A 124,615-nucleotide genomic window follows, 5' to 3' on the forward strand; every position below is an offset into this window, starting at 1 on the left:
CCGTGCGCCACAGAACTGATAAACAGCGGCGAGAAACACCGCTTTAATTTAAATGAATGAAAACCGCTTACCTGAACGAAAGCAAGCCGGCCTCCAGCGGTGAGGACACCGCCTCGGAGGGCTAGTCAGCTAACTCCACCGAGCAAGAGCGCTCAGCTTAATGGAGTAACAAACAATACGAATACAACACCCAAGACAGCCGGCCCGTGAGCAGGCCTGAGACAAGGCTACACAAAATAAGGCGGTCGGGAATATTAACAAGGGTAGGCGCCGTGCGCCACAGAACTGATAAACAGCGGCGAGAAACACCGCTTTAATTTAAATGAATGAACCACTTACCTGAACGAAGCAAGCCGGCCTCCAGCGGCGAGGACACGCCTCGGAGGGCTAATCAGCTAACTCCACCGAGCGAGAGCGCTCAGCTTAACGGAGTAACAACAATACGAATACAACACACAAGACAGCCGGCCCGTGAGCAGGCCGGAGGCAAGGCTACACAAAACAAAAGCGGTTGATAATGTTAACAAGGATAGGCGCCGCAGAACTGATAACAGCGGCGAGAAACGCCGCTTTAATTTAAATGAATGAAAACCGCTTACCTGAACGAAAACAAGCCGGCCTCCAGCGGCAAGGACACGCCTCGGAGAGCTAATCAGCTAACTCCACCGAGCGAGAGCGCTCAGCTTAACGGAGTAACAAATCAACGAATATAGCGACAAGAGAAAAGAATTGGTGGACTTAACGCAGTTTCTTGGAGGGTGCGTAAGCACAGCCCCAACCCTACGGGTAACGAAACTAACACGCGTTTTGTCCAAATTCCAACTCGCAACCTGCAAACGCGAGAAGATGTAAGAGGTCACTTCCTGGGTTTACCGGTCTTTTATGCCGGGGTCACGGGGTGACGTCACCCAGGTCACACGTGACTTTGTTGTTACTATTACTCGACCTGCACGTTCGTGTGATGGATATCCATATGCTGAAAGCACCGCCTCTGGCGGTCAGGAGAAACGAAATAGAACTACTGACACATTCACAACGTTTCCAGACGGGGATTTAAAAATGACTGCAGCCTACGTTATGCTGGGGACTGCTTACTATGGACAACATTACATGTAGTTTCAGCGAGACTAGTTGGTTGTAGGCTAATTCAAGTGCTTCCTTCCGTAAGCTAAGTTTGCCTGGCTACACAGATGCAAATGGACAATTTTAACGAGTAGTAGATGAAGAATGTAAACATATAATGATGTTGTGCTTTTGCAACTTGTGTGTTTGTGACTTATTGCGGCAAAAGCAGCGTGTCCTTACCTTGAAGTGGGATCTGTTTCTGCCCGAGTGCCCATACGGCCGCCTTGAAACAGTTCACACTGTTTAGCTACGCGTGTTGATTGGCTGTATCCCTTGTGCCGCTTCTGCCCGAGTGTCCGTACGGCCGCCTTGAAACAGTTCACAGCGTTTAGCTACACGTGTCGATTGGCTATATCTCTTCTGCCAAACAAATCAGATGTTGTGGTGGGCGGGACCGTGTTCTTGAACTCAGAGAGGCGAGTGCAGGAAAGGGCGTGCAGTGGCAGTCGCGTTAGGAAAGAAATGGCTGCAAAAAGGCATGTTATCGGCATATCGGTGGAAATTATGGCCGATACCGATAACCCTAAAATGCAGAATATCGGCCCGATATATCGGCCAGGCCGATTATCGGTCGACCCCTACTCATCTTAGGTGGGGACTGGAACTGCACCACAGACTTCACTCTGGACAGAACTAGTGAGGAACCACATTTTCATTCATCTACTGTTTTAGGCAGAATAATTTCACATTTAGATTTGGTGGATTCTTGGAGACTCAAACACCCAACAGTTAGACAGTACAAATGGGTTAAAGTTAACGACAACAGGGTAAGTGCAGCCAGGTTAGATCGCTTTTATATCTCAGTCATTCAGGTCCAGGTTCGTTTCACAGATTATCACCTTATGAGCTTAGAGTTAATTACCTCCTCTGGACAAAAAAATCAAATCTTATTGCCACTTTAACAACAAGCTGCTGAAAGACAACATTTTCTGCAGCAATTTTGAACAGTTCTGTTTAAGGTGGAAATCTGAGAAAGCCAGCTTCATATCTCTGAAGCAGTGGTGGGAGGTTGGAAAGTCTCAGATATGAATTTTTTGTCAGCAGCACACATCCTTCTCTACAACACAACTCAAAATATCCATTCAGCACTTGGAGAATAGTATCCATGACATTGAGAGTGGCTTACATCTGAATAGAGCTGGGCGATATGGCCTAAAAAAAACCTTCGATTTTTTCACAAAAAATCCGATTTTCGATTTTAATTGATTTTTTTCCCCCTACTAGAAATCAAATTACAGATGACAAAGAAATGGTTCAAAACAAGTTTTACCTTTATTTTGTTTTCTTATTTTTTATTTTTTAGTTCGTATACAATACAATTATACGAAACAATCACAATACAACTACACAAAAAAACAGAATTCAAACACAACACCGAATTTAAAATTGAGTGAAAAACCAAAATTAACAGTGAGGAATAATGTGTATATGGAGATGTCCGTGTGTCTTTGTGAGTGTATATAAGGAGTAGTACTGACTTACTGTTGGACTGGGGAGATGGAGGCTAGATCGCAGAGAAGGAGGGTTTCAAAGGAAATGAGTATTATTATCTTTATGTAGGATAATAATAAGAGAAATAAGAATAGGAATAATTTGATTAACTGACTGATTATACAGATTGCCTGGGCACCCAAGTATGACCACGGTGTCGTCCCGGCCTGCACAAGATATACCACAATGAGACGGCAGAGGGAAGGCCCTGCGTGCTAACCAGCCCATGGCCCCCAGCACCCCCCTCCCCCCCACGACCCACCACACCTCGACTCCAGACCATCACGCAACACGCCATATTTGTCCTATGTAAGAATGTAAATGGCTATATTGTGGGCTTTCTCTAATGTATTGCATTAAAAGAAGTGTGCATGCAGGGTGAGTCTCTGCCCAGATTTCCCTCTGCACGCTGCAACAACCCTGCGTACTCATATAGATATATGCCTCCTCTAAATTGTGTTAGCATTAAAAGAAGCAAGGCGTGCAGTGAAACACCTGCAGAGGCATCTGCATGCACGCCTCAGTTGCCCTAGTCTATTTGTTGTTCTTGGTTATTGGTAGATGTATGATGTATGCAATCTAATGTGTAGTGCATTTAAAAGAGAATAAGGCATGTTGCGTATTGCCAGGAAGAGGTATGTGTGTGCGCGCAAAGGGCGAGTGCGTGGCAGGGGCCCAGAACCCATGAATAACCCACAGCACCGACCAACACCGGTCCCACATGGCAACCCGACAGGACCGAGCCGCCCGAGCCACCCATGGGGCTCATGCAGAACAGGGATGAGTGATCCCTTTATTTTGTTTTCACTTAAATTTCCCCTATGGGGTTAAAGTGCAACCAGAAACCAAAAAGAAGCCAAAAAACAAGCTTGTAGATGAGATAACATCACGATAGCATCTGTGATTGCCTTCCACCGCGCCCCATTCTTATCATAAGGCACACAGTTCGAAAATGTGTCAGGGACGGCTGCTTGCTTTACTTTGGATGGTGTGCTAGTGCTGCAGTTGTTTTCTTTCTGCTGGGAGCAGCGCTTCTCCCACTCCGCTGCATGCTTCTGTTTAAGGTATTGGAATAAATTCGTCATGCTGCTTCCTTTGGAAGCAACAGTTTTCAAACACACCTTACAACGAGGACTTGTTTGGTCTGCGTCCGACACCGCAAAACCGAACCAATTCCAGATCATGGAGGAAGTTACTCCTTTCTTGGGCACAAGTTGCGGCTTTCCCCCAATCGCTGCCATGTTGTTTGTGTGTGTCTATGGCAAGCGCGCGGGAGGAGGGCAAAAGTGTCAGTGCCCGATCCGTCACTGCTGCCCGATCCGTTCTGCACATGCGCAGAGGGGAGCGTCGGTGGCGGAAGTTAAAACTGAGAGAAAACCGATTTTCATAAAAACGCATCGTCCTTAACTGTAAATTCGAATTAATCGATAAAATTGATTTATCGCCCAGCTCTACATCTGAAACCAACTTCTGCTACCAGAAATTTACTGAACAATAAAAAGATGGCACTTAGAACTCTTTTGGAGGAGAGGGTGAAGGGAGCTCTGGTTAGATCGCGTTTCCAGAACATTAAGGACATGGATGCTTCAAGCTCCTCCTTCAATCTAGAGAGGAATACTGGGAGGAGGAAAATGATGACATTTCTGAAGCTCCCCAATGGGACAGTAACAACAGACCCCAAAGAAATGAGGAACTGTGCCACTGATTTCTACACCAACTTGTTCTCAGCAGACCGCTGCAGTCCAGAGTGTGCTGCCAAGCTGCTTGAAGGGCTTCCACAGCTGAACCCACAAGAGAAAACTGATCTGGATCGAGAGCTCAGTTTGGAGGGACTAACTACAGCTGTCAGTCAGATGGCTTCAGGCCGAGCACCAGGACTGGATGGGCTTACCGCCGATTTTTTTTAAGCAGTTCTGGGGAAACATCGGCGCGGATCGACATGAGGTGCTACTAGAATGTTTTAATGGAGGGTCGCTGCCTTCATCTTGTCAAATGGCAGTTCTCTCCCTTTTACCAAAAAAAGGGGATTTGGCACTTTTAAAGAACTGGAGACCAGTGGCTCTTTTATGCACTGACTAGAAAATACTCTCCAGAGCACTGGCTAACAGACTGAGAGACTACTTGGGCATAATTGTGCACGTGGACCAGACATATTGCATTCCAGGGAGAACTATATTGGACAATCTGTTTTTGATTTGGGATTTAATTGATGTTTGTAATGTTCATGATTTGAACCTTGATATAATTTCTTTGGACCAGGAAAAAGCTTTTGATAGGGTGGATCAGAATTATTTATTTTCTACACTGCATGCATTTGGGTTTGGTGATTCTTTTGTGTCATGGGTGGGTTTATTGTATGGTGGGGCAGAGTGCTTAGTTAAAGTGAGGAGCGGGTTGAGTCTGCCTTTTCCTGTGAGAAGGGGGATTAGACAGGGCTATTACCAGGGTCATGGCATGTTTCTACTTTTAGAGTCTCTGCATATGCTGATGTAAATGTTTTTGTAAGAGACCAGAGAGACCTAGAAGCCTTGAAAGATAGCTTGAGGCTATATGAGAGAGCATCCTCAGCCAAAGTGAACTGGAGTAAGAGCAAGGCTTTTCAGATGGGCCAGTGGGAAGAGGGAACATTGCCGGCTCTGCCTGGAGGTCTACAGTGGAGAAGTAGGGGGTTAAAGGTCTTGGGGGTGTACTTGGGCACAGAAGGTTATCAACAGCAGAACTGGAAGGGTGTGAGTTAGAAGGTGTGTGCAAGGTTGTCTAAATGGAAATGGTTGCTACCCCAGCTGTCGTATAGGGGTCGAGTTCTGGTTGTCAGTAACTTGGTCGCTTCTACGCTGTGGCACAGACTGACTGTTCTCTCCCCACCTTAGAGGTCTGATTGAGGACATTCAGCGAACCATCTTGGACTTTTTCTGGACAGGACAGCAATGGGTATGGGCTTCAGCATTGTACCTGCCAGTGGAGGAGGGAGGGCAAGGCCTCATATACATCTCTGCCCGGGTGATGGCTTTCAGGCTGCAGACTCCCCAGAGACTTGTTGTATCAGGTTGGTGTGAGGTGGCTGGAAATTGCCAGCGCTGTCCTGCCGAAAGCTGGGTGTCTGGGCTACAGTAAGCTTCTTGCTAAGGCAGGAGGACCTGACTGGACTTGCCCCTTTCTACTCTTTGGTTTTAAAGTGTTGGAGAGTACTGAAGGTAACCAGAGATCCTGCTCCTGCAGCAGGCCTGTGGCTGTTGGAGGAGCCTTCGTTCAACAGTCTCATTAGAGTAGAGGTCCTGACATCAGCCAGTCTGAGATCATCTCTCAGAGAGGCTGGATGTGTAAAGCTTGGCCACCTGCTGATGCCAGTGGAGGTCCTGGAGCAGACCAATAAACATCAGACCGAGGCTGCTGTCCAGAGTGGTGGAGGAGATGTTAGGATCATTACCAGAAGGTCTGAAGGCCTTTATCACGGAGGATGCTTCCCTTCCTGATCACTGGGATGAAGCTGCTGAGTACGCCTTTCCTTGCCTGGATGTTAGTGCCACTATTGCTGAATGGCAAGAGGGAGAAGATGGTCTCCTTTCCTCCAGAGCACCACAGCTGGGAAAGTTCGAAGGTTTGGGGAAGAAAGCGCTGTATTGCACGTGTGTGAAAGTACGGAACTTTCAGTCACTTAAGGATATAAAAGCCTCAAGGTGGACTGAGTTTTTTGGCCCAGGCTCGTCCCCGAAAGGCTGCTGGCAGTCCCTGTATAAACGGCCTGTTGAAAAACGGGCAGCTGACCTCCAGTGGAGGGTCGTGCACGGGGCAATAGCCACAAACAGACACACAGCAGCACGCCTGGATCCTGATCACGGGGGAGGGTTGTTTTTCTGTTCGCAACCAGAGACTTTAGCACATTTATTTGTTCAGTGTTCACGTTTAGTTGCACTTTTTGATCTGTTGAGGGTACTGGTTCAGGGTTTGGGGGAGCACTTTTATTTTCAGTTGTTTGTTTATGGTCCAAAGTATTCAGCAAAGAAAGGAAAGATTCACTTACTGATTAATTTTTTGTTTGCCACTGCAAAGCTGTCTATTTGGTTGAGTCGTAAGAACGGGCGTCAGGGGGTGGGCTCTGTGGACGCTGAGCAGATCTGCAGAGGACTTCTTAGACCACGGATCAGAGTGGAACATGGTTTTTACACTTTGGTGGATGATCTTATAACTTTCAGTGACCTGTGGGCTGTAGGAGGTGTATTCTGTACTCTCTGAATCAAGGGAGAGTTGTTGCTCTCATTTTTTTGTGTTTTTTTCTACGTGAGCAATGATAAAAGTTAACTGATACCTTTTGTTTTTACTTTTTGTTTAATAAAGGTTTTCTTAAGTCAAAGTCTCTCTCGCTGTCTGTTTTTGTCTGTCTCTCTGTCTTTCTCTCTCGCTCTGTTTTTGTCTCTCTCTGTTTGTCTTACTGTCTCTGTCTTTGCCTCTCTGTCTGTCTCTGTATGTGTGTCTTGCTTTCTCTTTCTCGCTCTGTGTTTGTCTTGCTCTGTCTCGTTTTTTGTCTTTGTCTCTTTGCCTCTCTGTTGCTGTTTTTGTCTTCCCCTCTCTCTGTCTCTGTGTCTCTCTTTGTTTGTCTTGCTCTCTATCGGTCTCATTTTCTGTCTGTCTGTCTCCCTCTCTCTCTCACACACACACACACACACATGCGCGCGCGCGCAGTTTGAAAGCTATCACTATGGTTATAAATTTCTGAAAACAAGTGGTTTGTTGAACAGTTATTCTTGCTCCGTTTCCTCAGGGGTTGTGAATGTTGTAGCCTGAACATGAACCTGAGGCTCCACATCACTGTCTCCTCATGAAGAATGGAGAAGAGTTTTAGTAAGAATGTACTTAACCATTGTTTGTTTGTTCCCAGGTTTTCTTTGCGTCAGTGCGTTCCGGAGGTTCCAGCCAGGTCTACTTCATGACACTAGGACGCACATCCTTACTCAGCTGGTAAACACTCCCACTCAGCCTGGAATGACGACATCCCTTTTTACAAGATGGCAGCGTCGGGAAAACCTACAACCACCACACATCTAAAGTACAACCAGAGATCCTCAGTGTGACGAGCAGAAACCACGTTACGCTAAATGACCCTCACCTGCTGTCATAAACTGGACTGAGTAGCTGTCAAGAAATTTAGATGAAGAAAAAAAATAAAAATAAACAAGTGTGAGAAAGGGAGAAGGTTCTGGGTGACAGGTTTTATCTTACAGTATTATTGCTAGCCTGTGTACATGTTTTCCTTCTGTAGAAATCCCTGATTGACCAAGTGGTAGAGTGAGGGTATAACTGATGGGGGAAATACGTCGTAGTTTCAGAACAGAAGGTAAAATGAAGCGCGTGTGTGTTTATTCGGTGGGTCCTGGGAAAGTGAAGTGTATTCATGTTATGGACAGGTATGTGTGTGTGAGACGCGTCGAGGACGGAGATGGACCACGAAAGAATATTTTAATGCTATTATTATTATTATTATTATTATTCACTAAATATGCAGATTCTCGTAATCTTCTACCTGTGATTTTAAGGCTCACACGTTCTCATTCTCACTGTTCTCTGTATTCTTCATTTCACTGAAGCCCAAGTCGACACCCTAATTTTTTTTTTTATTTGTATTTTTAAAATTTTTTTTTTTTTTTTAAGTCAGAGAGAGCCACAAGCATGGACTTTTGCATATTAATTCGTGACCCCAACTCCTCCGTCTCACCTGACAGCTGAGCATTGGCACTCTCTCGCCTCTAGTTAGTTTTATAGACTGCGTGTGAAATGACACCTGCTGTGAATGTGTGATATGAAATTGAAAGGAAGTAGTGAGGTGTTCCTTCAGTCATGTGAGCAGATTCAGTGAAATTTTGGATTCAGTCACAGCTTGTGATGAGGAGGAACATCTGACCCAGAAAACTTCTGTTCATGCCATTACGTGGATGACATGACGTGATGTTTTTTTGTTTTTGTTTTTTCCCCTTGGATTTTTCCAGATATATACGATGCACTAAGTGGGAATGTAGTGTGAAAATACTGTCTGTTCTTGTGCTAAAAGTTGAAAGGCATGACTCCACGCTGTTTTATTTTCTTCCTTTGACAATGTTTAACAGAGTAACAATTTACAAACTGAGCCGTCTGAGTCTATAGTGCGTGTCTTTGGAGTTGTTCACCGTTGTACGCAGTCATTTGTGTTCAGCATCATCTCTTCACTGTTCCGTTTCAGTCCAATCCAGACTGTAAGGGTATCTGACCTCCTCAGTGTTGCGTACATTCAGCATGATCAGTGTGATTTTCTCCGCCTTCTCCGTGGGTTCCTGTCAGGTGACCTGCCGCTTGTTGATATTAAACATGTTCCTTTAGAGCGTAATACAGCGTTGTGTGTTACTGAAGGTGTTTCAGCTGTACAGCTTGGTGTATATGTGATTCTGAGGAGAGCAATAGCAATCTCACCACACACACACAGACACACACCCCTCACACATACAGCCTAGTACTGTCCTGTTTCATTGCTCTTCTCTCTGTAGATCTCTTTCAGTTTATAAACTGCCAACATTTTGTCAGTTCTTAAACACACTCTTTCAAAACAACACAGCTGCTGTTACTCCACAAAATAAACACTGCAATGTGGTTTATACATTTTAGTCCTTCAGTATGGACACACGAATTAAACTGATATTACAGCTAGCAGATTTTTTTTTTTAAGAGTGTGTGTGTGTACTATATTTACATAATGAAGGCTAACACTGTGGGGTTTTTGGGTCCATCATCAGATATTTTTCATGTCTTTTCCCTTCAGTTTTACAATTATGCTCCTACACACACACACGGACCATTCACCACCATATTTTTTGTTAGGTGCTTTTATTAAATTGTTTGTATAATTTTATTTAATGCTAATAAGTATTAATTATTGTTCAAGTTTAGATTTCCTTTCAGCTTCATGCAAAAAGATTACGGCTTGCAGTTTTTGCATAAGAAAATAAACCAATTCTGCTCCAATAACAAAAAGCAGAAACTTAAGACCTGACGTTAAGGAACCACTACATGAAACACAAACTTGTTCTGTTGTTTTTCTTTTCTCAGAGCTCCGAGTGCTCCAGTTCTAGATATAGTTAAGAAGCTTAACTATAGCCTATTTCTCTACTGTTCATTTCAGTCTCTACAGCCGTACAGCGAGTCGAGTGCAGTCGTAATGTAGTGCTCACTTAATATAATGTTCACCTGTTGAGGAAAATGTTTACAGATGCAAACGTTGAGCTACACTAATGTTCAATTTATTTATGTTTTCTCTTACAGAACTCTTAGCTTTTTTGTATTGACTTTTTTTTTTGTCAGTATTTCTCTTCTCAGTTGTTTAAGGCTAATAACTCGGACAGATAATGATGTTTAATGGATAACGACGTTTCAGAACCGTTCCCGGCTGATCTGGATGTCTGTGTTTCAGTCGTGGCACTGTATCATTTGTCCTCTCTGTGTATGGCAGGAAGTCCTGTATTTTTCTGATGGTCCTTTTGTTTTTTGGGTTTTTTTTTTTTGTTTTTTTTTCCCTTTGAAAATAAATTCCTAAAGTAACTTAAGGAATTTTCTGTGTTATTTTTTTCCTCTCAAGGTGTTTCTTTTTAAGTGATGAGTGGAAATTTTCTTGATACCGTCATTTGTTTCCTCTTTATTTTTGATGACATTTCTTCCACACTCTTAAAGTAGTTTTTTAATTGAATCGTCAGATGTTCTTGCACAGCAGAATTCAGATTATGGAAATAAATAAATAGAGAAATAAATGAAAAGTCTGTCCACTACCAGGAATTTCTAAAATCTGCTTTACTAATCCATTATTTAAAACTCAGTTTGTTATACATCTTTTGAGAAATCCACATAAGACATCGAAAGCTATCAGAAAACCTGGTTTCCTGTCCTCTGTATTAATGTCCCTCCTGATTTCTGTCAGTAACGGCTTTATCTCATTTATATGAGAAATATCTCTCAAAATTGTGCTCATTTTTGGTGGAATAAAACCAGCTGTTGGTGGTGCAGTCATATCTCTCAGACTCACTTCTTCACAACAAAATGCCAAGCTGTAATTTTTTAAATTTTATATATTTTTAAAATTATTATATATTTTTTTTAATCCTGTTGGTTCCTCATACAGGGTGATTAAACTTGACTCGGTTCGCTGACTGTCTAAAAGCAACTCAGGTTTTGTGAAATCTTCCTGCTGTCCTCGGATCGAATTAATATAAATCGAAAGTAAAAAGTAAACATTGTTTTGTGCTTAAATATAAAAATGCTGTCATATAAAGTTGTACCAGGCTTTTTTTAATTGAAAATATTTTATATGCTTGATAGTATTTGTGGCTGGAAATGAAGTAAATCTGCTGGGTGAGTTTCATCAGACGTGAGATGAAATGCTGACTGCTTATAGTGATGCATTTTCTTTTATGTCACATTTCCTTGACGACCAAGTATGAGCACTTGTTACTGTCATTTGTTGCACAACGTCACATCGTCTTGGGAGTTCCTGTTGTGTGTGAGAGAGAAGGAGAATTTTCATCTTGATGACACAGTCACTGGCATACAGGATGCCACAAAAAATTCTTGGATGACTTCCTACAAAGTGCATTTTTGTCTGTGCGTATGCGCACGTGCATTTGTTCCTGTGTGTGCCCATTGTTTTACATGGGGTGTGTGTAAAATGTATATTCCTAAAAGACCTAAAAAGAAAATCCCAGTGTGTGCTAAAGTCGCAGATTAAGTGTATAGAGGATGATACCCACTCTGACTCACCGCTACTCTACAGAGTTTCCACTGCTTGATTCATGTTTGAACGTGAGCTTCTTAGTCATTGTGCTTATGTGATGAGATTCCTTGTTTATTATATACATACTCAGGTTGATGCAAATACAATAGATAGGTAGATAGATCGATTGATCAATCTCATTGATGAGCATGCAGAGTGAAGGCTAGCCCATGTGTTCCAGTCCCACAGAAGAGCTACTGTAGCACAAATTGCTGAAAAAGTGAATGCTCGTGAAAACAGCAAAGTGTCAGAACACACAGTGCATCACAACTTGCTGTGTGGCTGCAGGATGCCACACTGACTCCTGCATCCCACCGAACGCACCTGCAATGAGCACATGAGCATCAGATCTGGACCATGGCGCAATGGAAGAAGGTGGCCTGGTCTGATTAATCATGTTTTCTTTTGCATCATGTTAATAGCCAGGTATGTGTGCATCTCTTACCTGGGGAAGAGATGGCACCAGGATGTACTATGGGAAGACAAGTGATGCTCTGGGTAATGTTCTACTGGGAAACTGGGTTCTGGCATTCATCTGGAAATCACTTTGGCACATACCATTGTTATAAACCAAGTACACTCCTTCATGGCACCGCTATTCCCTAATATCAGTGGCCTCTTTCAGCAAGATAATGCTCCCTGACGCACTGCAAAACCTGTTCAGGAATGATTTGAGAAACATGACTGAGAGTTTAAGGTGTTGACCTCAAAGTTCCCCAGACCTCAATCCAATCGAGCATCTGTGGGACGTACCAGATAAACAAGTCCAATCCATGGAGTTGTACCTCACAACTTACAGGACATGAAGGATCTGCTGCTAATGTCCTGGTGTCTGCTCTGCGTGTGGCCAGAAGTCCTGATGGTCCTTTGTAATTTAAGGAATGTTACGTGTTTTTTTTTTCTCTCGCTCAAGGTGTTAAACTACCATCTATTTTATGATCATTTTAGTTAGGTTTTCTTTTATGTGAATTGTATTTTGTTATTATGTTGTAAATGAGTCATATATGCATATTACAAATTACAAGTTTTTATTAACAAAATTCTATTCTAGTGTATTTTAGTATTTTGTTTCATAAGATGGTAATTATGAGAGTTTATGAAAACCTAAATGATATTGAACTGCTGAGCCAGCATCGAACACATTCATGTCCGTTTCAGTTTTAAATCGAACTGGTACATACTAAACCTAATTACAAGTGCAAGTGTGTGTGTGTGTGTGTGTAATATATATGAATGAAAAAAAATTATATATATATATATATATATATATATATATATATATATATATATATATATATATATGAATGTGTGTGGACATGAGTGTACTGGGAAATGTACCATTCATATTTTTCATATGAGCTACAGCCAGAACATATTTCTCTGTATGTCACTTGTGAGGAAATCGATGAATTGTTTTGATAAATTTAGGTACTTTTTGTTAGTGAACTTGTCTTATATAATAATTAAAAAAAATCACATGTTGGCTTGAAGAGATGAAGTTTATCATTGTGTGTTGGAAAAACTTGCATTTTTCATATGAAATACGTTGTGGATCTGAGTGACATATTTAAATAATGTTGGCTGGTGTTGAGTGGTATATCAGATATATTCCATTCAGCTAGCATGATACTGAACAAGTCGAAGACAAGTAGCTGAATCGAATATATCTGATATACCATGAAAAAATCCATTATTATTATTATTATTATTATTATTATTATTTTCATACACATTTGATGAAACAATTATAGATTTTACAAAAAGTTAAGAACGGGGGGTAACTTACCAATATTAAATGCTGATTCTGATCGAATGTAATTCAATGTTCTGTCAATCCAGTGTACTGTACAAAGTCAAAGTTCTAACAGTAAAAATGGTCCAAGTCCAAATTGCCTGAACAACAACCCAACTAATATACAAGTTATATACAGGTAGACAGTTCAAGTTCACAGTTACTTTTGGTCGTAGTTAATTGTTACACTGCAGTTGTTCAAAACAAAAAGGCTTTGCTGAGTGAAGTCCACGAGTGAAGTCCTTTTGTAAAAGTCTCCATCACTTTTCCTCACCTCCAAGTAGATCTTTGACAATATTTCTGCTATTACTCTCTCTTCCAGTTTTTTGATGTCCGTTGGTATGTTTTTCTCATGTAAATATGCATGAAGAATATCTAGTGAGGTTTTGGTAGCTTTTCAGGTGTTCAGCATGTCTGTCTCTTTAAATCGTCTGCATTTAATGAAGCAAACCTCGCTGCAATTTTTGTTTACAAACTGTTAGTCACTCGCGAGTGCAGAAGTTTTACATCTCCGACGTGTGTCTTTTCCAGTTTTTCCATATCTTTAATGCGGAAGATTAAATGTGTGAAGAATATCCAGTGAAGTTTTGGTAGCCTTTCAGGTGTTCAGCGCATCTTTCTCTTTTAAATCTTTGGCTTTTAGGGGGCGTCGTGGCTCAGGTGGCATACCATAAATCCGGGGACCCGGGTTCGATTCCGACCCGAGGTCATTTCCCGATCCCTCCCCATCTCTCTCTCCCGCTCATTTCCTGTCCTGTCTCTACACTGTCCTATCCAATAAAGGTGAAAAAAGCCCCCCCAAAAAAGTATCTTAAATCTTTGGCTTTTAATGAAGCAAACCTCGTGGTCATGTTTGTGAACAAACTGTCAGTCACTCACTAGTATGGAAGTTGTACGTCTCCAAGTGTCTCTTTTCCAGTTTTTTGGTGTCTGTTGGTATGTTTTTCTCTTGGAAATATTCGTGAAGGATATATAATTACCGTAAGTTTTGGTAGCCTTTCAGGTGTTCAGCGCGTCTTTAGTTTCAGTTTATTTATTTAGTGCTTAATCCAAGCACTGAATTAACCCTGTCTTCTCTCTCTCCTGGCCGACAAAGAAATGATTGTGCACATGCGCAGCAGAAAAGTTTTGTCATTGGATCTTCACGTGTGATGTGTTGTCTTGACAACATGCAATATTATAACAATATTCCATGCTCATTCTCCATTGGGGAAAGTGGAGTAATATGTGGATGATAAGCGATATTATGATAATATTGCATGGCATCAATAAACCCGCTAGAAGGGAATAGAATACATGTTTTTATTCCATGGGAAAAGTGACCCGTATGTATAATAATTCCTGATATTTCATTCTGATGACATCACTCCCAGTGTTTTCCCGCATGTTGTCAAAATGGAGAACCGGTTCAAAATTAAAATTCTTTTGATAAACTTGTGTATTTTCTTGTGGATGTGCCCATATAATATAAAAAAATCATGACACGGTTGCATGAAGATATGAAGTTTGTCTTCTCATGTTGAAGAATATTTCACTTGTTCACGATACATTCACCACTCAAAGCATATCTTCGCGCAACTGTGTTTATACACACACACACACTATATATATATATATATATATATATATATATATATATATATATATACACATGTGTGTGTGTGTGTGTATCTCAATGTCATCTATCCATAAATATTAAATAATAGTAAAAGACCAAAAGGAAGCAGATATTTCATGAGCTGGTTGTATTTCATCATTTCACATGAACATATTTTTATTTTGTCAGAATTGTCTGCTTGCATCAGTTGTGCTGTTTCGGTTGAATGCTGTGTGTCAACATCAGGATGCAGAATACTTCTGATGTCTTGGTTTTTCCCATAGACACAGATACTACTTGTGTACACTCTGTTCTTCACCCGTGTCATGAAATGTGTGTGTTTATTTGTATGTGTCATGGAAAGCTCAGGAATTTCCAAGCTCATGTGAGGAACCTTAAAAGTGCTCAGAGTTGAAGGTTTCCCCAACTGCTGCCTACACAGTGCACACATCGAAAGAAGAGGAAAAAGGGAACTGCTCACGGCTTCAGTCTCCTCCTTTATCATATGTGCCTATATCTGTGCATGTCTTCATCACTCTCTCTCTCCATCTCTCCCTCGAGCACACTATCATTACCCTTTCAGTTTAACCCTTACCTTCACCATGACGACCTTCAAAAGCCAGGTGAGAATGATAGATGGATTCAAACTACTTTATTGATCTCCGAGAGGAAATTTGGGGCATTTTGGGAATTTGTGTGTCAGAGTGAGCAGGTTCATGAATGTCCTGAAATATTAATATTGTGATAAAGACCAAATTGTTATATAACATGTTTATTTGAGTTGTTCATTTTGATCAAGATTACTACCATTTGTTGGGCAATTCTGTCACAGCTTTATCATTAAAATATTTAGAATTAATATAGAATTAAGTGCAGTATTGCACCGCAAAATGTGGCGCAATTTTTATAATTGCAAGTCATGCTATAATAGTGAATTGTAATTCCTGAACACTGAATCATTAAGATTTTTAAGGTGATCGTTCGTGTGTAAGTGTTAATTATTAATCATGTTCTATTAACACCACTAACATTCTTTTCTGTATGCAAACTACATTCAAAGCCATACAGCACTAGTAAATATGAATTACTGATCAAAGCATTATGTATTAAAAAGGATTTGTTTCAACTCCCAGTGATGAGGCAGGACATATAAAATTAGTGTCTTTATATAATGCGTGACTTCCAGGCTGTAGGAGCGTTACAGATGATCAGCTGTCATGGTGTGAAGAACATTTTAAGAGAACTGAAACTGTGACTACTCTTTCAATTTTAATAGACTGACTGTCTTTAAGCCTGCAATAACTACATATGATTGACTTTCATCATTCAGGATGATGATGATGATTCCACAGGATTTTTCCACAGCATCTATTCTTCCAGAAAGTTAATGACAGCACCATGTACATTTAGGATACGAATAACTCCTGGTCTTGTGCTCTTATTATACTGTTCTTTAAATCAGTTTTTCTTTCATGAAATTGGGGTCAAGTGATGTCCAGTGATTTGCGAATCACAGCCAGGGAGTTAGTGATATTTTTGTGTTGTTGCACCTTTATCAAAGGTGTATTATATTAGCTCACATGTATTGAATAAACTTAATCCAAGCCTGGATAACTCAAAACATTCAAAACCATGTCAGCCTGGACCCAAATGTGTTCTGGTAGTGGAAAGTTCAGGAATAAAAATCCTTCTAGCTGTAATAAATAGACCAAATATTACTGTGCACATTTATATCAAATAAATATTTTTAAGAAGAAAAATCTTTGCTCCTGTGAATTTTTGTTCGAAACATTCACACTGAGCGTTTTCTCAGAAGGTAACTAAGATATTACCTTAAAGATATTAAGAGTACAAGTTTTGAAGCAGCTTTGAACTTTCATTCCCTTCCTGATGTTACAGGATATGAACTGATCATTTTCTATATCTAAGCTCAATGTACATTGGTGTTTGAAAGTTTGTGAGCCCTTTAGAATTTTCTATATTTCTGCATAAATATGACCTAAAACATCATAAGATTTTCACACAAGTCCTAAAAGTAGATAAAGAGAAGGCAGTTAAACAAATGAGAAAAAAATTATACTTGGTAATTTATTTATTGAGGAAAATGATCCAATATTACAGATCTGTGAATGGCAAAAGTATGTGAACCTTTTCTTTCAGTATCTGGTGTGACCCCCTTGTGCAGCAATAACTGCAACTAAACATTTCCGGTAACCGTTGATCAGTCCTGCACACCGGCTTGGAGGAATTTTAACCCATTCCTCCATACAGAACAGCTTCAATTCTGGGACGTTGTTGGGTTTCCTCATATGAACTGCTTGCTTCAGGTCCTTCCACAACATTTCGATTGGATTAAGGTCAGGACTTTGATTTGGCCATTCCAAAACATTAACTTTATTCTTCTTTAACCATTCTTTAGTAGAACGACTTGTGTGCTTAGGGCCGTTGTCTTGCTGCATGGCCCACCTTCTCTTGAGATTCAGTTCATGGACAGATGTCCTGACATTTTCCTTTAGAATTCACTGGTATAATTCAGAATTCATTGTTCCATCAATGATGACAAGCCTTCCTGGCCCAGATGCAGCAAAACAGGCCCAAACCATGATACTACCACCATCACCATGTTTCACAGATGGGATAAGGTTCTTATGCTGGAATGCAGTGTTTTCCTTCCTCCAAACATAATGCTTCTCATTTAAACCAAAAAGTTCTATTTTGGTCCCATCCGTCCACAAAACATTTTTCCAATAGCCTTCTGGCTTGTCCATGTGATTTTTAGCAAACTGCAGAAGAGCAGCAACGTTCTTTTTGGAGAGCAGTAGCTTTCTCCTTGCAGCCCTGCCATGCACACCATTGTTGTTCAGTGTTCTTCTGATGGTGGACTCATGAGCATTAACATTAGCCAATGTGAGAGAGGCCTTCAGTTGCTTAGAAGTTACCCTGGGGTCCTTTGTGACCTCAACAACTATTACACGCCTTGCTCTTGGAGTGATCTTTGTTGGTCGACCACTCCTGGGGAGGATAACAATGGCCTTGAATTTCCTCCATTTGTACACAATCTGTCTGACTGTGGATTGGTGGAGTCCAAACTCTTTAGAGATGATTTTGTAACCTTTTCCAGCATGATGAGCATCAACAACGCTTTTTCTGAGGTCCTCAGAAATCTCCTTTGTTCATGCCATGATGCACTTCCACAAACATGTGTTGTTAAGATCAGACTTTGATAGATCCCTGTTCTTTAAATAAAACAGGGTGCCCACTCACACCTGATTGTCATCCCATTGATTGAAAACACCTGACTCTAATTTCACCTTCAAATTAACTGCTAATCCTAGAGGTTCACATCCTTTTGCCACTCACAGGTATGTAATATTGGATAATTTTCCTCAATAAATAAATGGCCAAGTATAATATTTTTGTCTCATTTGTTTAACTGGGTTCTCTTTATCTACTTTTAGGACTTGTGTGAAAATCTGATGATGTTTCAGGTCATATTCATGCAGAAATATAGAAAATTCTAAAGGGTTCACAAACTTTCAAGCACCACTGTAAGTGTGTGTGCTTTGATGATGTATTCAGCCATTTCTCTCATGTCCACTCTGTTCTTCATGCAGTGCATCATGAGTTTCAGTGTGTGGATGATCTTGTCCTGTGGACTTGCCCATGCCTGCACAGTGCCTGTGAAAGGTAATGTGAGTGAAAAATAATGTATCTTGTGTAAATTAAGCTTTAGTTATTTGTTCATTCATTTTCAGTAATTGCTTTATCAGAGTGATAACTTATTATTAACTGTTTAGTTAGAAGACATGGCCAGCAGGTCCAAGCAAAAATAACTGAAGTAGTAGATGGGATTGGTCAAACTTTGTGGGAACAGATGGGATAAAACAGACAGTCCTGCATGCTCCTGAAGAGAATTATGACTTGTTTCAGCAAATGAGGCCATTCAAATTGATCACGTGGCTCAGCTCATATAAGTCTGCCAAAATTTTTCTAAACCAGACAACACTTCCTTTATTATGACCAGTGATTATTGTTCTCTGCATTATTAATAATGTGTTGCTGTGTCTGTCTGTGATGCATAAAAAAAAAAACCCCACCAACAACGAAACCTTGCACTCACCAGCCACTTTAATAGGAACTTGTTGATTCTAAGATCCCTGTTCTTGGCTGCAGGAGTGGAACCCAATGTGGTCTTCTGCTCTTGCATGCTGAGATGCTTTTCTACTCACCACAGTTGTAAAGAGTGATTATATGAGTTGCTATATCCTTCCTGGCAGCTCAAACCAATCTGGCCATTTTCCTCTGACCTCTCTTATCAACAAGACATTTGTTTCCACCAACAGAACTGTTGCTCGCTCAATGTTTTTTGCACCATTCTGTGTAAACTCTAGAGACTGTTGTGTGTGAAAACCCCAGGAGATCAGCAATTTTTGAAATACTCAAACCAGTCCATCTGGCACCAACACCCATGCCACAGTTAAAGTCACACTTTGAGATAACAAATTTTCCCCATTCTAATGTTTGAAGTGAATATTAACTGAAGCTCTTGATTTGTATCTGCATGAGTTTATGTACTGTACTGCAGTTAAGGGACTGGCCTGATTAGAGAACTGCATAAAACAGCAGGTGGATGGGTTTTCCTAATAAAGTAGCTGGTTGAGTGTATTTCCATTTATCCTGATAACTGATCATCTCCATTAATACGCACAGCTGAGAGTCAAACACATGACTCGTTATCCACACAAACAGCTCAAAATATAAAAATATACAAAAAGTGGTGTCTTTTGAAGCATTTAAACAGTTAGTTAAAGTGAGAAATGAATGAGTAATGGTGTTGCCTGCATTTAAAAAAAAGTTCACATCTGTGAATCAGCTCTCAAACAAACCTTCTCATTCACTGATGCACACTTTTACGCAGGGATTGAGGCATCTGTTAGAGAAACCGATAGAGTATATTTTAGAGTTTATCTTATAGCATTTTTAGTTCATCAAACAACAGGCTGTTTTTTTTTTTTAAGACGATCCTGACACATGGCACCTGGATATAGATTGCTGTATGATGTCAGCTATGCCAGTAAACAATGTTAACACATAATAGGGACAGACAATAAGACTAGAAGGGTCCTCGTTAGAGTGCATAACTCCACCAAGCCGCATATTCAGGTTTACTTCAAAACTGACTCGATTGTTCTCTGGTCCATGGCCCACCTTTCCTCCAAATTTCATCAAAATCTGTTTACTACTTTTTGAGTTATGTTCGGAACAAACAAGCAAACAAGCGGAAGCAAAAACATAACCTCCTCCAACATAGTTGGTGGAGGTAATAAAGACTGGACAGAGATCATGCATTTTAAACAAATACAGGTACATAATTGTAGGTGCAGTATTTTCTTTCTTTCTTTCTTTCTTTCTTTCTTTCTTTCTTTCTTTCTTTCTTTCTTTCTTTCTTTCTTTCTTTCTTTCTTTCTTTCTTTCTTCCAGAAACATTGCTAGAATTGTTTCATACTTTCGTGCTTAATATGCTCTAAAGGGATGACCAGGACAGCATTAATTTACAAAGGAAGCACATGATTTTTTTAAGAATCTGTCAAATATTAACTTTTTGTACGTCATTCTTAAATCAGCATTCTCCATCATTAGTAAAACAACAAATCTTCACATGATTACAATAAAATGCTGCTTAAAGGACCCCAGTTTGACTGGCAGCAGTACTATGGTCAACTTTGTTGTAAATTCTGATGGTGTGGGAAAAGTCAAGTAAAGTCTACACTTTTTGGAATTTAACAAACCAAAAACTGTAAAGTAAATCTGAAAATATTGTTCAGTAACTTTGCTATAATATTAACATTTCATATTATCTCAACTATAAACAGTTACTTGATTTTAGAAAATACTTTGTTTTTGAAGACCAATTTCCTAGCTTACTCAGTCACATTAAGTAGAAAGCTTTCCAGAAATGCCCACTTCTGTTTTAAATCACAATCTACAACTACAACTATTTAGAGTACTAAATAGATGCAGATAATGGTATTGCAGTACACCACTAGCACCTAACTCAGATTTGATTAGAACGATGATAGTCATGTACCTTTATGTCCATATCTTTATCCCAAAACTTATAGACACTTGTGTTTTTCTAGCCGGTTGTGAAGTGATTGGTGAAGAGATTGAGGATTTCCACGCTCAGGGAGAAGCTATGGCCATCACATTCCCATTTCTGGAAGCTTACATTTGGTACATGAAACTGCCTGTAGACAATAGCACCACGTTCCAGGTGTTCCACAGCAAGCATTGTGACCTCAGAAACCAGGGTCACAGGGTGATACAGAAGGGTCGGGTCCTCTGGCTCCTCCCTTGTTTGCCCTCAGACTCAGGAACGTACACCTATGTGCTCAGGTAGGCTCAGGAAAAAACACCTGAAAGACTGATATTTTAATCTTTACTCATGTTTTTATATGAATATGCCCAAGTCCAAGAACCATCATTTAGCTGAATCTGATACTGATTCATCACATTGTTTTTTTTAACAAAAGCAATAATTCTTCACTAATTAAAAGAAAAAAAAAACTCTGAAAGCAGAACTAAAGAGAACACAAAACAAATAGCTAATAAATAATCCCTAAATAACGTGGTTAGTTTTTCTGAGACATGTTTATTACCGGAAGTGTTTTGTATCTTTTTTTGTTTCACACAAATGTTCTTTTCATCCAGATTAGTTCTATGTACAATTTCTCAAAACTTTTGACACTTTTGGTGTTACTTCATGCTCTGATGGAGTGACGACAAGCTATGTACTGAGGAAGGAAATCAAGTTGTTCAGTATCTCAGACTTTCGTGTTTCCTGACACTGTGTGATGCAATGCTGTTTATACACACAGACACAACAGACAACAACAGTTATAGCTCCATCTGGAAGCAGAATCACTTTCATGCCCAGCACATAGTTTAGTGTCACTCAGTACCAGCGTTAGACTCAGTAAGGGGGCATGGCCTAAAGTCTGAAGGCAGGATTGTGCAAGTGATTTATTATGATGTAGTTTGAAATGGACAAAGTTATTTAAGGAATGACACTTCATGTGTTATAAGAAAATAATCACTGTGATTATTTTCATCTCAAAATGTTTTATTCCTCTTATGCCACAGAAAAAAAGGTTAGTTTTATATATATATATATATATATATATATATATATATATATATATATATATATATATATATATATATATATATACACACTACAAGTTTGGGGTCACCCAGACAATTTTGTTTTCCATGAAAAGTCACACTTTTATTTACCACCATAAGTTGTAAAATGAATAGAAAATATAGTCAAGACATTTTTCTGGCCATTTTGAGCATTTAATCGACCCCACAAATGTGATGCTCCAGAAACTCAATCTGCTCAAAGGAAGGTCAGTTTTATAGCTTCTCTAAAGAGCTAAACTGTTTTCAGCTGTGCTAACATGATTGTACAAGGGTTTTCTAATCATCCATTAGCCTTCTGAGGCAATGAGCAAACACATTGTACCATTAGAACACTGGAGTGAGAGTTGCTGGAAATGGGCCTCTATACACCTATGTAGATATTGCGCCAAAAACCAGACATTTGCAGCTAGAATAGTCATTTACCACATTAGCAATGTAGAGTGTATTTCTGATTAGTTTAAAGTGATCTTCATTGAAAAGAACAGTGCTTTTCTTTCAAAAATAAGGAAATTTCAAAGTGACCCCAAACTTTTGAACAGTAGTGTGTGTGTATATATCTCATCTCATCTCATCTCATTATCTCTAGCTGCTTTATCCTTCTACAGGGTTGCAGGCAAGGTGGAGCCTATCCCAGCTGACTATGGGCGAAAGGCGGGGTACACCCTGGACAAGTCGCCAGGTCATCACAGGGCTGACACATAGACACAGACAACCATTCACACTCACAGTCACACCTACAGTCAATTTAGAGTCACCAGTTAACCTAAAGGCCCGGTCCCACTGGCCGATGGACACAAAACGTATGCAAAAAGGACACAGCGGACGAGCAAAATTTCGGGGGTGGTTCTATCCATTTTCATCCGCTCCAGAAATGGACAAAATTGGCGAAAATTTGCGAAAACAGAACGGAAAAGAATGGACGTGGGTAGTATATAGCGGGGATGTTAAACGCATGTTCATAGGAAGCCTAGCGGATGGAAGTGGATGACAGCTCCGAAGGGGTTACCGGGTGATAACTGAGAAGCGGACGCATAGCAGAAAGAGCGGATGCATAGCGGATGAAGGGGATGCATCACGTACGCCTAACGGAAACAAAGGGGATGTTGCGCGGATGTATATCGGATGCAGACCGATTGTCCGCTAGGTGTCCTTCTACATACTCTAGACATCCTAAATATACGAGATACATCCCAGATATAAACGCTTTGTCCGTTTTGAATACTTTATATACGAGATGCATACGCTTACATCCTTTCTATTTCCGTGCTACTAACGATGAATAGACGTTTCATGTACCTTATCTTTCCTCCCTCTTTCCGTTTTCAGCTGCAGCGGATGTGAGTTGCGAGGATGCCCAGAGGATGCAGAGAGGATAAAGCAGACGTTTAACGGATGATAACGGACATAGAACGTTTGTTGCTCGTATATGTCGCGGATTTACATCGTACACGGCGGAAAGTTCATCCGTTCTAAAAGTTTTGTGCAGCTCAAAACTTTTTGCGCGGATGAAATCACAGTGGACGGATGCTCGATGGATAGAGCGTATGAAGCACATATGCAATGAGTACACAACGGAGGCATAGCGTTTTCCAACGGATGGCAAAATGTTTTTACGTTTTACATCCTCTTTGCATCCGTAAGTGCAGTGGGACCGGGCCTTAACCTGCATGTCTTTGGACTGTGGGGGAAACTGGAGCACCCAGAGGAAACCCACGCGGACACGGGGAGAACATGCAAACTCCGCACAGAAAGGCCCTCGCCGGCCACAGGGCTCGAACCCGGACCTTCTTGCTGTGAGGCGGCAGCGCTAACCACTACACCACCATGCCGCCCGTGTGTGTGTGTGTGTGTATATATATATATATATATATATGTGTGTGTTGTGGAACTTTTTCATAAGACAAGTTGCTTCTAATTATGATTGATATGATAAAACAGGAACGCCCACCTTCTCTGTTCTGAAGACTTTCCCCATGGTGAAATATTTACTGACTTTCAAAGTGCTGACACTGGAGACTCCTTCCTTAAATGTTAAACAAACATCTCCTTAGAGAAGACTATCAACTACATTAACAAAGACATTTTCTTTGTTAAATAGCAAGATTTTTTTTAAATCAGTTAATTTCTGCATTTAAATTATGTGGAGCGTCCATGTATACAAGTCCATGTAAGTGCCTTGTTAACTAGTGTTGTAGTCAAGACCACCTAAACCAAGACCAAGTCATGACCAAGAACAAAGTGTATCAAGACCAAGACTTTGAGGGGTTGACATCAAGTCAAGACCAGGGCAGGGCAAGACCGAATCAAGACTAGGACCAGACCAGTGTGTATGAAGGGAGGAGGGGTGACAGTCATTAACAGTAATGAACATTTGAAATTAGCAATGAGTCACATTATTGGTTGCATTTGAAGCAGAAAGTTTTACATCCAATCACAGTAACAATGTTAACAAATAAATCAGACAATGCGCAGGCAATTTAGTGAAATTCCCTGAGTTGTGGTCTTGACTGGTTTTGAAAAAAAGTCCAAAGTCCTCTATGTCTGAAACCAAAACAAGATGGAGTAAAAATCTGGTCAGTTCCGAGAGTTTCAAAAAGTGATCTTGAGACCAGCCTCAAGTACTACAGTCCTACTTGTTACTAGAGAAACAATGACATATTAGAAGTGTATTAAGATAAAATTGTGATTTGCGGGCGGCACAGTGGTGTAGTGGTTAGCGCTGTTGCCTCACAGCAAAAAGGTCCTGGGTTCGAGCCCTGGGGCCGGCGAGGGCCTTTCTGTGTGGAGTTTGCATGTTCTCCCCGTGTCCGCGTGGGTTTCCTCCGGGTGCTCTGGTTTCCCCCACAGTCCAAAAGACATGCAGGTTAGGTTAACTGGTGACTCTAAATTGACCGTAGGTGTGAATGTGAGTATGAATGGTTGTCTGTGTCTATGTGTCAGCCCTGTGATGACCTGGCGACTTGTCCAGGGTGTACCCCGCCTTTTGCCTGTAGTCAGCTGGGATAGGCTCCAGCTTGCCTGCGACCCTGTAGAAGGATAAAGCGGCTAGAGGAGATGAGATGAGATTGTGATTTGCCAGCTAAACTGCGGAGACAGTTTTCTCTTTTAGAGAAAATTAATCAGCACCTCCTGACCAATCAGAATTGAGAATTAAACAGCACTGTATTATTTTCTTTAATGAATCCAGACCTATTGTGATTCTTCATAAAACACTGAGACATACTCGTGTGTGTGTGTGTGTGTGTGTGTGTGTGTGAGAGAGAGATGTATAAGCTTCTATACATCAATAATTGTTAATAATGTTGTAGCTTCTTTTTCTCACGTATGTTTCTGTTGTCCATTTAGCAGCGACACATTCTGCCTTACTGGTAGCTTCACTGTGACCATCTATGAGAAAGGAAGAGAAGACATGGAGATGATGTCACATCCTGTTTCTACAAGGCCAGCTGAGGACCTGTCCATTGGATGTCCGCACATAAATCATTTCAACAGGCTGGAAAGTCCACGCTGGTTCAAGGTACGTTTTTTTGTCTCATATGACAGGAGGAGAAGAATGAAGGCCTGTTTAGTAATAGGGAGATGGACAGATTGATTGTCTAGACTAGGGTTGAACCACAAACCTGAAACTTCCTAAAAGTATGTCAGTGCTCAGTAACACACTGGTTATTGTGTTATGTCCAGGGTTTTCATGATGGTGTCCCGTTAATAAACGGGTCTCATTATGAAATTTTGCCAGGAGACAGTCTTATCATCAGAAACGTTTCCACAGAGGACGAGGGCCTGTACACCTGCTGGCTGATGGTGATTTTCGACAATGCACAATACAACGTTAGCAGGACCTGGAAACTACAAGTATTATGTAAGACAACAACCTCCAACATTACTTAGTCATGCACACAACTGTTACACTCATCCTCACCATAGCAATGTAATGGATAAGACTGGGTTAGCACTGTAGTGCTCACAACACAACAGGAGTCAAGAACTGTTTATAATCAAATAGAAATGAATGCACTTTTCATCATTCATCACACACACACACACACATATATATATACACACACACACACACACACACACAATGGTACTTGAAAGTTTGTGAACCCTTTATAATTTTCTGCATAAATGTACGAGTGTGTGTGTATATATATATATATATATATATATATATATATATATATATATATATATATATATAATGCTAATTAATTTTGTTTTTGATTATTATGACTTCTGCATTCATGGGTCAGGATAAAAACTTTTCACATTTCCAACCATTTGAAGAAAAAAAAAAACTATGTAGAACTAGAAGGATACTCAATCAAGTACATGCAACCGCCAAGCCACATATTAGAATATCTACAATAAATAAATAAATAAATATCTCGAGATTTGCATTAAAATCTAATCAAATTTTTCCTTGGCCCATGCTCCACCTTTCCTCCAAATTTCATCAAAATCTGTTCACTACTTTTTGAGTTACGTTGGGAAAAGGCAAAAAAAAAAAATCCTGGATCTGCATAAATCTGGATCCTCTCTATCCCAAATTACATCAAAATCAACTCAGTTGTTCCTTGGCCTATGGTTCACATTTCCTCCAAATCTCATCAAAATCTGTTCACTACTTTTTGAGTTACGTTGGAAACAAGCAAACAAACGAACATGAAAACATAACCTCCTCCAACCAGGCTGGCAGAGGTAAACATTTAATTTCATAATTTTTGCAGGCATCTTTTCTTTACAGCATTTCTTTGCATGTAAAGCAAAGCAAGACTTTTGCCCAGTGCTTCAGGTTACAATGAGTTACTGAGTAAAAGCAGTAGGGTTGATGATGCACAAAGGGAGTTGGTTATTAAGACAGAACAATCAGTGCTGTGTGTAATGTGAGTTGGTAGTGTATAGTGTCTGAGAGTGGAATGAACTGAATGGAATATATATAGAAAGAGGAAACCTAGATGCCACATTGGGTGAAAAAGGAAAGTGTCAGCAGAGTTACAGAGGCAACTTTCCGGCATGTCATGTGAGACTCATTAAAATAAATAAAATAAATAATTATATAAATTAAAATTTTATTTATATATATATATATATATATATATATATATATATATATATATATATATATATATATATATATATATATATATATATATATATAAATTTCTAACAGTTAATGATATTTACAAAAGTTTTTGATAGTGAACCAAGTTTTTAGACCATTTATGTTTAGGGCATTTGGCAGATGTCGTTATCCAACTGAGCAGCTGAGGCTCAAGGCCCAGCAGCGGCAGCTTGGAGTGTTGGAATTTGAGCTCACAACCTTCTTTGTGAAAAGTTTTTAATATTTTAAGAGCTTGGTAGCGGAAGTGATATTTGAAAGCTATTAGAAAAGAAGCAAAGCAAACTTTGGCCAATCAGTGTGAAGTGATGGCTATTAAACTGAACTTTTTTTTTTTGTTAGCAAAATGCTGATCTGGGTCCAAGCCCTTAACATGATAGTGATTTAATCATTTGTAAAGTAGTAAACAGTTTCTAATAAAACAGAGACATGGAGACTCATAAAGTATGATCCTTATAGTTGTATAAGACTGATTTTAGTTAAGCAGTTATCTTGTGATGTTAATGGTGAGGAATAATTGTGGTTGTAATTGTTTACTCTGTGCATTGAGTTTTTGTGTGTTTGTAATATTTCTGCACATTTTCCCTCAGCTCCAGTCACCAGCGTACCAGAGTCCCACACAGAACCCACCACCAAATCACGAGAAGCTACTCTGACATGTGAGTGATGCTAGACAGCTAATATGGTGTGTGTGTGTGTGTGTGTGTGTGTGTGTGTGTGTGTGTGTGTGTGTGTATATTCAGTGCATATAGTATGTTGACACATTACACTATGCTTAATGTACCCTACATGGAGATGCACCATTCTAAATAAATTATACAACCAAATTCACTTTTATAACAGCTTTTAGATCCTCTCGGTTACAATATAAGCTTCAATTCAAACTATTTTTCTGTTCTGTAAGATGAATAAAAGGCCACAATGTTGTGTAATGATGTGAATGTTTCCTTGCAGCTCCCAGCCTGCCGCCTCCTTACATAACCACTCCTGTAAACGGCTCTGTGATTGAAAGTCATCTTGGTGAGTTTCATCTCTTGAATTAATGACGAGATGGATAAAGTGGAAGATAAAACACTGTGATGTACACGTTACACAAACCATAAAGACCACTGTAACCCAGCACTGCTTTCATTTTATCATGTATTTCGATAAATGATTGTTCATGGTGCTATCACATAGTGAGTCCACACTGACCATCAGGCATCAAGCAGCAAAAACAATTAACACAGTGTTATAGGAGTGTACATGTGTTGGTGCCTGAATGAAGGAGTATGTATTGTGGGCAATATACAGCACCAGTCAAAAGTTTGGACACACTTCGTATTTGTTCATAGGTTTTTCTGTATTGTGACTATTTTCTACATTGTAGAACAATACTGAAGACATCAAAACTATGAAATAACATTTAGAACATGTATGGATATATGTGGCAAACAAAAAAAAGTTAAAAAAAACCCAAACAAACAAGTTTCATATTTTAGATTCTTCAAAGTGTCCACCGTTTACCTTGATGATGCTTTACACACTATGAGGATTATCTTAACCAGCTTCATGAGGGGGCGGCACGGTGGTGTAGTGGTTAGCTCACAGCAAGAAGGTCTGGGTTTGAGCCCCATGGTTGTCGAGGGCCTTTCTGTGCGGAGTTTGCATGTTCTCCCCGTGTCTGCGTGGGTTTCCTCCGGGTGCTCCGGTTTCCCCCACAGTCCAAAGACATGCAGGTTAGGTTAACTGGTGACTCTAAATTGACCGTAGGTGTGAATGTGAGTGTGAATGGTTGTCTGTGTCTATGTGTCAGCCCTGTGATGACCTGGCGACTTGCCCAGGGTGTACCCCGCCTTTCGCCCATAGTCAGCTGGGATAGGCTCCAGCTTGCCTGCGACCCTGTAGAACAGGATAAAGCGGCTAGAGATAATGAGATGAGATGAGATGAAAAATAGTAAATATTTTTATTATTTAGCCCAATTTTTATTTATTTATATAGCCCAATTACACAACTGTAGTAATCCATATTATGTCAAGAACCGAACAACTAAGTAAAGAAAAATGACATCCAGCATTACTTTAGGAAACAAAATGACTTGATTAATCAAAAAAGAAAAACATTGAATTACAAGGGTTTTTTTATTTAAATAAAGAACCTTCTGAAAGGAGTTGAGGATACTCTGTATTCCTGGGAGGGGCATCAGTCCTGACCAGGATAGAGCCATGATTGATTAATTAATTAATTAATTTGATTTTGAAAATAAATGGTGTGTGAACAATATATTCAGATACATTTTAATACAAATATTTCTCAAAACATTTTCTTGCAACCTTTAAACAAGGAATAAAACACTCGGGGGTATGCTGTTATAGGAAAACAATTGACAGTGTTGTCCTGATGTGAAGTGGAGTAAGAGTTACATTATAAATTTCATTCTTCTCCTGATTAGATTAGATTAGATAAAACTTTATTGATGTCCTGCAATGATTTATTCCTCTTACACCACAGCAAGTGTTTTTCTTTCTTAAATAATGACACATTTTGCTTTTTTTTATTTACCACATTTAATGTAGTGATTGTCAACAAAACAAATTAGATCCTGTTATAACTCACAGTATGTTACAGCAGCTGTAAAGTCATTTGTTCAAGTTTTCTTCTTTTACTTTACATGCAGCTTCTTATGTTAGTGAGAAACCACAGAACTTTCTTTCTGAGCCTTCTGAAGACTTTTCCATGGCAAAAAATACTTAGCTACAGCTTTACCTCTAACCAAGAGAAAGCCCTGACACTGGCGACTCCTTCGACAAATGCTAAATAAATGTCCGGGGAGCAGAAGGAAGAGGTGTGGGGGCGGGGCGAGGGGTGTGTGTGTGACACAGACATGATGGTGCCCTGAGACTTAGAGGTTTATAACATTAATGAACACCTTGTGACCAGTCAGAATTGACAATTCAACAGCACTGTGGTATGAATGTAAAATAAAAGTAATAAATGTTGCTTTGTGTTTTGATAAAAGACTCAAAAGCAGCTCTAAGTTGTTGATCTGACCATAATAGTTTGTGTAAAATGGTTGTAAAAGAGAAGAAAGATTTAGATGTGCATTTGTCTGAGTGTGTTTGATGTGTCTTGTGTTCAGGCTCCAGTTTGGTAATTCAGTGTAAGGCGTTTGTAGGTGAACAGTCACCCGACATCACTGGGCTCACCTGGTTGGTGGACGGCCAGTCGGTGGACAGCTCTTACCTGCGTGATCGGGCGTTTCAGGAAGCCAGAAGGTGAGAGTTCAAAACTGTTTTTATTCACTTTTGCAGCCCTGAGAGATGAACAGAAAGAGACCTGTGCACCAAAAAATAAATACAAATTAAAAAATAAAAAACAAACAAACCCACTCTAAACATTTTTTCATCTTCATTAGTCTCCATCACATATTTGTAAATAAACCAAAATCTTAATTTTCTCAAATAGTGCAGTCACTTTCAGCTGTACTCTAAAATGTAAATCATTTATGTCAGAATAAACAAATATCCCCACTGCCTTTAAGTGTAGTTCATTAAAACTGTAAAAAAACAAAACAAAACAAAAAACCCTAAGCTAAAACGATGATCTTGATGCAGTTGAGTCTGCAAACCTTTCCTTTGAAAAACAAGATGTTTACTCGGGCATATTTTACAAATGTTAAAAGGTGTATGATTTAACAATTATTTGCCAAAGGTGAAGTGAATATCAGTGATTAATGCCTAAGACAAAGTTGAGGTTATTATTCACCAATATTCACTGAGCCTGAGGAGGATAATTGTTTTCGTATAAATACACAGGTGATTATTTAAACACACACACACACACACACACACACACACACACACACACACACACACACACACACACACACACATATATTTTATTTTCAAACTTCAAAAGTGGCATCCAAATGTAATAACGGGGCGGTGCAGGCTTGTGTCACTTATCAACACCAAGTCGCATAAAATACTTTGTTTTGAAATCGACAAAATAAATCACAATTCCACCCTACCTTTGAATAGTTTTAGTCCAAACTTCACAGCATCTTTAGTACTTTTAGGAACAGCATTTTCTTTCATTATTTGTAATTCTTCCTCACTTACGGTGATGAAGTGCTTGGCTGCCATTTTACTGAGTCACTCGAGGTGATTATGGAGAAATAGTCTGGATCTCTAGACCAATCAGCACGCACAATTTCCTATAATCACCTGCATATTTATGTTAAAAGATATTAATAGGGAGCACTAATCACTTTGCTGCCAAAACCAGGCAAACCGAATAACAAATGTGAAAACTTTAGGCCAATCAGTCTTTTAAATGTGGATTTAAAAATTTTGAGTAAAATAATAGCCAGGAGACTTGAGAAAATAATTCTGGATATTATTGACAAAAATCAAAATGGCTTTGTACAAGGTAGGCAAGGCTTTCATAATGTTAGGAGAATTCTAAATATAATATTTGAGGAAAAAGGAGCAGCAGATACAGCATTACTGTCAATAGACACTGAAAAAGCTTTTGAGAGAGTGGAATGGCTCTATTTATTTGAAATCCTCACACGTTTTGGCTTTGGAGAAAACTTTCATAAATGGATAAAACTACTTTATACAGAACCATATGCTGAAATCATGACTAATTGTAATATATCCAAGGTCATTAAGATACAAAGAGGATGGAGACAAGGAGATCCCCTATCCCCTCTACTGTTCATTATGGCTATAGAACCACTGGCAATAGCAGTAAGAACACACCAAAACATAACAGGCAAATCAATTGGACAGAGGGAACACCGTCTGGCTCTGTTTGCAGATGACGTAATAATATTTCTTATAAAGATGGAAAAATCAATTCCTGAACTACTAGAACTCATTAATGTAATAATGGAAAATCTCAGGATATAAATTAAACAAATCAAAATCATCAATAATGTTCTTAAATCAATTAGAAAGTACAACCCCAATTCCAAAAAAGTTGGGACAAAGTACAAATTGTAAATAAAAACAGAATGCAATGATGTGGAAGTTTCAAAATTCCATATTTTATTCAGAATAGAACATAGATGACATATCAAATGTTTAAACTGAGAAAATGTATCATTTAAAGAGAAAAATGAGGTGATTTTTAAATTTCATGACAACAACATCTCAAAAAAGTTGGGACAAGGCCATGTTTACCACTGTGAGACATCCCCTTTTCTCTTTAAAACAGTCTGTAAATGTCTGGGGACTGAGGAGACAAGTTGCTCAAGTTTAGGGATAGGAATGTTAACCCATTCTTGTCTAATGTAGGATTCTAGTTGCTCAACTGTCTTGGGTCTTTTTTGTCGTATCTTCCGTTTTATGATGCGCCAAATGTTTTCTATGGGTGAAAGATCTGGACTGCAGGCTGACCAGTTCAGTACCCGGACCCTTCTTCTATGCAGCCATGATGCTGTAATAGATGCAGTATGTGGTTTGGCATTGTCATGTTGGAAAATGCAAGGTCTTCCCTGAAATAGACATTGTCTGGATGGGAGCATATGTTGCTCTAGAACCTGGATATACCTTTCAGCATTGATGGTGTCTTTTCAGATGTGTAAGCTGCCCATGCCATACGCACTAATGCAACCCTATACCATCAGAGATGCAGGCTTCTGAGCTGAGCACTGATAACAACTTAGGTCGTTCTTCTCCTCTTTAGTCTGAATGACACGGTGTCCCTGATTTCCATAAAGAACTTCAAATTTTGATTCGTCTGACCACAGAACAGTTTTCCACTTTGCCACAGTCCATTTTAAATGAGCCTTGGTCCAGAGAAGACGTCTGCGCTTCTGGATCATGTTTAGATACGGCTTCTTCTTTGAACTATAGAGTTTTAGCTGGCAACGGCGGATGGCACGATTAATTGTGTTCACAGATAATGTTCTCTGGAAATATTCCTGAGCCCATTTTGTGATTTCCAATACAGAAGCATGCCTGTATGTGTTGCAGTGCTGTCTAAGGGCCCGAAGATCACGGGCACCCAGTATGGTTTTCCGGCCTTGACCCTTACGCACAGAGATTCTTCCAGATTCTCTGAATCTTTTGATGATATTATGCACTGTAGATGATATGTTCAAACTCTTTGCAATTTTACACTGTCGAACTCCTTTCTGATATTGCTCCACTATTTGTTGGCGCAGAATTAGGGGAATTGGTGATCCTCTTCCTGTCTTTACTTCTGAGAGCCGCTGCCACTCCAAGATGCTCTTTTTATACTCAGTCATGTTAATGACCTGTTGCCAATTGACCTAATGAGTTGCAATTTGGTTCCTTTTTTGTACCTTTAACTTTTGTAAATTACTGCATTCCGTTTTTATTTACAATTTGTATTTTGTCCCAACTTTTTTGGAATCGGGGTTGTAAAAGTCCTCCTGAAATAGCCACTCAGTTTAAAATTGTGGATTGCTTTACATATCTAGGCATTCAAATTGTCCCACAACTTAAATATATTGTAGCTAGTAACTATGAACCATTAATGCAAGAAATCTCAAAGTTACTGGACAGGTGGACACCCATACCAATGTCACTAATAGGAAAAATAAACGTCCTTAAAATGAATATACTGCCTAAACTACTGTATTTGTTTCAAAATCTTCCACTTCCTCCTCCAAGTAACCTGTTCACTCAACTTAAAAGATTGTTTGTTAGATTTTTGTGGAATAACAGATGTCCCTGGACATGACTGTCACTATTGGACTTACCATATGACAGCGGGGGACTCAAATGTCCCAGCCCACTCTGGTACTATTGGGCAGCACAATTAAGAACACTGTTGTTTTACTATACAGAGAGAGATGCCCCTCTCTGGAAAGAAATGGAGGAACTCCAGCTAAGTCTACCCCTCCCAATATACAGGTAGTCGTCGACTTACGACTGCGTTTGGTTATGACTGACCAGTCATAAACCGATCTGGTCGTAAGTCGGCCTATGTTAGGCCTATGTTAAATGAATGTAAGTATATTGTGATGTGTAATGATATTGTAATCATCTTAAAGTCTTGTTTTATCAACATTTTCTTATTTCATTACCTTGGCTCATTATTTGGTTTAAGTCAAACACTGCATACTACACTGTGTACAGTACAATTCGTTTAATATGTGCAAAACAAAAAATACGAAATACAGGTGTGAAAAATAGAAAACATTTTAGTTTGAAACATACCAAAATACAAATGTAAAACATAGCAAAATACAAAATTTAGTGACCGCTGGCATGACTGGTGCTTGGCTGTGGGTCGTCTACGTCATCATCAGCTGTTGCAGCGCTCAGGCTGGCGGAAGGATTTGCTCGTTTCATAAACCAGGAGCTGGGGCGGAAACTGTATGACGGAGTGCGCGAGGGAGTGCAAGAGAGACTGCGCATGTGCCTGGAGCTGGGGTGGAAACTGTATGACGGAGTGTGCAAGGGAGTGCGAGAGAGACTGCGCATGTGCCTGGAGCTGGGGCGGAAACTGTTGTACGCGGCGAGAGGCGCTGCTGGGAGCTGGGGCGGAAACTGTCGTACGCTCAGCTAGCTCAGCTGGGAAACACTTGCCAGTCATAACCAGACGGTCGTAAAGTCGATCGGTCGTAAGTCGCATAGGTCGTAAGTCGACGACTACCTGTATCTGTACTCAGCAAGCACTAAAATCCTTAAAAATAATACAAAAAATCCTATCATGAAAAATATGATTGTAGTGTGGCATCAAGTTAAAAAAATATCTGAGAGAAATGTCCTCTCTCTGTCTTCAGCCCAATATGGGGAAACAACTCCTTCCCTCCAGGTAAAACAGACGGGGAATTTAATTCTTGGGCCACTAAGGGGCTGGGAAAAATAGGAGATCTTTACAACTCGCAAAATGTGCTAAAGACATTTGAAGAAATAGTCGATAAATTTAACATACCCCGCAATCATTTTTTAAAAAATACCTACAGTTGAGAAATTTCATCAGAACACATCAAAATCAAACATTATGCATCCCTGAAATGTCTAACATAGAAAAATTAATGAATACAAATAGTTTAGGGAGAGGTTTCATTTCCAAAATGTATAAATGCCTGATAGACGGAAGTACAGAAATATCTGCACGATGGCTGGAGGCATGGAGAGAGGATCTACAGGAGGACATCCCAATAGGAAAATGGGAAGAGGCATGTTCTAAACCACAATCGAAAACTACTAACACCCGCCTGAAATTACTACAATACAATTGGTTGATGCAAATGTATATCACCCCAGAAAAACTTAACAGATATAATAGCGCTATACCTGATATTTGTATTAAATGTGAGAAGGAAAAAGGTACATTTTGCCATTGTATTTGGCAACGTATAGAAATACAAACATTCTGGAAAGAAATAAAACAATGTATTCAAAATATTTTGCAGATTCAAATACCCTTAATCCCACAGTTGTTTATATTAGGTTTATATCCAGATAATTTGAAGATTAAAAAATATCAACGAATGTTTGTAGACTTAAGTGTGTTAATGGCAAAGAGATTAATAGCCCTCTCATGGAAAAACACTAGAAATCCAAGTGTAGGCAAGTGGTTGTCTGAACTATCTACAACTCTCCCCTTAGAGAAAATTACATATACAATAAAACATCAACAACATAATTTTCACCAGATCTGGGACCCCTTCATTTGCTATCTATCGAGAACAGATTTATCACGTGTAATGGAAGAGCCTGGAGACGTGTAAACAGTGGTCCTCTGCGGTACCTGATATGGCAGAATTACGTTTTTCTTTTTCCCTATTCAGTGAACTGAAATGGACAAACTTACTAACCTGATTCCCAACCAAGAACTGGAATAATTTGGAGAGCGGGTGATGGGGTGGTGGTGTGTGTGTGGGGGGTATGTTCGTTCAAGACATGTAACTGTATTTCTTTGTATTTTCCTGTTCCTGTTGTCTTGTTATAAAAGCAATAAAAAAGAATGTTGGTAAAAAAAATATTCATAGTGAAACAACTGGAATAATTTTGAAGGTAAAACCAATCCAAACCACTTTAAGGACTTTTTAAAGGCCCGGTCCCACTGCACTTACGGATGCAAAGAGGATGTAAAACGTAAAAAAATCTTTGCCATCCGTTGGAAAACGCTATGCATCCGTTGTGTACTCATTGCATACGTGCTTCATACGCTCTATCCATCGAGCATCCGTCCACTGTGATTTCATCCGCGCAAAAAGTTTTGAGCTGCACAAAACTTTTAGAACAGATGAACTTTCCGCCGTGTACGATGTAAATCCGCGACATATACGAGCAACAAACGTTCTATGTCCGTTATCATCCGTTAAACGTCTGCTGTATCCTCTCTGCATCCTCTGGGCATCCTCGCAACTCACATCCGCTGCAGCTGAAAACGGAAAGAGGGAGGAAAGATAAGGTACATGAAACGTCTATTCATCGTTAGTAGCACGGAAATAGAAATGTAAGCGTATGCATCTCGTATATAAAGTATTCAAAACGGACAAAGCGTTTATATCTGGGATGTATCTCGTATATTTAGGATCTCTGGAGTATGTCTAGAGTATGTAGAAGGACACCTAGCGGACAATCGATATTTTGTATAAAAAGGGGGAGAAAATCATCTAGTAGTAGAGATGTATCGATGTAGCCGCCAGCACGTCTTTCCGCTTTATGCTGACGGCGTGCGTGCTGCATCCCTTTATATCCGCGGAGCAGACGCAATTCATACCCCCCGCATGAGCAGTGAACGGTCTGCATCCGATATACATCCGCGCAACATCCCCTTTGTTTCCGTTAGGCGTACGTGATGCATCCCCTTCATCCGCTATGCATCCGCTCTTTCTGCTATGCGTCCGCTTCTCAGTTATCACCGGTAACCCCTTCGGAGCTGTCATCCACTTCCATCCGCTTCCATCCGCTAGGCTTCCTATGAACATACGTTTAACATCCCCGCTATATACTACCCACGTCCGTTCTTTTCCGTTCTGTTTTCGCAAATTTTCGCCAATTTTGTCCATTTCTGGAGCGGATGAAAACGGATAGAGCCACCCCCGAAATTTTGCTTGTCCGCTGTGTCCTTTTTGCATACGTTTTGTGTCCATCGGCCAGTGGGACCGGGCCTTAAGGTCTCTGGGTTTTTTTTGGTCTTTGGTGTTCATTGTAATGGTTTGCATGATCAATTTCTGTTTTAAGTCTCTTGACATATGTCTAAATAAATAAATAAATAAAAACACACACACACACACACACACTGTATATACTGTGTGTGTGTATATATATATATATATATATATATATATACACACACACACATACAGGTGTCCACATACTTTTGGCCATATAGTGTGTGTGTGTGTGTGTATATATATATATATATATATATATATATATATATATATATATATATATACACACACACACACACACACACACATATTCTTGTGTGTATATATATATATATATATATATATATATATATATATACACACACACACTATATGGCCAAAAGTATGTGGACACCTGACATCCCACCCATATGGTTCTTCCCTGAACTGCCACAAAGTTAAAGAACACAATACAAACACAATAGAATGTGTTTGTATGCCGTAGCATTAGTTTCCCTTCACTGGAACTACAAACATGTTCCAGCATGACCATGTCCCTGTGATTCACAGAGAGCACAGTCAGTTTTACTCGCTTGGTTCTATGTCTCTTGACTCACACTTCGACTCTTAATTGCTTGCAGCAAAAGTTGAGAGTTCGAGTCTCTTTGAAATTTAAATACAATTTAACAAATTAAACATGTAAATTAGAGCAGATCAGAAATACTTTTATTGCCAGGTATGTGGACACACACGAGGAATTTGACTCCGGTATCACTTAGCTCTCATAGTACAAAACAGATAAAAAGCATATACACAAAAACAAACAAACAAAAAAATGGTGCAATAGGTGCATAGTGCAAAGTAATCCAGGTAAGTTAAGTATGAAATAGATAAATAAATATTAAGTATACAGTGTGCACAGAATGACGGTATGAGTGTGCAGATATTTTACAAGTGATATTACTGATATATGAATCTGGATTTTAGCTGTTCATCACAGAAAGGATTTTCCCTTTTGGTGCAATATGGTGCATAGTGCAAAGATGAAATAGTAAATATAAATAAGTATAAATATAATACAAGTAACAATGAGCACAGAATGACAGAATGAGTGTGCAGATATTTTGCAACTGATATTACTGATATATGAATCTGGATTTTAGCTGTTCATCACAGAGACAGCCTGAGGGAAGAAACTATTCTTGTGTCTGGTTGTTTTTGCATACAGTGATCTATATCACCTCCCTGAGGGGAGAAGTTTAAACAGTTTGTGACCAGGGTGTGATGGGTCCGCAGAGATGTTACCTGCCCGCTTCCTAACTCTGGACAAGTATAGGTCTTGGATGGAGGGCAGGTTGACACCAATAATTTTCTCTGCAGACCTTATTGTCCATTGCAGTCTGTTCTTCTCCTGTTTGGTGACAGATCCAAACCAAACAGTGATGGAAGAGCAAAGAACAGACTGAATGATGGCAGAGTAGAATTGTGTCAGCAGCTCCTTAGGCAGGTTGAGCTTCCTGAGCTGGCGCAGAAAGTACAACCTCTTCTGAGCCTTTTTGATGATAGTGGCTGTGTAGGTCTCCCACTTCAAGTCCCGGAAGATTGTGGAACCCAGAAACCTGAAGCTTTCAACAGCAGTCACAGTGTTGTTGGTGATGGTGATGGGTAGCAGAGTGGGGTGGGGGGGGGGGGGGGGGGGGGGCGGGGCTCCTCCTAAAGTCCACTGTCATCTCCACAGTTTTGAGCGTGTTCAGCTCCAGATTGTTCTGACCGCGCCAACAGACCAGCCGTTCAACCTCCCATCTATATGCAGACTCATCACTATCTCGGATGAGGCCGATGACCGTTGTATCGTCCGCAAATTTCAGGAGTTTAACAGACGAGTCTCTTGAGGTGCAGTCGTTGGCATAAAGGGAGAAGAGCAGTGGGGAGAGCACACACCCTTGGGGGGTGCCAGTGCTGATAGTCCGAGTGCTGGATATGATGCTCCCCATCCTCACCTGCTGCTTCCTGTCAGTCGGGAAGTTTGTAATCCACTGACAGGTGGAGGAGGGCACAGTGAGCTGGGTGAGCTTGGTGTGGAGGATGTCTGGAACAATGGTGTTGAATGCCGAACTGAAGTCCACAAACAGGATCCTGGTATACGTCCCTGCAGTGTCAAGGTGTTGCAGGATGTACCGGTAGTGTAGACCCATATTTATAGCATCATCCACTGACCTGTTTGCCTGGTAGGCAAACTGCAGGGGGTCCAGCAGGGGGTCTGTGATGTCCTTCAGGTATGACAACACCAGTCTCTCGAAGGACTTCATGACTACAGATGTGAGGGCAACAGGCCTGTAGTCACTCAGTCCTGTGATATTGGTTTTCTTATCACAATGATGGGCGACACAGTGGTGTAGTAGTTAGCACTGTCGCCTCACAGCAAGAAGGTTCTAGGTTCAAGCCCAGTGGCCGATGGGGGCCTTTCTGTGTGGGGTTTGCATGTTCTTCCCATGTCTGTGTGGGCTTCCTCCAGGTGCTCCAGTTTCCCCCACAGTCCAAAGACATGCAGGTTAGGCTAATCGGTGGCTCTAAATTGACTATAGGTGTGAATGTGTGTGTGAATGGCTGTTTGTCTCTGTCAGCCCTGTGATGATTTGGCAACTTGTCCAGGGTGTACCCCACCTCTCACCCATAGTCAGCTGGGATAGGCTCCAGCTTGCCCGTGACCCTGCACAGGATAAACAGTTATGGATAATGGATGGATGGAAATTAGGGCAGATCAGTGGGGACATAAACTTTTGATCTTGCAAATAGGAATGGCTAATATGTATGCAATACAAAAAAAACCCCACAACCAAACATGAAAAAACACTTGACTAAATATGAAGTCTTCATTTAGAAACTCAGAAATGGGGTGAACATGTAAAATGTATGCACTTAACTCTGTCTTTATTTTAAAACTAGAACCAGGGGGAAAAAAATTAGAGTGATGGAGTAGTGTAATACTCTGAGGTGGGATTCAGTGAGTGTTAAGCATGTGGCTGTTTGCAGGGTGTCAGCTGGCCAGGTGGAGGCGCTGCTGATCTTCCTGGAAGTGTATGAGGAGGACACAAGGGCCGAGCTGAAGTGTGTCGCTCAGAACCTGTCAGGAAAACAGGAAGTTGGTGTAGAAATTAAACTGGAAGGTAAGTGTACATTGAAGATTGAAATTGGAGAATTTTATGTAATATGACACACACACACTGTTTAGCAACCACTAAGCCTGACAGGCATTTAGGTATTTAACCTTAATGCAATTTGTACACAGGTATATTAAATTGTGCTTGTTCCAAAATGTCATGTTTCTGTAGTAACAGCATATCCACAGGGATTTCTATTTTGAATGCACCACATGATCTAAGGCTAATAATAATTATTCTATCCACATTCACTGGATATGAGCAATCGCATGCTCTGATTGGTGACTCTACTACTAGGATATCAAGTCAAGTTTATTTGTATAGCGCTTTTAACAATAAACAGTGTCGCAAAGCAGCTTTACAGAATTTGAACGACTTAAAATATGAGCTAATTTTATATCAGGGTATCAGCTCATATACTGTGAGTAGAGAAAACAAAATGGTGGAACGTGTTGCTGAACCAACCGAGGACAAAATAACAACTCTACTTGAAAACAAAACTCCCAAAAATACAAAAAAGCAACAAAATATGGAATGAAAGTATTTGATGGTAACAACATACCTTTTTTATTTTTTAAGAATTATTATTGTAGCATTTTTCACAAATTGCTACTGTCATTTCACCGGTTTGTTTACATTCTTCATCTTTAAGCTTTAAAATTTGTTGAAAATTTTTTTAGACTGGTTCAAAAGCGGGCGGCACGGTGGTGTAGTGGTTAGCGCTGTCGCCTCACAGCAAGAAGGTCCGGGTTCGAGCCCCGTGGCCGGTGAGGGCCTTTCTGTGTGGAGTTTGCATGTTCTCCCCGTGTCCGCGTGGGTTTCCTCCGGGTGCTCCGGTTTCCCCCACAGTCCAAAGACATGCAGGTTAGGTTAACTGGTGACTCTAAATTGACCGTAGGTGTGAATGTGAGTGTGAATGGTTGTCTGTGTCTATGTGTCAGCCCTGTGATGACCTGGCGACTTGTCCAGGGTGTACCCCGCCTTTCGCCCGTAGTCAGCTGGGATAGGCTCCAGCTTGCCTGCGACCCTGTAGAACAGGATAAAGCGGCTAGAGATAATGAGATGAGATGAGATGGTTCAAAAGCTCAATGAAATTTGAAAATTACATCGCTGAAATGTCCAAAGAATAATTAAATAAATGTCTAAAGCTAGTCTATACCTCAGCACGACAGCAAGACGGTACTTTCTACAAAAACAAAAAAAAACATTAGTCAATTCGTGCCGCCATTGATAGGTTTTTAAGAAGTCTGCCTAAGCGGAAATGATTTTGTTGGACATCTTGTTTATACAAAATGTCTGACAAAATCATTAAATGTTCAGCTGGTTTTTTAAAATGTTTTATATGTCAGTGATTCTAACAGAGTATAAATAATGTTGTTTTTATTTATCAAAATCCATTGAATGTGGATATAAAAAACAGTTATTCAATTCAATCTCATCGTACATGGCTTATAGCCGACTCGGTGCTACGCGCCTCATCAGCTATCAGCTCATGTACGACTCAGTTTCATGGAATAACTTAAATGGCTGATATTTAACCAAGAAAGTCATTGATATGGTAAATCTTTATGTATGGAGACATTTATTTCTCATTTATGGAAGGAGTTTCCAGTGTGAATGCTTTTGAATAGTCAGAGGAAGTTTTCTGACACAGGAAAAATCTTTGCTGTTTCTCAGTAACATTGCAAGCTTCATTTTTGTCATAGTAATCTCTGTATTAATGCTCATGTGAAACACTCACATTTTAACTGTACTTTTTATCTCTGTCACAGACTCCATGTTGGCATGGTTAGTGGTGATTCCTATAGCCTCCTGCTTCTTCTTGCTTGTGGTGTGTGTGTTTCTGCGTCTGCTCTGCCACAAACAACACAAACACGACTACATCCTGGCTCGACAGAACAGCACCTTTTAAATGCCTTTTGTCTTTCCAATGCACATACTTCCCTTCATTGGGGTTTGTTCAACTGTTTTTTTTTTTTAAATGTTTTATATGTCAGTGATTCTAACAGAGTATAAATAATGATGCTGTGTATATAGTCTTCAGTAAAAAAGAATAAAGTTTGCCTTCTATAAGTCTTTTTTCTGGATGTATATAGTTTATATTTCTCTCACTCAGCTACATAAGCCCCTGTATTTTCAGACTGTGCACGATTACTTTGTGTTCATGTTTCAGTGCATAACATCTACACTACCTCCATCATGAACTATCTAACCTGTCATGCCCAATATTTATTTAGTTCAATTAAACTATTCCCATTTCACCACTTACTGGAGCTGGAGAACCTGACAAAGAAAACATATCAAATGATGGAACTGAGAAATCTTATTGTTTTTTGAAGAAAAAAAAATGCTGTATGCTCATTTTGAATTTAATGCAACATGTTTCAAAAAAAGTTGCGACGGGCAACAAAAGACTGGAAAATATTTCAAAGGAGAGAAAACACACCTGGTGAAATATCTCACAGTTAATTTGCAACAGGTCAGTAACATGATTGGGTATAAAAAGAGCATCCCAGAGAAGTGGAGTCTCTCGGAAGTAAAGATGGGGAGGGAGTCACCGCTCTGTGTGGGTAAACAGTGCAACAATTCAAGAATAATGTTCCTTAATGTAAAATTGCAAAGAATTTGGGGATCACATCATCTGTGATACATATCATTAAAAGATTCAGATAATCTGGAGAAATCTCTATGCAAGAAAAAAGGCTGAAAACTGACACTGAATGCCTGTGATCTTCAGGCCCTCAGGTGACACTGCATTAAAAGCACACATGTATCTGTAGTGGAAATCACTGTATGTGCTCAAACACTTCAGAAAACCATCGTCTGTGAAAACAGTTCATTACTGCATCTACAAATGCAAATTAAAACCAAATATAAACAATATCCAGAAACACTGTCACCTTCTCCGTGCCTGAGCTCTTTTACGATGGACTGAGGTGAAGTGGAAAACTGTCCTGTGGTTTAATGAATCAAAAATAGAAATTATTTTTAGAAATCATGGATACCGTGTCCTGCCTCTATTTCAAAGACCAAAAATAAATGGACATAAAAAAATATCATAAATGAAATTCTCATTTTAATACTTGGTTGCAAATCCAGTTTAATGTGCTTGGAATAAAATCTTTCTTGACTTATCCTTTCATCAATCGGGCTCCAATCCATCAGGGTTCTTGCTGTGCTCTTTGACATCAGTTTTTTAAACTGATGGGAGTGCACATTTACACACCCATGGAAGACGCCGATGAACAAGTGAAGGACAAGTTCTACATGAGACTGCAGGACGTGCTGCATAGAAGCAAAACATGACATGCTGATAGTCACTGGAGACATGAACGTGAAGGTTGGAGATGACAACCAGAACTATGAAAGAGTGATGGGCAAACATGGCTTGGGACGGTGGAATGATAATGGCAAAAGGCTGTGTGAAATGAGTGATATGAATGGATTAGTGATAACTGGAAAACTATTCCCACACAAGGCAATGTGGATATCACCAGACAGATATTAAAAGATTTATTTATTGAGAAAACACAGAAAGGCCCTCGCCGGCCCCAGGGCTCGAACCCAGGACCTTCTTGCTGTGAGGCGACAGCGCTAACCACTACACCACCGTGCTACCATAAAATCACTTGTTTTCCATAATTTTTTGTGTTTGGCCAAGTGGTATGGGCGGCTATGCACCACCACCCTGGGAGCATTTCAATGTGGTGTTCTACAGTATGAGGTGAGTACGGCCGGGAAGGGGTGAGAATATGTCGGAAAATTCTGTTTGCAACCTGGCAACCTCCATGAGTTGGGCTGGTGAGAGGTGGTCTCCACAGGGGACTGGAGCGGTTTGAGTGGCTACTTTTGTTTTTACCTCCGGCCCCAGCTCTACCTTCTCCAGAACTACCGACGCCAACGCCACGGGGACCCCCTCATTCCAGTGTTTTAACAGGCTGAGGCAGTATGTTTGTAGTGCCCCGCCCCTATCTGTATGAGGGCTTTCCACTAGATTTTGGGGGTGTGATTGTGGCTGGATTTTTTTATTTATTCAGCTACAAGAGTATTAGTGAGATCAGACACTGATGTTGAATGAGGAGGTCGGGGTTCAGTTAGTGGGAGGCAGGGGGAAGTGCGAGCAGAATCTGTGGCAGGGGTCAGAGGGGGGAGGAGGGGCAGAACAGGGAGGGAGTTGAGCCTCCTGACTGCCTGGTGAAAGAAACTGTTCTTGAGCCTGCTGGTTTTGGCCCGGAGACTCCGCAGTCTCCTCCCCGACGGCAGCAGGCTAAAGAGGCTGTGAGATGGGTGGGTGGGGTCACCTGCAATCCTGATGGCTTTGCGGGTGAGGCGGGAGTTATAAATATCCATTAGAGAAGGGAGAGAGACACCAATGATCCTCTCAGCTGCTCTCACGATGCGCTGCAGAGACTTGCAGCAGGACACGGTGCAGGCGCCGTACCACACGGTGATGCAGCTGGTCAGAATGTTCTCGATGGTGCCTCTGTAGAAAGTGTGCATGATGGGGGCCGGGGCTCTTGCTCTCCTCAGTTTGCGGAGGAAGTACAGATGCTGTTGGGCTTTTTTGGCCAGTGATGCGGTGTTGTTGCTCCAGGACAGGTCTTCAGAGATGTGCACACCCAGAAACTTGGTGCTGCTCACCCTCTCCACTGCAGCACCGTCGATAGATAGTGGAGCATGCTGGGTGTGCTCTCTCCTGAAGTCCACAAGAATCTCCTTCGTCTTCTCCACATTCAGATGGAGATTGTTGTCCTTGCACCACATGGCCAAGCAGCTCACCTCACTCCTGTAGATTGTCTCATCGCCATTGTTGATGAACCCACCACAGTCGTGTCATCCGCAAACTTAATGAAGAGATTTGAGCTGGATGTTGGTGTGCAGTTGTGGGTCAGCAGAGTGAAGAGGAGGGGGCTTAGCACACATCCTTGGGGGGGCCCCCATGTTCAGTGTGATGGTGCTGGAGGAGTTGCTGCCGACCCGTACAGTCTGTGGTCTCCCCGTCAGGAAGTCCAGCAGCCAGTTGCACAGGGAGGTGTTGAATCCCAGCTGGTCCAGTTTATGAATGAGCTGCTGAGGAATGATTGTGTTGAATGCTGAGCTAAAGTCTATGAACAACATTCTGACATACGAGTCTTTTGTCTCCAGGTGGGTGAGGGCTGAGTGGAGGGCAGTGGAGATGGCGTCATCGGTCGAACGGTTGAACTGATATGCAAACTGGAAAGGGTCCAGGGCGGGGGGGGGAGGGCAGACTTGATATGCCTCATGACTAGCCGCTCGAAGCACTTCATGAGGAAGTATATGTACATGGTACATGTGCCATTTTGGGGGGTGAGTCTCACTTTGATTTTTATGACAGCGGCTGGATAGATCTGTGAGAGATGCTGATTTTTGCAACAGCTCTGAAGAAAATCTGCTTTAAACCCCCTGTGTCTTGGGAACTAAGACTTATTATAGGACTTGTTCACATGCAACTCACACAATCATTATATCATTATCTCAGTCTATTACTGTAGACCCAGGAGTTCTTTTTTTTTTCCAGTGGAAGTTTGAGTAATTATTCATGCATAATTTACATACTGAAAGTCTTTTCTATCCTTTTCTATCCTATCTGTCTGAAAGATTCCACTTCATTGCTATTAACCATCACAAATCCCGCATCACCCCTGTTTCACATGGAGTCCCGCAAGGTTCAGTTCTTGGCCCCATTCTCTTCATCTTATACATGCTTCCACTCGGTTACATTATACACCGCCATGGACTTCAATTCCACTGCTATGCCGATGACATCCAGCTCTACATCACCACTAAAACCATCACTCCAGCTATCTTTTCCACCCTCACCAACTGCCTGACAGATGACCTGGATGAGCCACAACTTTCTCAAACTCAACAACAATAAAATTGAAATTATCATCTTTGGTCCAAAATCCATCCTCCCCACCTCCCAAGATTTCTCACTCTGCATCGATGGTCACTCTGTTACTCCCTCCCCCCTGGTCAGAAATCTTGGAATCTACATGGACCCTGCACTTTCCTTCAAGTCACACATTAACCATGTCACCAAAACATCTTTTTTCCATCTACGTAACATAGCACGTCTACGACCCATTCTCTCCTCCTCAGCTGCAGAAACACTAATCCACGCCTTCATCACCTCCAGACTTGACTACTTAACAGTATCCTGTATGGCCTCCCCTCCTCTGTTCTCCAAAAGCTGCAATATGTTCAAAACTCTGCTGCCCGACTGCTCACTCGATCTCCCTCCAGAGAACACATCACCCCCATCCTCTGTCAATTTCACTGGCTTCCCATTAAACAACGTATACATTTCAAGATCCTCCTCATTACCTACAAAGCTCTTAATAACCTCGCTCCCCCATACCTGACTGATCTCCTCCAACACTACTCTCCTACTCGCCGACTACGCTCTGCTGACGCAAACCTTCTTACCCCCATCACCAGGACCAAATATCATACAATGGGAGACAGAGCCTTCACCATTGCTGCCCCAACTCTCTGGAACTCTCTCCCACAAGCCATCCGAAACTCTGATACACTGCTGTCCTTCAAAAACCAACTCAAAACTCATCTCTTCAATGCTACTTACAATACCTGACACATCATCTTCCATTATCATCCACCCTTTTTCCCTCTGTTTTCCCTCTGTGTGTGTGCTGTGTGCGTGTTGTGTGTGTAATTTTTGTAAAGCGTCTTTGAGTGTTAAGAAAAGCGCTATATAAAACCAACGTATTATTATTATTATTATTATTATTATTATTTTCTACTTTTTCAATGGCCAAACAATCATTAAGATGTCGATAATTGTAGCCGCCATTCTATAGGTCTTAGCGTAGGTTTTTTCGCTTGTGACACAAAAGCAGCGAAAAGCAAGCTGGGCGAGTCCTGTTGAATTTTAACAGGGCATCAGAACTACATGCAGCTGCATAATAACACACTGCATTCCTGGATTGCACTGTAGACTACATGTAAAGGGTGTGCGCCATCCTTTTATGTTTATGGTATCATTAACACGCATGTTCACAAGCCAAAATGATAAGATGCTGCAGCAGGCTTACTGCGTACACACACATGTTGACTGTCTGGGTGTTGCTCATATTCATTAATAGGGTATCCCTGTACTTACTGTACCCTGTGTATGAACATGGTACATGTGCCATTTTGGGGGGTGAGTCTCACTTTGATTTTTATGACAGCGGCTGGATAGGTCTGTGAGAGATGCTGATTTTTGCAACAGCTCTGAATAAAATCTGCTTTAAACCCCCTGTGTCTTGGGAACTAAGACTTATTATAGGACTTGTTCACATGCAACTCACACAATCATTATATCATTATCTCAGTCTATTACTGTAGACCCAGGAGCTCAGATTGCAGTTACTCACTGTATTATAGACAAGCAATTCTTGCAGTCTTTGTTTATAGTTTTCTTGGTATTAAGGTCTGTCTTAAGTGGCCACTTACATTCCCTCAGTTACATAACACTTCTCATTTAAACCAAAAAGTTCTATTTTGGTCTCATCCATCCACAAAATATTTTTCCAATAGCCTTCTGGCTTGTCCACGTGATCTTTAGGAAACTGCAGACGAGCAGCAATGTTCTTTTTGGAGAGCAGTGCCTTTCTCCTTGCAACCCTGCCATGCACATCATTGTTGTTCAGTGTTCTCCTGATGGTGGACTCATGAACATTAACATTAGCCAATGTGAGAGAGGCCTTCAGTTGCTTAGAAGTTACCCTGGGGTCCTTTGTGACCTCACTGACTATTACATGCCTTGCTCTTGGAGAGATCTTTTTTGGTTGACCACTCCTGGGGAGGGTAACAATGGTCTTGAACTTCCTCTATTTGTACGCAATCTGTCTGACTGTAGATTGGTGTAGTCCAAACTCTTTAGAGATGGTTTTGTAACCTTTTCCAACCTTTTGAGCATCAACAACACTTTTTCTGAGGTCCTCAGAAATCTCCTTTGTTTGTGCTATGATACACTTCCACAAATGTGTTGTGAAGATCAGACTTTGATAGATCCCTATTCTTTAAATAAAACAGGGTGCCCACTCACACCTGATTGTCATCCCATTGATTGAAAACACCTGACTCTAATTTCACCTTCAAATTAACTGCTAATCCTAGAGGTTCACATACTTTTGCCACTCACAGATATGTAATATTGGATAATTTTCCTCAATAAATAAATGACCAAGTATAATATTTTTGTCTCATTTGTTTAACTGGGTTCTCTTTATCTACTTTTAGGACTTGTGTGAAAATCTGATGATGTTTTAAATCATATTTTTGCAGAAATATAGAAAATTCTAAAGGGTTCACAAACTTTCAAGCACCACTGTATATATACATTGAATGTCCTGAGCAGGAACTCAGATTACAGTTGCTAAAATAGTAACAATTTACTGATATAAGGTGTTCTGTGGTCAGGGTACTACACTGTAGTGTGTCATGTGGTAATGCATGAGGAGACAATGCAACTTTCATAAATATTACAATATATCAAGTCAAGTCAAGTTTGTTTATATAGCGCTTTTAACAATAGACATTGTCCCAAAGCAGCTTTACAGAATCTGAATGAGCCTAGACATGAGCCAATTTTATCCCTAATCTATCGCCAATGAGCAAGCCCGTGGCGACGGTGGCAAGGAAAAACTCCCCCAGACGACACGAGGAAGAAACCTCGAGAGGGACCAGACCCAAAAGGGAACCCATCCTCACCCGGACAACAACAGACAACATGACTATAACATTAACAGTTTTAACATGAAGTCAGTTTCATTGATGTTATAACTCTTCATTAATGGAAACTTGAGTGCAAAACTGTTCATGACAACTGCAGTCCTAAAGTTAGCAAGTCAACTGTAGTTCTCAGCCATAAAAGCATTACTGTACGTGTCCAGAGCGCCTTCCAAGTGTGACTTTCAACTGTCCATATGGGGCCGTCCTCCACAGGAGCAAGGTGATGAGACTCCAACCAGACATAGGGCATCAGGATGGATCAGGCAGGTCCGAGGAGCAGAAGAGGTCAGCACATCAATCCCAGGATTGACATGTAACTCAGAGGGACAGATTTTATTTAAATTTTTTTTTTTTGGGGGGGGGAGAAAACAGGTTGTTAGGTATGCCCAGTGTCACCTGGATAAGTAGGTACAGTATACATTTTGTGCTGAGTACAAGCAGGGACTCCGATAAAACTAACTATGACAGTATAACTAAAAGGGGAGAGCCAGAAGGTAACACAGGCATGAGGGAGCCCCAGGACATAAAGCAGCCAGCCACTACACCATCAACAAACTCGAGTGAGCAAGCAAGTGGGGGACTGACAGCATCCACACATCCCAGTTTACCAAAACACTCTATGTCTGAGGACCCTCCAGATCTACACCTTTACCTCATAAACACCATGAACAAAAGGCTTGACTAAACAGATATGTCAGCCTAGATTTAAACGCTGAGACTGTGTCTGATTCCCGAACACTACTTGGAAGGCTGTTCCATAACTGTGGAGCTTTGTAAGAAAAGGCTCTGCCCCCTGATGTAGACTTCACTATATGAGGTACCAGCAGATAGCATGCACCTTTTGATCTAAGTAGGCGTGGCGGGTCATAAAGGACCAGAAGTTTGCTCAGGTACTGTGGTGCGAGACCATTCAGTGATTTAAAGGTCAATAGTAGTATTTTATAATCAATACGAAATTTGATTGGGAGCCAATTCAGTGTGGATAAGACAGGGGTGATGTGGTCATATTTTCTAGTTCTAGTAAAGACTCTTGTTGCTGCATTTTGAACTAACTGGAGCTTGTTTATGCACTTATTGGAACATCCAGACAGTAAGGCATTACAATAATCCAACCTGGAGGTAACGAAAACATGAACTAGTTTTTCTGCGTCATGTAGTGACATTAAATTTCTTATCTTAGCAATACTTCTGAGATGAAAGAAAGCTATCCACGTAATGTCATCAATGTGTTTCAAATGAAAGACTGGGGTCAATAATCACCCCAAGGTCTTTTACTGCTGCACTTGAAGAAACAGAAAGGACATCCAGAGTTACTATGTAATCAGAGAACTTACTTCTAGCTGCATGTGGTCCTAGTACAAGCACTACGGTCTTGTCAGAGTTAAGCAGAAGGAAGTTAATAAGCATCCAGTGTCTAATGTCCTTTGCACATTCCTCAATTCTATTAAACTGGTGTCTCTCATCTGGTTTTGCAGAAACATACAACTGTGTGTCATCAGCATAACAGTGGAAACTAATACAATGCTTACAAATAATATCACCCAGAGGTAACATAAAGAAAGAAAGCAGTGGACCCAAGACAGAACCTTGTGGAACACCAAACTTTACCTCAGTATGTCTAGAAAAAATCACCATTTACATCAACATACTGATGGCGATTAGTTAAATAAAAGCTGAGCCAGGAGAGGGCCATTTCCTTAACTCCCACAACATTTTCTAGTCTATCCAGGAGAATGGAATGGTCATTGGTATCAAATGCTGGACTAAGGTCAAGCAACACAAGCAGCGAGACACAGCCCTGATCAGACGCCAACAGTAGGTTATTTACTACTTTAACCAGAGCTGTCTCTGTGCTATGATGAGGTCTAAATCCTGACTGATACATTTTATGCAGTGCCGTATTAAGCCAATGCGGTGCCCCTGAGCACTATACCTCAAGTGCCCCCCCAACCACCACCACCACCACCCTGCGCGCACGCGTTCAGTAACCTCCTGCACACACTCACAAACCTTGCCCTTTGCTGTCAAAAATAGTAGCATATACATAAACAATAGTACACATAAACAAGGTCATTCTTCCTCATTGAAAATGTATTAAGTAGGCTACATCAGCCCATCAAATTCACTGAAAACAACCAACGATATGCATGTAGGCATATTGAAATGTCTTATTCAAAAATGAGCAGCATATATTTGTATGTGGGCGGCACGGTGGTGTAGTGGTTAGCGCTGTCGCCTCACAGCAAGAAGATCCTGGGTTCGAGCCCCGGGGCCGGCGAAGGCCTTTCTGTGTGGAGTTTGCATGTTCTCCCCGTGTCCGCGTGGGTTTCCTCCGGGTGCTCCGGTTTCCCCCACAGTCCAAAGACATGCAGGTTAGGTTAACTGGTGACTCTAAATTGACCGTGAATGTGAGTGTGAATGGTTGTCTATGTGTCAGCCCTCTGATGACCTGGTGACTTGTCCAGGGTGTACCCCGCCTTTCGCCCGTAGTCAGCTGGGATAGGCTCCAGCTTGCCTGCGACCCTGTAGAAGGATAAAGCGGCTAGAGATAATGAGATGAGATGAGATATTTGTATGTCTCAATAAAAACCTTCAAAGCATCCATACTCTATTCTATCCATATTCAAATGTCTCAATTCAAAATGTGTATCAGTTCAAACAGCATCAGCAATTTAAACAGCATCCATCTATATACAATACAGCCTATTCAAATGTGTCCATTCAAAATGTGTATCAATTAAAATAGCATAGGCAACATATTCAAATGTCTCAATTCGAAATATAAATTCAAATAACATCCAGTACAGCATATTCAGATGTACAATGTACATATGTGTATCAATTCAAAGAGTATCTGTTCTGTATGAACCTAGACATGTTCTCCCCATAGCGCAGGATCAGTTGAAATAGAGAAGTGTTCTACTGGCGTCGGCTGTGCTGGGTTGACATCCATAACACCCTCGTCTTCCTTCTCGTCACCATGGTGTGAACTGATCTCTACCTGGCTTAAAGTGGCTTCGCACATCCCCTCCTCCCGGCTTCAGCGCTGGTAGTGACAGCAGTTGTCAATGTCTTTATAAAAAAACGATCTAACACTGGAACATTTTAAATTGCAGCTACACGCCTGGAGTCTTTCTCTTTTTTTATTTTCTCTTCGCACAACCACTCAATTGATGTCTGTCCATTTTTCATTTCCACCGCGGTCTTTAAAAAATTGATGCATTTCACCGTAGATGGACTGGCTCAACTGACAGGTTGAGGAAAGGGGGGTTAATGGTCACATAGGCCACTCTTGCTCGGAATTATGATTATTGTTGTTGTTCTTATGAAATTAGTGTTCATAACGAATTATATATGACTATTTAACAATGTCAAGTGTATAACCATTTTAAGTGTACAAACATTCACGAAAAATATTTTTAAAGTTTCTGTCATGTGGTGCCCCCCCCACTGGCTGTGAGTGGTTAGTGCCCCTGGGCACTGTGCCGCAGGCCCATATAGTTAATCCGGCCTTGATTTTATGGATGTTATTCCTATGTAAATATGAGCATAACTGCTGTGCCACAGCTTTTTCAAGGATCTTGGAGATAAAGGAGAGGTTTGATATTGGCCGATAATTGGACAGCTGACAGGGATCAAGGTCAGGTTTTTTAATCAGGGGTTTGATAACTGCTAGTTTAAAGGATTTGGGTACATCGCCAATCCTAAGAGAAGAATTTATTATTTTAGAAGCGGTTCAATAACTTCAGGTATTATTTGTTTGAATAGACGTGTAGGTAAGGGATCTAGTACACAAGTTGAGGCTTTTGATGCCGAGATTAATGAAAGTAATTCAGTTTCTCTAAGGGGAGTAAAACATTCTAATTGCTGATCTGATACAGTTATATTGTTAACTACAGAGTCACTTACATTGTCTGACCTTACATTAGTAGTTTAAGTTTTTGTCAGATACTCTCAATTTTGTCATGAAAAAAATCCTTGAAGTCGTTGCTACTACATACAGTGCCTTGAAAAGTATTCATACCCCTTGAACTTTTTCACATTCTTCCACCTTACAACCACGAACTTAAAAGTTTTTTTTATTGAGATTTTATGTGATAGACCAACACAGAGTAGCACATAATTGTGAAGTGAAACAAAAATGATAAATGGTCTTCAAAAATGTAAACAAATAAAAATCTGAAAAATGTGGTGTGCATTAGTATTCAGCCCCCCTGTACTCTGATACCTCTAAATACAATCCAGTGCAATCAATTGCCTTCAGAAGTCATCTAATTAGTTAATAGAGTCCTACTGTGTATAATTTACTCTCAGCATAAATTCACTTCTTCTGTGAAGGCCTCAGTGGTTTGTTCGAGAACACTGAAGAACAAACAGCATCATGAAGACCAAAGAACTCACCAGACAGGTCAGGGATAAAGTTCTGGAGAAGTTTAAAGCAGGGTTAGGTTATAAAAAAAATATCCCAAGCTCTGAACATCTCAAGAAGCACTGTTCAATCCATCATTCAAAAATGGAAAAAGTATGGCACAACCTACCAAGACATGGCTGTCCACCTAAACTGACAGAGCGAGCAAGGAGAGCACTGGTCAGAGAAGCAGCCAAGAGGCACATGATCACTCTGGAGGAGCTGCAGAAATCCACAGCTCAGGTGGGAGAATCTTTGCACAGTACAACTATAAGTCATACACTCCACAAATCTGGCCTTTTTGGAAGAGTGGCAAGAAGAAAGCTATTGTTGAAAGACAGGCATAAGAAGTCCCGTTTGCAGTTTGCCAGAAGCCATGTAGGGGACACAGCAAACGTGGAAGAAGGTGCTTTGGTCAGATGAGACCAAAGTTGAACTTTTTGCCCTAAATGCAAAGTGCTGTGTGTGGCGGAAAACTAACACTGCTCATCACCCTGCACACACCATCCCCACTGTGAAACATGGTGGTGGCAGCATCATGCTATGGGGATGCTTTTCTTCAGCAGGGACAGGGAAGCTGGTCAGAGTTGATGGGAAGATGGATGGAGCTAAATACAGGGCAATCCTGGAAGAAAACCTGTTGGAGGCTGCAAAAGACTTGAGACTGGGACGGAGATTCACCTTCCAGCAAGACAATGACCCTAAACATGCAGCCAGAGCTACAATGGAATGGTTTAGATCAAAGAATATTCATGTGTTAGAATGGCCCGGTCAAAGTCCAGACCTAAATCCCATTGAGCATCTGTGGCAAGACTTGAAAATTGCTGTTCACAGACGCTCTCCATCCAATCTGGCTGAGCTTGAGATATTTTGCAAAGAAGAATGGGCAAAAATTTCGGTGTCAAGATGTGCAAAGCTGGTAGAGACATACCACAAAAGGCTTGCAGCTGTAATTGCAGCAAAAGGTGGCTCTACAAAGTATTGATGCAGGGGGGCTGAATACTAATGCACATCACATTTTTCAGATTTTTACTTGTTTAAAATTTTGAAGACCATTTATCATTTTCGTTTCACTTCACGATTATGTGCTACTCTGTGTTGGTCTATCACATAAAATCTCAATAAAAAACTTTTAAGTTCGTGGTTGTAAGGTAGAAAAATATGAAAAAGTTCAAGGGGTATGAATACTTTTTCAAGGCACTGTACTACAGGTGTGCATGTGTCTATAGTGGACTTATACAGTGCTCAGCGTAAATGAGTACACGCCCTTTGAAAAGTAACATCTCATCTCATCATCTCTAGCCGCTTTATCCTGTTCTACAGGGTCGCAGGCAAGCTGGAGCCTATCCCAGCTGACTACGGGCGAAAGGCGGGGTACACCCTGGACAAGTCACCAGATCATCGCAGGGCTGACACACAGAGACAGACAACCATTCACACTCACACCTACGGTCAATTTAGAGTCACCAGTTATCCTAACCTGCATGTCTTTGGACTGTGGGGGAAACCGGAGCACCCAGAGGAAACCCACGTGGACACTGGGAGAACATGCAAACTCCGCACAGAAAGGCCCTCGCCGGCCACGGGGCTCGAACCCAGACCTTCTTGCTGTGAGGCAACAGTGCTAACCACTACACCACCGTGCCGCCCTGAAAAGTAACACTTTAAACAATGTCTCAATGAACACAAACAATTTCCACAATGTTGACAAGACAAAAGTTTAATATAACATCTGTTTAACTTATAACGTGAAAGTAAGGTTAATAATATAACTTAGATTACACATTTTTCAGTTTTACTCAAATTAGGGTGGTGCAAAAATGAGTACACCCCACAACAAAAACTACTACATCTAGTACTGTGTATGACCTCCAAGATTTTTAATGACAGCACCAAGTCTTCTAGGCATGGAATGAACAAGTTGGTGACATTTTGCAACATCAGTCTTTTTCCATTCTTCAACAATGACCTCTTTTAGTGACTGGATGCTGGATGGAGAGTGATGCTCAACTTGTCTCTTCAGAATTCCCCACAAGTGTTCGATTTGGTTCAGATCAGGAGACATACTTGGCCACTGAATCACTTTCATCCTGTTCTTCTTCAGAAATCCAACAGTGGCCTTCGATGTGTGTTTAGTCATGTTGGAAAAGTGCACAATGACCAAGGGCACGGAGGGATGGTAGCATCTTCTCTTTCAGCATAGAGCAATACATTTGTGAATTCATGATGCCATCAATGAAATGCAGCTCCCCGACACCAGCAGCACTCATGCAGCCCCACATAAGGACACTGCCACCACCATGTTTCACTGTAGGCACCATGCATTTTTCTTTGTATTCCTCACCTTTGCGACACCATACAGTTTTGAAGCCATCAGTTCCAAAAACATTTATCTTGGTCTCATCACTCCAGAGTACAGAGTCCCAGTAGTCTTCATCTTTGTCAGCATGGGCCCTGGCAAACTCGAGGCGGGCTTTTTTTGTGCCTGGGTTTAAGAGAGGCTTCTTTCGTGGACGGCATCCATGCATACTATTCCTCTGCAGTGTATGCCATATTGTGTCACAGGAAATAGTCACCCCAGTTTGGCTTTCTACTTCTTTAGACAACTGCAGTGAATTTGCATGCCAATTTTGTTCAACCCGTCTCATCAGAAGGCACTCCTGTCGAGGTGTTAACTTCCGTGGACAACCTAGATGTCTCTGTGAGATGGTTGCAGTTCCATCTTTCTTAAATTTTTGTACCACTTTTGCTACAGTATTCTGATTGATAAGTAAAGCTTTGCTGATCTTCTTGTAGCCTTCACCTTTGTGGTGGAAAGAAATTATTTTCTTTGGGGAATTCTGAAGAGACAAGTTGAGCATCACTCTCCATCCAGCATCCAGTCACTAAAAGAGGTCATTGTTGAAGAATGGAAAAAGATTGATGTTGCAAAATATCACCAACTTGTTCATTCCATGCCTAGAAGACTTGGTGCTGTCATTAAAAATCTTGGAGGCCATACAAAGTACTAGATGTAGTCAGAGCATTTTTTAACATAGTTACTGGGAGACCAAATGGTCTTCCAGTGGCCAGATTTGGTCTCCTAGTCAATGCCAAACCAGCTTCACTGGGAGACCAAATTTTAAACCAAGTTATGTCTTATAATTTGGTTCAGTCAGTTGCAATTAATTAACCAAGTACCATGTAAGTATACATTTAACAAGGAAAACGAAGATCTATGTTCTAAGATATACGATCATGTTGGTTAAGAAAAACAAAACTAAAATTTGGTTACTGAGATGGCTGATGTCAGAATCCGATGTCATTACTGTGTAACTCTGAGTGTCTTTGACATAACATTTGTGCTTGGTAATTGCTCTTGATAGCTGTGTAGTCACTGTAGTGTGTTTGTCTGTATGGTGATTGGTGAACCATTTTGCATCACAGAATATGCCGCAGCGGTTCTACCGCATGGACTCTGGGGCCTGTGATTGTATTGCCCAGACCAGTTGGTCTCCTAGTGGAAAATCCTTAAAAAATGCTCTGGATGTAGTAGTTTTTGTTGTGGGGTGTACTCATTTTTGCACCACCCTAATTTGAGTAAAACTGAAAAAAAATGGGTAATCTAAGTTATATTATTAACCTTACTTTTTCCACGTTATAAGTTAAACAGATGTTATATTCAACTTTGTCTTGTCAACATTTTGGAAATTGTTTGTGTTCATTGAGATATTGTTTAAAATGTTACTTTTCAAAGGGGGTGTACTCATTTACGCTCAGCACTGTAGATCAGTTGTAATTATGTTCTATGCATTTCTGACAATATTATTTTCAGTGACTAATAAAATATATTTTTGATATGGTGATTTTCTTTAAGAGATTTCATTTACAACGTCTCTGACAGCTCAAAATGCATCTCCGGCCATTTAAAAACTGCAGAGCCGGACCCCCGGCCTTACTGGGTGCCGCCCCCGTCTTCCCATTTTCCTCGATCCGCCCCTGGAAAGTGTAGTGAAAGTGCTGGTTGACTCGCCTGACACACGGAGAATGGGAGGAGAAGTAGAAATCGCCTGCTACAAGCCGGTACATTGCGCAAGATGAGGAGGAAAGGCGCCCAACCCTGGGGAGGAAATTGCAACACTGAACTTCTTAGATGTTCCTGTGAGTATGGAGAAGTGGTGAGTGTGTGTCGGGGAGATGACTTCTGCTGGAAACCGAGTGTTTACACCTTCTTCACAGTGCATTTATGGACGGGTTAGTGCTCCTGTAAGTTTATAAAACTCTCTCTCCAGAAACTGGGAACGAAACAGCGGCAGAAACAGCTGGAATATCAGAGGTGAGGGGATTTATTTCTATTGATGCGTGCTCTCTCTCTCTCTCTCTCTCTCTCTCTCTGTGTGTGTGTGTGTGTGCGTATAGCGTGTGAAATTGTGACAGGAAGTCTATTTGCAGGGCAACTGGGATTCTCAGTATGATGAACATCCTGAATATTATGTACTAAGATAAACCTATGCAAACAGATACGAATAAACAAATAAGTTTATAATAGTAATAGTAATACAGCAGTAATAATAAAAAGCCTGCCCTGGGTGCAGTGTTGCCAGATTGGGCGGTTTCCCGCCCAAGTTGGGCGGCTTCAAGTGCATTTTGGCGGGTTTTGAACATATTTTGGGCTGGAAAATGTCAGCAGTATCTGGCAACACTGCCTGGGTGGTGCAGAATTATCCAGAGTTGTGTATGACAGTAAATCAGGGATGTCACACTCCAAGGAGTCCTCACTCATTTAACATCAGGTTATTAGCTCATTGGGAATAATACAAATACAAACTAGAAGGGCACTTGGTAGAGTGTATACCTCCACCAAACCACATATTAGAATATACAGATGTTTACCATGTTTACATACATATCCGGATTTGCATCAGAATCGAATCAATTGTTCTTTGGCCCATGGCACACCTTTCCTCCAAATTTCATCAAAATCCAGTCACCGCTTTTTTGAGTTACGTTGGGAACAGACAAAAAAAAAAAAATCCTGGATCTGTATATATATCTGGATCCTGGATCCTCATACATATCTGGATTTGCATCAAAATCAAATCAATTTGTTCCTTGGCCCATAGCGCACCTTTACTCCAAATTTCATCCAAATCCGTCCACTACTTTTTGAGTTACATTGGGAACAAACAGACAAACAAATGAAGGTGAAAACATAATCACCTCCAACAAAATTGGTGGAGATAAAAGAAATACAAAGATACAACATCTATAACAGGGTCATTCATGTGCAATCCTGGAGGAATAGAGTGCAGAACAGATATATAATTTACTGCGAACACACACACACACACACACAGGGTGGCACGGTGGTGTAGTGGTTAGCGCTGTTGCCTCACAGTAAGAAGGTCCGGGTTCGAGCCCCGTGGCCGGTGAGGGCCTTTCTGTGCGGAGTTTGCATGTTCTCCCCGTGTCCGCGTGGGTTTCCTCTGGATGCTCCGTTTTCCCCCACAGTCCAAAGACATGGAGGTTAGGTTAACTGGTGACTCTAAATTGACCGTAGGTGTGAATGTGAGTGTGAATGGTTGTCTGTGTCTATGTGTCAGCCCTGTGATGACCTGGCGACTTGTCCAGGGTGTGCCCCGCCTTTCGCCCGTAGTCAGCTGGGATAGTCTCCAGCTTGCCTGCGACCCTGTAGAAGGATAAAGCGGCTAGAGATAATGAGATGAAATGAGACACACACACACAAGTTTAAAGGGGGAAATCACAATCATCAAACTATGGGGCAGTGCTGCACTCCATCTCTCCAGGACTGAAGTTTGCCCTCATGAGTTTAGTGACAATCAGAATCTGCTTTCCTTTCCTTCTTGAAGTGATCATGATGACACATTACTCCGTGCCTATTGTAATGGAGGCAAAGTTCACTTTCTGAACTTTGACATTTTGACAATGTATCTAATTATTAATAACATGTTCATCACAGGCGGCACGGTGGTGTAGTGGTTAGTATTGTCGCCTCACAGCAAGAAGGTTCTGGGTTCAAGCCGAGTGGCTGACAGGGGCCTTTCTGTGTGGAGTTTGCATGTTCTCCCCGTGTCTGTGTGGGTTTCCTCTGGGTGCTCTGGTTTCCCCCACAGTCCAAAGACATGCAGGTTAGGTTAATTGGTGGCTCTAAATTGACTGTAGGTGTGAATGTAAGTGTGAATGGTTGTTTGTCTCTACAGTATGTGTCAGCCCTGTGATGATCTGGCAACTTGTCCAAGGTGTACACCGCCTCTCGCCCATAGTCAGCTGGGACAGGCTCCAGCTTGCCTGTGACACTGCACAGGATAAGCGATTACGTATAATGGATGGATGTTCAGCACAGTGGTGTTGTGGGCTGCATTACCACCTCACACCTCCAGGGTCCTGGGTTCGATACTGAGCTCAGGTTCCTACTGTCGATGTGGCAGTTCACTTGTTCTCCCCATGTCTGGGGAGGTAAGGGAAAAACATGCAGGTAGGCAGAATGGCAATGCTGAATTGACCTGAGGTGTATGTGTGTGTGTGTGTGTGTGTGTGTGCGTGCACACAACTGAATTAGTCAGACTTTTGGAAAAAGATAGTCAGTGGATTTCTAGTAGAATTTTAGCTCATCAGCAATTTCAGCCAAGACGCTGAACCAGAACTCCTCCAAACCTGAACATGACTAATTTACTGATATGCATAATATGATTTCAGCATTCATGGTACAAGCACAGAACATATTAAACTGAGTCATCCTTTTTCATCGGTGTGTTAAATGCTGGCAAATAAAGGACATTTCTCATTTGCAGGCAAGTTGGTTCTGTTCTGTTGGGTTAGTAAAACCCCATGAACACTGAACACACTACTGTTTAGATCAGTGGTTCTCAAACTTTTTATACTCTGTACCACCTGAGAAAATATTGAGCTCTCTGAGTACCACCATGATGACCAACATTATAATATAGCAGCATAGGCTTTCCCTATTAGCTTCAGCCACACAGGAGAGATGTTTATTCCTTATTATGGTTATTTATTGATAGCTGTTAACACCGAATCAGACATTTACAACTCTGTCCAACAATTCTCACATACTCCTACATACACAGCGCAATACACACTCAAATTGCAACTGAATGAAAATGGCACAGAGCCATACAGTACATATTCGACCTCTACAAAATTATGCTCCTAATCTGGCCCACAAATAACACAAACATCAAGTCTTTTTTTCTCAGCAGAAGATATGTGAAACATCAAACATCTCAGCACAAAAAAAGGAAAAAAAAAAGAATCCTGAAGACTTGCATTGCCACAAAAATGTAAAAGCCAGACATAATTTTTCACATTCTCACACGTAGCTACACATTTCTTTTGAAACGTTGTATTTATTACGCACTGTATGTTTCAGGTTTTTTTTTTTTTAGCTGAAAATGTTAATGCGAAAATATGACTTTCCCCCGCGTACCACCAGAGAGCGCTCGCGTACCACCGGTGGTACGCGTACCACAGTTTGAGAACCACTGGTTTAGATCATTTACCGAACACAGATTCAGAATGGTTTAGGAAATGTTTGGCTGTTCACTCAGACTCTTATATAAACATCTGTATTGTCCTGGCTTTATTTTCTCTCACTCTGACGCAGCTTGGTGTTTGGCCATCAGTCACACTGTGTACTTGGACACACTGAATCATGAGTCATTTGAATGAAAGCTCTCTAGTTCTTCCTCTTCTGATTCACTTCTAAAAATGCATTTGGTTTCTGAGAGATGTCTTTTCTAGATAGCTTGTTTTTTTACACTTCTGCATATAATAACTGCCTTGTTGGTTCACACATAGTGCTGGTTCACCAGCTGTCTCACACCTACATGTTATCCCCAAGGCAAGTAATATTCTATTATTAAACCTTCAGACATTTTTACTATTAATTTTCCTTTATCTTAAAATATTAGTCTGGAAAAGCTTGTGCTTTTAAGTTCACCGACTCAACCATTGCAAGCAAAAGTCTTTATTTTGATGTCTTATTTTTGACAGGGAAAAGTTTTGGTTTGAGGGCTGTGTATTATGTGTTGCAGACAGCATTAGTTCCCAGGAGACCACTCGACTGTTCGCGGTCCGTAATTAATTCTCATACATGAGAAGACGACTCTGGGAAGTGTATTTGACCACTCTACATATTCCACAATTACACCACACTTGTGATTATAAGGTGTTCTAAAGTTGCAGATATACGTACTTCAGGCAGGTATAGCGTCTCATCTGTGTGTGAGCAGCAGGCACGTAACATTATATGAGCAGCAGTTTGGAAAGATCTGCTGGCTTCACATGTCTCCGAGGAAGCATGAGTTAGTCTTCATACATTGATAGCTATTTAGCAACAAGGATGGTTGTGTGATTTGTGGAAGCAAGCTGAAAACTTTTTCTGTGGTGGTGATATAAAATATGCGTTTATGATCAAGACGTGTATGTCTGTGTGCTCATCGCTCATTTTCACTCTTAGGGCTGCTGATTATTGAAATGAATTTCTGATCCAACTCAAGATTAGTAGTGGTTTAGGAAAAGTGGAAAACTACCAAGACCCGGTATGTTCCGCTGATCTGAAGTGAATGCTGGGTTTTTTTCTGTGCGGTCATTTACATGGATCATTGACTCACACAGAACTTTTTGGATAAGTTTACTGGTGTGTGTACAGCAGGCCATAATTATCCCATATCAATCCTCACTAAAGAATATTTATTACAGATTTTGAGCAGCTCATCTCATAACTGCTGATAAAGCTAGATAACTGAACGCTGTAGTAGATCTTAGTCTGCTTTCTGTCATTGCACTTTTGCTGTTGCTGGGGATGGGAGTGTAAATTGAAAGTTAAAGGATGATGCAGTTCATGATATTTCTGGTGCATCTCTTGAGGGAGGACATGGGAAAACAGGAAATAGGAAATGTCTGGTTGAATTTTTTAATATTCTCAGATGAAATGAGAGCATTATATAACAAGTCAACTTAGAATAAACCTTAAAAAGAGATGATTTCATGGAAAGTTTCTGTCCTGAACAAAGCACATGCTCAAAATTGCTCAAGTTTCCAACAAGCTAAGGGAAGAAAAATGAAAGTTTGTATAATAGACTCAATACCTCTTGATTTAATTGAAAGGTGACAGACCCTTAAGGAGATCAGCAGCTTCTTGACTGATGGAAACCGATCAAATGAAATCCAGGTGATTGCCTGGAATAATTTTTGATTTAAATCCATTTACATCCATGCATGTACACAGCAAATTCCTCAGTGTTGAATTAACATTTTCAGAGTTAATTTGTGTCCAATTGGACATATATAAACACAGTAGGGTCTCAAATCAACACTCTGGGTGTTAATTCAACACTGGGAATTTTGCTGTGTAGATACAACCCTGATTCCAAAAAAGTTGGGACAAAGTACAAATTGTAAATAAAAACAGAATGCAATAATTTACAAATCCCAAAAACTGATATTGTATTCACAATAGAACATAGACAACATACCAAATGTCGAAAGTGAGACATTTTGAAATTTCATGCAAAATATTGGCTCATTTGAAATTTCATGACAGCAACACATCTCAAAAAAGATGGGACAGGGGCAATAAGAGGCTGGAAAAGTTAAAGGTACAAAAAAGGAACAACTGGAGGACCAAATTGCAACTCATTAGGTCAATTGGCAATAGGTCATTAACATGACTGGGTATAAAAAGAGCATCTTGGAGTGGCAGCGGCTCTCAGAAGTAAACATGGGAAGAGAATCACCAATCCCCCTAATTCTGCGCCGACAAATAGTGAAGCAATATCAGAAAGGAGTTTGACAGTGTAAAATTGCAAAGAGTTTGAACATATCATCATCTACAGTGCATAATATCATCAAAAGATTCAGAGAATCCGGAAGAATCTCTGTGTGTAAGGGTCAAGGCTGGAAAACCATACTGGGTGCCCGTGATCTTCAGCCCCTTAGACGGCACTGCATCACATACAGGCATGCTTCTGTATTGGAAATCACAATATGGGCTCAGGAATATTTCCAGGGAACATTATCTGTGAACACAATTCACCGTGCCATCCGCCGTTGCCAGCTAAAACTCTATAGTTCAAAGAAGAAGCCATATCTAAACATGATCCAGAAGCGCAGATGTCTTCTCTGGGCCAAGGTTCATTTAAAATGGACTGTGGCAAAGTGGAAAACTGTTCTGTGGTCAAACGAATCAAAATTTGAAGTTCTTTATGGAAATCAGGGACGCCGTGTCATTCGGACTAAAGAGGAGAAGGACGACCCAAGTTGTTATCAGCGCTCAGTTCAGAAGCCTGCATCTCTGATGGTATGGGGTTGCATTAGTGCGTGTGGCATGGGCAGCTTACACATCTGGAAAGACACCATCAACGCTGAAAGGTATATCCAGGTTCTAGAGCAACATATGCTCCCATCCAGATGACGTCTCTTTCAAGGAAGACCTTGCATTTTCCAACATGACAATGCCAAACCACATACTGCATCAATTACAGCATCATGGCTGCGTAGAAGAAGGGTCTGGGTACTGAACTGGCCAGCTTGCAGTCCAGATCTTTCACCCATAGAAAACATTTGGCGCATCATAAAACGGAAGATACGACAAAAAATACCTAAGACAGTTGAGCAACTAGAATCCTACATTAGACAAGAATGGATTAACATTCCTATCCCTAAACTTGAGCAACTTGTCTCCTCAGTCCCCAGACGTTTACAGACTGTTGTAAAGAGAAAAGGGGATGTCTCACAGTGGTAAACATGGCCTTGTCCCAACTTTTTTGAGATGTGTTGTCATGAAATTTAAAATCACCTATTTTTTCTCTTTAGATACATTTTCTCAGTTTAAACATTTGATATGTCATCTATGTTCTATTCTGAATAAAATATGGAATTTTTAAACTTCCACATCATTGTATTCTGTTTTTATTTACAATTTGTATTTTGTCCCAACTTTTTTGGAATCGGGGTTGTAAAAAGAGTATGTGCGTTGCTTATTATTTATTATTTCCTTGATTAAATTGGCAATTTTCCTTCTGTGGAATGAGATACAAAAAAATAAACTAGTTGCCAGATTATTTATGGTTGATTTGCATGAGCATTGGGGACTTTAACATTCGTCATCACTGCAACAGTAGTCTATAATCAAGGTCTGACATCACACATTTACATTTACAGCATTAAGCAGACTATCTTATCCAGAAGTGCTTGTACCTCAGTCTAAAAAATATCCTCTTGCTAGTGCAAATGCATCAACGTCTAAGAATACTATCAAGCTAAAACCATGTTCATGAAAAGTATTTGTTGGTGCAGAAAAAAACGAACCCGCTTCAAGTTGAAGCTTTTCTATAATTAGTGTTCATTTAAAGGTTTAGTGACGAGGTAGGACTTCAGTCTTCTTTTGATTACAGCTAGTGACTCATAATCCTTCTACATTTCTTACTCGGTGTTTTTAGAGTAAGTCCAGATTAATATAATCCTGCTTCAATACTCAGTGTTGGCACATGCTCTGATATTGCATTATACTCATGTGCAGAAGCTGTATTAGCGACATCGGATGTGGTTTACAAAAAATCAGAGCCAACGAAACTTCCTGAAATCTGAAACGTTCATCCCTAAGACATAATGTCATCATTAAAGCCTTATATTGTGCTGTCAAGGATATTTTGCTTTTGCGAATCAGGATCAAATCATCCATCCATTATCCATAACCGCTTATCCTGTGCAGGGTTGCAGGCAAGCTGGAGCCTGTGCCAGCTGACTATGGTCGAGAGGCAGGGTACACCCTGGACAAGTTGCCAGATCATCACAGGGCTGACACATAGAGACACCCATTCACACCTACGGTCAATTTAGAGCCACCAATTAGCCTAACCTGTATGTCTTTGGACTGTGGGGGAAACTGGAGCACCCAGAGGAAACCCACGCAGATATGGAGAGAACATACAAGCTCCATACAGAAAGACCCCCGCCAGCCACTGGGCTCGAATCCAGAACCTTCTTGCTGTGAGGTGACCGTGCTAACCACTACACCATCATGCCGCCCCAAGAGCAAACCAATAAATCCTAAATTTCTCAGTTGAATCTTAAACTCGTACACCACATCAGCAGAGCCATCCATTCTGCAGGAAAGAGACTCCGTGACTATTCTGTATGTTCTGTACTGTTCAGCAATTTCATGGTGAAATTTTTTGTGAACTTGCTGCTGTTTCACCACTTCCTTGTTTAATGAAGACATCAAATCTTTGCTCTCTTGTTCTCAGGTCCTGTTTTCATGTTCATCTTTTCACATTTCTGCTGAATTAAGCAAATTTACTTCCACTATAAGATGGATACTCACATCTCCATTTACATTATAGATTACTTCAGCACAAAAATAGTTATTTTTGACCTTTGGTTAAACAAACTTTTTTTTTGTATTCCATATTATAAAAAAGTATTGACATTACAGCTGAAGCAAGTACAGTTGGAAGGTCAGTGTGGATTCACATCCAAATTTTAAATGTGAAATAAATAGAGTATCTCGTGACAGAAGGCTTCACCATATGAATGATGATACATTTTTCTTTGCAAAATCACAGTATGTTTTAAATCTGTTTATTACTAGTGGACTGTCTACTATACAAGTCCCTGTGAATGAGCTGTTACTGTAGCAACCATCTCACCTTCTGACCAGATTTGTGAATTCAACAGGACTGATGTATGATGTTTCGAGAAATAGTTTCAATATCAAACAGAAACCAAATGTTTTATCATTTTGGATATTTGTCAGTTAGTGATGATGGAAGATGGTACAATATGGACAGCATAGTGATGATGTGGTCACACACTGTTTGTGATATGGCCTATAACGTAATAATAAAACTCACTCATGGACACTGGTTAAAGCTCCACCTGAATTTGTTGGCTCATTTGAACCATGAAAGTGTAATCCTGATAAGGTTTGTATATTGTGGAAGCCTTATTGAGCCAACTGTCTCCTTCAGAACTAGGAACAACAACAGAAAGTTGAGATCCTGCAAGAGCCTGTGGTTTTATTTTTTATTTTTTGGATAGATCTTAGTGTCTTATTGGATTTTGATTTGAGGGTGTAATGTGAAAGATAATTGAGAATAATGCACAAATGTATTTCATCATCTTATGCAAAGCAGGCACAGTGTTCTGTAATACAAGTGAATGCAACAAGTTGTATCTCCCTTGGATACTAGAGTATACAAAGAATAATAAGATAATTAATTGCAGCAGGACATTGGTAAGTTTGGTTTCACAATGTGTTTGCTCATTCTTTGCCGACATAACTGCCTCAAACCTCTTTCATATCATCTGAGCAGCTTCTTCCCTTTGCCAGATTGTCCACTCGTCCTGAACACTCTCTCTCTGTAACTGAGATGTCTCACAGTCTGATTGCAGACTGAGATGCTCATGGCAAAACTATTTTGCCTTATATGCACTGTTGCAGGATTCAACCCTTTTTTTTCTCAGATCATACAATTCTTTTTTTAAGGTAAAGTGCAAAACGAGAACATTAACATTTCCTCAAAGATAGAACTCGACGCCAACGGCGTTGATGGGGATGCCTCCGCCTGGTAGACTACACGCCTTATTAAGTTGTGATTTGGGGATGGACATTTGACCTCACAATAATCTTGACCTGGTGAAATTACTTGTATTAACCTTGGAGACGTTGTGTTCACAAGGTTTTCGGACAGGCATTTGACCTCACAGTGACCTTGATCTTAGATCTTTTGATCTCAAAATCTAATCAGTTTATCTTTGTCTCCAAATGCACAAATGGTGAAAGTTTGGTGAAATTCCTGTCATCTGCCTTGGAGATATTGTGTTCACAAGGTTTTCGGACAGACATTTGATCTCACAGTGACCTTGACCCTAGACCTTTTGATCTCAAAATCTAAGCAGTTCATGTTTGTCCCAAAGCGCACAAATGGTGAACGTTTGGTGAAATTCCTTTCATTAGCCTTTGAGATATCGCGTTCACAAGGTTTCGGGACGGACGCACGCACGGACGGACGCACGCACGCACGGACGCATGCACGCACGCACGGACGGACAGACGGACAACCCGAAAACATAATGCCTCCTGCACCTTATGGTGGCGGAGGCATAAAAAAGAAAAACTCTTCAAAAACCCAAGGGGGTAAACTTTTTTTTTTTTCTCAACTGTCAATAAAAAGGGAAAGCTCTGGACTTAGTGGAGCAGCATTTCTGAGAAACACTCTTGGCATCCAGCCTAAGAACATAAATATGTTCCCAGAAGATAAAAGTCTGTTGTCTATCACATTGCACTTATTTAATATGATTTACATGATCGCATGATTAAATCCATATTTTTGTTCCCATGTAAAAATATTAATCTCTAGGAGGATAAGAAAGATGTCTGGAATAAGCAGAAGTCAAATGGTCACAAATAATCCCAGACCTATGAAATACGAGTGGACTGACATTTGCGTGTGTTCTCAAAGCCAGAGGTTCATCTTGACCTTTGGGTTTTGCAGCAAAACCACTCATCATCTACAGTAAATATTTACATACATCAGGGTTCAAAGTCTGCTGTGTACCTGATTCTATTTATCTCATAAACAGCAATCAATGCAAGCAGTATTTGCTACTAAGCAAACATTAATTAATTAATTAATTAATTTGTTTATTTTTAATGAATTGCTCTTACTTTTAACCAGAAGGCCATTATTCATAACGAGGATATGCCTTTGAGGAAACAGTGTTAAATGTTCTCTTAAAATAATTTTTATTTACTCTGGGGAGAAGGTAGGATGTCTGTGGAATTATGATTATAACAGACTTTTTTGTTTGTTTTTTTTACCCCGTGTTTCTGATTCAGAGATTCTCCATGTGACTGTCCGAAATGCTCTAAATGCTGTTACAGTAAATCACTTCACAGAACTCCATTAAAATCTCTGACTCATTTCAACTCCTGAGTGAATCAGCAAGAGCTGTGAGAAACATGAAGGCCTCAACTATCCACCCAAAGCCCCAACTGCCCCCTGACACTTTTTAGAAATTAAATTCTCATATCTGTTCTCCTGATATCCAAAGAGAAAATATTGAGGAAAAATTCAAGTCTAGTCTAAGTTTGAGAGAAGATATGTCCTGTGGAATTCCCTGTGTCTGGAAAATGCAGTTAAAACTATTCATTAAGCATCAGGTGAAACTGACCATTATTCACTTTATAAACAGGCGGACATCTTTATTTTCTCTTCCTTGTGACAAATAGGATTTAGTGTAGAAGAAAAAACTGTATATCAGACATGTACCGTAGCATGAGAAGTCAGTCCATGGACTCAAGTTAAAAAAAAATAACACAAAACAATGGCACTGTAGTGGTTCTGGGACTTAAACTCATAACCTTCTGAGAAACTTAACTACTGAGAGTGTTTAGCTTAAACATAGCCATACTGAATTAATCCTGAACACATCATGCTGATGAAGCAGTCAGAAGTAGAGATGGTAGAAAGTGATACCACTTTTTCTTTTCTAATACTGATACTTCAAACAAAATCACTTACATTGTTACTGTAATACAAAGTTCAAGTGCAAAGTGTTTGTCATATGCACAGGAAGGACATGTCCACTTGCACAATGAAATTCTTAGTTTGCTGTCCACCATGAATGCCAATTACAAATAAATAAATAAGCAGAAGAAGTAAAACAAAGTAAAGGCAATATAGTGCAAAAATAAAGGCAAAGAAACGCAAAAGCAACAAAAACACCCAGTGTAGTACAAAATGAAGGTAAATGTAGTGCAAAATAGGTAGTGTAATACAAAAATGATCAATGATCAGACGTAACAGCAGAAGGGCAGTAATGTGCGAATGTGCAAACAATGTAACCAGATGTAAACAGTCAAGGAAAGAGCAGCAAAATGGCAGTAATGTGCAAATATGTGCAAACAATGTAATCAGATGTAAACAGTCAAGGAACAGCATCAAAAAGGGCAGTAATGTGCAAACAAATGTAACCAGTCAAGGACAGTTTACAGGGAGGTAATCCATGGTTATAGACTCCTCTCAGCTGTTCAGGAGTCTGATGGCAGAGGGAAAGAAAGAGTTCTTTAGTCTGACGGTCTTACATTTCACACTTCTGTACCTCTGGCCTGAGGGTAGGAGTATGAACAGTCCGTGCTGGGGGTGGGTGGAGTCTTTGAGGATGGAGGCAGCTCTCCTGTGGACTCTGTGGTGGTACCGGTAGATGCTCTGCAGAGAGGGCAGTGGCGTTTTGGTGATCCTCTCAGCAGTCTTCACCACTCTCTGCAGGCGTTTGCGGTTCATAGCCGTAGTGCTGCCGTACCACACAGTGATGCAGTTGGTCAGGATGCTCTCAATCATGCAGCTGTAGAAGTTGCTGAGGATCTTGGGTGGCATACCAAACTTACTCAGCCTCCTCAGAAAGTACAGTCGCTGTTGAGCCTTCCTAACCGGCTGTGTGGTGTTAAGTGTCCATGTGAGATCCTCACTGATGTGAACACCCAGGTATTTGAAGCTGCTCACCCTCTCCACCTCAAGCTCCCAGATGAACAGTGGCCGATGAGGTCTCCTCTCCTTCCGCTTGTCCACTATCATCTCCTTCATCTTGTCCGTGTTGAGGGTGAGGTTGTTGTCCTCACACCATGACACCAGACTGGCCACCTCCCTCTTGTAGGCCGTTTCGTCACCGCCAGTGATGCGTCCTATCACTGCAGTGTCATCTGCAAACTTCAGGATGACGTTGTCCTTGTGGGAGGCGACACAGTCATGGGTGAACAGAGTGTAGAGGATGGGGCTGAGGACGCATCCCTGTGGGGTGCCAATGTTTGTGATGATGCTGGATGAAGTCCTATTACCAATCCTGACAGTCTGGGGCCTGCCAGTCAGAAAGTCGATGAGCCAGTCACAGAGGGTGGGGTGCAAACCAAGTGTGAACAGTTTATGGATGAGTTTGTGGGGGATGACTGTGTTGAAGGCAGAGCTGTAGTCAACAAAGAGCATCCTGATGTAAGAGTCTGTTTTCCAGGTGGGAGAGGGCATAATGGAGGGCAGCAGCGATGGCATCTGAGATGGACCTGTTGGGCCCGTAGGCATACTGCAGAGGGTCCAGGGTTTCCAGTATGCTGTTCTGAATGTGGGCCAGTACCACTCTCTCAAAGCACTTTGAGATGACTGGAATGAGTGCTATCGGTCTGTAATCATTCAGACAGGTGAGTGGGCTCTTCTTGGGAAGAGGAACGATGGTTGTGGTCTTGAAGCAGGAGGGAACAGTGCTCTGGCTGAGGGAAAGGTTGAAGATGGTGGTGAAAACATCAGCCAGCTCATTGGCACATACTCTGAGGGCCCACCCAGGGATGTTGTCTGGTCCTGCTGCCTTCCTGGGGTTGATCCTCCTCAGAGCTTTGTGTACCTGGCCTGATGAGACTGTTGGTGGGGGGGAGGGGGGTTGGGTGGTCCGGGTGTGTGTGCCTCCTCTCTGTGCTGTAGCTGGTGTTCCCAAAGCGGGTGTAGAAAGTGTTGAGGTCATCCGGCAGGCTGTCTGTGGAGCTGATGGTGCTGGTGGTGGTCCTGTAGTCTGTGATGTGCTGCAGGCCTTGCCACATTCGCCCGGGGTCAGCAGTAGAATAAAAGCTGTCCAGCTTCTCTCTGTACTGCCTCTTGGCCGCTGTAATGTCTTTCCTCAGTCCGTACTTCGCCGCTTTATACTCCGTCTCATTGTCTGATCTAAATGCAAGAGAGCGAGCACGCAGCATGCATTGTACCTGACTGTTTACCCAGGGCTTTTGGTTGGGGAACTTCCTGATCTGTATGGTGGGCACAATGTTGCAGACACATGCACTGATGTGCCCAGTCACATACTCAGCATAGTCCTGCATACTGACAGAAGAGTCCTCCAAGGTGGCTGCAGCTTTAAACACATCCCAGTCTGTCCGAGCAAAACAGTCCTGAAGGGTGCTCTCAGTCTCTGGGCTCCAGAGTTTGACTTGTTTGGTGAAAAGATTTGTTTGTTTTAGTCTTTGTCTGTAGTCCAGATACAGGAAGAAAGAGATGTGGTCCGAGTGTCCGAAGTGGGGGCGGGGGGCGGCTCTGTATGCACCGCATATGTTGCTGTAAACATGGTCCAGTGTGTTCTTATCATGGGTGGGGATGTCCACATGTTGATAATATTGAGGGAATACAGCCCAAAGTCAGTCATAATCAAGAAAAAAAAAACAGTAATGTCTCTTTTTTATGCAAAATTTCCAATTCCCATAATACAGTACCAGGCAAAAGTTTGGACACGTCATTCTCATTGATAGGTTTTTCTGTATTTTGACTATTTTCTACTTTGTAGAACAATAGTGAAGACATCAAAACTATGAAACAACATTTGGAATGTATATGGAATTATGTGGTAAATAAAAACATGTTAAAAGAAGTTTGATAGTTTAGATTCTTCAAAGTATCCAGCATTTACCTTGATGACGCTTTGCACACTATAGAGATCTTGCAGTCACATGACCGGAAAGTACACAGCTGCCATCTTGTCGGTAAAAAACACAGCTGAATACTGCTGCACTCATGTACAGAATGGATCAATTTCAACCGACGGACTACACGACTCATTTTTCTAATGAACAGATAACTAGATATATGTCTAAAATAAACGATCTACAGATTAGTGACCCTTATGGCTTACCGGACGTAGTTTTCACGACCGTGTCAGTGGATATTGAACTGCCAGCAGAATACCCAGACGTGTATAATTACCTCATCAACTTTCCCTCGCTGTTCAGTGGTGAAGCACTGCGTGCTTATAAATCTCTGCACAGTTATCTTTACAGAAATTCAGGATTTGTCAGCCGCCCTCAGATGTGACATCTTGTAAACAAGAAAATAACAATCCTCATTGGATGGGTAAGTCACTTAAGTATTGAGTATAGCACTGACCAGCCGATTATAGAATAGAATAAGGTAATTCCAGCTGTAATTCCAAATCGTCCGTCTTGTTTACCATGGATCTGGCATTGGAGAGGTAAAAGCTTAGCAGTGGAGGTTTGAGTGGCTGTTTTCTGAGCTTAGTCAACAGGCCGGCTCTGCCTGCAGCCTGGCTTTTGCTTCCACTCCCGACGCCGCCTCCTTCGCTTTGCTTCCGATAACAATCCATGGAGACCCCGCTGGTCTCACTATCTCGTCCAGAATGTTGTGCATGCAATGGAAATCGCTACAAACCGTCATTTTCTGCTGGAAACCAATGTCCAGTAAGTCCATACGGTTGTAGTGGATATTGAAGTCCGGTACAGACGAACAACACGCAAAAATACACACAAAAAACATAAACGTGCATAGGTAGGGAGAGCTTGTAGCCGCAGCCGTTGTAGTAGAATTGTATATAGTAGGGTTTTCCAGAAGAAAAGGTAGAAGCAGAAGTAGAAGGCGGAAATATGGCGTTTGACCGACAAGATGGCGTCTGTCACAATCTGGATCGGCTGTGACGTCACATGCAAGTGCTCCATTGGCATTATCTTAACCAGCTTCATGAGGTAGTCACCTGAAATGTTTTCCAATTAACAGGTGTCCCTCATCAAAAGTTAATTAGTAGATGAGTTTCTTGCTTTCTTCATGCATTTGAGATCAAACAGTAAATAGTAAATACAGTAAATAGCCCTATTCCACAACTAGTAATTCATATTATGTCAGGAACCGCTCAAGTAAGTAAGGAGAAACAACATCCATCATTACTTTAAGACATGAAATGACTTTAATAAAATAAAGAACAAACTTTGAAATAGAAGACATGTCCAAACTTTTGACTGGTAACAAGTTTTCTATTTGTTCCAGAATCCAGATCAGACCTCGAACCAGAAACAGCCTTCTCGATATTCTGTTTTACTACAGTATTAATTAAATAATATTGGCTGGCATTGAGTGGCATATCAGATATATTCCATTCAGCTAGCATGATACTATGCTAGCTGAATGGAATATATCTGATATACCACGAAAAAAAGCCAGCCAATATTATTATTATTATTATTATTATTATTATTATTATACATACGCATTCCTTTTGAGCGTTCAACAAAATTCTGTCAACATCTTCCATATTTAATGAAGCAAACCTGGTGGCCGTGCTTGTTTAGAAATTGTCACAGTCGCTCACTAGTGCAGAAGTTTTACGTCTCCGACGTATGACATCATGTTGTCTTGACAATCCTGCAATATCGTAAACCATATTCAAAGCTCATTCTCCATTGGGTAACGTGATGTAATACATGTAGGATAAGCAATATGCTAACAATATTGCATGCTATCAAACCAAGTGAATGAAACCCACTAGAAGGGAATAGAATACATGTTTTTATTCCATCAAACAAATGTCCTGTATGTATAATTGACTTTATTCAACTCTATTTAGTCAGAATATATTAGTGCTTAAAAACAAAAGCCAGTCAGGTTTTTTTTAAATAGTTTTTGAGGGAACTTTCATACATGCCAAAACTAAGGTTTGTTTTGTAATATGGTGGTGATGTCTAATCTAAACATGTGAAAATTGTTATTTTAACTTTGTTACTGTTCCTGCACAGCAGTAGGCTCTGTTGTTTTTTTTCAGCAGTGTGTGAGCTAGTCTTTAGGAATATCATTTAGCAAGAACTTGTGGTTGATAGAATGACAGAATAAAGATGAAGAACGAAGCATCCTTACTCACTTCCCCTTACTCCATCCCCCTCTGTGTGTTCCAAGCAACATGGCATTAGTGCAAGAGTACAAATTCTGCCAAAACTGAGAGGAAAATTACAGTAAAGTGGAGCTGAGTAAGGTCTGAGTACACTACCAAGAAGTACAAAACTCTACTCAGGACTACCTATTATATGACAGTAGACTAAAAGAGAATAGATTAAAAGACAAATTAATTCATTAGCTGGATTAGAAATGAATGTGAAATCTGTATTTTTGCCTTTTTTGTCCTTGAGAAATAATCAGTCACATTTCCCATGCCTTCTCTGGGCTTGGCTTCAGATATGATTTACGGCTTTCTAATAGCTTCTTGTCCTGAGTTTAAGTTTCACAGTGAGCAGCAACACATTGAACACAGAGCCAGGAGGTGTTAGTCATGATGAAGAAGATTTGAGATGTGCTGAGGTGATGAGCTTTGTCTTTCCGTCTCTTTCAGACATGGCTGTGGGATTTATTGCTCTGTTGACTTTGGCTTGGACCTTCAGTGTTGGTGCAGCATCACAGAATGAAACTGCAGGTGCAGGTAAAGTAGTGTGTGTGTTTAATTTGCTGTTGCTTTTAGTGACAGAGACTAAAACACTCCAGCCTTGTCATAGTTTCTTTAAAAGCAGATCACCTTTGATGCCAAACTACATTTACCCTCTGTGTGTGTGTGTGTGTGTGTGCCCATGCAGGTGTATGTATAGACTACGGAATAACATTTGAGCATGTGTTTGCAGTCCCAAATGAGGCGGCATTATTAGACTGTGAATTTGTGAAGTACTTTTTAGATTTTTCAAACACCCCCTACAATGTGACATGGTACGACCAGAGAACTGGCCTGGAGTTCACAGGAGAAGAGAACCATATTGTACTACATGGAGCTTCGCTGTTGTTCCTCAACATCAGCATGGAACACCAGGGCCACTACTTATGCCTCGTCAGGTATGGAAACCCTGTATAGTTCCAGTTTATTATTCAGTTATTCATCTTAAAGCATTTGCAGCCAGGGAAAACACTTTGTCCAGCATTTTAAAGAAAATTTAATTTTCTTGAACAAAAAAATTCGTTTCAATTCCACTGAAAAACTCTTTGCCCACCAATAAACAAAATATATTTGCGAAAAAAGCATCATCCATATCAGCCTGTGTCTGATTACCTGAAGTCACAGCTATAAAGCGCAGCTTTTTTAAATACAACCCCTATTCCAAAAAAGTTGGGACAAAGTACAAATTGTAAATAAAAACGGAATGCAATGATGTGGAAGTTTCAAAATTCCATTTTTTATTCAGAATAGAACATAGATGACATATCAAATGTTTAAACTGAGAAAATGTATCATTTAAAGAGAAAAAATAGGTGATTTTAAATTTCATGACAACAAATCTCAAAAAAGTTGGGACAAGGCCATGTTTACCACTGTGAGACATCCCCTTTTCTCTTTACAACAGTCTGTAAACGTCTGGGGACTGAGGAGACAAGTTGCTCAAGTTTAGGGATAGGAATGTTAACCCATTCTTGTCTAATGTAGGATTGTAATTGCTCAACTGTCTTAGGTCTTTTTTGTCGTATCTTCCATTTTACGATGCGCCAAATGTTTTCTATGGCTGAAAGATCTGGACTGCAAGCTGGTCAGTTCAGTACCTGGACCCTTCTTCTGCACAGCCATGATGCTGTAATTGATGCAGTATGTGGTTTGGCATTGTCATGTTGGAAAATGCAAGGTCTTCCTTGAAAGAGACGTCATCTGGATGGGAGCACATGCTGCTCTAGAACCTGGATATACCTTTCAGCATTGATGGTGCCTTTCCAGATGTGTAAGCTGCCCATGCCACACGCACTAATGCAACCCCATACCATCAGAGATGCAGGCTTCTGAACTGAGTGCTGATAACAACTTGGGTCGTCCTTCTCCTCTTTAGTCCGAATGACACGGCGTCCCTGATTTTCATAAAGAACTTCAAATTTTGATTTGTCTGACCACAGAACAGTTTTCCACTTTGCCACAGTCCATTATAATGAGCCGTGGCCCAGAGAAGACGTCTGCACTTCTGGATCATGTTTAGATACGGCTTCTTCTTTGAACTATAGAGATTTAGCTGGCAACGGCAGATGGCACGGTGAATTGTGTTCACAGATAATGTTCTCTGGAAATATTCCTGAGCCCATTTTGTGATTTCCAATACAGAAGCATGCCTGTATGTGATGCAGTGCCGTCTAAGGGCCCGAAGATCATGGGCACCAGTATGGTTTTCCGGCCTTTACCTGTATGCACAGAGATTCTTCCAGATTCTCTGAATCTTTTGATGATATTATGCACTGTAAGGTAGATGATGATATGTTCAAACTCTTTGCAATTTTACACTGTTGAGCTCCTTTCTGATATTGCTCTGCTATTTGTCGGCGCAGAATTAGGGGGATTGGTGATCCTCTTCCCATCTTTACTTCTGAGAGCCACTGCCACTCCAGGATGCTCTTTTTTTATACCCAGTCATGTTAATGACCTATTGCCAATTGACCTAATGAGTTGCAATTTGGTCCTCCAGCTGTTCCTTTTTTGTACCTTTAACTTTTCCAGCCTCTTATTGCCCCTGTCCCAACTTTTTTGAGATGTGTTGCTGTCATGAAATTTCAAATGAGCCAATATTTGGCATGAAATTTCAAAATGTCTCACTTTCGACATTTGATATGTTGTCTATGTTCTATTGTGAATACAATATCAGTTTTTGAGATTTGTAAATTATTGCATTCCGTTTTTATTTACAATTTGTACTTTGTCCCAACTTTTTTGGAATCGGGGTTGTATTATATTGTATTTTTGTTTTATTTCTACATTATACAGTATTTTTACATTTGCATTATTGCAGGCTAAACATGATCTTATCAACCTATGAAACAGTATGTTGAATACTTGAGCAGTTTATATATATATATATATATATATATATATATATATATATATATACATACATTTTATATATATATATATATATATATATATATATATATATATATATATATATATATATGTATGTATGTAAAATACACTCACTGGCTACTTTATTGGGAACATTTTAATTTTATTAGCTTTGCCATAGCGAGATACAGTATACGATGTACATACATTATGGCTGGAAAACTACTACAGCTTGCGCCAATTACAGTGGCCCCATTGTACTTACCGTAATCTGCATGTTTTTTGAACTGTGGGGGAAACTGGAGCACACCCACGGGGAGAACACGCAAACTCCACACAGAACAGCCCTCGTCGGCCACTGGGCTCGAACCCAGAACCTTCTTGCCGTGAGGTGACGGGGCTAACCACTACACCACCGTACCATTTTATACAGTTCTTTAATCAGCCAATCCTTTGACAGCAGCACAATGCATAAAATCATGCAGATACAAATTAAAAGCTTCCGTTAATGTTCACTTCAAACATCAGAATGGGAAAAATTGTGATCTCAGAGTGTGTGTGTGTGTGTGTGTGTAGGACAGATTTTTTTTTCATGAATATTTGAACGGAGTGATTTGTTTGATCTGTTTTTTCAAACTGTGGACATATTGTATTGCTCATTATCTAGCTGGAAATCCTGCTAACTACTGACAAGAATAAAGAAGAAATGAATGATTTATTAGGGTTCTATGCAAAAAAAAAATTAATTCAGTTTCCAATGTGCTGATAAATCCATTTACCTGCAGCTTGGTTGTGAGATCACAGTGGATTACAATGTTTTACAACGGTGTAAAACTTGAGCAATGAACAAAACTACACTTTGAGTAAAAAGTCAATAATGCTTTGTTTTCTTGCACTTCCCTTTGAGCAGAACTCCAGAGCAGTGCTACAAGCAGGTAAGGGTTGTTGTGGTAGAAGAGGCAAGGTTTGGAACATGTCGCCATCCTCAGGCAGCAGTGCAGCGAGTACAGAATCGCGTGAACGACAACCTGCGGTGTCCTTTAACTGACTACATCAGCATAGTGAACAGCTACTCCATACGCTGGTACAAGGTGTGTGTGTGTGTGAATAAGAAGATTAAGTTACACCACAGTAACCATAACCTCTGTTTAAAGCTTCACTTCCTCTGGTTTTCTCTCTCAGGGCTGTGAGCTTCTTCAGGAAGGGTCTAAGTTCAACTTCGCTAAGAATAACCTCCTTCTCCACATCCATAGCGTTTCTCCCAATGATACTGGCATTTATACCTGCAGGATGACCTTTAACCTCACTGGAGTCATCAGTGTCGTTGCACAGAGCATCGAGTGTGAGGTTTTCGGTGAGAAACAGACAGAAACTGTTGCTGATATGCACCGTGAACTGCAGTTACTTACACAGTTAGCTTTAGTTAAGCCTTCACTAATGGACACCTAACTGAGGTTATTTCATTCCTAGTATTTCTACACCTCCTGTTTTTTTTTTTTATATTGATTAACCCTAATTCTAGATTCCTAAGCTATTGTGCAGTTATGGAGGAATAAGTGAAACAGTAAAATCATGACTGGGCATAATACCTGTGTGATTCAGATGGGGAAAGTATAGTCACCGTGTCATGAGATCCAAAAAAACCAATCACTTTTAGGATCTATTGCCATATTATATTGTATATGATACACAAAAAGAACAAGCATAACATGCAGCAAAGTGTGGAAAATACATATGCTGTGGTCAAACATTTAAGATTTTAGGTTACTGCCATATTTTCAAAGAGTGACGATAGTGTGCATAATGTAGTTTAAAAAAAAATCAAATTCTGAAATGTTTTATGGCACATTACCCAATTAAAAAATATATAAAATCATTATGCTCATTATTTTATGTTAAGCAGGCCCATGGTGTTTTGAAAATGCATTACCACAACAACAGCACAATAAATTAGTGACGTAAAACATAAATAATATACAATCCCGCTGTGGGACTGTTGAGCAACTGAAGTCAAGCAGGAATGGGAAAGAATTTCACTTTCAAAACTTCTACAATTATTGCTCTCAGTTTCCAAATGCTTACTGAATGTTGTTAAAAGAAAAGATGATGTAACAGGGCTCGACATTAACGGTTGTCCGCTTTTCCGGGACAAGTGATACTTCATGTCGGACAAGTTCATCGTCTCAGTTACTTAAGTGCCAAAATACGCCGATATTCGGGTTACATATTAAATTTATCAGTTTATTCACATGATTTTCAAAGCATCTCACTCGACACATTGTTTTGATGAATCGCCGGATGTTTCTCTTCGGAAAGAGTGATGTGCACATGTGCAATATTCCGCTTGCGAAACTGGCCAATACCGCTTCGTGTATTTGAGCTGAAAAGTAAACGGTCGTTTATCAGACCCTCCAGGATTTCGCGATGTTGCGATTTGCAACTTCAACGCAAATTCAACCAATCCCCGCGAATTCAGGGCGGTGTTGCAATTATATCCAATCACCGCAACTTTCCCGCAAATTTGACCAATCGTTGGCGTCGTCTTGAGGTGACGTCAACAAACTACCTTCCGCCTTACTTCCATGTATACGTTCAAGAAAAGCAGCATGTGTGAGTCAGTGTTTATGTAGGCTTAAATTCTGTTACTGAAAGTGTGTTATGTTTACAGTGAAGCACTGTGTGCACTTTACATTATTTTTTTTAACTTAATACAAGAAATTAATGGATGCCAACATTTTTGCTAAAATGGTATTTTATTTTCCATTGTTTAGGCAGCTTCAGCATCATACTGTGAGATTCTGTTCAAATTGTTTTTTTTTTCTTCTATGAAGCCTGAGCCATTTATTTTATTAGTTTATAATTGTTGTTTAATTTAGTCTTCAGGAGAGACTGCCTGCACACAGTACTAGTATTAATAGTTTTTTTTTCTTACATGAAAGCTGAGGCATTTATATTATATTTTAAGGTAACTTCATGTTGTGCTGTGAGGTTCTATGCACTTTAACTTTTGAACCAACAGGTGCATTTGGATAAGTAAAGCCTATTTTTCTGCATTTTTGTAGTCCTGGTAATCTTTTATATTGGTAAAGTTGTTTATAGCACCATTTCTCAGTGTCTGTTTTTTTAATCAATAGTTTTTCAGTAGTAACTTAATATTTAACATATCACTCAATTTTAATCACAAAAAGAGAAAATCGCAACAATTTCTTTCAACTTTCACTTCCTCCCGCAATGTAATCGCAACAAAAACCTAAAAATCACCACAACTTTCATCGCAACCATTAAATACCATACAGGAGCCACACTGAATAATTAGACAACAACAATTAATCAGTGGAGGATATATATTCAAAGTTAATAATTTAAAAATGAAAATTATATATAATTTTAATTTTCTGGTTTTCAATTTCTCATCAATAAATTAATGATTGATGGAGTCCAATTTTTTTCTGCAGTGAATAGATTTTTGTGTTAAAGTAATTATGGTGAAATTAGTTTATTACAAATAGTTTGTGTTTTTTTTTTTCTCAAATTTTTCTTTGGACAAGTCAACTTCACATTCGGACAAGTAAATTTCCTTTCAACTTGCCCGACAGGACAAGTGGTTTCAAAAGTTAATGTAGAGCCCTGATGTAACACAGTGATAAACATGCCCCATCCCAACCTTTTTTTTTTTTTGGAACGTGTTGCAGGTATCGAATTTAGAATGAGTGTATATTTCCCAAAAAAAATAGTGTTTATCAATTTGAACATTAAATATCCTATCTTTGTACTGTATTCAATTGAATATAGGTCAGAAAGGATTTGCAAATCACTGCATTCTGTTTTTCTTTTTTTGCCTCATACACCTATTTATTGTTGAGATTAAAATTTGGCACAGGGTCTAATTCTGAGGAAGTAGTCGGGCAGGGGTCAAAAATGACTCGGTCCATACTGTAAAGAGTCACAATCAGAACAGTGTGTACGAGTTAATCAGAGCTTGTGCTTTTATATCTTGTACTTTTGGGGAAGCCATGGGCTGCTGGTTAGAGAAGCAGCTCTGGGACCAAATTTTTTTTTCACTGCTTAGTCAAGTTTGTCTATCTGTTATTAATTTGCTTGTTTGTATATGATAGAGGAAGGGGTGTGAACAGTGAAGTCTACAGAGTAGGGAATGGTCACGATCTCTTGAGGATGGACAGCAGCCTGACTCAGTCAGTGTGCTCCTCTTTGTATCTGTTGTCTCTCAAGTGTCCTCTAGTGGTCAGACATGAACTACATTTTTCGTCTGTGCATGTACAGTACATATTATAATTACTGTCTGTTATTATTATATTTATTTATTTATTTATTCTTCTTTATTTAACCAGGGTAGTCACATTGAGGCTGTTGCCTCTTTTTCAAGTGAGCCCTGGCCAAGAAAGCAGCAATAAGCTAAATCAAACAACATAAAGCAGACATGCAAACAAACACAGCAACAAAGCATAGCAAAAATTAAGAGCAAAAACATAAAAGATTAAGACATGAAAACATGCAGGACATAATCAAAACATAGAGGACATAAACAAGATATGCATAGCTTAGAAGAATGGCAGGGCATGAACACATCATACTGGACAACACACAATTTGATAAGACAAGCAAAACAAAAACATACCATGCAGGGCAACAAAATACACACAACTTAAAACACACAATAGGTTAAAAGACAGGCAGAACACATAAATAACATGTTGGACAAGAGACACATAGCTTAAAATACACGCAGGTTGAGACAAGCAGGACATAAACATCTCATTCTCATCTCATTATCTCTAGCCGCTTTATCCTTCTACAGGGTCGCAGGCAAGCTGGAGCCTGTCCCAGCTGACTACGGGCGAAAGGCGGGGTACACCCTGGACAAGTCGCCAGGTCATCACAGGGCTGACACATAGACACAGACAACCATTCACATTCACACCTACGGTCAATTTAGAGTCACCAGTTAACCTAACCTGCATGTCTTTGGACTGTGGGGGAAACCGGAGCACCCGGAGGAAACCCACGCGGACACGGGGAGAACATGCAAACTCCACACAGAAAGGCCCTCGCCGGCCCCGGGGCTCGAACCCAGGACCTTCTTGCTGTGAGGCAACAGCGCTAACCACTACACCACCGTGCCGCCCCTCCTCGAATCAATTTTGGAAAATTAGCCTTTCAATATAATGCCCCCTCAACCTGGAATGAACTCCAGAAACAGTTAAAGTTAGATTTGTTCATTCCACTGACTGATTTTAAGTTACGCATTGCCGACATATTAAAATATCAATGCAAGTGTTTTTAAGGTTAAGGCTATTCTATTGAACACATTCAGTGCATTATCTTTTATGTTTAAGTTGTAAGTATGCCAGCTTTGGTCTATGTTACCTGTTATGTGCTTGTTTGTGTTCTTATTTCATTGTGTACCTATTTCTTATGGTAATTTCTGCTCTCTTGCTGTCCAGCATTATTATTATTATTATTATTATCTCATCTCATCTCATTATCTCTAGCCGCTTTATCCTTCTACAGGGTCGCAGGCAAGCTGGAGCCTATCCCAGCTGACTACAGGCAAAAGGTGGGGTACACCCTGGACAAGTCGCCAGGTCATCACAGGGCTGACACATAGACACAGACAACCATTCACACTCACATTCACACCCACGGTCAATTTAGAGTCACCAGTTAACCTAACCTGCATGTCTTTGGACTGTGGGGGAAACCGGAGCACCTGGAGGAAACCCACGCGGACACGGGGAGAACATGCAAACTCCGCACAGAAAGGCCCTCGCCGGCCACGGGGCCCGAACCCGGACCTTCTTATTGTGAGGCGACAGCGCTAACCACTACACCACCGTGCCGCCCTTATTATTATTATTATTATTATAACTGCATATGCACTTGTTCACTGTACCACAGTGCTGTTGAATTTTTAAGACGTACAATTTTAGGAAACTAATCAACTCTGGGGCCGTCCTGGGCAATATGACAATATTGATATTGTGATATTTTTTGATTATATTACGATACAGCCCTGTGATGACCTGGCGACTTGTCCAAGGTGTACCCCGCCTTTCGCCTGTAGTCAGCTGGGATAGGCTCCAGCTTGCCTGCGACCCTGTAGAAGGATAAAGCGGCTAGAGATAATGAGATGAGATATTACGATACACAATATAACTGTAAAATGTTAACATTCAATAACATTTCTTATGTTTCCTCATTTTAATCTGTTTTTTGTAAATATTTATTTAATATTAAATAAGTATTAATGAACTCTGGCAGTTTGTTAGTAAACCCATACGGTATGGTGAAACACATCATGTATTGTAGAATAGTATAATTTTTTAGTCATACTGGCCACACCTATTTACTTACACTAGAGTGGTAACTGTGTGTAACATCAGGACACACTGCATCGTCCCATCACTGATTACTTTCCAATAATAGCATGTTTGTAGCAGTTATTCTCTTGTTTTTCTTTCAGAGATCAGATCAAAAAGACCTCAAGTGCTGGCGCCCACTTATGAATCTATGAAAGTATCTGTAGGTGAGTTGCACTTAAAACTGAGTAATCACATACAAAACAAGGATTCAGTACCATACACAATCATCTGTTTTTGTTTGTTTATGCATTTGTGTGTGAGCAGGTTCTCCCATTAACAAGACATGTCGTGTGTTTGTACCTGGCAAGGGAGATTATATGCCAATAGTAATCTGGGATTTTAATGGCAATGACATCTCCCTAAACACCTCTGAACGCATCCACCAGGGACCTCAAAAGTAAGTTTTGCAGACGGTTGAGACAACCGTAATTCAGCTGTCATGCTGTTGCTTTGATGCTCACCAGTGTGAAACAAAGAAAGGGTTACAACGAAACACTGAAGAGCAAGAACAGCCTGGAATGAGCTGCTTCACACGTTAACACATAATGTCACAATTAGATTTCATTTACAGTTTAGGTATACAGTGGTGCTTGAAAGTTTGTGAACCCTTTAGAATTTTCTATATTTCTGCATAAATATGACCTAAAACATCATCAGATTTTCACACAAGTCCTAAAAGTAGATAAAGAGAACACAGTTAAACAAATGAGACAAAAATATTATACTTGGTCATTTAATTATTGAGGAAAATGATCCAATATTACATACCTAGGGCGGCACGGTGGTGTAGTGGTTAGCGCTGTCACCTCACAGCAAGAAGGTCCGGGTTCGAGCCCGGTGGCCGGCAAGGGCCTTTCTGTGCAGAGTTTGCATGTTCTCCCCGTGTCTGCGTGGTTTTCCACTGGGTGCTCCGGTTTCCCCCACAGTCCAAAGACATGCAGGTTAGGTTAACTGGTGACTCTAAATTGACCGTAGGTGTGAATGTGAGGGTAAATGGTTGTCTGTATCAGCTGGGATAGGCTCCAGCTTGCCTGCGACCCTGTAGAACAGGATAAAGCGGCTAGAGATAATGAGATGAGATGAGATTACATACCTATAAGTGGCAAAAGTATGTGAACCTTTGCTTTCAGTATCTGGTGTGACCCCCTTGTGCAGCAGTAACTACATACAACTAAACGTTTCTGGTAATTGTTGATCAGTCCTGCACACTGGCTTTGAGGAATTTTAGCCCATTCCTCTGTACAGAATAGCTTCAACTCTGGGAATAAAGCTTCAACTCCGCTTACGTATGAATGACGTTTACTGCGAAGGGGTCTATTGCTGTGTGTTGCACCATAGTCCTGAAGAAACAACATTTATTTTCAGTGTTATATATATATATAAACTTAGTACTATGCAAAAGTCTTAGGCACATGTAAAGAAATGCTTTACACCAAAAATGGCTTAAAAATAGTGAAATGTAAAGTTCCAACATAAAAAAAAAATACTATGAACAGCAGTAAGCCATAATAAATGGATTTAAAAAATCAATATTTCTTATTTTTCAACATTTCTTATTTTCATTATTTCAAAATTCAATATTCAAAAAAGTTAACATTTGGAGTGAGACGACCCTTTGCTTTAAAAAAAAAAATTGTAGTCTCGGGCACAATGAGTGCAGTTTTATAAGGAAATGAGCTTTAGGTTTTACTGAGCATCTTGCAGAACCAGCCACAGTTCTTCTGGACACTTGGACTGTCACACTTGCTTCTTGCAGCAAAACCCAGTAGCCTTCATTATGTTTTTTTTTTTTTTTTTATCTGAAAAGTGATCTCTTATGGAATATGCTGCTCAGATACAATTTTTTTCCCTGTCACATTTAATTTTGTGCTGGAAAACGACCATTTGGAACTCTAAAATGTTTTTGTACTGACTCGATAATGTAGCAGTCACAAAATAGAAACATATAACAAAGTTTGTATGAAAAAAATAGAGGGTCTAAGACTTTTGAACAGTACTCTCTCTCTGATTTTTTTTATTTATATATATATATATATATATATATATATATATATATATATATATATATATATATATATACGCACGCGCGCACACACGAGAGTAAGTCAGAAAGTTCTAAGATAAATTGAAAAAAATCTTTATTTATGAAAATAACAAAGCTGTTTCTCTGCATATCCTCCATTTAAGTCTAAACACTTCTGCAAGTGATGCTTCCATTGGAGAATTCCTTCTTTTGAATTCTTTTGATTTCCTTTTGAAATCATAACATCTTTTAGAACTTTTTGACTTGCCCTCATATATATATAAAAAAATATATAAAAAAAATGAGATCTGGAGGCATGACAAGAAACTTGACAGCATTGAATTTGATCTTTTCACAGTGACTGAACGAAGTACTTCCAATCCATTTATGGATTATATTTGGCTCATATTGTTCCTTAATGCAGTAAACAGATTGTAACTGTGGTTACAGTGACCTCCAGGTGGCTGAGGGTTTGTGGGTGGAGCGCAGCTTGTTGGTGTCTCAGGTACTGCCAGGTGATTTGAACCTGAACTTCACCTGCATGGCCATGAACCACAGAGGAGTTGCCACTGGCTACTTTACACTCCAGCCTGCAGGTCAGAAAGTACACAATGTTTTGTTTTTACTACCACTGTGAAATTGTATTATTCCATGTATTTCCATGTGTTATTGCCCTGTTATTGCTACTTCTATCCATCATCTAGCCATAAGAGTAGTACCAGAGAGTCTTTTGGCTAGATGATGGATAGAAGATGAGATTTCTTGTATGTTGTCAGATCCTAATCTGCTGATGCCAATTGGACTCCTGGCCACCACACTGGCTCTTCTTTTCATCGTGGGACTTCTCCTGTACAGAGTGTTTAAAGTGGAACTTGCTCTGCTCTTCCGTACCCTGTTTCCTTTCTTTTATACAAGCACAGGCACATGAACACCAGGAAACCAGTGTTTCCCCTCAGCCCATTTTAACACTTGTGTGAAGAACATGAAAAATTACAGAATAACTTCCTTTCCAAAACTCAAACACCAGGCAACTGTTTCCTACCTCAGAAGGCACCCAAGCGAGTGCTTAACTTTAAAAAAGGATACTTCAGATGAGAATTTATTTTATATATATATATATATATATGTGTGTATATGAGAATGACAAGCTCCTCGGTAAAAAAAAAAAATTATATATAATTTTTTTTTTTTTTTTACTGAGGAGCTTGCCATTCTCATTTAAATACAACAACTCGTGTAACTAAGGCAGTGTGCATGAACTTACTGTGGCAAATAAACCTTTTGGGGCAAATCCAAGAAACATTGCAGGTACCCAAATGAATGCTGGGATAATTCATAAGTTGAAACACAGGCAAGAATTACAAACGCTGAAGTAACAAAGAAACTAGAAAACAAGACTTGGACTTAAAAACAGAAAAAAGTATGGTTTTGAAACAATGCCAACAAGCAGCAGGGCATACTTAGATACATTAATCAAGAACTAACACAAAACAGGTGGGCACAGTCAGGTGACAAACTAAAAACAGGGTGGGGGCTAACACAGAAACAAAAACATAACCACATGGAGCTTGTGTCCATGTCAGTCAGGATTCAAAATTGGTGATAAATTATCGACCTTAAATCTCTGATGGCATGCGAACTAATAAAATTTGGTCAGCTAATATTTCTTCAAAAAATTTCAGAATTCTTTGTTAATATGTATAAATGTAATAAAAGTGTGTGCTTAAGGACTAAATATTGCATCACATAGAGGAGTTGACATGAAACATAGTGTGTAAGGTATGTCTGTGGAGTTTCTTTTTTTTTTTTTGGTCTTGAGTCTTTTTATTGTATTTTCACATGGAACAAAACAAACACATGCCAACCCATATCCCACCTACCCACATCGCACCATTGTTATAAATAAAAATAACATAACATAAAATGAAACAAAAGCTGCACAGCAGATAAATCGACACATTTGCATTATACAGATAATAGAAAATAGCTAGACAAGTAAGTGAAGACAAAAAGACAGGAAAAAAGAAAGAAGACAACAATAAGACTCACATCATTACAATATCATTAGAGTCCATCTTTTTTAACTAATTTAAGAACAGGTTGCCAGATACAGCAGAATTTTTGATTATTACCCTGTATAGAATACCGAATTTCTTCAAGTGTTAGATAGTGCATAACATCATTAAGCCAATGTTTAAATGTAGGTGGAGACTTGTCTTTCCATTTCATTAGAATAATACGTCTGGCTAGCAAATGCTATCACTGTTTTACCCCTGTTGCCTACACACAGTTCTTGTGGTATTACTCAAAAAATGGCAGTAACCAGTGATTGCTCAACATGGGTAGCGTTAGAGAGAAAAGCAAAACTAACCCCCAAAACTCAGACAACTTAGGGCAGCTCCTATGCGACAGAATACCTGGCTCTATATTGCATCGGTGTAATTATAGCCAACTTTGTTTTTGACCAATGTACAGTGGTGCTTGAAAGTTTGTGAACCTTTTAGAATTTCCTATATTTCTGCATAAATATGATCTAAAACATCATCAGGTTTTCACACAAGTCCTAAAAGTAGATAAAGAGAACCCAGTTAAACAAATGAGACAAAAATATTATACTTGGTCATTTTGGAAAATACTTAAGGTGAGTAACGTAATCTGATTACTTTGGATTACTTGACATTACCATCTTTTTAAAGACTACATGAATATGTTGAAAACTGCCCAACACATTAGAGGCACTTCACTTCTACTGAGGAGGCCGAAGAAGGGATGCCTGCGCAGAGTGTGCAGCATTCTCAAAGACTCCTCTCATCTGGCAAACAGACTCTTCTAGATCCTTCCCTCCAAGAGACTCTTCAGGAGCCTACCCACCAAAACCACCAGATACAGAAAGAGCTTTTTCTCCACAGCAGTCACCCTACTGAACTTTGTTTAAAGATCATCTTCCCCTTCCTCCTTCCACACTGGTCACTCCAATTCTGCATTTCACTGCTGTGTATCTGCTCATTCCTCCTAATTCTTTAGAATCTGCATTTACTGTATGTCATTTGTTTGCAGAAGAGGGTATGTTACGGGAGGGGATGGTGGAGGTGGCGGATAATTATTTCAATGTTTTAGAATTTCCATCAAAATATATATGGCAAACATATACACAGCAAAATCTCCAGTGTTGAATTAACACCCAGAGTGTTGATTTAACACCCTACTGTGTTTACATAGGTTCAATTGGACACAAATTAACTCTGAAAGGGTTAATTCAACACTGAGGAATTTGCTGTGTACTGTTTGAAACCTTAGACCCTCAGGAATCTATTTATACCCACCAATAGTGATATTGTTTTGTGCATTAACAAAATGTGGGGTGTGCAACAAAAGGTTTATCATGTTTCTTTTGTTGAAAGACAATAAAAAAGCCCAATTTTTCCTTAACGATTTCTTTAGTTCCAACACTTGAAAGTGGAAGAGTATTAGATAGACATAAAGTGTTTTTATAAAACAATTATCAAAAATGAAACTTATTTTTCCATTTACTGTCAGTATTCTTTTAATGACTAAACTGAGCTTATTAAATATCCTATTAAACATCCTATTAAACTTGATGTGACAATGACAAAAATGCCCTTTTCCACATTTTTATTTCCAAAACTGCAGTGGTGGTACTTTGTACTGAAATTAGGCAAACAAATACCATTGAAAAGTATTTACAGCTATGGTTACCAACACTTTCTATCACTATGACTACAGTTAAAATAAAGTAGCAATAAAAAAAAGTAATAAAACATGGATTTTCAATTTCCCTTTCCCTATAAGGACAAAAAAATAGCTTTTATAAAACAATTATCAAAAGTGAAATATTTGAATTACAGTCAGTCGTATTCATCCACCAATAATTTCAAAGGACTAAATGTCTGTCAAACTTTGTGACACTGACAAAAACGCTGTTTGCCACAAACCTCGTCACCAGATGTACATTTTAAACAAATATGACATATATTTTCCTTTTATCTGTTAGCAAAACCGCAATATTTTCAGATTGCTTTTCAGCAACCTACTTAAATCTGTCTCGCTTAGTCTAGAGTCCAGTAAAGGCGGTTGTAGTGCAGCAAGAGCACCTGTTCAAAGTGCTTGTCTGTCATGCGGTTTCGGTGAGGGCTGAAATCAAGTCCTCCATGGCTAAACAGCCGTTCAACAGGAGCACTTGATGGCAGAGTGGTATTATACTTTAAGAAGAGAGCTCTGATTGTTGGGTATGTTTTTAATGAGGCCAATGTCTTATCTGGATCCTGAAGGTACCGTTGCACTCCTTCCTTTGCTGTAGTGACATGCTTTCTATATGAGATCACAGCTGCCTTTAATCATGTCCACTTGGCATTCCTTTCAGAACAAATTAACATACTTGGAGTGTACTACATTAACCAACACTGTAATTCCAAATACACACAATGGAAATAATTCTATATCTAAACTAAAAGTATATTGCTAGCTAATGTTAACCACATACCATAAACCATACCATGTATGTTATTTGCTAATGTTAACCACAAATAGCCTACACAAAGGCTAGAGAATCGTTTTGTCAATCTCTTTAAAGAACATTATCATCATCATCATCATTATCAACGACAAGTAAATTCGACAAGGGCAGACCTGTACTAAATGAGTGCAATATTCCAAAATGACCACTCGTGACATTATAGGCTAGTAGCATATCGGGACAACTTGCTAGTTGAATATGAAAGGACTAAATATGAGAGGACTAAAGCGGAGTCCATCAGAATTTTGGTTCCACAAGGCAACATAATGTTTGAACTTAGCTAAGTCCTGTTATATTACTAAGGCCAAATAAAAAAATAGTGTGTTTCCGGTAACCCGACCGATTAAGAATTTCCGCGTCGAAATTGCCGACTGTAAAGTTTTTATTACAAATTTCCCTCGATATTTTAGTGCAAGCGGCGTTAGTTTGTCATAATTTTTTTGTTTCAACGCATTCAAGTTGTGAAAGAAATGATAAAAAGTAAAATGTTTCGCCACTTCTATCAGCTCTCCTGCATAAACATGGAAGCACACTTGTATACTGAAGGAGGAAGGAAAACTGAGCCGAGCCGCCATTTTGAATCCTCATTCAAGGCTGTAATGCAAATTGCTTCCTTTTCAGTATACAAGTGCACTTCCATGGCAGGGAAAAACACTACATTTTGCCGCCTATGTAGTCCCCTATTTATACAAATAGGAGTCATTCAGGATTCAGCCATGTTTTTGCTCGGTGTTTTTGCTCGACCCAAGTTCTACAGTAGGCTAGGCTAGGCTGTCTGGTTTTAATGAAAGTAGCCTAGCCTAGGACGTTATTTTCACATTATTTCTTGATAAGGTGTTTTCACGTTATTACATGAAAATATCATGAAATATCGCTTCCGTAGATCATAACTCGAACTCTCGTGATTTTTTTTTATTCGTTTAAAGATTTAAAACACTTATTTTATTATGATGTGGTATAAAGGATTCTGTGCCAAAATACTATTTTGTAAGATGTTTACTTGTGTTAATTTTTTCGAACAAAATAAAAAAAAATTAAGAAAAAAAAAACTTTCCAATGATCTAAATCTTTCTTTAAGCAATTTAAAAGTGGAGGGAAATTAGCTTCATAAAGATCTTTAAATCTATGGGTTATCCAAAAACCTAAATATTTAAATTTATGCGTGCGTATTTTAACCGGTAGGGGCTGGATCACTGGCGGCTCGTTAATAGGGGCGATTTGGGCGACGCACTCCCAAACAGGGAGGGAGATTTTTTTTTTTATCTACTCCTACTACCAACAGTAATGTCATTGTCCAATCAGGCTAAGGTCGCGCCTGGTGTAGCCACGCCCTTTTGGGGCGATTTCTGTCAGGTTCAGATTTGCCCCAAAATCTCCCATTGACACTAATGGTACGTACGTTTTTTTCGAAAATCCTGCTCCCAATGCATTTTCTATTGGGTTTTATGTGCTCGCACAAGCAGCGTGCTTACGTCATACGCCTGTTGCGCCGCGCAAGTGTTGCCAGATTGGTTTTAAGTGCATTTTGGCGGGTTTTGAACATAATTTTGGGCTGGAAAACGCAACTTGCATGGGAAATGTGTGAACATTCTATGAAGATGGCGGCGAGTGTTGAGTGCAACAATACGATAGCGTCTCTGAAAGAAGTTCCCTTTAGTCGTCGTACCAATGAAGAGAAAACGGCAATCAAACAGCTAGGACCTCCTAGACCGAATTTAAACATCAAGCAAGTGTCTACGAAGGGGGAGAAGACCGACTCAAGAGGTTTTAACAAGAACTGGTACCACCGGAAAACTTGGCTAGCTGGCTGTGATGTAGTCAATGCTCGTTTTTGCTACCCTTGCGTTCTCTTCCACCCTGGAAGTAGCACAGCAGACGGTACAGTGATATCTGATATTTGAATTTACTAGGCAAAAGTTGTTTGTGTGTGTGTTTTACCAATGGCAGTTTAACATTGCCATGTTTTTGTTTTACCAATGGCAGTTTAATATTGCCATGCTTGGAATATTTCAGTAGCCTCAAGTTCTCTCTGACTTGGTGTAAATTAAGCATATTTTCAGTTTTTATATATTTTACAGTACACAGCGAAATCCCCTGTGTTGAATTAACACCCAGAGTGTTGATTTAACACCCTACTGTGTGTCCAGTTGGACACAAATGAACTCTGAAAGTGTTAATTCAACACTGGGGAATTTGCTGTGATGTGTTCATTGGAGCCAGCAGCACCTTACCTTTTTTCCAACTTGTTAAGCCAAGTTGCACTGACTACAAAACCTTGTGTAACCTTGTGTGTATATAGCTAAATAACTAAAGCCTTTTGTGTTCATTGACATGCTTGTAATACTTTAAATTTCCTTTTAAGGCATGGCTTTCTGGAGGAATTCTTGGGGAAAAAAATGCAGAATTTATTTAGAATTATTTGTTGTTAAAATGGTGCAATTCCATATAAAAAAACATAATTAAGCTGCACACGTTTGTTTGACGGTTATGCTTTTCATCTTTTTCAAAACTTAAATAAACACTTGTTTTGGATTTATATCCTGCCACTTTAATTGCATTCTTTAGAATTGAAGAAATTAGAATATGTTTATAATTAAGAATGTGTCCTACTTATTATAGAATACTGGAATAATATGAGAAAATGAGTAATGTAATATTAATTGATTGTGATGTTTTGCTTTGAAGGCTTCACAATGAATCTTCCTTAGTTTTAGCCTGGCAAGCCAGACTAAATGTGAATATTTGCCACTTGTAGGCAAAAATATTTTTGGCCGCTAGGCGGGTGGGTCTAGTTTAGAGCAATTCCAGCGTTATGGACGTGACACTTGAACTCAAAATGGCAACAAATGACCCAGTGCATGTTTTATTGTCTCCCAGTATTTAAACAGGTGTTGCATATTTTAAGGCTGTACCATACTGGAGAAGTGATAGAACAAGAACAATTCCCATAGTACATCTAGGGCATGCCAGAAAATGCCAATAAAAGATGCATTATGGATGTGACAGAAAAAGTATCACTTTTCTTGGGTGACTGTACATTTTTATCAAACTCTGTGAAATCGTAAACCTAATGTCGAAATGGAGATATCCGTTTGATAGAGGGGTCCAAGGTGAATATTAAAAAATCTTTGTTTAAAATATTTTGTATTTCATGCAGAGTTTCGGAAGGAAAAGTCAGCGTTATGGATGTGACGAAATTCCGTTATGGATGTGACGCGTCTGAAATAGACATGGCATATGTTTAGAAAATCAGCAATTTAACCACCATAACCCTTTGAAAAACTCTCTAAATATCAGCTAAAACTATCAAAGTTCTTAAATAATATTTAGGATGGCTATTGTTTTGCTGTTTTGTGGATTTTAGCATACATTTCTGTGGCTTGTGGCAATAATATAGAATTGTACATGATCAAAGTTGATTTTAGCTTGGGTTTTACATTATAAGAAAGAAAGACTGACAGTGACATATTAGGTTGGTTACAAATTGGTTCAACTTATTCACATCTGTAAAATACAGGCCTAGGTGATATCTCTGGGAGTGGTTTTGATGTATTACATGCTGCTTTATTTTTGCATGGTGAGGTTGACATTTACATGGAATTGCCCACCCGTAGATCATAACTCGAACTCTCGTGATTTTTTTTATTCATTTAAAGATTTAAAACACTTATTTTATTATGATGTGTGGTATAAAGGATTCTGTGCCAAAATACTATTTTGTAAGATGTTTACTTGTGTTAATTTTTTCGAACAAAATAAAAAAAAATTAAGAAAAAAAAAACTTTCCAATGATCTAAATCTTTCTTTAAGCAATTTAAAAGTGGAGGGAAATTAGCTTCATAAAGATCTTTAAATCTATGGGTTATCCAAAAACCTAAATATTTAAATTTATGCGTGCGTATTTTAACCGGTAGGGGCTGGATTGTAGTCAACTGACAAGTGGGATCAAGAGGCATGAGCTTACTTTTCTGCATGTTAATTTTATATCCTGATATCTTGCCAAAAAAGTTTAACAGATCAAGCATCTTTGGTAGACTTGTCTTGGGGTCAGTCATATACAGTGGTTAAATTGGCTTTTGTAAGGAGGGGGAGCCCTTCTTCACTCACAGTGGTCAATATCTCTCAAAACATTTTTATTTATCGCACCATCGGTTTAATACATATTTTATCAACTTATGGCCTACTTATTTATATCTCACATCAATGCACATATTGGTAACTTATTAAGCCTATGTTTCATCATCAAGCTACACTGTAATTTGTAAAACTTATTCACAATATACACCACCAATTCACATATTAGCAATAGTTATTTACATCTCATCAATCTACATTATTATTTGCATTACTCAAATACTGAATAAATTAAACATGAGCTACAGTATTATAAAGAATTATGCTACACTAAGACATTGGCAGTTAACATATCTGATGTGATGCTTAACTAGCCAAGCATCTAAACCAGCTTACAAAAGCCTCCATCCACACTGCTATGTACACCTTTCACCATGTGTCCTGGAGTGGGCTACCTCTCTACTTGTCCATGGGAATAGCCAACAGACATTCCAACCTGGCTGCAGAAACTCATTTCACATCTGCAAAAATAGCCACTATGGGACTGATGCTCACACACACACACTCTCTCTCTCCCTCGCTCCCCCCGTCTCACCGTCACTCACTCGCGCTGCCTCTGCCACTTGTTCTGACGGCTCCTCCCACTCACAAGTGAAATTTGCGAGTGGGAGACGGGGGGAGCGAGGGAGAGAGAGAGAGAGAGTGATCAGTCCCGTGTAGTATTTTTGCAGACATATACCTTAACAGACGACCTTTATCTTTCTCATCATCAAATCATTTCGTCTTTAAAATGATAGCTTCTTTAGCGCGAATGAAAAAAAAACCGACTTATGGGAAATGTCATATCACTCGCGGGCACGCGAGGGCCACTGTCTAAATACGGGAGACTCCCAGAGTGTCCGTGAGACTAGGGATGTCTGAATTGTTTAATTTTGTTATTTAGTCTAGTCTTAGTACCCCACAGCAACCTCATAACTTTGGCCGACCAAAGCAGCATTGGTTTGGGAGTGGAGCGTGTGAGCCAATGGAAACTGCCAGTTCTCACTATCACGAGGGAGTTTTTGCTAGTGTTCCATGTGCACAGACTAGGGTGACCATTTCCATAACACCAAAAAGGAGGACATTATTTGGACGGGGGGTCTGGGGGCCCTCCCCCAGAAAATTTTGTATTTCTTAGATGCAATTTCCTGCATTCTAATCAATTTTAGGGTGAATAATGGCAAATCCCATCTGATTCATAGCCCTCAAATTTTTATGTAAACCACAGTGGCAAGATTGAGAATGGATTATTTTTATGCAAGTCACTCAAGTTTGGTGAAATCAACATCACAATTTTGTAGGGTTAAAGATTATGATTGTGGGGGGAAAAGAGTAAGGTCAAAGCATTCATAGTATTTATTATAATTAATGTATTAGCTTTTAATTGGCTAGAACACACAGTATTTATCTCATCTCATTATCTCTAGCCGCTTTATCCTTCTACAGGGTCGCAGGCAAGCTGGAGCCTATCCCAGCTGACTATGGGCGAAAGGCGGGGTACACCCTGGACAAGTCGCCAGGTCATCACAGGGCTGACACATAGACACAGACAACCATTCACACTCACATTCACACCTACAGTCAATTTAGAGTCACCAGTTAACCTAACCTGCATGTCTTTGGACTGTGGGGGAAACCGGAGCACCCGGAGGAAACCCACGCGGACACGGGGAGAACATGCAAACTCCACACAGAAAGGCCCTCGCCGGCCCCAGGGCTCGAACCCAGGACCTTCTTGCTGTGAGGCGACAGCGCTAACCACTACACCACCGTGCTGCCCCACAGTATTTATATTTATTAAAAACATTGTGGAGTTAACAAACCACTGAAATTAAACTTAAGGTGCCGAGTACCAAAAAGCACAACATTTGTAGATTCTCAAAGAACAAATAGGCAACATAACCAGCAACATTATAAAACGTTTTAAAGCATTCATAGTATTTATTATAATTCATGTATTAGCTCTTAATTGGCTAGAACACCATATTTGTATTTATTAAAAACATTGTGGAGTAACAAACCACTGAAATTAAACTTAAGGTAGATATAGTAGATGTGCATTTGCACTGTCATCCATATCCTAACAAGTTAAGTTGTGAGCAGCTGGTCTACCGGACAGACTCGTGTTTCCAAGTCCCAGCCAGGGCCAGGGGGGCAGGGCACTAGGCATGCGCCAGGAAGATCATCAAAGGATAGAGCGCAACGCGTTCTAGAACGCAACGCCTCGCGGTGCGGAGTTCGCATTGCATGCCAAAAAACATCGAGCCATAGACTCTTTATTGTAGATTACTAGTGTGCAGCACAGATCTGCAGTTTCCATACAAAACGTTATTCTAGAACTCTGCTCTTCCAGTCTGGCAAGTCGATATTATATAATTCCGCTCATCGTCTCTAAAAGGAGGACAAATGTGCGTCCGGCTTGATGCTGCGCCGGACGCCGGACAAGACATTGAAAAGCCGGACGGTCCGGCCTAAAGCCGGACGTCTGGCCACCCTAGCACAGACAGGTTAGCGGGCATCCATTAAAGCTAACTCAATTTTCTGATATTTACCTAAAAGCTAAAAACACAGAAAACAGCTACAACTTAGTAAATGAAGATAAAATATGACAGAACTACAGACAAAAAGATCTGAACTTCAGCAGATGGAGGCGTGAATTTTTCAACTAGCATCCTGTCTGTCAGTGTTGGCTAACGTTACTTATGTCATCTGCTGCACTAGTATATTTTGCCTGAGAAAGTTTCTCAACTAAAGACAAAATAAACAAAATAACCATGACGTACCTCTGTCTACTTTTAAGGCATCGTGTTTAGCAGATAGTTACAACTTCATACGACATAAATCCTCATAGAATATAAAGTATGACGGACTGATAGAAAACAGTGGCGCCAATTTCTCAAGCTGAAGTCCATTAATGTTAACATTAAACGTATGATGATGCTGTGTGATGTCACACATTCTCGCAGCGCATGCACATTCAATGATAATTCCAATGAAAATGTTTTTTTTTTAAATTGATGGGTGTAATTCACTTTAGCTTATTTTTTTGTTGTCTAAATCATTATTGACAAACTACAATTGGCATTACTGACAACACTACAATCAAAGGCTTCCACACAGTGCGTGCAGACAGAGACTGCGCCAGGAGTGGTAAGCACAAAGGGGGAGGGCTTGCCATTCTTGTGAACAACCGGTGGTGTAACCCAGCTCATATCACCGTGAAGGAGCGCATCTGCAGCCCGGATGTTGAACTGTGTGCTGTCGGACTTCGTCCATATTATCTGCCCAGGGTGTTTTCTAATGTTATCATAGTGGCTGTTTATGTTCCCCCCTCTGCAAACCCGAACACTGCTTGTGACACTATTCACTCTGCAATAGCCCAGCTACAGACTCAACACCCGAGTGCATTCATTGCTATCTCAGGTGACTTTAATCATGTTAACTTGGACAAAACACTTTCCACTTTCACCCAATTTGTGAACTGTCCTACCAGAGAGGGAAGAACAATAGACCTGCTGTATGCTAATGTTAAAGAGGCAGCTCTTCCCCCCTCTCCCCACTGGGCAGGTCAGACCACAGCCTGATTTACCTCTCCCCATGCTATGTGCTTCTGGTGAAGAGACTGCCCACCACATCAAAGATAGTGAGGAGATGGACAGACGAGGCCAAAGAGACACTGCAGAGATGCTTCAAGGTGACAGACTGGCAGACACTGTGTGAGCCCCACGGAGATGACATTGATGGGCTCACAGAGTGCATCACGGGATACATCAACTTCTGTGTGGACACCATTGTCCCAGCTAGGACTGTCAGCTGTTACTCTGTTAGGTTTATATAAGTATTATTCTTGACCAAGAAGGCAGTAATATATTTGTGACAAAATTAAGGATTAATTTCTGTCAGTTAAAATGACCTTATGTCTCGGCTGGACATTGTTTGGGAACATTTTGTTTATTTTGATATGAAATGTGTATTTTTGATATGAGATGTGTCTGAATGGCGACAGGGTCTGCGATGATATCACACACACTCACAATGGCCTTTGATATCACACACAACCATAGCCAATGTGTATTGGGAATTAAAAGTTAGATCTAAGATGCATTCAATGATTTAAGTTAGTTTTATAGTTTTAAGTTAGTTTTATAATTACAGAATATAATTTAGGGTTGTTAAGACCTTATGATTCTAATGTTAAGACTTCATGAGTTTAATCCTGAATCCTGTTTGACCTTTCTCTGGTGAAGTAGCATTTCTTTGTTTTGCCAGACATATTCTTTGTTTATGTTTCGTATGACTGTCTTTGTTTAGGTTTGTTCTTATTTACTTATAACATATCTTTGTTGAAAAATTCCGTATGTACGTAAGCAATGACCTTTAAAATCTGTTTGACCTGCCCCAAGATCAAGCTGCTCACTTGCTCGCAAGTCAACCACACACACATATACATCTGAACATTCCATCAGAACAGTGATGTAATTAAAATGTGACCTGCTCTCTCTCTCTCTCTCACACACACACACACACACACACACACACACACACACACACACACACACACACACACCCCTCTCTGAGGTCACACACACACACACATTCGACAGACACAATAGCCGTTTAGAGAGATTATAATTTGTTATAAAAGGTGTTTGTAATCTTTCATCTTTGGCGAGAATACTGTGATTAAACAGCAGTGAAACCGATCTCTGGTTCTCTGTTTTTTTGCGGTGTTCCGTCCCAGAATTCTGCAGGTGGTACGAGGGCGGGGGTCCCGAGAAGTAAGTTGACCGTTTCCGACTGGGTGAACCCCAACAATTTGGTGGCCCATACGGGGATTACTAATCAGGTGAGTAAATTATTTTAATTGATTAATTTGATTGGTTAGACGTCCGCCTGGTTGGTAGTAATAGAAAAAGAAAAACCCAGTTGTTTATTATTTTGGTTATGTTATTGGTAATCCTCGTGTAGAGGCACGGGATGTTTTTATTTTGGGGATCCTCGTAGATTTTTGTTTACGGGATGTTTCTTGGTGAACCTCGTGGAAGAGCCACGGGAAGATTGGTTAAACCTCGTGTAAAAGCACGGGAAGGTGACCCTCGTGAAGTGAAGGAGCTGTCACGGGAAGAGCGCGCTTTTTATGTTAAACCCAAAATAATTACCCTAATTAATCTCGGGACTGATTCCTTCGTGCCACCATGGGGGGAAAAATTGTATTGTATTAAAAATTGTATTGTATTAAGGTACCCGGACCCCGAGAAAAAACCCACGGGATTGGATGAATTGCTGTGGTTTAGCATTCTACACAAATTCTAGACAATTTGGCCGGCTCAGTTTTGATTTATCCTCATTCAGGTATTTGCAATCTCTAGGAGCTGTGTAATGTATCTTTAATTGTTATAGCATTTATATAAGGCATTACTGGATATGCACAAAATAATGAAACAACAAATCAGTACTCTGGACATGAACAGTCAGAACTGTTCTTGGTGTGCATAAATGTCAAACCTTTGGTCAATCAAACCTGTATAACCAACTTTAGTCCTTATTTCCTTTATAAGATCCTTATAGGATGCAAATTAAAATGATTTACCTAAAATTTGAATGATAATTAACAATTATATATCCCAGGTACTTTTTATTCAATATTAATAACAATAAACTTTAAGAATGAATACAAAGCTTCAATGTTTGACAAAAAACCACGAAGTGTAAATGTTATGTGCTCTTTTATCATCGTGGGAATTGATTATAGCTCTAAATAAATATTGAAGTTTTTTTCGTTAAAAAGAATCCGTATAACTTTATTTGTACGCCCGTATACTATGTTTATTGAATCAAATCCGTAAAAAATACGGACATTCTGTATATTGTGCATTTTAATCTCAACGAAAGCTTCACTGAATCGATTCTTTAGAACAAACTCGCATGCGTGTGAATCAATTTACTTGATTCACTCTTGATTCTTGACTCAGAAACTACGGAAATCTTATTTGTATTCCTGTTTTCAAATTGTAAACAATAATCACACTTCATGCTGCATGAAATTAAAGTATGAACTTTCCTCAAACCATTACGTGTGCATGAACTCAACAAATGCAGTCCATGCGTCTGTATCGATTCGCTCGATCGAGTCATTTATGTTTCGTCCCGAAAAAGATCCGAATCGTTTGTGAATCTCATCACTGTTAGAAATCCAAGGGAAGAGATCCTCTTCCCTTAACATCATCAGAGGAAAAATCTGCTTCTTAATCAATTAGTTTCAGCGTTTGGTGAGTAGATCATCTGTATTTTATTTTATATTCATTGTGTGTTGATAGTCCGAAACTTGTAACTGGAAAGTTATCAGGAAAGTCACGAGTGGTCTGCGAGGTGATCTCTGAACAGGTCCCTGAGCACTCTACAAGACTATTAATGTGTTTTAATAATTAATAATGCAGCTATTAATGCAGCTTCATGTCTAGATCTTATAAATGATGAATACGAAGTATGTGACGGCCAAATAACATTAGAACTCCAGTTCCCATGATGCTTGTGAACTGGGCATGCGCACTGGATAAAAGAAAAAAGCAGCTCTTTAGGGCAAAACTCTCGTCTCATCAGATTTGGGCAGTAATTCTATGCGTTCAGACCTTAAATAATGAAATAACTGTACAAGCAAATACAACACAAAAACCATTTTTAAAATATTCACTTAAATTAAACAGACATGGTAAAAACAGAATAAATATATTTAAGGCTTAGAGTTTGATTAATTAAAACTGATCGTGTAGTGGTATTTTTATTAATCATATGTAATTCTAACCTTTAAATATCCTATATACTCCTGTTTCTGACGCATTTTAGCGAGACGTGGACTTGTTTAGTTTAGTTAATTGAAATTAGTTCAACAGCGAGCTAACCCGCTTTTTACTTCATTTTTTGACATTTTTTGAATAATTATCAAATATAATTGAAAAATTGAAAAATATAATAATTGTCGTCCTATTATAATATATAATATTTTGAATAATTGTTCCGTCTCTATAGTCTCTCTGTCTCTTTCTGGGAGATAAGGGCTCCCAGACTGTTACAGATAGCTATAATATAAACAACTCATGCAAGCATGGCAGGCAAGGACAGCCACAGATATTTGCAATGAGCAGAGAAAATCATTATTTTTGGCACTTTCTCACAATAATAAATTTAATAAGTAATCTCTTTATATTACAAGGTAAATTCCATATACATAAAGTCGAAATGTCCAAGACAAACAATTCTCATTCTCATTAATACTGTTAATTGAATTAAAAATGTATTTTGAGTCTCTGTCACATATCGAATCCAACAAAAAGTGCTTATCAGCTATTCAATTTTATTCAAAATTACATTCAGTGAAATTGTTTGTCATTTCAATTTGCCCTGTTTTTTATCTCCTTTTCTTTCTTTAAACTTATTGCTACTTATGAGGCTAAGCTTAACCATGTTCCTCCTAATTTCGAACTATTGATATGAAATGCTCTGATTAACTGTTTGCTGAGTTTTAAACCTCCATACTTTTGCCTTTAAAAACCACAGAGGATATGGAATGGATAGGCTTTTAATGTATTTAGTTAACCATAATTTTTTTCAGCAAGAAACAGAGTTAACAAACGTTTACTTGAATAACTTTTTGTTTATAAATCGGAGACTTGGGTTTATCTTTATTTAACCATTAAGGAAAAAAAGTCATAAATTATCATGATTATGATACATTGGCTGGTACACAGCAAAATCCCCAGTGTTGAATTAACACCCAGAGTGTTGATTTAACACCCTACTGTATTTATATAGGTCCAATTGGACCCAGATTAACTCTGAAAGTGTTAATTCAACACTGAGGAATTTGCTGTGTATAAGTATTCATTGTCATTGAACCTTTCCGCATTTTGTTGCACTGCAACCTGGAACTTAAATTGACATGAAACTACACAAAATATGATTCAATATTCATGTGCATTCTGTTTATGTTAAGCAGTACCTCTCTCTCTGGATGTCATCCTACAGTCTCTTCTCGAGCAAGGTGTGGTGAGATCGTGCACCAGCTTGTACAATACACCTGTCAATCCAGTACCTAAACCCGATGGTACCTGGCGTTTTACACAAGATTTACGTAAGATTCATGAATTGATTGTTTCTTCTGTAATGTCACAGGTTCCTGTTCATCATTGCTGTTTTTCCATTAATGATCTCTGTTCTGCCTTTTTTTTCACGCACATGAGGAGATAGCGTTTGGACTCAGGGTTTCATTTGACTCTCCTGCTGTTTTTTTTTCAGCTGTAATTCATAACGTGCTCTGTGACCTTCTCCCTCCCTCAGGACTATGTGGTCTGTGTGTTCTGGTATCTGCTGAGTCACCAGAAATCGGCCAAGACACTGACACTTGCGCCTGCTTTAAGGTTTTCAGGACCAAGCAGCAATATTGCATGGACACTTAAGTATTTGAACTTTTGAAGTTTTGAACTTCCTCAAGGCTGTCATTCTAGACACAAAACGCCCTGCAACTAAACATGCACTGATGTCTTTTCTGGGTCAGAAAATGGATCCCTGACTTCTCTTTATATAACAAGCTTCTCCGTTCTGCAATCTCTCATCACGATCCACTGCAACATCCTTTGACCTGGACTGACGCTATGGTGGTCGCTTATCACTCCCTCAAAAGCACCCTTCGATCACTTCAAGCCCTTCCACCTCTATGCCTGTGAACACCAAGGCACAGCCTCTGGGGAGCATGGGGGGGGGGGGGGGGGGGGGGGAGATTGCAGCATTGTGCATTTTTATCCAAAACATTAGACATTGTTCCTCAAGGCTTACCTGCATGTCTGGGGGCTGTCTCCGCATGTGCTTTGATGGTTTTAGATGCGGAAAAATTGGTTTTGTCTCACCCACTCATCTTGCACTTGTCACATCAAGTTAAACAGGTGTTGCAAAATTTACAGACCCATTAAATTAATTTATCAGTAATTTAATTGATAATTAAATTAACATATGACTGTTTATTCTCTGTTCTACTAACAATCTCGAAATTCGTGTCACATCCTCTTTTGATAATGTAGGTCGCGCTCTCGCACGCCTCCTTAATTCTCGGGATGATACTTGGGATGACATTGATATTGTCTGTCTAAAAATCATACATACTACTAGTATCAGGTCTGATCTCTCCTCCTGCCCTCTAGGGATGGGGGAAGTACTCTTTGTCAATGGTTCTTGTTCTAAACGGTTCTTGTTTTATAATTTATGATATTTATCATACCTCTGTGGTTATTCTGTGTGTTCAGTCAATATCAGTCTGATATTCTGCATGAGACATATGCTCTTCCTTTATCATTTGATTTTTGTCATCTTGATTGTGGACAAATTCTCTAAATGGGTAGAAGTTTTTTTCCTGTTTTCGAGAGAACACGAAGGTAGTTACTTGTTTTAATACCTAGTTATAATAATAATAATAATGATACATTTTATTTATAAGTGCCTTTCAAGGTACCCAAAGACACTGGACAGTAAAAAAGAAAAACAAACAATAAAAGCAGAACAATAAAATAACAACAATAAAATAATAAGAAATCAATAATAATTATTGTTATAGTTATGGGGTTTCAAATGCCATAGACTCAGACAAAGGTACCCCTTTCACCTCAAAAGTCACACAAAACCTTTGTAAGTATCTCTAAACTAAACTGGTGTTTTCACATTCCTCAATCCTCTGGTATCATAGAACGTACTAATCGAACATTGAAAGACAAATTAATTAAGGTCATGCAGGCCACAGGTTTGGTTCTGTAATCCATAATTCATTCTGGCTGAAATTCGTGTGACACCAAGAAATTATTTTTGGAAGACCTTTCCCTCTCCCCTGGAAGAAGGGAACTCTGGCTCTGGGTACCTCTGATTTGAAAATGCATATGGATGAGTATTCTGCAGCCCTTATAGATAAGTTGCATAAAATTTGTACCAAGGTCAATAGTACAATATTATCTCCACCACACACCCCTTCCAAGTTGGAGACAAGTGCTGGTGTGACTTTTTAAAGTAACGATTTGGACAATTGGGAAAACAATATAGTGGGCCTGCAGACATAGTCGCCATTACTTCTACTGCTGTTTTAACTGATCTTTTTCCACAGTGGATCCATGCCACGAGATTGAAGAAGGCTCCATAACAAAGTTGTGTTACAATGACAAGTTTGCTACTAACGTTTTCTCTGTGTCCCGAGAATCTCTGTTCTCTCTCTCTGTCTCTCTATTTCTGAGCTCTACACAGATTCGACTGAGAATCCTCAAGACATTGTGAACAAAGAGGGGAAGAGAGCTTGCGCCCTGTTTGGAACCAATCATCCTCACTACAACCATGGCAGTCCTCATCACGGGTTTCGTGACTTCATTGTTGCTCGGGGCAGGGCTACCCGCCTGAGCCTTCGTGACTGCTTCATCTTTGCTCGGGGCAGGGTTACCCGCCTGAGCCTTCTGGACCACTTCATTGCTCAGAGCAGGGTTACCCGCTCGAGCTGGACAACATCTTCTGGCAATTCGCTAACTGGACTGCACAAGCGCACACCACACGAATGTGTTATGTCTTTCATCTGATGCCGTCTTCTACTATTATTACACATCTCTATGCTCTGAAACTCTGTATTCTTACAGGACTCTGTTTTCACTATAGGTTGATATGCCTTCTAATTTCATTTTCTCTCACTGTTTTAGAACAAATTACTCTGAAGGAAGTAGCGTGTATTTGGGACGAATTAAGAGGTTTTGAGTTTCTCTAAGCTCTGGTGAGGTGGGACGAGGGCTGATCGGGCATGCCCACCCTCTGAGCACCAATATACGTCAAGAAGGGCAAAGAGTAACTCAAGATTAATTCTCGATGTAATCACATATATGATCATGAGGTGATAATGATCAAATATGATCCTAGGATTTGATTATAGTGATACTATTATCGAAGGGGGGGATTGTTAGGTTTATATAAGTATTATTCTTGACCAAGAAGGCAGTAATATATTTGTGACAAAATTAAGGATTAATTTCTGTCAGTTAAAATGACCTTATGTCTCGGCTGGACATTGTTTGGGAACATTTTGTTTATTTTGATATGAAATGTGTATTTTTGATATGAGATGTGTCTGAATGGCGACAGGGTCTGCGATGATATCACACACACTCACAATGGCCTTTGATATCACACACAACCATAGCCAATGTGTATTGGGAATTAAAAGTTAGATCTAAGATGCATTCAATGATTTAAGTTAGTTTTATAGTTTTAAGTTAGTTTTATAATTACAGAATATAATTTAGGGTTGTTAAGACCTTATGATTCTAATGTTAAGACTTCATGAGTTTAATCCTGAATCCTGTTTGACCTTTCTCTGGTGAAGTAGCATTTCTTTGTTTTGCCAGACATATTCTTTGTTTATGTTTCATATGACTGTCTTTGTTTAGGTTTGTTCTTATTTACTTATAACATATCTTTGTTGAAAAATTCCGTATGTACGTAAGCAATGACCTTTAAAATCTGTTTGACCTGCCCCAAGATCAAGCTGCTCACTTGCTCGCAAGTCAACCACACACACATACATCTGAACATTCCATCAGAACAGTGATGTAATTAAAATGTGACCTGCTCACACACACACACACACACACACACATAGACACAGATATCAAAATGATGTCACTTACTCACACCCTCCCACACACACACACACACACACACACACACACACACACACACACACACACACACACACCCCTCTCTGAGGTCACATACAAACACACACACACACATTCGACAGACACAATAGCCATTTAGAGAGATTATAATTTGTTATAAAAGGTGTTTGTAATCTTTCATCTTTGGCGAGTATACTGTGATTAAACAGCAGTGAAACTGATCTCTGGTTCTCTGTTTTTTTGCGGTGTTCCATCCCAGAATTCTGCAGGTGGTACGAGGGTGGGGGTCCCGAGAAGTAAGTTGACCGTTTCCGACTGGGTGAACCCCAACATACTCCAACAACAAGCCGTGGGTAACGAAGGACATCAAAGCCCTCTTAAATGAGAAGCAGAGGGCTTTCAGAGCTGGCAACAAGGAGGAGGTGTGAGGAGTACAGCGTGAACTGAGAGCAATGATCAGGGAGGCCAAGGAAAAGTACAGGAGGAGGTTGGAATGGAAACTCCAACAGAACAACATGAGAGAGGTGTGGAGTGGAATGAAGACCATCACTGGTTACAAGCCAACCAACAGTGAAGGAGTGGATGGCAGTGTGGAAAGGGTGAATGAGCTGAATCTTTACTCCAACAGATTCGATGGCATGACCCCAACCCACCACCACCACTCTTCTGCGGGATGGCTACAACCACACACTTCACATTCTCTCCCCTCCCTGCCTCTTCATGCCCAACCTCATCCCCATTTCAGGACCTCGCTCACACCTCCTCAACAGACCCCCTGGCTGAGCACACACTCCCAAGAAACACCTTCATCCCTCCCCCACCCGTCACCTCCACACTGATCATCAGCGAGGAGCAAGTGAGAAGACAGCTGAAGATACTCCATGCAGGAAAATCAGCAGGCCTGGATGGTGTTAGCCCCAGGGGCCTGAAGACCTGTGCCCTCCAGCTAAGTGGAGTACTTCAGCATGTCTTCAACATGAGCCTGGGTCTTCAGAGGGTCCCCTTGCTGTGGAAGACGTCATGCCTCATCCCTGTACCAAAGAAGCCGCGTCCCAGTGACCTCAAAGACTACAGACCCATGGCATTGATGTCACACATCATGAAGACCCTTGAGAGACTCATCCTGGAGCAGATCTGGCCTATGGTCCAACCACTTCTTGACCCCCTTCAGTTCGCCTACCAGCCCCGTCTTGGAGTAGAGGACGCAATCATCTACCTGCTCAACAAAGTCTACGGCCACCTGGACAAGCCAGCCAGCACTGTGAGGATCATGTTTTCTTATTTCTCCAGTGCTTTTGACACATCCGGCCGGCTCTGCTGGGTGATAAGTTGACAGCAATACAGGTGGATGCCCCACTGGTGTCCTGGATTGTGGATTATTTGACTGGCAGACCACAGTATGTGCGCTTGCAGTGCTGTGTGTCGGACAGAGTGATCAGCAACACCGGGGCTCTGCAAGGGACTGTCCTTTCTCCTTTCCTTTTCACTCTCTACACCACTGATTTCAATGACTGCACGGAGACCTGCCACCTCTAGAAATTTTCTGATGACTCTACAGTGATTGGACATATTACTGGTGGTGATGAGAGCGAGTATAGGATGGTGGACAACTTTGTTACATGGAGTAGGAAGAACCACCTACAGCTCAATGTGACGAAGACGAAAGAACTGGTGGTTGATCTGAAGAGAATCAGGGCTCTGGTGAACCCTGTTAACATCCAAGCGGTCAGTGTGGACGTGGTGGAGGAATATAAGTACCTGGGGGTGTACTTGGATAATAAACTGGACTCGTCCAAAAACGTGGACACGGTATACAAAAGGGGCCAGAGCCGTCTCTATTTTCTGAGACGGCTAAGGTCCTTCAACATCTGCCGAACGATGCTACAGATGTTCTATGAGTCTGTGGTGGCCAGTGCCATCCTGTATGCTGTCGTCTGCTGGGACAGCGGCTTGAAGGTGAAGGACACTAACAGACTCAATAAGATCATCAGGAAGGCTGGCCATGTTGTAGGCGTGGAACTGGACTCTCTGACAGTGGTGTTGGAGAAGAGGACACTGTCCAAAATAAAAACAATCTTAGACTGTCCGTCCCACCCTCTACATGAGGAGCTGATCAGCCACAGGAGCACGTTCAGTAAATGCCTGATTCTTCCACGCTGCACAACTGAGAGACACAGGAAATCATTTCTACCTGTTGCAGTCAAGCTGTACAATGCCACTGTATAACTGTGGTACACTGTTTTACCATGTATACTGTATCCTTAACTCAGGTGCAATATATGTATATAGGAATAATCTCATCTCATTATTTCTAGCCGCTTTATCCTGTTCTACAGGGTCGCAGGCAAGCTGGAGCCTATCCCAGCTGACTACGGGCGAAAGGCGGGGTACATCCTGGACAAGTCACCAGGTCATCACAGGACTGGCACATAGACACAGACAACCATTCACACTCACATTCACACCTACGGTCAATTTAGAGTCACCAGTTAACCTAACCTGCATGTCTTTGGACTGTGGGGTAAACCGGAGCACCTGGAGGAAACCCACGCAGACACAGGGAGAACATGCAAACTCCACACAGAAAGGCCCTCACCGGCCATGGGGCTTGAACCCGGACCTTCTTGCTGTGAGGCGACAGCGCTAACTACTACACCACCGTGCCATCCTCACTGACAAAATATGTACCAGATAAAGTTCCCCCTATAAGTTTGTGACTTTAAGTATCTATTTTGGACCTTTCTAGACAGTATTACACATTAGAAGCATAATTTTAAAACAAAATTCAGCAGAGCTTCCCAAAACGTGGCTTACTCCATGTCCTGCTGGTTAGCGCCCCCTGTCTGTGAAGCTTCTCAGTCATCCAGGTAATTGTAAACCGTAGCTGCTAAAGAAGGCAACTGGACTTGCTTGAAATTCTTGAAGACATTTCACCTCTCATCTGAAAGGCTTCTTCAGTTCTGTCTGACTAGTGAGGAGTTCCAGGTAAACCACTCATCAGCCACCTACAATGCAGTCCTTGGCACACTTCCCAGAAAACTGAAGACATAGCCACACCAAGACTCAGGCTACATCCACGCGACAATGTCAACGAGATTTTAATAAAAAAAAATCGCGTCCACATGGGCAACGGATCAGTAAAATATCAGGTACATATGGCAACGCAACGCTTGCTGAAAATGATGCAATACACATGCCACACCTCTAGGGGCGCTGTAAGACGGTCCCATCGGAGACACCAGAACAATAGAAGAAGTAAACGCATGCGCATAAACCCCTTCTTCTACCCGGTGTGAAGCACTGTCAGGAACAAACACACAACAAGAAGATGGCTGCGACTATGCGAGGAAATCATGCCTTCTGTGTGTACAAATTAGTTTTATTAGTGTGCATAGTTTTATATAACTTAATTTTCTTATTGTGTGTGAACATTTTGAAAAGCAGTCTTATTCAATAAAAAAAAGAAATTCAAGAAATGGTTCAGTTACTTATTTAAAAGAAAAGCTGTATACAAAAGTGAATGCAATGCAGTGGTCCATACAAAACAGCAAGAGTGCTGCTTGTTCTAGTCATGTGGTTGTGACGTCATCGTAAACAAATCCGTTCTACTCATCCAGACGACTTCGCAACGGCGCCTTTGCCAGATTTTTCCACTCTGGAACCCGTTCTCAAAAAATATCGTTGTGGGGCACCCAAAACGCCGGTGCCGTGTGGACGCCAGGCCGAAACGATAAACAATTTTATCAGATTCACCTGAATCCGTTGCCGTGTGGACAGGGCCTCAGCTGACTTCAATGACTCACGTAATGGCAGAGAGAGCCAATGACCCACAGATCACCCTAATGACCCTCTAGACTGCTAACACCATTCACACCTGGCCTCCAGTGACCCTAAAGGCCAATTTATGCTGACAACGCAGTCCTCGCAGATGGCGTCGCAGATGGCGTCTGCGTAGCCCCCCCCTTCGCAGATGCTCTGCACGCACCTCCCAAAAATTGTGACCACCGCAGAAGCCTCGCAGACAGCGTCGCAGACAAGAGGGCTCTGATTGGTCCACTCTACATCCGCTGTACATGCACTTCCGCTTCCCTACTTTCCCGGTTTGGTTTGTTTTCACTACCGCCATTTTTAAAAACACGAGCGAAGATGGAGCAGCACGAAGAGCGGTTGATCGAGGAAGTGAGGAAGTACGTACATCTATACGACTCCAGTTCTAGTCATTATAAGTAACCGGAGGATAAACACTCCACTAACCACACCCACCAACTACTCCTAGCGATTTCGCGACTTCGCGCCCCCTTGCGTTGTGGCGGTGAATAACATCGCGCATGCCTATTACTCCCCGCTCAATGATAAATTACAACTGTCTGCGAAAAGCTATCTGCGAAAGCCTTTTCACAAGAGCATGCAGAGGCCCTAACACCTCCAGGATGACCGAGAGGGTCAACGACCCATGTGACCTCAACAACTCTCCTTAGGGTTGCTTTTGGTCCACTAGAGGATAAACACTTTGAACTCCCCACTAGTAAGACAAAACTGAAGAACCCTTTCAGATGAGAGGTGAAATGTCTTCAAGAATTTCAAGCAAGTCCAGTTGCCTTCTTTAGCACCTACAACTGTATACAAGGATAAATTTAAAATATATAATTAGGGTCTTTTTCCATGTTCTAAATCTTGTCTGAAAGTCTAATGTAGAATCTTCAGCACACGCATCAAATTCCACAATGCATTGCATTAGGTTAGTGTACAAACAGTGTAGAGCAGGACTTAAATGTTTCACAGCTAGATATCCAATTTTCCTCTACACTAAAATTACAGACCCCTCAGTTTTATTTTATGGACATAATCCAGTTCATTATTTAGATGTGAACAGTTCCACTCATTACAGTGGGCACTTTAACAAAATATAAAACTTTCTGACCTCCTGTGAGAGTTCATGGATCCCTCTTTGAGAACCATGGCCTGAGTACACAGTGTATTCTATGCACTTTGTAGGGAATAGAATTCCACAAGAATAGAGTTCTCAAACTAAAAACATTTGTCCATTTCAAACAATTTTTTCATTAATGATTATCAACTGAGCAGAACTTTGCATATGGTTCAAATAAACACTGATTTTAAAACCTCACTGTAAGTGATTACAACCTTTACAGGCTCTTATGAGTGAGTTAAAAAGAGTTATTTTCCTCCCAGTTCCAGATTTGCTGTTTGGTTGTTGAAGGTGCTGTTATTTTTGTCTGCAGATGGTGATGGGAAACTGTATGATGCCTATGTTGTGTATCCCCAAGTTCAAGGGGACACATTGAGTGAAGCGGTTGAGGCTTTTGCTGTGAAGACACTGCCACAGGTTCTGGAGGGATGCTATGGGTACCGGCTCTTCATCCTGGGTCAGGACAGTCTACCTGGACAAGGTAAAATGGTCTACAGCAAACTCATGTATGAGATAGAGATGAACATTTCAGACAAAATTACTATCCCATTTTTTGAAGGCATAATTCAAATAATATTTAAATATTAAACCCGCTCTCCAAATACAGACACAAAATGACATGAAATACTAAACTTGGTTTTGCAGCACCATATCATTTACACCTTTACTGTGAGACTGAAATTGAATTTTTAAGACTCTTGTGTTTGAAATGTTTTCAGAATATGACCCTATTATGAGATGAAACAGCTGATCATTGCCAAAATCTCAATACAGTATTTTCTTCTGGTTCACTAATAAAATCAAATTGATTTTAACTTTTCCCAACCGTTTTGTAGCTATGGTAGATATGGTGGAGGAGACGATGAATGTCTGTCGTCGAATGTTGCTGCTATACACCAGCTCGTCTCTGAGCAGGGCAGAGGGTTCATCATGGTTCGAGCAGCAGGCAGGCCTCCATCGCGCCTTACTGGATGACTCGCTGTCGGTTTTGCTGCTGGAGATGGAGCAGCTCAGCAATCCTTCCATCCTCCCTGAGTCACTGCGTCTCCTGCGGGATAAGCAGGGGGCTCTGCAGGCCTGGAAGAAGCGGAAGAGGTGGACGTGCACAAGGATGGAGGAAGGTGGAGAGGATGAGATATCACTCCCTTCGTTTACTTTGTCTGCTCGTTTCTGGAGGAAAGTGCGCTACCACATGCCAGTGAAAGGCAAAGCCAAGCATCACTTGAAGAGAAAATTGCTCCTGAACTTGTGAATTGGGATTTGACTCAGGAATTGTTGTTGCTAAGTTCCACCAAGAAACAGGGCTCAGGTCTGAGTCATTAAAGTGTGCATTCGAAGGATGGAGTGCTCACAGAACCTCAATGCTCTCTGACTGCTCTGACTGAAGGAACAGTGAGGCCACTCACAAATAACATTAACCTGGTGAAAAAAAGCCTTGTATGGGAAAGGATGCAAGATCACAGAGAATCTTTGGCTTTAACTCTGGGATCATCTGTGAACTTTAACCTCACCTTCTGGTGAACCTTGGAAGCACAACCTAAATTTAACAAGTGGCTAGACAGAGGTTTCTTATTGAAATCAATCTAGCAGGCAAGGAATAAATAAAACAAACACACCAAAATGTCCAAACTGTTAATTTATGAGTAGCACAATCACAATCAGCCAACTCGTATTTTTATGTCACTTGGCGCTCACATTTGCAAAAATCCTAATTAGCTAGCTAGCTGATGTTAGCAGATGTTTTGCTCCACTCTGGTGAGGAAAATAGGACTGGTGTAATTCCTTGAGGGTTATGCTGACAAAAAGTTCTGTGAGCAGTATTTATTGGATGAACTCTGGGTATGATCATGCTGATTTGTGCCACTGGTTTTTCCCACTGTAGCATCTCATGAATTATAAGTGATCTTTGTAGAGTCATCAGAAGTAAATGTAAATCACTGTGTATATTATTGTGTAAATAATCTCAGGGAGGTGCGAAAAATGCATGCACGCACATACACACACACACACACACACACACACACACACACACACACACACACACACACAGTACATAGAATTAAATAAGTGGACAGAAATCCCCTACAGTAGTCCACGTCTGTAGCTGTGATGTTTTGTAAAGTTTGGTAGATGCTGTTTGTTGCATTCCTTTGTGAAAATGTTACTTAGAGAACTGATCTAGTTTCATCAAAGGGCACAGGCGATTTTATACTTTCCAAACAAGGGATGAAGTAGCTACAAATAATTTCCATATAAATTGTATCACTGGTACTTTTCATGCATTTATATTTATATTCAGACACCACCAGCACATTATACTAAAGACAACCTAATTAAGAGGTCAGTCAGTCTACATATTACCGCGTGTCGAGATTGTAAGATTATAAATTGTAGATTGTAAAAATGTAAAGCAAAAACGATCTTAATGTCAGCTCAGTAAGATTGAAAATGTCTGTGTGGCAGCGGGGGCGTGGTCAAGCACCGGTCTGTGACAGGAGGGCGGAGTTGGGGAAGGTAAGTGGCAGAATCGCTTCACCTGAGTGTCATTAACCTGTGTTTTGTGTGTTCTCCCCAGTAAACCGCCCTATTTAAGGAGGGAGAGCGAGAGCAGAGGGGAGAACCGGACGAGACGCTGTGTGTGTGTGTGTCTCTCGCGCCAGTGAAAACTTGATTGCAACTCTGAAAAGTGTGGCAATAAAGCCGGTTTACAAACCTGATCTCTGTCCTGCCGTCCTCTGTGCTCCACCCACACGCGATTCACGCAACAGTGGTGCCGAAACCCGGGACCGTGGAGCACCTGTCCTGCAGCCCCATGGAATCCTCCCCGTTCGCGGACTTGGTCCACGCCCTCGCCACGGCCCAGCAGAGCCAGCACCAGGCGCTCGTTACACTCCGGAAGGAGCAGGAGCGCCGCTTCGAAGCCCTGGTACTGGCTCAACAGGAAGACCGCGAGGCGTTCCGGCGCCTCCTCGCGTCGGCGGGGTCCACCAGCGCCCCGGCCGCGGGCCCATCTCCCATCACTTTGACTAAGATGGGCCCGCAGGACGACCCCGAGGCGTTCATCGCATTATTCGAACAGGTCGCCGAAGCCTCGGGGTGGCCGATGGAACAGCGCGCGGCGCGCCTCCTCCCCCTCCTGACGGGAGAGGCGCAGCTAGCCGCACTACAGCTCCCCGCCGACCACCGGCTGGCCTACGCCGACCTTCGCCGGGCTGTCCTCCAGCGCGTGGGGCGCACGCCGGAGCAGCAGCGCCAGCGCTTCCGCGCGCTGCGTATGGAGGAAGTCGGCAGCCCGTTTGCGTTCGGCCAGCAGCTCCGGGACGCCTGCTGGCGGTGGCTGAGGGCCGAAGATCGCGACGCCGAGGGGATCATCGACCAGGTGGCGCTGGAGCAGTTCGTCGCCCGCCTACCCGCCGGAACCGTGGAGTGGGTCCAGTGCCACCGCCCGGCGTCGCTGGATCAGGCCGTAGGACTGGCGGAGGATCATCTGGCGGCTGTCCCGGCGGCAGGACAACGGATGTCTTCTTCTCTCTCCTCTTCTCTCTCTCTCTCTCTTCCCCCTCCTCCCGTGTCCCGTCCTCGCCCCATTCCCCCACCACGGAGGCGGGGGCCGGCCCCACCCCAGCCGGCCCGCCGCACCCGTGGTGCCCTCCCGTTTCTCCCTTCTATGTCTGTCTCTCCCCCCCCTCAGGTGAGTGACCCCCAGTCCACAGCTGCAGAGGGGAGGCCCGGGCCGGTTTGCTGGCGCTGCGGGGAACCGGGCCACCTGCAGCAACAGTGTGCCGCGATGGAGGTGGGGGCGGTGGTGCGGATCCCCGACGCGCCAGAGGCTGCCCTCGATCAGGCCGGAGCATATCGCATACCGGTAAGTGTACAAGGGGCGACCTATCAGGCGTTGGTGGATTCGGGTTGCAACCAGACCTCGATCCGCCAAAGCCTGGTGCAAGACGAGGCATTGGGGGGAGCACAAGGGGTGAAGGTGTTGTGTGTGCACGGGGATGTCCACTGCTACCCGTTGGTGTCGGTCCACATACATTTCAGAGGGGACAAATCTATAGTGAAGGCGGCGGTTAATCCTCGCCTTACCCACTCTTTAATCTTGGGGACTGATTGGCCGGGATTCCGGGGGTTGATGGCACACCTGGTAAAGAGTGGGTCCTGCCGGTTAGCCGGGGGGGGTCCCGGTGTCGTTTTGGCTGGGGCTGCGGTCGCAGGGCCGTCTACGTCATCTCCGCGACAGAGTGAGGGGCCCCCGGCTCCTCCTCTTTCTATTGGGGAATCCCTCGCGGATTTCCCACTGGAACAATCGCGAGACGAAACTCTGCGACACGCGTTTGACCAAGTGAGAGTAATCGATGGTCAAACGCTCCAGCCGAATGCCACCCCGACCTTCCCCCATTTTTCCATTTTAAAAGATAGGTTATACCGAGTGACGCAGGACACTCAGACGAAGGAGCGTGTCACCCAGTTGTTAATTCCAAAGAGCCGTCGGGAATTGGTATTCCAGGCGGCTCACTTTAATCCCATGGCGGGACACCTCGGGCAGGATAAAACACTCGCCCGGATAATGGCCCGATTCTATTGGCCGGGGATTCGCGGCGACGTCCGTAAGTGGTGTACGGCGTGCCGCGAATGTCAGTTAGTAAACCCAGCGGCCATTCCAAAAGCGCCCTTGCGCCCCCTACCATTAATCGAGACCCCGTTTGAACGAATTGGGATGGATCTCGTCGGGCCATTAGATCGGTCAACACGAGGGTACCGCTTTATATTGGTTCTGGTGGACTATGCAACGCGATACCCGGAAGCGGTGCCTCTTCGCAATATCTCCGCACGTAGTATTGCAGAGGCTCTCTTCCACGTCATCTCCCGGGTCGGAATCCCGAAAGAGATTCTGACTGATCAAGGCACCTCGTTTATGTCACGAACACTGGCCGAACTGTATGGGCTACTGGGTATTAAGCCGATCCGCACCAGCGTGTATCACCCACAAACGGACGGTTTAGTCGAACGGTTCAACCGCACCCTCAAGAATATTATCAAAAAATTCGTAAGTGAGGACGCACGTAACTGGGATAAGTGGCTCGAACCCTTGTTGTTTGCAGTGCGAGAGGTCCCCCAAGCCTCCACGGGGTTCTCCCCATTTGAATTACTGTATGGGCGTAAGCCGCGCGGCATCTTAGATGTACTGTGGGAAAATTGGGAGGAGGGACCTTCGCAGAGCAAAAATGAAATTCAATACGTTATGGATCTGCGCGCAAAACTCCACACGCTCACCCACTTAACTCAGGAGAATTTGCGGCAGGCCCAGGAACGGCAAACCCGCCTGTACAACAAGGGCACGCGCCTTAGAGAGTTCACTCCGGGAGATAAGGTACTCGTCCTGTTGCCCACGTCGAGCTCCAAATTAATCGCCAAGTGGCAAGGGCCCTTTGAGGTCACACGGCGAGTCGGGGATGTCGACTATGAGGTTAGGCGAACGGACAGGGAGGGGGCGCTACAGATCTACCACCTCAATCTGCTGAAGCTCTGGAATGAGGAGGTCCCCGTGGCGTTGGTGTCGGTAGTTCCGGAGAAGGCGGAGCTGGGGCCGGAGATCCAAAAAGGGTCATTGGCATCTCGCACCTCTCCGGTCCCCTGTGGAGACCACCTCTCCCCGACCCAACTCACGGAGGTCGCCCAGTTGCAGGCCGAGTTTTCGGATGTGTTCTCGCCCCTGCCCGGTCGCACCAACCTCATAGAACACCACATAGAGACGCCCCCGGGGGTGGTAGTGCGTAGCCGACCTTATAGATTGCCCGAACACAAAAAAAAGGTGGTTCGGGAAGAACTTCAGGCCATGCTCGAAATGGGCATCGTCGAGGAGTCCCACAGTGACTGGAGCAGCCCGGTGGTCCTGGTTCCCAAGGCCGACGGCTCGGTCCGGTTCTGCGTGGACTATAGAAAAGTCAATGCGGTGTCTAAATTCGACGCGTACCCAATGCCTCGTATTGATGAGCTGCTTGATCGACTAGGCACGGCTCGCTTTTACTCGACACTGGATTTGACGAAGGGATATTGGCAGATCCCCTTGACTCCATTATCCCGGGAAAAAACGGCCTTTTCCACACCGTTCGGCTTACACCAGTTCGTCACACTTCCGTTTGGGCTGTTTGGAGCGCCCGCTACGTTTCAGCGGCTGATGGACCGGATCCTCCGGCCCCACGCCACCTATGCGGCCGCTTATTTAGACGACATAATCATTTATAGTAATGACTGGCAGCGGCACCTGCAACACCTGAGGGCCGTCCTTAGGTCGCTGAGGCGGGCGGGGCTCACTGCCAACCCGAAGAAGTGTGCGATTGGGCGGGTGGAAGTACGGTATCTGGGCTTCCACTTGGGTAACGGGCAGGTGCGTCCCCAAATTAATAAGACAGCAGCGATTGCGGCCTGCCCGAGACCCAAGACCAAAAAGGGGGTGAGACAGTTCCTGGGGCTGGCTGGCTATTATCGTAGGTTCATACCTAATTATTCGGACGTCACCAGCCCGCTGACTGACCTCACTAAAAAGGGGGCGCCAGACCCGGTCCAGTGGACGGAGCAGTGCCAGCGGGCGTTCTCTGAGGTAAAGGCTGCACTGTGTGGGGGGCCACTTTTGCACTCCCCTGACTTCTCTCTCCCCTTTTTGTTGCAGACGGATGCGTCGGACAGAGGGCTGGGGGCCGTTTTGTCCCAGCAGGTGGGGGGAGAGGACCGCCCAGTGTTGTACATCAGCCGGAAGCTGTCAGTGCGTGAGGGGCGCTACAGCACTATCGAGAAGGAGTGCCTGGCCATCAAGTGGGCGGTCCTCGCCCTCCGTTACTACCTGCTGGGGCGCTCTTTCACCCTCTGTTCGGACCACGCGCCCCTCCAGTGGCTCCACCGCATGAAGGATGCCAACGCGCGGATCACCCGTTGGTATCTGGCGCTCCAACCTTTCAACTTCAAGGTGGTCCACAGGCCGGGGGCGCAGATGGTCGTGGCGGACTTCCTCTCCCGTCAAGGGGGGGGGGAGTCGGCTGCGGGCCGGACGGGCGCCCGGCCTGAGTCGGGCGGTGGGGGTATGTGGCAGCGGGGGCGTGGTCAAGCACCGGTCTGTGACAGGAGGGCGGAGTTGGGGAAGGTAAGTGGCAGAATCGCTTCACCTGAGTGTCATTAACCTGTGTTTTGTGTGTTCTCCCCAGTAAACCGCCCTATTTAAGGAGGGAGAGCGAGAGCAGAGGGGAGAACCGGACGAGACGCTGTGTGTGTGTGTGTCTCTCGCGCCAGTGAAAACTTGATTGCAACTCTGAAAAGTGTGGCAATAAAGCCGGTTTACAAACCTGATCTCTGTCCTGCCGTCCTCTGTGCTCCACCCACACGCGATTCACGCAACAGTCTGCTTTTGCTTTTAAATGATAAAGCAGTAGGAAAGATACATCAAATGTTCAACAACAAAAAAAGGAAAATTAAAACTTTTTTCTAAAGCAGAATTCAGTTTATCACAGAACAACCCCCCCCCCACACACACACACAAACAACAAAGCATTGTGTGTGGGGTTGTTGTTTTTTTTCCAGACTTCAGTGCCATATTTGGAGAGGTCATTGAAGAACTGATTTGTGTACATATTATTCAATTACATATTTGTATATAGTGATCAAGAAGGTGAAATAAGTAACACTGTTCTTTGATTTAGTCAACTGACTTTAAAGTATGCTAATGGCACCTGTGAAAGCAATAAGGCTACTATGAATGCTTAATATCTGACAGAATGATGCACTTTTCTTACTTTTCAAAGAGAGCTCATCTCCACTGTTGGGAAATATGAGGCATACAGATTTTCTTTATTTACAGCAGGTTGCTGTGACGTACTAATGCACTGCTAGTCCCACTAATTAAAACAAAACAAAACAAAACAAACAAAAAACTTGTACTATAATGGTGTACTCTTTGACTCAGAGAATATGAATGTGTCCTGCAAATAAAGTTTTCATGTCACACTTTGGTCAGCCCTGCGATAACCTGGTGACTTGTCCAGGGTGTACCCTGCCTTTCGCCCATAGTCAGCTGGGATAGGCTCCAGCTTGCCTGTGACCCTGTAGAACAGGATAAGCGGCTGCAGATAATGGATGGATGGATGTCACACTTTGGTAAATATACTTTGGCTGATGTATTTGTTGATTTTGCAGTACTACTGTATATTAAAACATATGCTGCATTTATATTGGTCTTACCATGTGATACCAGGCGGCACGGTGGTGTAGTGGTTAGCGCTGTCGCCTCACAGCAAGAAGGTCCTGGGTTCAAGCCCCGTGGATGATGAGGGCCTTTCTGTGTGGAGTTTGCATGTTCTCCCCGTGTCCGCGTGGGTTTCCTCCAGGTGCTCCGGTTTCCCCCACAGTCCAAAGACATGCAGGTTAGGTTAACTGGTGACTCTAAATTGACCGTAGGTGTGAATGTGAGTGTGAATGGTTGTCTGTGTCTATGTGTCAGCCCTGTGATGACCTGGCGACTTGTCCAGGGTGTACCCCGCCTTTCGCCCATAGTCAGCTGGGATAGGCTCCAGCTTGCCTGCGACCCTGTAGAAGGATAAAGCGGCTAGAGATAATGAGATGAGATGAGACTCGGGTAAACACCATAAAATATTCTAGATCTCTGATCTAGCTTATTTATTACTATTAGAAATCCATGTTTGAGCTTATTTTTGTCATAATAAGGTATTTTTTGTAATCAGGAATTTCCCATAGCATTCCGGCACGAAACCTGCCTCGGAGTATCAGTAAGCATCTGTACTTTTGTCTGCCTTTAGCATCTCTGGTGTATTTAGAAGTCCAAATACTAAATAGTTCAGGATGTTGTAGTATCCCAAATCTGGTAACTAGTTTGACGTACACTTTTCAAGTGGAATAAAAACATTTGTGGGTAAATTAAAGAGAACAAGCCTTTATTTTTGTCACGTGTGTACACAAGCACAGTGAAATTCTTCCTCTGCATTTAACCCACACGAGTGCACATGCACGCACGTACACACACACGAGAGAGAGAGAGAGAGTACAGAATAAATAAATACATTTGTGAGTAAATTATATGGATCTATGATGCCTGCAAAAAGAAAAAAAAAAACACAACTTCATTCATCACACACTTGTGAAATTTCCTCTCTGCATTTAACCCATCTGAAGCACTGAACACACACAGGGACAACATGCAAACTCCACACAGAAAGGCCCTCGCCAGCCGCTGGGTTCGAGCCCTAAACCTTCTTGCTGTGAGGCAACCATGCTAACCACTACACCACCATGCCACCTGCTGGAAGGGAAGAGCAGGGAGGCTTGAGAATCAAGCAGCTATGTTTTTTTTTTTTACACCTGATACCAAAACAAGCGTCCAAGCAATCATCACAAATACATGTAAAAAGCCCAGAAATGCCCCCTTACCCAGGAATAAACGATACAAGATTTATCTTGTAGTGTCTCGATCAGCAGATCTTTAACTCAGTCACATACAGTTAGGTCCATATATACTTGGACACTGACACAAATTTTTTTTTTTTACCTGTTTACTGAAACATATTCAAGTTTTAGTTATACGGTATAATGGACATGGACATAAAGTCCAGACTTTCAGCTTTCATTTGAGGGTATCCACATTAAAATTGGATGAAGGGTTTAGGAGTTTCAGCTCCTTCACATGTGCCACCTTGTTTTTAAAGGGACCAAAAGTAATTGGACAATTGACTCAAAGGCTATTTCATGGGCAGGTGCGGGCAATTCCTTCGTTATGTCATTCTCAATTAAGCAGATAAAAGGCCTGGAGTTGATTTGAGGTGTGGTGCTTGCATTTGGAAGATTTTGCTGTGAAGAAAACATGCGGTCAAAGGAGCTCTCCATGCAGGTGAAACAAGCCATCCTTAAACTGCGAAAACAGAAAAAAAAACATCCGAGAAATTGCTACAATATTAGGAGTGGCAAAATCTACAGTTTGGTACATCCTGAGAAAGAAAGAAAGCACTGGTGAACTCATCAATGCAAAAAGACCTGGATGCCCACAGAAGACAACAGTGGTGGATGATCGCAGAATAATTTCCATGGTGAAGAGAAACCCCTTCACAACAGCCAACCAAGTGAACAACACTCTCCAGGAAGTAGGCGTATCAATATCCAAATCTACCATAAAGAGAAGACTGCATGAAAGTAAATACAGAGGGTTCACTGCACGGTGCAAGCCACTCATAAGCCTCAAGAATAAAAAGACTAGATTGGACTTTGCTAAAAAACATCTAAAAAAGCCAGCACAGTTCTGGAAGAACATTCTTTGGACAGATGAAACCAAGATCAACCTCTACCAGAATGATGGAAAGAAAAAAGTATGGCAAAGGCGTGGTACAGCTCATGATCCAAAGGATACCACATCATCTGTAAAACACGGTGGAGCCAGTGTGATGGCTTGGGCATGCATGGCTGCCAGTGGCACTGGGTCACTAGTGCTTATTGATGATGTGACACAGGACAGAAGCAGCCGGATGAATTCTGAGGTATTCAGAGACATACTGTGTGCTCAAATCCAGCCAAATGCAGCCAAACTGATTGGTTGGCGTTTCATAATACAGATGGACAATGACCCAAAACATAAAGCCAAAGCAACCCAGGAGTTTATTAAAGCAAAGAAGTGGAATATTCTTGAATGGCCAAGTCAGTCACCTGATCTCAACCCAATTGAGCATGCATTTCACTTGTTAAAGACTAAACTTCAGACAGAAAGGCCCACAGACAAACAGCAACTGAAAACTGCTGCAGTAAAGGCCTGGCAGAGCATTAAAAAGGAGGAAACACAGCGTTTGGTGATGTCCATGAGTTCAAGACTTCAGGCAGTCATTGCCAACAAAGGGTTTTCAACCAAGTATTAGAAATGAACATTTTATTTACAATTATTTAATTTGTCCAATTACTTTTGAGCCCCTGAAATTAAGGGATTGTGTTTAAAAATGCTTTAGTTCCTCACATTTTTATGCAATCGTTTTGTTCAACCCACTGAATTAAAGCTGAAAGTCTGAACTTCAACTGCATCTGAATTGTTTTGTTCAAATTTCATTGTGGTAATGTACAGAACCAAAATTAGAAAAATGTTGTCTCTGTCCAAATATTTATGGACCTAACTGGATAAAAAGTTGTATGCCTCCATGCTCTTCCAGTGGATCTGTTTGTCCATGTAGAACGATGTCTGCAGCACCAGGTAGTTTGAGATGTCAGGGAACTCAACAGATGGATGATTTTCTAATTCATTGGAAAAATCTTTCTTTGTTAGCATGTAAGGTTCTATCCCATTGAGTGGTTTCTTTATCCACTTCTTTTGAGTGTACTTCTTGGTTTTAATAACTTGCTTGTTTGCTGTACACAAACATGCCAATAAGTTCTTATGTTAATCAACGAGACTCCACTTTTAGATCATTAATCCCTTTTGACTGAGAATGCCCTGCATGCATGGTTTTATGCTGGCTTCTGGAACATCCAGACAGTTTTAAATACCTACAATTAAAAACAGTTTGTTTTTATTGCATTTATTTAATTCCTGGGTTCCCATCTGTAACCACAGTCATTACATGCCCCAATACACAATCCTCCTCAGTCTTCTTTTCTTACAAGTTATGACATGGAAAAATCTCCAAAGCTGGGGATTCTCATGTTAGAAGTCATTTATTTCGTAAACTGCTAGCTCCATGGCCAGTCTACCAACCTTATTTTGATCATGAATCAATAACTATTACTGGGCTCAACATGTTATTCAATTCAAGTCAATAACTGTTGTGGCCATTTTTTATACCAAACATTTCCTTGGCCACACCTAGGCAGAGTGTGGGGTTGTTTAGACGCGCATTCCAAAGTAAGCACACACGGAGAGTGAAATAAAATGAGATGTTGTTCCATTTATTTTCCACAGTCCGGTTGACTTTCAATGAATCCAACAAACAAGGTAAAAAAAAGGTATAAACTAAGAGAGTACGCTATGCGGTCAAAAACTGTGTCCTACTCACACTCTGTCTGCGAGGCACCTGTGAGTGTACCAATTAAATCTGTGATTCGCGCCACCAATTGCACGTCGGAGGGAGGGGTTTCACAGTACCACCCACATCACATGTGCATTGGGTCAGACAGAGGGTGTTTAGGTCCAGGTAAGTATACATAACATAAGAGGTAAGTATATAAACATAACAGGTAAGTATTTATAATAACTAACTAAAAATCTTTTTCTTTTACAGGTTGCCAGCAACTCAAAGCAAAGGTCTATCAATCTCAAATATGGCTCCAACAATAACATTGATCCAAACATTCGATTTTTTTCAACTAAGCAGAAAATTTCCAGTCTACTCTGCCAGTGCTGCCATTTTGGAAATCACATGATTCATTGGTTGAAAGGTGAGTGACGTTGAATTCATCTGTAAGAAACCATGCACCAATGTTTTAAAAGTGAACTGTCAAAATGAGTAACAAAAACAGGACTAAAGGCTCACAACACACCATGTCATGGTATGGAAGGGTTGGAAATTAAACAAACAATACACAAAGTCTAAATTTATGATACACTATGTGGCTTCAAATCATTATTCTCAAGTTTATTTAGGTGTGCTGATTTGGGGATACTGATAGGTAAAACAGCACAGCGTGTAAGGTTTGTGAACACCTTTCGACCTTTGGCCAATCAGCGCACAGGAATGCAATCACGTGATTTTCAATCATGGCGGCGCCGGAGGAGTACACCAACTTTTCAGCTCAATTCAGAAAATTGGCAGCAGAGGACACTAATATTGATTTGAAGTTGCTGAAATGTTGATTCGGGAAACCTTTATTGTTTTGTGATCAAATGGAGACCAACAGATTGTATGTGGAGTGGACCATTCATGAATTACAGCTTTGGGGATTTCTTTTCTTTTGTAGGAAAAGAAGACCGAGGACGATTGTATACTGGGGCATGTAGGGACTGTGTCTGTAACAGGGAGTGATGTTGCATTCAGTTAATACACTTTACAATAGATTATTAGATTCTAAAAGAATAGATGAGCCAAAATATTTGGGGATCTTTTTTAATGGGCCCAACTCGTTACAAGTATGAATAAGTGGGCATTAAAATAGAAAAGGTTGAGAACCCCTGCTATAGACAAAGCATTAATTGTTGGAGACTTCAATATTCACTTTGATAACTTGGAAGACTCTCTGAAAACAGCATTCATGTCCATTCTAGATTCAGCAGGGGTTAATTAGAATGTCATAGGACCTACTATAGGTGGTCATACTCTCAATCTAATTTCAGATTAAAAATAGAAAACATAGTCACACTTCCACAGTCTGAAGCTACCTCAGATCATTATTTCATCTCATTTGAAATATCTCATCTCATCTCGTCAGTTCTAGCCGCTTTATCCTTCTACAGGGTCGCAGGCAAGCTGGAGCCTATCCCAGCTGACTACGAGCGAAAGGCGGGGTATACCCTGGACAAGTCACCAGGTCATCACAGGGCCGACACACAGAGACAGACAACCATTCACACTCACGTTCACACCTACGGTCAATTTAGAGTCACCATCCTAACCACCAGTTAGTCATCCTAACCTGCATGTCTTTGGACTGTGGGGGAAACCGGAGCACCCGGAGGAAACACACGCAGACACGGGGAGAGCATGCAAACTCCGCACAGAAAGGCCCTCGTCGGCCACGGGGCTCGAACCCGGACCTTCTTGCTGTGAGGCAACAGCGCTAACCACTACACCACCGTGCCGCCCATTACATCATAGTAATAATATATACACATTGTCAGGCTATTGAAGC

At 41.1% G+C, this 124,615-nt stretch overlaps 3 protein-coding genes across 7 annotated transcripts in view; all 3 read left to right on the forward strand.

Moving 5' to 3' along the window:
- Nucleotides 1–10,181, forward strand: part of LOC132891486 (mitogen-activated protein kinase kinase kinase kinase 4) — a 218,427-nt gene extending 208,246 nt beyond the window's left edge. For all 5 annotated transcript variants that reach the window (XM_060929103.1, XM_060929106.1, XM_060929104.1 and 2 more), the window contains one exon: nucleotides 7,493–10,181. In XM_060929103.1, the coding sequence (XP_060785086.1) occupies nucleotides 7,493–7,576 (84 nt within the window). In that variant the 3' untranslated portion in view covers nucleotides 7,577–10,181. The remainder of the gene's footprint in view (nucleotides 1–7,492) is intronic.
- A 5,167-nt stretch (nucleotides 10,182–15,348) lies between these two features.
- Nucleotides 15,349–42,382, forward strand: LOC132891143 (interleukin-1 receptor type 2). Its single transcript, XM_060928601.1, has 10 exons — nucleotides 15,349–15,410; nucleotides 18,402–18,474; nucleotides 20,928–21,183; nucleotides 25,339–25,510; nucleotides 25,675–25,852; nucleotides 27,703–27,771; nucleotides 28,067–28,132; nucleotides 30,232–30,367; nucleotides 40,219–40,352; nucleotides 42,119–42,382. The coding sequence occupies exons 1-10, from the start codon at nucleotides 15,390–15,392 to the stop codon at nucleotides 42,256–42,258; spliced, it is 1,245 nt and encodes a 414-aa protein (XP_060784584.1). The 5' UTR covers nucleotides 15,349–15,389; the 3' UTR covers nucleotides 42,259–42,382.
- A 15,159-nt stretch (nucleotides 42,383–57,541) lies between these two features.
- On the forward strand, nucleotides 57,542–112,067 carry LOC132891487 (interleukin-1 receptor type 1-like). Its single transcript, XM_060929111.1, has 11 exons — nucleotides 57,542–57,829; nucleotides 74,674–74,760; nucleotides 74,912–75,161; nucleotides 78,044–78,224; nucleotides 78,316–78,487; nucleotides 83,615–83,677; nucleotides 83,778–83,910; nucleotides 85,987–86,132; nucleotides 86,313–86,456; nucleotides 111,114–111,281; nucleotides 111,637–112,067. The coding sequence occupies exons 2-11, from the start codon at nucleotides 74,676–74,678 to the stop codon at nucleotides 112,050–112,052; spliced, it is 1,758 nt and encodes a 585-aa protein (XP_060785094.1). The 5' UTR covers nucleotides 57,542–57,829; nucleotides 74,674–74,675; the 3' UTR covers nucleotides 112,053–112,067.
- Nucleotides 112,068–124,615: the final 12,548 nt, after the last annotated feature.

This window comes from Neoarius graeffei, chromosome 9, assembly GCF_027579695.1.
Source record: "Neoarius graeffei isolate fNeoGra1 chromosome 9, fNeoGra1.pri, whole genome shotgun sequence".
In the NCBI taxonomy this organism is placed as follows: Eukaryota; Metazoa; Chordata; class Actinopteri; order Siluriformes; family Ariidae; genus Neoarius; species Neoarius graeffei.

Excerpts from the sequence above, each read along its gene's own strand:
- LOC132891143 (XM_060928601.1), top strand. The coding sequence starts at position 15,390 with ATGACGACCTTCAAAAGCCAG. Across the intron at positions 15,411-18,401 it reads TGACGACCTTCAAAAGCCAG|TGCATCATGAGTTTCAGTGT; the intron begins GTGAGAATGATA and ends TTCTTCATGCAG. Across the intron at positions 21,184-25,338 it reads ACGTACACCTATGTGCTCAG|CAGCGACACATTCTGCCTTA; the intron begins GTAGGCTCAGGA and ends TTGTCCATTTAG.
- LOC132891487 (XM_060929111.1), top strand. The coding sequence starts at position 74,676 with ATGGCTGTGGGATTTATTGCTCTGTTGACTTTGGCTTGGACCTTCAGT. Across the intron at positions 75,162-78,043 it reads CACTACTTATGCCTCGTCAG|AACTCCAGAGCAGTGCTACA; the intron begins GTATGGAAACCC and ends CCCTTTGAGCAG. Across the intron at positions 86,133-86,312 it reads CTTTACACTCCAGCCTGCAG|ATCCTAATCTGCTGATGCCA; the intron begins GTCAGAAAGTAC and ends GTATGTTGTCAG.